We start from the raw sequence: 144179 nt of genomic DNA on the forward strand, positions 1-144179 counted from the left end.
TACTAAAATAAAGCCTTCACCTTTCTCTTTCACGGTCTTCTTTTGAAAGTTTTAAACGGCTGATGGATCGATCCGTCCTGCATTTTTGCAACAAATTGAATAGTGGAAAGGGATAAAATAAGTCGAGGAATAAGCCTGGTGCTTTGGCGCCGCATGAGGCAGGGCCGTGGAGAAATTACCTTTATTAAGTCTACAACGACCCTATTGATTTTCTGCTGTGTGTCTGCCATAATAATGAAGATGGCGGATGTCAATGCTGCCACAGTGTAATCAGCGTATGCTCTGACAGCCTTTCTCCAAGAGATGAAGAGGAGGAAGGCCAGGCTGTGACTGCCTGGCAGTCCTGCATGTTTACAGTTAATGTGACCGCTGACTGGAACAAATGAGTTTAAATGTGTAACACAGATTAAGATGTTGTCTGTGTTTGCATTGTAATAAATACATGGTGTCTGGGTTTAGAGCTGTTGAAAGTTAAAGACCAAACCTTTCTTACATTTATGTTGAAAAATCAACTTTTGTTTTTTTCAGTGGATCAGTATAGGCTTGTTTAATTTTTTATTACAAATATTGGTCATGTTAACAAACCTCTGACAGCATTAGAAAATATGAAATCTAGTCGTTGTGTAATGTTAATCTGTTTATTTCAATCGTGTGCGTTTTTAAAATTTTGTGGTGGGATGCACCCTTTTGTTTCTAGTTAAATCATGAACTTAAAACACGTAAAATGTATGAAAAGATCATTTTTGTTTCCCCAACTTGTGTCTCATCATAGTTTAAGTTCTGACTAAGTTTCACTCACCAAGGTAAGTGCCTGACATCGCTCTAACAGACTCTGCCAAGGAGAGAATCGGATCATCCAAGTGAAGCTGTAAACAAGCCAGCCATTTAACCACATTATCTAAACCACCATTTGAAGGTGAAAACGAAAATGAACACACACTGAAATGTCTGTAATAATCCCTAAGTGGACAAGAAAACTATTTGCTTGCACAGTGAGTGCAGTGGGTCAGTAGGTTGGACCGTCTGACTGCTCATGTTTTTGCGCTCTGTTCTGTTTAGCAGTGACGCTGTGTTCCCAGATGTCAGCACTAATTAGTGTCTCCGATTTAATAACTAATGAGAATGAGGGCCAAAGCTGGAAAAATAAGGCACAAGTTGTGATATAAGAACTACCCTTTAAGTGATGTAATGAAGACTCTGGTTGCTTGGTTAAGACATTCTGGTTCGATTTCCTGCCAGTAAATCATTGCATGTTATTTCCCTCCCTTTGTCCTCCTGTCCACCTTTTTCCTTGTCCCATGACACTTGCATGAATTAAGGGAGGTTATTCTTTTCACCGAACTGGTGTCTGCAAGAGCTGTGACACAGGTTTTATTAGACGTTTGGAAGGAAATAACTTTTGTGGCACACAACTTGCTCATTGTCACCGAGGGATGGGAGGACAGCAGCATCTTTAGAAATCTGCATCAGAAACAGTTTTATTGATAGGTAGGTTTGCACATATAAGGAATTTGTCCTGGTGTTTTGGTGCATAATAATAAAAAAGCTACTTTATTGGTTCCATTTATACAGATGGTGACTTGATGAATCAATTCCAATTTTGAAATACTGTACATTTTGATAGAAAAATGTTTTTGTTATTATTGTGTTGTGAGAATGTGAGTGTATTTATCTCAGCTGTTATCTCACATGAATCAAACATTTATACAGACACATGACTAATGAAAAGCCTACAGTCTTTGTCTGTGTGCTGTAGGGTATCCGTTTCCCTGTCTGACAGCACTATGTGTGTAACATGTTCAGATTTTCACAAAAAATTTTGGGGAAAATTGTTGCCGGATTGGGCATGAATGTTAGCTTGAGTGGGCTGACAAAATTATGGCCTGGTTTGTCATAGTGCAGACGCTTTATTTATTTATATTCATGATCTTTTCTGAACCAACCTGGCAACACTGCAGTAGCCAGTGATACTTGACCAGGCTGGTCAACCACCAGAGGCATGTCCGCTAGCTTTTAGCTGGTCAGACTAGCTAGTAGCAACAACGGTCAAACTTGTGACAGGAGACGTTGCAATGTAATATTACAGTCCATCTTTAGTAATATCCTACATATCAATTTGGGTACATTTTATGAACCTAAAAATATATGGGGATTGTTTAGCGGCATTCCCCTTGGCCCTCTGTGCCCCTGACACGGCAGACCGCACAGAACTTAGTACCACCACATAGTGGTTTGTGTAACGTGAGAAATACTTTAAAAATACTATCGTTTAAAAATACAAAAAATGGCCAAAATATACAGAGCCACCTTGTTGGACCATGGCCCCCACCTTGTGGAAAAGTCACGCTACACCACTGCTGATCTAAGTTCAGTTTTCCAAGTTGTCCTCTTATCCTTCTGTAGCAGGCAGAGGAATGATGGGTATTATGGGGCTAGCAATAAGGTGGATATTTCCTGTCTGTAACTTCACTGTCAGACTTTCCAATAAAGGTGAAAAGGCCAAAAAAGATTCTTAAAAAAGTGATGTAGTGAGCCATATGATTGACTTCAACAATCCCCACTAAGTCTCTAAGTCTAAGTCTCCTCATACATACACATATGTTCGCCACACACACCTTTACTTGCACATACACACACAAATACACTCAGAGGCAGGAGAGCGTTATGCAGGCACAGATACATGCCAACACAATTCTAAATTTGTGGACTCTGATTTGATTCCTTACACATTCATATCGAGGGGCCATTTCTATGTAAATTCACAGCTCTTCTGCATCCCTTGACATTGTCATTCACTGCTCCGGCAACACTAGCCACAGGACAAATTTTAAAAGCAGCCGAGGAGACTTTGATCCTGCTGAATACAAATGATGACACGGCTCGACAAAGAGGCCTTTCACACGGACTCCTCTGTCACGCCAGGCTGTTGCCTTGAAGGCACGCGGTGGTCAGATTAGCCACACTTGAACCTGCTAAACCCTTAGGAGATGCATGCAAAGATGCACAGAGCATGCAAAGACACAGCAGCACTGTTTCAGATAGGATGAAACTTAAATCAACAAAACTGTGATAATCAAATAATAATTCAATTCAGGCCTATTTAGCGAACAAAATTTACATATATTTGCTTGTTGATTTTTTAAAAACTACTCTCTGACATGAAAATCAATAACTGACAGATTAATGAGTCATAAAACAATCATCAGTTGCAGCCTTACTCGCCTACAACTCTATTTTTGTCAGTGCCAGATCTAAGAGAGCTAACACTTACAGGAAAGATAAAAATAGTGACCTGTTCTTAGAAAGTTCTTACACATCATGATTTAACCTAAAAGACAATGCAGTCTCTTTTGTCTTTAAGTTCTTTGAAGATAACGTGAGAGGAGAAGATGACCAGACGCATCAAGGCCTGTTGGACGCTGCGCGTAAAGGTTCAGAGAGGGGTAAAATATATTCACAGAGATGTTGGCTCTGTGTGACTTATTGCTCCTCTAAAGCCTTTTTATGTTGTGAGAAATCTCCGTGTCTGCTACCTTGATGTGCAGAGTGCCGGCTCTCTGGGAGATGATGGACATTCGTGTCTGTGAACCACAGGCAGCACTTCTCTGTTCAGTCTCAGCTTCTTGGTTTCATGTTATTCATCTCTTTAGCTCTCTGGTCTCTGCAAGAGGGAAGCAGTGTTGTCTTTCATTGTTACTTTGTTCTGGAGATGTCAACACTTAACCATTGATTGGTTAACAGCAGAGATTATTTTTGACTAATTATGCGTGTCAGTCTGTAGCTTAATTTTGCTATCCTTCCATTAACTGCGCTTCACACCATCTGGGTCTGGTGGGAGCTAGCTAGTTGGCACTGCTAATTTGGCAATTACAGCTAAGCTAACACTGTTTAAAGTGTTAGCACAGTGAGTGGTGCTAACATACTGTATTTTTCCACTCATGTGCATTACTTGTAATACTGGTATACCCACCCTGGGGATGCACCAATTTATCGTCCACACATCGATATCGTCCACACATCGATATCGGCCAATATTCGCCTTGTTTACTGCCATCAGCCTATCAGCCTATCAGCCTATCACCAAAATTTTTCTGTTGTGTCACGTCAATTTTGTTGTGGCTAAAAAGCAGGGCTCAAAACTAAGCGTCCCAACGTCTAAGGGACAATAGAAAATGTGTTTGGGCAGAACAGAGATATTCGCCAGGACCTAGTAGCGGATCCTGATATGGGCCGAATGGGCGTTTGCCCAGGGCGGCACTTTGTCACGACGTGTCGGGGGGCGGCAGGAGTGGCAAGTGCTGGAATTTGTAATTTATGTGACAATGCCCAAACGCAACACAGGCTTCGTGTGTTCAGTGCTGTCGCCATAGGGGGGTGTCGCCCAAGGCACCATTTAGGCTAGAACCGCCACTGCCAGGACCAGTGGTTTCCCTAGTAATGCTACATTGTGAACGACAAATCTGTGTTTAAATCTGGGAAAGGACAGCTAGTTAACATTAACTGTTAGCAGCCATTGGCTGGAACTAACAGCTGACGGAGGTTGCATTGAGTTACATTATGATGCATTCAAGCTCTAGTCAGTAAAAAAAAAAATAATTGGGCAAAGGTATGTCATCAAATGTCATCTTGAAATTGTAGTTTTTGGTGAAAAAACAAATGAATACAGTTGTTTGCTGGAGGAATTTGTTGATGTTTCCGTAGTAATTATGATATATGATATATATTAAAAAAGCTTTTGAAGCAGTTTATTTATGTTTTTATTTGAAAGAAGGTTGTATTAAAGTTTGTTTCATAAATGTGTATGATTGAATTTGTGCTCATTCAAAGGTAATGTAATTAAGGACTGAATGACTTGAGAACAGTTCAGTTATTCTTTTTATAATGAAGATTTCATTGTTTCCCTGGTACAAAAGGAGCAGTAAATGACAAGAAAAACAAAATAGTGGAGTCAGTGAAAATGTTACAGTGGTTACTTCTTTTTTATATCTCTTACTTATTCAGTCTCTCTTAAACTCAATGCAGACTAAATTTTGGACAATACTTAACAACTGCTTGGACATTGATGAACGGTATTTTGTGGTGGCCCCATTGCATCATGTTGGCAATGGGGCTCAAAGTAGCACATCCAACCAGATGATGTATCTCCATCTCTGTCAATCAAAGCTGATTGTAGCTAGAACCAATAAATATCCATCACTACTGCAGAGTCATTTGTCCTGAGAGTGAATGCAGATTGTAAACTTTCCCATTAATTACAAAAGCCAGATGTCAGCTGGTTAATGTCCAGTGGGAGGGGGCTTATGTGAGTGGTGGGAATGAACCATGCAGGTAAACTGAGGGCTGGAAGACCAAAATAAACAGCTGAAAGTCACTAAAAACCTTCTCGGAACTGAGGGGACATGCAGAGATGAGTGATAAATCTCTGTGGCTTCATCATTTGAAGCAGCCCCTCCACTTACAAGTGGTCATATGATCCATGGAAGATATAAAAATATTGCTTTAAACCATGTAGGAGGGCCAATAATCTGTGCCGTTTTTCCAATAGATTTATAGCTGAACCAATGTCAATCATCTAGCTGATCAACCAAAAACTGACTGAGAAAAAAATGTCAGTTGAATTTATTTTGATTATTTGGTAATATACAGTAATCGATGACTCTCAGTCAGGGCGTTGGGAAATTGTGATTGCCATCACTGAAAAAACAGCAACATCATTTGATTAAATTAATTTCTCATTTAGTAATATATAAGTGCATGTTAAGCTAATCAGTAATGAAAACAGTTGTTACAGCAAATGGATCATATTCCCACACATACTGCAGCAGCCTACTCCATTTAGCGATACAATATCCTGTACAGCGCGAGACTCTCTCAGACACTGAAAGGAGAAACAGTTCTCCTCATGAAAGAACATCACCTCATGAAGGTAATCTGCCGTCAGATCATAGCTTGATAACTTTGTACCTCTGTAAATATCTTTAAGCACCACCAACACCACCAGCATCCCTCATTTCTCCAGCTCCTCCCGCTCACTCTCCTCTCCACTTCATGGCCCAGCCCTCACTCTCAGACAGAGAAACTCATTATAGCTAAGGATTAGATCGATCAGTATGAGGGGGGAGATGCCCAGTGGAGAGGCAGCATGCCTGGGCCAAGCAATTTATGCCAACAATGGAGCTCATCTCTGCATATCCTGACTGCTTCACAGAGGAAAACACTCACCACTGGGTGAAAAAACACACACACATACACACACACTGACAGAGAAAGACGCAATCACAGTTGCACATTTATTTTAACTCGGTGTATTTCAAGCAAATTGACAACTATACTTATTAGTGGGAACTGCTAATGGTAACTGAGATGTGACATATTCATGACTTGCTAAAAGGCAGGTCAGTAATGAGATAAAGAAACTTTCTGATTAGAAAGCAGTGTCTCACACACACAAACACACAGACAGTCTGCATAGTCACATTGTGAGAGATCTGCTGCACAAAGAGAAAAAGCTCCCATTAATGGAACGTTTTTCCCTCCACAACATTTTATTTTCAAGGCCGACATTTTCTCCTCTAAGTGGGTTCGCCTCTACACGAAAGGCAGAGCCTCCTGCCATTGCCCTGGAAACCAGCAAGAGTAAACACAAGTGGGATTGGGTTGTTGCTCTTCAGAGTGTCTTCATAGTAGCCTCATCTCACTCCTTCAGCACCTCAGCCTATCTTTATTTCCCAGAGGGGTAATATTGGCTTCAGTACCTGGTTCCCCTGACTCAGGAATCCTCAGCTCTTCAAGGTGTGTGTGCACGACAAGGTGTGTGCGCACATGCATGTTCATGTGTGTATGCCCAATGTTGTGGAGGTTAATAATGGATTAAGCATCAAAGCAGCAAGCATCGGAGCAGCCGAGCTTTCCATAAATTAACTTCACCTTTTGTCTCTATTTCCTCCCTATTTGTGCCTCCTTATTATTATTTTCGAGCAGAAAACCATGCGAATAAGGAGGTCTAATCCTGTCCCTGGTTAGAGGTGATAATGGCACCTTTAGTTGTTTACAGTAAGGAATTATCATTGGGCAGGTGGAGGAGTGGGCACCTTGTGAAATGATCCTGTCACTGCTATTTCACTTTTCTTCATGTCATTTTTATAGCAGCCCAGTCGCCGGCATGGCATTATACATTTCTGCAAAGCACCAATACATTTATACGAATCATATTAACGTTTCTAAAGTGACTTATTATACGAGCTGCATTTGTCATCATCCAAGTAGAGGCGACAGTGGATGACTTATCAACTCAGGGAGACGGTTGCCAAGCTGCAGGCTTCTGTTCAAGACCAACATACAACAAAACCAGTTGTGTCCTGGTGAATTATTACTGTGTTTCCATAGGCTTTTAGGTTCCAGTTGTGCATGTTTTGTAGGAACCCAATGGCAAGGTTAGTGACACAAAAAGCTGTTGTGTTCTACCGAGTCATCCCTGCTTTTCTTGCCGGGATTGTGGCTTCCAAACTGGGTATTTTAAACCAAAACAAGATGTTTTCCTAACCATAACCAAGTGGTTTTTGTGCCTAAACCTAACCACACATTAACCACAGTGTTGTTGACACATAAAGTTTTAATGTATCTACTACATACTAGCCAAGTAGCAACCTCCTGGGCTGAAAATGACGCAACGTCAAAGTGCCAAAAACTGCAGTTCCGTGAATGGCCACTTGAGGCTGGCTCCAGAAGCCAGTCAGTCCCCATAGATCCCCGTGTTAAAATGACCAACTTTACAGCAGAAATAAACATGTTTTGAACCAGGTACAAAAAACGGATTTGGACTCTATAGCTAATTTCAGCATTCATGACGTGTACGGAGTCGAATTTTTGAAAACTCACCCATAAACATTTTACTAAGGCTTAAAATTAAGCGCATTTAGGGGCGGGTGTGAGTCACAGGCCATCTGTGAGTCGTCACTCAGTCACTCCACAGCTCCACCCTCTTGTCCAAATATGGTCACTTGTGGCTCCAAAAAAACCAATTATGACGGCCACAATTTCACAATTTGGAACTCCAGGCTTTGAAACTGCGGTCCACAAACCAATGAGTGAAATTATGGTGACTGCATGCTTTATTTTATACCGTCTACGGTAATAGCATGCAAATGTAATGTATCCATGGCTTGCAGAAATGTTCAATCACAACATTTTTTTCTGGTAAATGGGTTGTTTATGGTGGCCTCTGCCTTCAGTGTATGAATGTGTGTGTCAATGGGTGAATGCTGGCTTGTGTTGTAAAGCGATTTGAGTGGCCGCTAAGACTAGCAAAGTGCTATATAAATGGGGCTCATTTGCAGTCCATTTATTTTGTGACTTTGGTTGTAGTCCCAAAATAGTGCAACAAATTGTGTCTTAGGGGCAGAAAATTGGAATAAAAAAAAAGACAAATCAACAATCTTAAAATGTTCGGACACAATGAGGGCTGTTATTCAGTCTCTGAGCAGCGAGACACATTTTCTGGCTAAATCTCAGCTCCCTTATCGATTTATCATCTGTACATAAAAGCGTTTGCTTTTGAAATTAGCACAAGCTGTGCAGTCCCTAATTACACCCATTAAGGATGCTAATTACATACCTGAAAAATGGCCAACAAACAAGACAACCAAGTGCAGATCCCGGCTTCCCCAAAGGCAGAGAGTGGGAACAGTGTGCCCATAATCCCTTTCACCACACGGATGCTGTCCTTGGCCTGAGAAAGAGCAGCATCCCGCAGGCAAAGACATGTTCTCATCTGCACAGAGGAGATAACTGCACCACACCCAGCCTCCAGTCCTCCGCGCTCCCCCTCTGCCACCACCAACCTGCCTCTGTACACCATCCATCCTCTTGGCTGTCCAAGTTTTCTCTGTCACGACTGTCCATCGCAGCACACACACACACACACACACACACACACACACACACACACACACTCACACAGACACGCACTCAAGCTGAAACACAACGCACTGCAAACTTACTGGAAAGACGAAAAGGGAGAAGAAAGACGGGAGTTGAAATTAGTTTGGACAGCAAAGTGAGAGCAAAGCGTTTTTTTCCTCCCTTTCCTCCTGCTCTGGCATTGCTGCTCTGTGCGTATCTCTGCTGATCCAGTCACTTTGAAGTGTGCAGCCTTTGATTTGGACAAAGATTAGAGAATTTGATCCCCGTGTTAAAGAAGCTGGCACACAGGGGTTGTTTTCATGGCCATAAAAAATCACTTTGACTAAAAATCAATGGCCGATTCCAGATGGGGCCTTCTCTGCTGGGAGTGAAGTGCACCATCTCTGGGTCTGTCAGTGCGTCTGCAAAGTGTTTATCAGGCGACCCACTGGCCAAGGAGATTATTATATTGACTCCACACTCACAGTTCAGAGGGGTTCGTTCGGCAATGACAAGCATCTAACAGTGACAACAGGTGGATAGAGAGCCGTCATACTGCATGATGACACACCAGAAGCAATCTCAGCCAAGAGCTCTTACCACTGCAGATAACAGGGACGGGGACATCATCGTCTCTTCGGTGCCTCGACATAAAATGAAGCAGGTGCAGCGCGAGTACGCTGTGACCACTTAAAAGCAGGATATTAGAAATGCTCTCAGATGAGTGGTAGTGTGGTTCACCCAAATCTCACACAAAAATATGTTTTCACACTAGCTCCTATCGAGTCATCCAGATAGCTTGGATTTTGTTTGATGAGGTTTTGACACATCTGTCAGATATTTTAGGGACAATTTGTTCAGGAGAAAGTAGTCCCAGTGAAAACTGTTTACAGCAAGAAATCAGGACTTTATTCTTAAAGCTTTTAAATGTTTTCATACGTCAGTTTGCAATGCTTTAAGCACAAGAAACCAGATTTCATTCACCTTTATCATGATGTATGAGGCAGGACTGGACAAGGATGAACTGAGCCAACTACCAGAGATTTTACTGTAGAGTTTATACTGAAGTAGCTATCCCTGTAATATCTCTCGTATGAGGCCATTGTGGGCAATGCTGCAAATTAATGAGTAAAATTGACTTATAGCAACATTGGATGTAATGAAATACCTTGATCTAATTCGTGATCTTCTGGTTATTTTACTTTTAAACTATTTCTCACAATATTTACACGTACATCATAATACATTATATATCGTCAGGGCTGGAAAGAATAGTAGAGGTAAAAGAAAGGGGGTGACAGGTGGTTAAGCTAAAATTATATGTTGATGACTTCATCTGATAGACCTATTAAAGTAAAGAACATATATATTGGTTACAAAATGCAGCCTATTAGGCTTGTCAGTGTATCGGCCTACACATCACAGAGCCCTTATGTCCAAACCATATGTTCCCCTTCTAAAGACAGCACTTTGCAGCCTGTGCATACAGCTGATTATCAATTACACAACACCTTCCTCGGGGTAACCTCACTAGAATCATCAGAAAATATACAAAACTCAGACAATTAAACAAAATCAAGGGACAATAGATAACAAGTGGACCCCTTGACAGGCGCATCAAGCATTATTAAGCTACAGAATTTCAATAGACAGTTAAAGATAAAAGCAGAAAGCCTCACCAAGGGAGACAGCAACTCCACAGTAGCTGCAGCTACAAGCACACATATTAAACTTCAATAAATTAAAGCAAAAAGAGAGCTGCACATTATGTGGAGTTTGCTCTTCTACTTACCTTTCTGAACATCATTCTGTGAGCACCGCAAAGTCCTCCTCGGTCTGATCCGGATTCAACTCCTCTGCTTGTTCATTCTGAAAATATAACCAGTCCACTGCCTCTCTCTGTCCCACTGCGCTCCTCAGTGTTTTCAAACACTTAGAGCTGAATGAGGCTCTGCAGGCACATCAGGGATTATTGTCACAAACACCAGAGAGGTCTCGCACACCTCACTGGAGGTGAGGATTCTCAGTGAACACAAAATCACTGTGATCCACCTTGAGCATTTTAGCATTTAGCATATTAGCCAGACTCACCTGTTCGTGACACATCTTGGGTGTGTGATTTGGGTCACTTATACTCGCCGGGTGGTGCATTAAATCACTGCTTAAAGGGATGCTTTGCTGATTATCAGCCAGCTCTGTTTCATAACAGTGTGGGTGGTATGCATGGATGTATTAAGAGACCTGGAGAGTTATGGGGGCCTAGTGTGTGTATTTCCGTTGGCTTAGGTGCTTAGAACAGTGGTTTTTAAGCTTTCTGTGCCCAAGGCACACCAAAGGGCACACCTGTATTCACATCTGTGCGCAATAGCTTCTATAACGTGTGTTATCACGACAGAAGACAATAGAAATAAGAAAAAACAAGACAGGTACCTTCTGTGATACTGTCTGACAGATTTTTTCTTCCTCTTTTCTTTCGGTGTTAGGTCGTCTTCGCTGGTGCTTTTTTGTAATTTGCTCTGTACAACAAAGTGGTCCATTGTCCAACTCACTGCTTTCTCCTTTTGAATATTATCATCCCTCACACTGGCTGCCAATCAGGGCTTTTGATGTGTCTCACACCAGTAATTCATAATATGCACGAATGGTGACAAATAGGTCCCTATTAGAGTTAGGGTTTTTTAAATTAAATTACATTTTTTAACTAGAGTTTGCCTCTCTTTCAATTGACAACAGTCAATTAAAAATTCATCCATAACTCTTTGTACAGGCCCAGTTGAATATCAGTAATAATGTGCGGTTATCACAAAATCTCACGGCACACCTGGATTTCCATCACGGCACCATTTGAGAACCACTGGCTTTGAACGACCAACCACAGATTGTACTTGTGTATTTTCAAATGCCCATCTCTGCGAACACAAAGAGTAAAGAAGCGGATCGAGACAGCAGGCACATGCAGGTAAAACCAAAACGATCTGCATGGCAAGATACCAGCGAGGTAGGGGATGTGATTTAGGTGAGCGCACCCTTTATAAAAAGCCATTATAAGTACAAAGAGGAACAGAGAATGGACTTGTTTTTTCACCATGAAGAAGGAATAAGACTTAACATTAGGTCAGACATTGTGTCAAGTGCTCAGACTTGAACAATTACAACTACAGCAATGGGAAAAAAACAACAAGTACCTGAGAACGCTAGGTTACATCTATGTCCACCTCCATTACTGCTGTTGAACTGCATTTTGCTGCACCCTGGATATTAATCAGTACATATTGTTCTGTAAAGGAGAATTAAACGAAAGTGCCTTGTTAAAAGCATGAGCGCTTTGCTGATAAGCTCCATAGTCTGTCTCATAGATCCTATTTTGGACCAGCAGCATTAAAAGACATTGATTATATAAGCCAACAGCAATTCTGAGGGCAGAGCAAGTTTTTATTAGGCAGCTTCTTTTCAAAAGAGCTCATTCCTCTGCTGGTGTTCAGAGGGAAGAGTGCATGATCCTATTCCTTTCAAAACTCTAAATTCACTTTTTTGCTCTTCTCCTTTTCTCTCTTTCTCTCTCTCTCTCTCTCTCTCTCTCTCTGTGTCTCTCTTTCTCTCTGTGTCTCACTCTCTGTCTCCCTCCTCCATTGCCAGCCTAACAGCTGCTTCTCCTTTGGCCAGCCTCCAAATGGATGACTGAGGAGAGTGAATGGGTTTTTAATTTCACTTGTTAACGCCGCTTTCTCTCTGGTTCTCCTCCCTCAACCTGCAGTGCCAACACTGCCAGATAGGAAGAAAACTTGGAGTGGGAGGAGGGGGAATAAACAGCAGCAGCTTGTGAAAAACACAAGAGCCTGATCTGAACATCAAACCTTCAAATTAAGAGGACATTGATTAGGCATGAGCTGAGCTGTTTGAAGAGTTTCATTCTCCTTTCTCTTTTCTTTTGTTGGTTAATTAATCATGAAGGGTTTTACTCGAGTATCTCAAAGGAGGCGGGAAGGAATGAAGCAGTGATATTGTTCTGTAACTCCCTGAGCAGAGACCTCCGCTGCTGCTGCTGCTGCTGCTGCTGCCTGTCTTTAAACTCCAAAACCCCAGACAGGTGCATTCAAGACGCCTCAGGCAAGATGGCTGCTGCTTTAGCTATGGCTGCTGTACATGTGCAAACAGAAGCCCACAGGCCACTGTGAAATCCTCCCCATGATCCGACCCTTTTCACCTCACGCTGACACATTTACATTACCCATGTGACCTTTCAGTGAGCCATTACTGCATCATCAAAAGAGGAAATAAAAAGCAGAAAGCAGTGCAACTGCTGCTGGTAAAGAATGCTAATAAACTCAAGTCATTAAAATGAAAAGTAGGTGGTGGAACGGCTTCCGAGAAACATCTCAGGTGGATAGGTCAGGCCTCCTTATCACGAAAGGGAGCGGAAAAATTGTGGCACCACACACACACACACACTCACACACAGGCACACGCACACATTCTCAAACTGTAGGCAACAAAACATTTTAAATTTGCTTCAGCTGTTGCCAGGGAAACATTTCAATTAAATATGCTTATCAGCTGTCTTTTTGGAGTGCATTCAAAACACTCAGGTAACTAGGAAGCTCTGTGATAAATATTAAGGATGACAAAGTAATAAAACATTAGTACAATTCAGCGAACGATAAACACAACATGACAATTTATTTACACTACAGGTTGCAGCCACAGCATACAAATAATAGTGGGGATGTTTAATACAGCTAGAGCCGAGTCTGAAATTCAACAGACTGAAAAATGGGCTGTTTAAAGAGTAAGTTAAAGTTCCTAGAGGATAGTTTCCACACACCAGAGGCACATTAACAACGACAGGCAGTGGGGCTGTGAAACTTATAAACAACGGCTGGAGTACATAACCCCTGGATGCTTTAAACTGAGTGCCTGCGGCATGTAGTTGGATGAGTTGTGACATCCATCCTAAGTGAGATGGATTACAGAGAGCCAGTTTGATTTGAATAACAAGCAATTTACTGGCTGGGATGTGATGCTGCAGAGGTGCAGGTCTCTGGCAAGAAGAGACCACAAGCTCCCATTACACCAGGTGTTGAGTTTAAAACATGTACTTGTCTCCATGTTGGTGTGCTTGTTTGAACTTAGTCTAGCTGGAAAAGGAGGGGGTGGATTGTGGTGTGTAGCTGCTTTACTCTAGCAGCATCTTATCACATTATTTGCATAAAACCTTTCAACTGTAGACATGATTGCAATCACAACGAAATGCAAATTCTGCCGTTGGTTGCAACGTAAAACTGGCAGGTGTAGGTTAGATGAATACCTCTGTAGCGATTTACTGAAAAGTCACAGTGACCTGGGCTGTGAGATACAAACGGTCAAATGAAATGACACCATGAGCAGCATGTTTCCCATACAGCAGGCAAGGTGTGCCCTCTTGTGGAACAGCATCAACATTGCAGTCCACATTTTACACATCAATTTCCCAGCTCACTGACTTACAAAACTCACAGCAGGGAAAACTTACACCAAAGTCACAAGCAAACAGCCAGTGAACTGTTTCTCTTTCAGACAGTAAACAAGCAACAATTTCACATGAGAACTGACTCCACAATTAAATATAAGTCAAAAAGGTGCAGACTTGAGCAACCTGACTTGGACTCGAGTCAGAATCGAGTCACAGATTTGATGACTTTAGACTCTTAACAAAAATTTTTAAAAAGACTTGCAACTTGACTCACACCTAAACACCAATGACTTCACCTGGACTTGAGCCTTTTGATTTCAAATCATGTGGTACCTTCAGCCAAGCCAATTTGGGAAGACAAAGTTATACACAAGACAAAACTGAAATATACAAAATTCATTCTAGTGTGGTACTGGTTAATAGTTATTTTATGCCGTGAAAGTGTGTCAGCTTCATTTTTCTTTTAATTAAGAAAATGTAGCTCCAAAAGTAAAGTGCTGTCTGACAGCAAGGTAAAGTGGTTAAAATACTGTAAATAAAACATCCACTTGGAATGATGTTACTTTGTTTTATAGGTAGGCCTTTTTTTAAGTGTCTAAAATACTTTTGCTGTCAACTCTAATCCACAGCAATAGCTGAGCTTCTGGGGTGTCTCTTTCTGCAAACAGGGAGCACACCGACGCCATCTTACCCTCCTAAGACCCTGTATATCCTCACTTGAAGACATCACATTTTGGGTTTAGTGGACCTTATACTTCATTATGCTTACTTTAGACCTGTTGTCCTCATTCATGGACACTTTTTTGTGCCATCTAGTGGTAGCATAACCACAATACACTAATCCATGTAAAAACAAGGTGGCAGCCATCTCTGTCAAGTCAGTCTGCAGCCAACCCTGGCACAAAAGTGTACAAGGTCCAAAACATGCTTAAATGTAATGGTTGATACTTGTTTATTTATGATTAAAAACAGCTGTAGTTTGATGTGCTGTACAAACTTTACCAATTTTAGCAACAGTAACAAGCTAAGATGTTAATTAGAAAGTCTACTTTGAAGATATTGGGACTTGATTATTTTTGACAGTGTTTAGATTTTTATACTTATTAGGTCCTACTGATCCCAAATAGCTAGGAGAAATTCAAAATGCATAGCAAACAACAGTTCAGGTCTCAGGAGGATACAATGTAGTAAGTATGTCATACAGATCCACCAAAAAAACTATTCCTTTAAGTTCAGTGTACTTGTTTTAAAAATCTTGCACTCACGATTTTTGTAAATTGAATATATCATTAATCTGTTGTGAAACGGCATTAAATTTGGCAAAAAGTGCGTTATGACTTGTTTAGGACTTGAAATGTGAAGTTAAGGATCTGGGACTTGCCTCGGGACTTGTGACTTGCAAAGCATTTACTTTGTTCCAACCTCTGAAAAGCCATAAATAACTGTGAAAGCAGAAGCTCTGAGAACATAGACTTTATTTATTTCATATAAAAATGACACAAAAACTTCCAAAAAAAAAAGTTGAACAGGTGCTTCAGCTAATCTTCACAGGGACAAGAGCCGGCCTGCCTCACAGACGTAATCTCCCTGGGGAACACGCAGAGGGTCGTACCACTTTCACACCATCACCTCAATCAGCTCACATCCACTGCATACAAAGACAAACCTGTACAGTGAAACCACCAGCAGAGGCCGGGGTAAACCCAGGACACACCGCTGCACCCTTTACACTCCTCCTTCCTCTCTTCCTACATCCCTAACTCCTCCTCGCACTCCTCCTTTTTCCCCCTTTTTTCCTCAGTCTAGGTTTTCCTTTTTTTACCCTTCTTCTTTTTGACCCTTCTTGTCCCTGAGTCCTCCTTCTCTGATTGGTTCCAGACGTGCCACTGAGCTCTTCTTGCCGACTCAACATTCCACAGCTGGAGACTGCACACACTGCCACGCGCACGCACACACACGCACTCACACACACACTCACACTTCTTCGTAGTCCTTCTCCTCCTCCCTTCCCCCTCTATCTTAGTCCAACTCACGGAGCAAAAAAAGCTGTTTTTTTTTTTTCACAGCAGCTCTGTGAGACACCAAAAGCCTCAGACTGAAACGGCTCCAAAGCATTCCTGCAAGCGGTAGAGACAGAAATGCACTCAGAGGCAAGAGCTGAGGGGGAAAAGGAAAAAAGAAAAGTTTGAGGAGGCAAATGAACTCTGAAAAATGCGGTCATTACGCCACGCAAATGTGAATGAAATCTTAAAATGACGTAGAAAAAGAATGGAAGGAGGTTTTCTTGAAGGAAATTGTGAATTCACTTTTAAAACATTCTTTGGCTCTCATATATATACAACAGTGTCATTCACTCCAGGGATGTTTTCTTTAGTGGGGCAATGAGAGGTTCAAGTGTTGGCAATTATCCCATAAAAACAGGAACATTTCCAAATGTCTTCACCAGTCGTATTTAAGTCAAAACACATCATAAAACCTGCATCATTAAAAAGACAAAGAGAGAAAAATATCCAGGAGATAAAACATACAGAGAAGTGAGCTCCATAAAAAGATGAATCAGACAAACCCCTTTACACGATGCATACAAAGAGAATAACTGCCCTTAAAAATTGCTGAATCAGCACCAGATGGTGACACGAAGAGCCAAAACAAACAAAAACATGCCTTAAAGGAATGACTAAAGGCAAGCGGATGATTAAGATTGAATAAGCTCGAGATAATGGTAGAAAGTGCCAAAATGTACACGGAGCCCTGGAAGTTGAGAGTCAGCCAACCTCCAGTCCTGCAGTACCAAAAAAATAAAACAATGTAGTCTCCTTAAAGACCACCTTTCAATGCTAAGTACAGCAACTTAGTTTAATGTGCACAATTCTAGTGTACTGCCCTCAGACGGTCACCACTAATAATGGTCCCTGTCACCCTCCACACATTCACATTTGGACTTCTTCCTCCTCTGCTCGTTCGACAGCTGGTGCTGACGTGTCAGATCAGAGAGGAGGAGAGAGGCAGACTCACAAAAACCACACATGCATCATCAGTATCAGTTCTCTAAAGCTGCACAGATCATGACAAATCAATGGGAAGGACATGAATGCGACAAAACAACAAAAACACACCTCAAGTTCAGGTAAATACTGTCATGGCAATACAGAAAAAAAAAAAAATTCAAAAAGTGACTTTGGTCCTGAAGAAGACTGTGGCTATGTATTTAAGAGACAAATGGTTTTAGTTAGGAGTCAATCTGCGGCTGTGATGGTACATTTTTTGCTTTGTTAGTCTTTCAATCAAAGTGGGAACGAGAAAGCAAATATACACCAAGTAAAACTTTACATTGGCACCAGGGAAGACAGCGAGGAGTCATTTCATAAAACCGATTTATGTTGAACTTTTCCAGCTGCAATAAAACTGAATTCCCAGTGGATCCATTTATGGCCTCCATGGATGTTTTTGGGGCAAAGCTGTACATATGGAAGGATCTGATTTGTCTGGAGAGACATTGGTAGAGCTGTTAAGTCTTGGCAAAAGAGGATTGAGAAGGCGGGGATTCAATTTAAAATTAAACATCTGCTGCGCTCTACACAGCCCTTCAGCACTTTAAAAATCTTTTTTTTTGTTTTTTGGTTTCAAAAGAGTCAACAAAAACATAAATGCCACAATGTGTATCTGAGTCAGCGCGATAAAATCAGCCTCTCCTGTTTCAGTTCAGGTCCAGTCCTGGGTTGAGTCGCTGCGAGGCGGCTCTGCTACTCCGCCTGCTCGTTCAGCTCCATGTCTGACACCAGGATGTTCTTCTCAATCTGCTCTGTGAGGCTGGAGTTGGTGCGGCTGTAGCGGGCCCCTTCATAGGAGCCCCGCGACCCGACAGTTCGCCGACGGTACAAGTAGATCACACCGACGATTAGCGCCACCAGCACCAGAGCCGTCACCAAGACAACGATCACAGTGGGCAGGTGATCGCTTTGCGCTATGGAGAGGTAGAAAAAGGATGCCAGGATTACTATAATTTATTCACTAGTCAAACACAGACATGTATATTAAAGGGACAGTTCACCCCAAAATAAAAGAATCATATTTTTACACTTACCTGTAGTGCTATTTATCAGTCTAGATTGTTTTGGTGTGAGTTGCTGAGTGTTGGAGATATCAGCCGTAAAGATGTCTGCCTTCCCTCCAATACAATAGAAATAGATGGTACTCGGCTTGTGGTGCTCAAAGCGCCAAAAAAAAATACCTTTGTAAAACTCAACAGGAATGTCTCTTTCCATAAATCATGACCCAGTTACTAAAGATAATCCACAGACCTTGTTGTGAGCAGTTTCATGAAGGAACTATTTTCTTTCTTGTGAACTACACACACCAACGACATCACTGCGCAAAAGGAAGTGAGCATCTACTCGTAAATGAGAGGTTTAAGCTCTTGACAGCACGAGATGTTTAATGGCATCCTCCTCAGCTAAGTAGTATTTTTGGCTAGCTCAGTGGGGCTAGGTGAGCAATGTTGGGCTTGTTACACTAAAGATGTGATTTAATTCTCATTACTCTTGCCAAAAGTAATCAGTTTACTTATTACATCCTGCCAACAGTAATTTGTTACGCTACTCATTATATGACTTGTCCGTTACACCCCACAAAATGTGTCCTTTCTCCTCAAAACTCAGCGTTATCTAAACTGATAAACAGCACTACAGGTAATTTGCATTTTTAATTTGGGGGATGAACTGTCCCTTTAAGTTTTAAAGTGAACAGAACAACATGGCAGCAGATAATCATACTTACATGTTACAGCTGCGGTTTCAATACCTGCAAATGAAGGAAGGAACGGTTAGTAAAACTGATCACTTTAAGTATTTGGCAGTCATTTTAATAGCACTTGAGCTCATCCTCCTCTGGGTGATTTTCTCTCAATGCTACAATCTATTTAAGGGTTTATACGTATGTATAGTTTGTAAATCTCTTTGAGTTGATAAGCCATATTTCATTCATTCATTCATCTTCTAACCGCTTCATCCTCTTGAGGGTCGCGGGGGGGCTGGAGCCTATCCCAGCTACATCGGGCGAGAGGCAGGGTACACCCTGGACAGGTCGCCAGACTATCGCAGGGCTGACACATAGAGACAAACAACCATTCACGCTCACATTCACACCTACGGACAATTTAAAGTCTCCAATTAACCTAGTCCCCAATCTGCATGTCTTTGGACTGTGGGAGGAAGCCAGAGTGCCCGGAGAGAACCCACGCTGACACGGGGAGAACATGCAAACTCCGCACAGAAGGGCTCCCACGCCCGGGATCGAACCGGCAACCCTCTTGCTGTGAGGCGACAGTGCTAACCACCACACCACCGTGCCGCCCGATAAGCCATATTTGATTCATTGATTGGTTTGATAAGAAATTTCTTAATTTGCTCTGATCTCTTTGACTAGATCTCAAACTCAACAACTCAACTTGATCTGATTCTGAGAGTGACTGTCTCATGACCAAAGTGGTTCTGTGTGTGCTTACTGCGAGGCAGTTTACAGATGACTCCGTGCGTGCGATTTCTGCAGGAGCCTGGCTTCCACAGGCCGCTGTTGCTCTGGATCCAGAAGCAGGAGTTTGGAGACAAAACAGAGAGGGCCACATCATGCGTCTCCCAGTTGGTGTACGACATCTCCATGTCCTCGCTCCACACTAGACCTCTACCTGTAGCAGGAGCACATGCACACACACTCAGAGGAGCTTCAAGCACACTTAAGCAAAACTGTTTCCTTAGTTGTATCTTTAGGAGAGCTAATTTGTCATATCGTGTTCTGCCTGACATCTGTTTAGTCATAGAGGTTTCCAATATAGATTCAGTTCTTCCCATTAGCTTACTGAGTATATTTCAGGGCAATTCAGCCAAATTATCTAATTGCACTGGCAGATAATAATACAGCTTAATGAATTAACTTTCCTGAGATAATGCACCTTGCTTTATCACAGTTTTTTGACACGAGAAAAACAGTCTTAATTAGGTTTCCTCTACTTAATTAATTGTTTTATAATTATTATATAAAAGAAATCAATCTGGTAAAACTCATTAAATTAATAGAATTATCTGCAAACAGAGGAAGATAATTTCACTACAAGCAGCCTCAACATGGATTTTTTTTTTTTTTAATGAAAATCTGAAGGTTATTAAGTTTGCTGCTGTAGAGAGAGATGGAACGGACAGTCTAATGCAACGTTGCTGGACCTTTCACGCTGATGCCCAGCCAAGCTCCATGTGCCTGCTCTGCATAGCTCTGGATGTGTTCCCATACAAATCCGTTCTCCGTCTCATCTAAGATGGAGAGAAGTTCAGCTCCCGCTGGAAGAGAGAAAAATAAAGAAATACACAAGAGATGGGACAAAAAGAGAAATGAGAATTGATCATGTTGGAAGATTTAACAATAGTGCAGACAGTGAATAACACCTCTAAGTTTAGATATATTGATGCATTTTATCAATTATGTTTGCAGCAGAGATGGTCAGAAGTATTGCACTTTATTGGCTTTCAAATCAGTATCATGAATTGTAGGAGCAGTAGGGCTGCTCAATTATGACAAAAGTAATAATCATGATTATTTTGGTTAATATTAAGATCATGACTACTCAACAACTTTGAAAACATCATGCATTTATTGAGCTTAAAAACTTCTTTTTAACTGTGTATTTTCCTTAACTTTGAATATAATTCAACTGAAAATCAAATAAAAAAGTAAATGTACAAAAATCAAATAAATAAATAAAATAAATAATATATCATATATAAATGTAAATTCAGCCAAGAGGAAAGGGAGAGACCCTGCGCTGCTGGCAGACGAGCTCTCGTCTGTGATCACTCCAAGCAGCGTGCATGGTCATGAATTACAATATAATATGATTGAATATATTTCAGACTTTTCCCCTGATGGTCTGAATAAGTTGCCAGATTTGTTTTTAGTCGCTTTTTAGAAATTAAGTCACAAAGAGGGTCTGAAAAGTTGCTCAATCTAGCAATAAAGTTTACAAGTTGGCTGCAAAGGCACTGGATTTTTGACACAAGACAAAATGAAAGCATCCGTGTGAAATGGAAAGTGGCACAAAAATTGAACCTCAATTATCTTGTTATAATAATCGTTGGAAGCCAAAATCATGATTGAAAATAAAATTTGACCAATCAACCAGCCCTAATGGGCAGCACAGCAGGAAAACAGCAGAGGTGTGAAGGGGTTTCTGAAACTCTACCTTTTTTACAGGATGTGCGAGCATCCTGCTGCAGTCTAAGAGTTTGCAGGTTGAAGGCATAACAGTGGTTTCTAAAAGGCACCCACGCCCACTCTCCCAGAGAATGGGGGCACTGGCCGGGGTAGATCCACTCGTGAAGCACAGGCTCCTCTGGCAAAGTAAAAATAGCAGAAAAGATGTTTTCAGTGATTTGTTATTTGCATTTGTGCAACAAGTTAATTGGCAGGTATTGCTGTTACATCACACACACATACCACCAATCTGACAGATAGCAGCCTCCAGTTTAGCCTCACAGGAAGTCATAGTCCACTGGCCAGTAGTGGTCATGTGACCACATCCAGCCGTCTGATGGGGCTCCCCATCCTTCCAGTTTGTATACGACAGTTCTTCTTCACCCAGCCAGGTGAAGCTCCGTCCCTGGAAACATTAAAAAAGCTGCTGTTAACTGCAGTTTCCCTCAGCCTGGAAAACACAATCGCACTTGTTGACCTCTGTTAATATGAGATATACTGTAAATTAATAGGCTTACTCCATAATTGTAGATACCAATCCAGGCAGGCCGGCGCAGGCTGTTGATCAGCAGTGTAAGGTAAGCCTGCTGGTAGGGATCTCTCACCATGGCCAGGGTCCCATTCAAAGACTCACAGAGGTGCAGAGCCCCGGTCCAGTCCAGACGCTTCTCCACAACCCGGTAAGTCACTCCTCCCAGTTCCACAGGCTTTGACAGGGAGGTGGGGATAAGAGCCGGGGCCGGAGGGATACCTGAGTCTGAAGAAACCACAAAGTCGTTTGTTTGTGGTGCAAATATTCTTCACTTTTAAAGCAGACATCGTTGCGGTTATTACTCAATATCACACCTTGTTGCCTCTGACAGAGGAAGCCATTACTTTCCATCTCACAGGCTCGCGAGGCCCACATGCCCGTGTTCTTCTGTGGGTTCCCATGAATCATCGCCACACAGTTTCCCTGACAGGTGACAGTGAAATGAGAACAGGAACACATTGAGGGCAAAAGCATGACACATGAGCTGATGGGTGAATGCTGTGGGTACCGGGGTCCTGTTGTGGTGTGGTCCGCTGTTGTCGAGTGGCTCTCCGGGAGCCCAGTTGGTGTAGCTGAGCAGGCTGGCCTTGGCCCACTGGAAATGACCTTTAGAATCTGAGGTCAGGCCCACCCAAAGGTCAACACTGGCATTGCGAAGCAGGGTGGTGACAAAGGCTGTGAGGAGGAGAATTGATTGCATCAGTGTGCATGTGTGTGGTGAGACTTATGAGACACTTATAAACAGTGATAAATATGGGAATAGGTAACACAAACATGAATATCTAAACCACCTAAGTATCAGGCAACTGACTCCTATCATAATAAAATGACTCATGATATCATACTGCGACTCACAATTACAAATCCTACACATTTTTTATCATGTAAAATAATTATAACTAAAAACTAAGTCATCTACATTCGAGCAGAGAGGTAAGCTCATTAACTTTAGTTGGGTCCGGCACTGCTTCCCTGCAGTTAGCTGTGCCTGCAGTATTCTGCTGTAATTACCTTGCTCCAAATGATTCGACACCACTGCCAGTACACCTCCTTGAATTTCACATTTCAACTTGGCCGCAGACCATGTGACTCGGTCTGGCTGATCAAATACTCTGAAACACTGCAGACACACCAGATGTCAAAGCAAATATCAACAAAACAAGACTGTTCAGGTTAGGATGCTTCACTGCCTGTATGCTATACTTATTTGATGCATTCTAGACATCCTGCTTAATTTAAACAGTTCAACACAATATAGTTGCATTGTGCTTGATTCTTGGGGGCAGATGCATAAACAATGTGTACGCACAAAGCAATGAGTACACCTTTTCTCTCACCTAAACTGGTAATGTGCTCACCTCACACAGATTTCAGACCAGGTATGATTCAGGGTAACATGATAAAAAGGAGAATAAATATGACTTGAGAGACAGGTAACATTTTTTTAAAGTAGTTTTGACAATATCACAGTTTGTGTTATCATTTTTGCAGGCTACATGACGATCTGTTAACTGTCAAAGGCACATTTAGAAAGTTCATCCTAAATGATTCATGAGTGATGGATTTCATCATTAATCTTATTTACATTCAGTTCCCTGTTTGTGATGATAATTGAGATTTTTTGCAGAAACATGATGAATTCATGGTACAAACGCTAAAAATATCCAAAGCTGTGCGTAATGACAGCTGCTCTGGCATCGTTGGAGAACCTTGCCGATGCGACACAGTCAGTGAGATTGTACTTTCTTTCCTGTATTTCTCAGTGACAGGTCTAATGAGGGGTGGAGGGGTGGAGCGGGCACAAGTATCGGCAAATAGATATTTAAGGGTATTTCTACATCTATTTATGGCAAACTGTGGGAGTGGAAATGAGGCTCGTGCACATGTGTCCAACACCACTATGATTGAAATTTATAAAACCAAATCAGGCCTACACGCGGCTTTATAAACCTGACCTAAAGAATGCATGTGCATATTTCTGCCTTTGTGCATACACACTGTTTTTGTCGTGAATCTACACACAGTTTTATACATCTAGACCCTGGTGTGCTGTAGCTCTACCTTATGTTGATAGGAGGACCATCCGTCAGGACAGCCTGCAGGTGGGTGTGGGGATGATGGAGTTGGAGGAATGGTGCCTGTGACATTCACTCTCTTGCAGATGTAGGGCAGGTCAGAGTGGCACTTCTGGTCAGCCCAATCCGCTGTTTGGGAGCGGAAAATACAAGCTCATTTTGTGTACTGCATTTGATTAAGTCTCCTGAGGTCTCTTACTTTGGCTGCTTTTACCTTTGCTGGCGGCCAGGCGGACACATTTGCGATCACGGCTGAGTGGGTGCGGCCTCCCGAGAGCCCAGGACACATAATTGAGCACAGAGTGGTCAGACCAGCGGAAGCGGCCATCATTTTCATAGGTGTGAAGCCCCAGCCACCAATTATCACCCTCCACTTTCACCATCTGAAAATGAGAGAGAGACTGTGATGGGGCATGTCGAGGCCACACAGACGTTCTGGAAGGCAGGGCTTGCCTCTTGAAAATGCTGCCAAGCTGAGTATAGACACAATAATTACACAGATCACACACAGGTTGGTGCTTGTTAGGTATTTCCGAGAGTTTTGCTCTCATAAAGCTGGATTGTCTGCTAAATCATGAGTAATTAACTGCATTTTCAGATTAAATTAACTCCTACGAGCGATGATGGACTTATTGATGAAGTGTGCAGTACCTCGCGTAAAGTGTTGGCCAGGAAAGCTTCTTCCGCTGCTGAGTGGACAGACGCCAGCGAAGAATCAAACCAGGAGCAAATTCTCTGGGCCTGGTCCCAAGTGGTGCGGTGGTCAAAAAATTTATACTCAGCCTCCTGGAAGCCAATCCACTCTGGTGAAGTGGCGCCTGACAGATGAGGGATGAGAGGAGAAGGAAAGAAAGTCAGGAGACATAATCGCAAGGTTTTGATATAAGCCCTCAGGAGATCAGCTCAGTATGCAGAGAGAAGTTCAAAGCTAAGAAAACAGGACTGACCTTCAGAGACGTCTGGTTCCTTCTCAACAGTACCTAAAGACACACACAAGATAAAAGTGTATTCAAGACATCCAAAGCACAATGAATAAAAAAAGGGATGTAAGCTTGAGAGACTGAAAGAGAAATGATGCTGTAGGTGGAAACGGGTGTTTCTAAAGAGGAATAGAAGATGTGCAACATGAAAAAGAATACAGAAAGCAATAATTCCAAAGTATGATTTAAAGATGTGCAAATGTACCAACACAGTATTGGGATTTCTACATAGCTCTAGAGAAAATGCCCAGCATTGTTGTACCTCTGGGGATCTTGCAGATCCAGTCTAACTCAGAGTCACAGTGCATGGCCAGCCAGGTCATAGTGCCCAAGTCTGCTGCAGCACATTGCCGGATGTTGTAGTAGTAGCGGCCAAAGTTCTGGTATGTGAACTAAGACAAAAGCAAAGAGCAAACAGATTGTGCTTCAAGCATTTTTTTTTTTACACAGCATCTGTACATCGTTAGGCCGCATAGTGTCTTCACTCACAGCCAGTCCATCACTCCACTTCCAGCTGCCATTGTCCATTGGGTTTCTGCGGTTCAGCCCGATCCAAAACCAGTGCTGCTCATGCTCCTCTGACTCCCTGTAGGGGGCAACATCGTCATCATCTATCATCGTTATCATCATATTACATCTCATGTCACCTGGTCAGAGGTTCACACCCACCCAAAGGCCTCGTGGAGGACCTGCAGAATGAACTGCTCCTCATCAGGGCTGGTGATACTCAGCAGGTTGGCTCCGTGTCTCCGGCAGGACAGGTGAGCCTGCAGCCAGCTCAGCTTCTGCTCCAGCTGGGAGGAGTGAAACACCTGCACACAAGTGACAAAGGTGTAATAACAGTCTGATTAAACATACAAGTAGTATTAACAGTAATTTCTATAAACAGATATCCACATATGTATGCAGAATCTGCAGGCAGCGGGACAAGTTTGTGGTATCAGAAGCACTCTAGTGTTCCTTTGTAGTAGTTGTTGAGTATTGTCCAATCATGTTTGAGCGGGTTTTTGTTGCCTGCAGGTAAACAGTCTGTGTGGAGAGCAAAAGATGCGCAACATACTGGCTGAATACAATCTCTGAAACCAATCAGCTAGCGTCTGAGCTATTTTTCTAATTTATCTGTATTCATATGCTGATATCAGATTATAAAGATTAGCCAGGACATTGTCTGGACCAAGCTGTGAACAATAACCAGCGCAATGAAGAGGAAGTCTTGGCTGGGATATCTGTTCATGACCAGAACCCATGAAATATTGCCCATTGCCATCAGTGGCTTTATCGTCATTAGACAAGATTGTATTGTGCCCTATAAGGATATGCCTTTCTCACAGTTGAATAACAGTCGAATGCTATACACTATATAAGCTTTTGAAAATACATTTTTAGATATGCCAAATGTTACAAATATCCAATTTTCTCTGGATTAATTTACATTAAAAAAAGTGATTCATTTCAGTTATGAACGACATGCAATATTTGTTTCAGCGTTTCATAATACATTACTTCAGAGTTACATGAACAAAGCCTATCTGTTAATAATAGAAATGTAATTAAACCAACACAGGAGCAATAAAAAATGAGAACACAGAATAAACCCTAGAGTCTATCTGATGAAACTTTATGAAAGTCCATCCTCTACATGTAGCTGTAATATTATTAACAGACTGAATAAGACACTTGAAAAGCATGAGGCTAGATTATTTTTCACTCTGAGGAAGCTGAAATTTATGTTTCCAAATCACCTTGAAAGCATTAGTTATTCCACTTTGTAAAAATCATATCTACATTCCGCACATTCTAAAATGAGAAAAGGGTAATTAACTACTCAAATATTAGCCAAGGCCATTTTAGTATACAAGACTGAATTAATGATTTAATGAAAGCCAAAGTGTGACTGAAATTAAAAGACACTTCTGGCAGAGTGGTGATGGTGTGAGACTGTGAAACATCGCTGGGGTGAACCTTGTAACAGTAGCGCAGGTTGCTGTTGCTCTTCCAGCCGCTGGGACAGGCGCCGCTGAGGCTCGGGGTGGGCTGAGGGGCGGGGGGCTCGGGGCTCAGAGACGTGTCCTGGTTCTGACGGCAGATGAATTTCGCCTTCGATGACGCACACTCCCTCACCTCCCACAGACCTGTTGCGAAGCCCGTCGCCATGGAAACGCAGCCGCCGCGGACTTTGACTGAAATAGATACAGGGTGAAATGTAGGTGAGTGGAGAGAGAGAGAGAGGAAGACGCTGCTCTGATGAAATGTGTGGAAATAGAGGAAAGATGCGGGGATGTGATTACACATTTCTTATTAGACAATTATGAGTGTGGGATGCTGCATTAAACTTTTTTTCTTAAAACAAGGGCAACAGAAACTACAAATGTGGTAACTGTCAACGGTTTCACTTCACTAGCAAAACCAAGACATTCAGTCACCCACACACTGGGAAAGTGTCTTGGCCTCCCAGTTCCCCAAATCCCAATCTGATCGAACATCTTTGGGATGTGCTTGTACCCCACCTCACATCATTCAGGACTCACAAGATCTTTTACTTGGTTTACTTGGTCTGTAATGGTGTTCAGGTGGGTGGAGCATGTAAAGTGGCATCCACATGAATGCCAGGACCAAAGGCTTCACAGCAGAACATTGCATTGTAACAAGATGATCAATGTTAACCCCTTCACCCACCAGTGGTTTTAATGTTTTGGCTGGTGGCTGGGGATCTTTATTGAGTGTTATCTTACAATATTGAATGCAAAGCTATGTGCGCTATATATTAGTCTGCTATGATTGAATTTTGATTCTACTCAATTCAGGAGCCTGTGATCAATATGAGGCGATATCAGTAAATATCCTCATTGTCACTGTCTTGGCCGCTTGGACGGAAATAGTGACACAGATGTGCCATGGGAACTTCAAAATAGAGGTCTCTTAAAGATGACGATATGTATTGAGTTTTTTCACTTTATGTGTGTGTGTGTGTGTGTGTGTGTTTACATGGATGTGTTTGTTGATTTAATATATGCATTTTCTATGTCACAACAGTCACTGGGATTGTATGATTGCATCATGTGACTATATTGTATGTATATCTAAGATGGCACCGTGCACTGTCAGCTTCAGTAGTTGTGCTCAAAATGTCACCTAGGTGTAATAAATAAGTGGGCACTGGAGACTTGCAGTGTGCGAGCTGTTTCATATTTCGTGATCTGCTCACTTTCCAAACAGCACCTGCTCTCTTTTGTTTGGATATGTGTGCATTCTCCTACTTCAGCATTTCCTGTAAACCCAGTCTGGGCTCTATTTCTCTATTTTCCCTTATGGATCCTCTTTATGAATCATATTTTAAAAAAGTGGTGCACCAGAAGTGGAGTTCTCCATGACGATATTGTTTTATTTCAATATAAAGACATCATTCTGTAAGTGTAATGCTCTTTTATCGCATAGAAATACTAGGACTTTTCTCCTATCACATCATGATACAATCACAGGCTTAAGAGCATTAAAGAGAGCAAATAGAGATGTTGGATTTGAACTGTAATCTCTGCTACAACTGGGCCTCAGGTGCAACCTTGGGTGTTGAATTCATGAATATCATGAGAATATAATAAGGGTTCATACTATGAATATTGTCATCCAACAGAAACCCACAGATTACTGTAAGTTAAACATTTTCAGAAAGGTCCTTCAAACAGACAAGTCAACAAGCGCAACAAACCTCAGCTATAATCTGTGCAGAGGTCAGGCAGTTCATATCTTTGGATCTATCGGTGACTGTAAAGCCAGAGGACTCGCCCACAACTGTTTTGTGCGCCACCAGGTCTGGTTTAGAAATTATGGAGAATCCAAAATCCATGATAGTCTAAATTCTGTTTGCTGCCTCATTCCTGTGGTGCAGCAATGACTATTCATTTGAAGTGAAAACTCAGTTTACAGTGTCCTCAACAAACTGCTCCAATTTTGATATATTACATTTAAATCAAAACGTACCCTCGCTGGCTGGTTGACTGCTGCTGATAATTTTTGCAGATTGTCAGCTAATCAAAGCTACTTTACGGCCAAATCAGGATATCAGGAGTTGTGAGTCTGTATTTTGGCCAAAGCAAAAAACACCTGGGTCTGATCCAGTTTCTTCTTTGTAGATTAAATCCAAAAATGGCTCTAGTTCAGAATGGACCTCATGTTGGAAATTTCCAGCTATAGAAGTGAACCCATTATCGCAACAGAAATGAAAGGAATAGGCCGTATAATGACCCCAATCTGGTCATTCTGTAATGCATTATCAGATAATATTTGCAATTCAATTTGTGATTAAGCCCATTCAAACACGACATTTGTGACCTGCACCTGGCTGGTCGCGATTCCAGTTGGTGTAGGACACTTCATCCTTGCTGAGCCAGTGGAAAGAGCCGGGGCTGCCCTGGTCATTGAGGCCGATCCAGAAGGAATCACCAGAGCGACCGAACACCAGGCTGTTGACAAACGCCTGCTCGAACCTGTAAAGATTTAAAGGGACTTTAAGAAAGGCAGCGCTGACGAAACTCACTGTGATGTCTGTGTGTGTCGGTCAGGGTAAGTGTGCATTGCTGTACACACCGATTAGTAATGGTAACAAGGGCGGCTCCCTGGTCCTCACAGGACTTCCTGGCTTCATCAAAGGTAAACAGATCTTCTCCCACCCAGTAACAAGCTGGGCTGTGCCACTTCCAGCCCTGAGAGGAGACGAGAGTTGGATATGGAAAGGAAAATTAAAAGAATAATGGCATGGCATTGTTGTATGCCATGTGGGTGTTGCTGTAAAGAAGCCACAAATTCTAAAATGTGGATGCTTCACACACATTTTCAACCCGGCAGCACAGAAGATATATACAATCAGCACAGTTTCAAGATGGACACCAATTCAGTATCCAACCAAATGCCTTCCCTTCTGTTCCTGAGTTTGAACATAATGGCCAGGAAAGTGGTTTTGCAGAACATTATGATGTCAAAGTGAAGCTGACCTTTTACCTTTTGGATGTAAAATGTCATCACTTCATCATTTTATCCTGTTAGCAATTTGTGTCAGATTTTGTCATAATCAGCGTATGAATTCTTGAGTTATGGCAAAAAAAAGGTGTTTTGTGAGGTCACAGTGACCTTTACCCTCCAAATTCTAGTTCATCCTTGAGTCTAAGTGGACGTTTGTGCCACATTTGAGAAATTCCCTTAAGGAGTTCCTGACATACTTTCACAAGAATAGGATGCAGGGACAAACTAAAAACATAGTGCCTCTGGCCACGGCTGTCGCAGGCATACAAATAAATGAATAGCACAAATGTCTATGAAGGCCTTGCTACACTCTGAATTCACTAATTCAGTCATTTAAAACCTGGATCTGGCTGTGCATCAAAAGATACTCAAAGCCAGACAATCATGCAGATTTCTGGGTACTGTCTAAATCTCAGTTATATTGGTGCTCTCTAAATGGAAGAAAAGTGCAAAATTTCAAGTGAGTCAGGCATTTAAAGCGGTCATGTTTCAACAGCACCACCCACCTAGGCAAAGTTTAGGAGCTGAGGCAATTTAAAGGCCAAAAACAAATTGGAACAACTGAAGGAAAATGGAAAATCAAATAACTGAGAACTATTTTGGCCGTCGAGGGTATTCTGGATATGTGAAAAAAATGTGTTTGACCAAAAAATTGAGAAAAAAAGCCTCTCAGACAGACAAACAAGCAAGACCTAAAACATGTCCTCCTTTGCAGTGGTAAAAAAAAACATGAACTGTGTATCTCAGAGGATAATTTGATGCCATCTTAACAGTCAAAACAGAAGTGAATCCACTTAGAGCAGTCAACTGTATCCCAAACGCAGAATAAAAAGAACACGTCTAAGCATGCAGAAATAACTTTTCTCTGGCCTCGGTCCCTCCTGACAGCCCGTGTAGGCCCACTGTAGTTGCAGACGTGTACAGATGCAGAGCGAGCCAACAAGCAGAAGGTCAACAGGGGTGAGGTTTTGCAGAAGAACGATCGTGAGAGACCGTTCGTATACAGCTTTGTGTGAATAAGCCCAACCTCGGGCTTTTTGCACAAACACAGTTTGGCATCCAGACAAAAACCTCAAAGATTACAGCTGCTGGAGAGGTTTGATCTGTTGAAGCTCACATCTCCTCAACACATTTTCCCATCCCTCCTTTGCCTGTCTTACATCAGTTTTGACTTATTGCATGTTCCCAGTAGCATGTTTTGAAACATATTTCAACTTGAAGCAACTAGTATTCATGTCCTCAATCATTTGAAAACAACATATTGAATAAAAGGTGCTATGAATTTTTTTTCCTTTCACTTGGGGCAGTGATACCAAGCTGTAAATGCAACATTGACACATCATTACCTTTAATGAGGAACTTATCATAAAACAGTTGCAGATTTACATTTAGCAGTTACCTTGCAACATTATCACTCAGCCCTGTTTTTGGTCTCCACCAACTCCTGAGGGGAATATCTGGCTCTGTAGCTGCTAAATGCTCCACTGTGTTCACCAGCTAGTCACTAACTGTGTCTGTCTGCTGTTTGGTGCTGAGCAGGTCATGTACAGTGGGGTTTTTAGGGCTTTTATGTTGAAAACAGCTGCGGCCAAAAGCTGCACTATGAGACCGGTGAGAGTGAACCAAAACAAGTCGCAGCCTGACAGCTAAACAATGAGCTGAAACTCACTTTAAAGTGTTGTAAAGCCGAGGGAAGCTGCAGATTTCAGTGATAATTCTTTGTAGGTTTGCCTACACGCAACCCCTTTCTTACTGTCACATTGTTTTCACATTGTTTAATAATACTTTGTTATTATTTTGTTAATTCTAGTTCTGTTATTATCTTTATTGATGTTAATTACATTTTTGAGAAATACTGTACTTTCACTGTCGGTCTGTTGAGAGTATCATATGTCTAACAAGTCGAAGCGAAGTGTTTTTCATATACTTTTACAGCAAAATGTGTTGTCCATAAATTTGTAAGGCAACACTAAAACTCTGCTGCAATGTCAGGTTTTAGGAAAGTGCAGTAAATAAGATATTATTCTAACATGTAAGTTATAACGAGTAGTTTGTGCGCAAGTAAATATATTTGTATGCTGGCAAAACAACAAGATAATATTCCTAATTTTTTCATTCTTGACTAATTTAAAGGACACACATGCTATGTTGGGCATATCCAAAGTCTGGCCTAATTTTAAAAGGCCTGCAGCTAGTTATTCAAAATATACTATATGTGGCCCACTACACAATATTGCTTAATCAAGCAAGTTCACTTTAATTTTTATTTTCACCTCAGTCTATTACACAGTTTGTAGAGATGCACCAAGTAGGAACTATACAGGTGGAACTAATGTGTTCTCATAAACAGATGGTACACAAGCAAACAAATGGTTACCTAGCAGTAGACATTTCCTGTTAGATGTGTAAATCACAACTTTTCCACGACACAGTATCATATTGATTCTTTGGGCAAGTCTGGCATGATGCGATTTTGATTCAATTTAATTCAGAGGCCTTTGTTTGATAAGACACAATGTTGTAAAGTAAACTGTTTGAATGTTTATGAAGGAGGTGTACTTGTATGGAAATGGTATTTCAGTGGTAACACAGCCATGGGAATCTTACAATAAAGGCTTATCTTACAGATGGCGATATTTCTCAGTGTTTTCACTTTGCATCAATGACAGACTATTGGATCGTTGTTCATTGAATATATGTATTATTACATCTGTTCTAGGTAGCAGACATAGCCACAGCACAGAAGCTTAAAGTCGACAGGGCTGCTGCTTTCAGGAGTGGTGGAAAGTTACAGCTGCTGCAGTTAGCTCATTTGTAAGTGATCTTTATGTTTTTTAACAACCTATATGATCAGGAAGCAGCTGGCCCGCAGTTATTTTCACACTGTCTAATCTGGCTCCCATTTAAAAAACTTTGGACACCGCTGTGCTATGTTAACTAGAGATTATGTATCTCTCACATTTGTCACTTATTTTGCATTGAATATGTAAACACCTTCAACAGAGGATGAATGAAAGGGAGGTGGTATATGTTTTAGGAATGCTAATCTGTTTGAATAAAATGTTAACACTGGTATAATGTTTTTAAAGCGGTGTTATAAAGAACATTTTAAGAATGGTGTCACAAAATATGTGATTGTTTCTACTGCACGTTCACCTACTTTAAAATAATTACATTCTTGGAGCATTAAAGAAACCTTGCCACTGAAAACATATTTTTAGGATATTTCTAGACAACGTTGCCCTGCCTTTAAGAAGAGCATTCTGGAAAGTAAGAGCAAACTTCCCCCTGAACACATCACCAGGACATTGCATTGTTTGTTTAGAATGTTTTTAGAACTTAAAATTTCTAGATAGGAGGGCCGCTATTGGACTCAAATCAGAGGCTGTGTCTTCAAGCAGTTAAATAATCCCAAAAAATGCACTTAACAGAGAGCCCTCACGTTGTCAGTCATTGTGGGGGCCCCCTGATGAGTGAGGGGCCCTAAGCAGCTGCTTACGCCCCAGGCTGCCGCTGACATTAGACATCAGTGTTGTCTCATTGCTCTGTTTATTCGCACATGAAGCAACTGAGCCATCCTGATAATAAAATCACTGAATTTGGAAGTATGAGGCAGACAAATGCAACACTACTGTAACGAGTGACTGACCCAGTGAGTAAGTAAAATGACAGCACTACAGTGATGAGCACTCTGTTACATTTTTTGAATAATGAGCACAGCGCTGGATGGGGTGTACGGCTCAGGGTTCATGTGGTGTAATGTTGCTGAAGCGGTCAGCGGGCTTTCTGTCATTGTTGTTTCACATGTTGCGTGAAGTGAGCTAATCCGCTTGAGACAAACTGCACCGCCGCAGGACCCTGCAGCATGTGCCATGCCAAATGACCCCCATCACGTTACCACCCATGATGCCTCGCTCCCCAAGAAGAGGGGTAGACATTCATTACACCAAACAGTCCATACAAAGATCTTTGTTGAACGTAACAGCTGAGAAACAGCATGACTCAAAACGTCAGATTGTTTACACCGTAAATCAACGCTTAGCAAAGATATACACAAACACACGCTATGATTACCCAACATGTCACACATGAAACCCTATACTGTCCACTCAGCAGCATTGGTCAGGTAGGAACGAGTCAGGTATGAGACGCTTAACATCTCATATGGAGAGAATTATGGTCTGGGAAATCAGAGACAGATGAAGATGGATCCTCCAGATGGGATTTAATTCAGCATGTGGGTACAAGCAGTGGGCGTCTTTTTTGTTGTATGCACTGAACACACTTGTTGAATGAAGACACAAACACCATGTCTCAATTTGTATGCTTTAAAGTCTATTACCTATTGTGTGTTTTGTTTTTTGGGCCATGGGAAAGTACAGTTTGTGTTCAGCCTAGGGAAGAGTGTATGTCCAGAGTTCAGTTTGTCTGGAGTGCCTGTTCCAGCCTTATAATGGAGTGATTTATATTACAGTTACAGACTGGGGGCGGACTAGTGGACCAGTGGAAGGGTGAGAGATGAAGGGGAGTGCTGGGAGAAGGGGTTAAAGGTGAAAGAACAGCTGAAATACTTATGATAATAATTATGCCCTCAGCAACACTGCTGACTGTCAGCAGCTGGAATAAGAGTACAGAAATGCTGCAGGACTCTAAATAGAGTCTGTGGAGTAAAACTGAGATTTAGACAAGACAAAACACAGAAAAATGTATCTAGTCGAGATAAAAAAAAATCAGTAATCTTGAGCATAAGCAGTACACATCGAGGAGAAAATGAAGGAGTAGCAATAAATGCAAAGAAAGAAAAGAGTAGTACTTGTTTGCAGTCTTGGTGCTGTGGCTTCCCATCACTCTTTGTTCCCGGTTTCTTGCAGATGGAGGCCAGAGTCAGATTACAAGGGCTGTCATCCCAGCGGCCCTCCTGCACACGTAAGCAAGACACAAACAGAAAGAGAGAGCACAGCTGTTAGATATATACAGACGGAGGCGACTCGCTGACAGTGAGAGTCCATTATTTTGAGGTGATTAAGGCCCTGGACTCTGGGGGTCAGTGTGAGGGTGAAGGAGGGGTCACTCACAGCTCCCCACAGGGAGACGCAGTCTTCTAGGGTGTTGCGGAAGTTGTTGGGTTCAAAGGGGTGCCAGTAGGTGAAGATGACGGGCGTGTGGTCAGTCCATTGGAAGTCCATTTGCATATCAGTGTCATGGAGCCCTATCCAGAGCTGGTCAATGTCTGACAAAGGCAGTGGGGGAAGAGGTATTAGAATTTCAAAGTTCAAACACTTTACTACAAGAAAAAGTTCTGCATTCAAAATGTAACTTAAGTAAAACTACAAAAGTATTAGGATAAAAATATTTTTAAAGGAATACTTAACCACCCAAATTACCATTACCATATATTACCATATATCAGTTACTCAGCCTGTGTTATTTTGAATTGGTGAAGAATGTTTTTTTTTTTTTTTTTCTCGCATGCCTCAATGGTAAACAAAGAATCCAAAAATGGAGAAAACTTGTATTTCATACAATAACTAACTAAACTAACTGATCAAGGCAGTGGTAAAGCAGCAGGACTGGATAAGGGGCCGTACACATGCCGCATCTTTAACCGCCTGGAAAAAGGCGAGGTCGGACACTGGGCGCTACTTTTGTGCCTCTTTTTACCCACTTTTTAACCACTTTCAAACCTATATGGAAAAAAAGGGAATGAATAGTCAAATATTTGTATTGAAGCCTGATTTGATTCAACTAACATTATTTGGTTCAGGCACTGCATAGGTTTAGTGAGAGATCGTAAACAGAGTAGTGGGGGGTATGTGTAGGTACAAAAATGATGCAGAATGGCCCATTTCAAAATTGCATATATTATGTAATCATTTATAAATAATGTGTTTCACTTTAATGTTGCAGCTAGTAAAAGTGGAGCTAATGTTAATTAATTTACATTAAGGATACACGATAATATCAGTACGTTATCGGTATCAACCAATATTGGCTTTAAAATGAACTATTAGAATCAACCAACATGCGTTTTCTTATTTTGCACAATGAATGAATAACATACACAGAAAAGCACTCTGTTTCATGTATCTATCTGCCAGTAGGTCATCATAATTAGAGTATGCATGCATAATATGATTAGAAGAGACTTGATGATCACTAAAATTAGGTGGAGAAAAAAAGTGGATATTTCAATATTGGTTATTTCTCAGAGGGGTTGTTACATATTGGCATCAGATATCAGCAAAAAATCCAGTATCCTGCTGCTTATCTGTAGATTAACCTATAATAATACGTCATCATTAATAGGTTGATTGATGTTTGGTATTAATGATCTGTCAAATGAATGTAGTGAAGTATAAAATACAATATTTCTCTTTGTAATGTAGGGGAGTAGTGGTATAATATAGACCATAGAGTATATCACAATTTGGGAAAACAGCAGTAGGGTTAAAAAGAGGAACAGGGTTTCAACTATGATCATAATGCGAAACTGTCAAACTTTTCCATGAGGTTAAATAGCTACACTGGAGCAATTCCATGACCTAAAAATTTGATTCCTCTTTTCATGTGCTGTTTTTCAACTCAGAGGAACGGCTGAACTGCCTGGTTTCCACTACATTTGAGCTCCTGGAGATGAGAGCATAAAATGTAGGAAAACTGCTGGAAAATACCACTTAATGTTCATATTTGCCTTTCTTTAACAGAAATGCTTACTTTTGTTTTATTTTTTAACAGGAAATACATCCATATCTATTAGAAACAGTTTCTGAGAGCTGAGCAGAGCTGAACCACCAGAGCAGTCTGCTCCCCTGTGCTTAAAATAGAAACTGAAGAATAGAATTTAAAGAGCGTTGTGATAGATTTGAGTGTGTGAACTCTATGTGAACCCGTTGGACTTCAATATTTGTTACACGCACTCCTGTTCTTTCTTTCCTCCTCGGTTGAGTGTGAGGATTTCTTTCTTCTATATTTATACAGAAAAATATCAAAACCCCCCACATCCCCTGGAACACTGTTTATCTTTACAAAATGTTTATTATCCACTCATAAGTCTGTAACTACTGGGTACCCTGTGGTACAGAGATTGAACTCAGATTTGAGGGAATTTCATTCGACTTCTGGCTCCTAATAGCAATGCCATTCAGAGGAAAAGACACAGTACAATAAGAAATGGACAAATTACCTTTCTTCAGGTTGCGTATGATGAACTCTAGCTCAGGTAGGGTGTGGATGCTGACCAGGTTGGCCTCCATCCTCTGACAGGTTTTCTGAGCTGTATCCCAGTCGATCTTCTTGGAAGTCAGCTTGTAGCATCCAGCCTGGAAGGCCTGCCAGCCCACATCACACTCATATTTCTCATCATCAGCCCACGAGTCTGTGGGAGCAAAAAGATAAATCCCATCAAAATCTGGACTTTTCCACTGTGGCAGAACTAACAACTATATTTCCCTTTAGTGGATTCATGCAAGTGTCTGCACACTGACCGGTAGTGAAGGGGTCCAGGGTGGCATTTGGTCTCTTCTTACAGACATACGGCAGAGCAACAGAGCAATCACGGTTTTGCCAACGACCGGATGACTCAGTTCTGATCACAGCGCAGTTCTCTTCCTCAGCATGGTTTGGCTGGTCTGGAGAGTTAAGAAAAGAAACTCTTCAAAACATCACTAATGCCAAGGTGTCCTTGTTGAAGGCGCTTAACCTCCGAATACTCCAGCGCGCCACAGCAAAAGACGGCGAATTTTCTGGAAGGCCACCAAGTTTGTATTTGAACTCAGAGCAGTGTGTTGCTAAAAATGAGTAAGCAAGCTCATTCAGCCTTCTGTGGGAAATAGATGTTTAAAAAAAGACCAAAGATACTTCAAGCTTTAAAAAAACAAGAGAAGGTTGGGTTGTTTTTATAGTCTAACCTGGCTCCCAGTTGAGATATTTTAGCGGTGAGGAGTCGGCCCATTGCCAGCCTCCCTTGATGTCCAGGTCATTGAGGCCGATCCACAAAGCAGCACTGTAGCCTGTCAGTAAACCTAAAACAGCAGAAAAACATCTTTCTCAAGTGTTATGAAATATGACAAAAACCCTCTGTTTTCTCCTTTACAAGATACAGTAAAATAAGACACTCAATAGTGTGCTTCTAATAGAAACCCTACACTTCCACTCAGGCCTAACATTCTCCCCGTTTAGCCATGAGTTTAGCTATCAACACTGTATTGGGTAGATGACATAATTGTTGTATAAGACCAGCCAAAGTGTGGCCTAATATTGACAACAGTGTTACAAAATCCCTATAGTCAATTATTTCTGTCGGGAGAGTGCATGTGCACAACAAATACTTGTAAAAACTGTGCTGCAGCTGTGCAGGAAATTCCACTTTTCCTAAATGGCCAATGACGACTAATATTCGACATTCTGTTATGTTTGTCACTAAGCCGCCCTTGAGCGGTCAACACACTGCAAATCAAAAACATGTTTTCACAATTCGACAACATATGTGCAGCAATTTGAAAAAAAACCCTAAAATGACCACCTCGCGAGTAAATGCCTCCGTGAACCAGTCGAGTTTTTCTTATAGCTTACATCCATGTCTGTGAAAACATGGATGCTTCACACACATCTTCCTTGCAGCAGCACAGAAGATCTAAACAATCACACCAGTTTCAAGTTTTCAATTCAGTATCTGACCAAATGTCTCCCCTTCTCATGCATAACATTATAATTTCACAATGAAGTTGACCTTTGACCTTTTGGAATATATATTGTCATCACTTCATCGTGTTATCCTATCAAACATTTGTTTGAGACTTTCACTTTTAATTTTCATTCATTTTCATAATTAGCATATGAATTCTTGAATTCTGGCCAAAAAACATGTTTGTAAAGTCACAGGGACCTTTGACTTTCAACCACCAAAATCTGTTCACTTCATCATTAAGTCCAGGTGGACATTTGTGCCAAATTTGAAGAAATTCCCTTCAGGTGCTCCTGAGATATCGTGGTTAAGAGAATGGGATGGACCACCCAAACACATAATGCCTCCTGCCACTCCTGTCACCGCCACGGAGGCATAAAAACACTGTTAACAGAGAAGACAAATACGGAAATGTGCTGCAAGTAGCACACACAACAATAAAAAATGTTTCTAGGGGACGCTAAAAAGTGATGCACATGGCCTAAATCAACCTAGCATCCACCTTTTGCTTTATATTAGCCTGCCAATTTAAAAAGTCTGATGAAATACACACAATAAATTGTGAAACAGGCTAAGGTAACATTAGCCAGATATAATGTGAATAGCTACTGCTATTCGCATTATATCCGGCTAATAGCTACTGCTGCTTTAAGAACTTGCAAAAGCGGAAAAGCAAGTTACAGAAGCTCTATACAACATTCGGGGAAGCTAGCCACTATTTACTACGCAAACATATCGTGGAGTAATGATGTCCTGGTCAGAGAATGTAGTCATGAAGCACGGTGCCCCCCATTACCACTGCCAGCACTATCACCATTGTTAGCACTGTTCACACTGTTAGCACCATTAGCTGCTAGCCGCCAGCTCAAGCAGGGCAAGTTTATCTATGTAGCACATTTTGGCAACAAGGCAATTCAAGTGCTTAATGTGAAGCATAGTGCCCCCCATTAGCACCATGTTAGCACTGTTCGCCCTGTTAGCACCATTAGCTGCTAGCTCAAGCAGGGCAAGTATATCTATATAGCAACAAGGCAATTCAAGGGCAAAAGAAACACAAACTCCATGTTGAGAGCCCTGTGCAGACAACTTTTGAATCATAGCTACATTCTGAGTAACATAGAACTCCTTTGAAACACTGTTACGTTACATGACATGGAAGTAAAGTCTATCACTTTTCTCAATTTGTTTTTCAGGAACAATGAAGTAACTGCTGTTCTTTCATTACAGAAAGAGTCTGTATGAACTTCAAAATATCATTCATGCCATTAAACTTAAACTTACTTGTTTTAAACCATTAATTAAGCATTTTGTAATTGATTCTGAGAGCTGATTTGATTAGGGGTTATCCTTACACAAGAAAAAAAAAACATTGAAAATTCCAAATCATCTAAAATTTCTTTTAATTTGTTGTACGACAGAAGTAAATTAGAAAAAGGTAACTGTGCAACTGTTTGCTTAGTGCTGGTTAATTTGCATGCCACATATTTCTGAGGTTTTATGTCCTAACCTATTATGTTCAGATAAACTGCTATTTGCAATGTAGTTGCTTTGTGTCTACCCCAAAAAAATCAATGCCTCTGCACACAAACGCACACGTGTGCGCGTCAACTTTACCATTGATGTATGTCTGCTCATGCAGCTTGGTGATGCTTAGCAAGTCTGCTCCCTGCTGCTGGCAACTGATCCGAGCCTCGCTCCATGACAGCGTAGCCTGGAAGTTAAACTGGTAACAGCTGTCTGTCAGCGGGTCAGTATCCCAGAATGTCTCACAGCCACTGCCTGACAGTGAGAGAAGGAGATAAGGCGTCAGTTAGACCAGAGGAGAAAGCAGGAGGAACTAACACTTAAATAAACAGTTGGGTGAGAGGAAACCGTGGTTGTGTTTCTGGCACTTTCTCCACTGCAAGTTGATAACTCACTCTTTACAGGACAGAAGCCCCAGCGCTCGTCTTTGCCGTAGTCGTAGGTGGTGGCACACCAGAGGTGACCGTCCTCGCGCCCGATACTGGTGCAGTTGTGAAACCACTGACCGTCATACAGGAAGGGCAGGTAGCAGGGGCGCCCATGAGAGTTCCCCTGGATTGTGTAGATCTCTGGGGAGCAAACAGAGGAGAGACTCTGAACCCCAGCATGTGACTGGAGAGGCGGACCATGCTTGTGTTGCCTAAAGTTGTGGCTGTGAACTGTGCTGAACTGAAATACTTTGTCTGTTTCCTCAAAGACTTGTACAATCAAACAAATGGTGAAAAACAGGAGGATAATGTTACAGTCAAAACAGAAAAGTCAAATAGTGGTCAGAGGACGGAAGAGAAAAGAAATAAAATAAGCAGTTTATCAGGAAACTTTTATTATGAACTTTATTTGAAAACAGATCAACAGCTGCACAATAAAAATCTTGGATCTAAATATTTATATATGATCTTTAAGATATCACATTTTCTTTTGATCTAGTTTAATTAATTAACTTTATCTGATTTCTACAGTTTGATAAAATACCGAGGCTGCTGTTCTGGTCTCCAGATTCAGCAAGTAGTGTAGTGAAAAGGAAAGAGCAACAGAGACAGAAAGAGAGGGGCAGAGGCTGGATCTGTGGTGTTACCAGAACAAGTCAGGCCAATGGAAAGTAGGGCAGACATGTTAAACGAGGGAGGAAAGATTTGTGAAGCTCCCTCCCTGACTTCCCTCTCTGCTCCACCGCTGGCTGGCTGCTGGCTGCACCGGAGTTGCTCCTCCGCTGACTAATGTCAGAGGCATTCCTCTCCAGCAGCGAGTTGACTTCACAAAGAAACTTGTGAAGATCGGCACTTAAAAGTTGAAAATGTCTACGCAACTCCCTTTCCACAAAAAAAGTAAAAGAGGCTGAAGAGAGGAGGGATAAAGAAGAAAGTAAAGGGAGATTGTCTGGTCTTACGTTTATGGCAGATCTGGTTTTAATTGTAGTCAAGCGGAGCCTGTTAACTGCAGACCCGTACAGCTGACTGAGCCTCGCAGTATAGTTTGTCAGTGAGCAACTGTGACAGTTGATATCAGTAAGAATGGCACTGACAGCGGAAATGAGGCTTAGCTGTGAACCACCATGGTTAGATTTAATCTGGACTGAAAACTATATATAAATACAAATATACTTGAGGGCAAGGACGACTCCGTGTGTTTACTGGAGTTTACAAACACTGGCAATGTTTTCCTTGGCTTTCTGACTGGCAGTCGGCCACTTGTCCTCAAAGATGCCCTAAAAGCAACATTTTGCTATATCCACTTGATCAGATACAGCTGTGGCATTCACAGCAGTGAGTCTATCTGCCGCAATGAGGCAGCACAACATACAGTGAAGGAGGAGAAGCTCACCAGGTCGCTGTATCGCTACAGCTAGGGAATGATTTACAGACTCCATTAATGGGTCCAATGTTTGTGATTTTATTTCTCATATTTTGTGGATTTTATTTGGTTATTGTGTATTACTTTATTTATTTGTTATAATTGTTACTTATTTGTACATTTTTCATTTCATTGCATTTTTAGTATTCCTTCAGTCTTTGGTTTAAAGCTACAATTGGTAACTGTTATGATAGAACTATGTGTCATATTTGCTGGAGAAGTATCGAGACAGATAGTCTATGGGGAAAAAAATCATGTCCCTCCCGCTTATCCCCCTGCTTCCTTGTCATGGATGGATTACTAAACAGACCTACTGGGCACAGGCCCAGTGTCAGAGGACCCTCTGGCCTTTCCTTCTAAAATGTCAAACCTGTCAAACACATACTGAACAGGAAGAGACTCAAAATGACCACAAAGAGTCACAAAGCCTGTGTCTTGCTCCTGTGAAGGTGAGGTGGTGGGGCCCTTTGCATGTCTGTTCCAGGGAGCCCATTGTCTCATAATCCACCCATGCTTCTAACGGCATTCACTAGAATCTACTTCATCACACCAAGAGCAACCAATCAGAGCTGAGGAGCCTCCAATGCATCTGTCAATCATGTCAAACACAGCTAGTGAACTGCTGTCAAACTGTCAAACTTGGCAGCATTGATCAAATATGAATCAAGATTCAGTTATATTGTTCATTTCTAGCCTCAAATGTTTTCAGAAACATATTTTGAGAAAGCTTGTGACCCCGCTGCCATGTTGGAAACAGTCCACCTAAGCCAGACCAACTTTCTTATTTTACAGCTAAAGAGTACACATAATAAAGTATGTTTCTTAAAACATCTAAGGCGAGATATAAGCAGTGCAGTAATGAAATCTTGATTCATACTTGATCAGCGCTGCCTTGTTTGGCAGTTTGATCAGATTGCACAGAGGAATCGACATGATTGACAGCAGCGTGGGAGACTCCTCAGCTCTGACTGATGGATGCTGACCGCACTGCAGTGTGATTCCAGTAAAGAAAGTAATCATGAACAATTGGATTTGCTCAAAAGCACTCAGAAACTCAGAAAGAATGGACCACTGAGGCAATAGAAACTATAAACTTGGAAAAAGTAGCTATGTTGGAACGTGGGCGCCAATGGAAAACTATTTAAGGTCAATATGATACACATGTATATGAGTGTATGTATGTTTTTTTTCTCTCTCTTAAACCTCTAACTCGATTGTTCTGACATGAACTAAAAACTGATGTCTTTCTTTTGTTGGCTCTGTTCTATAAATCCGAGAGTTGTTTGTGCTGTGGGATGAAGAGCAAAGAGAAGAGAGGGATTATGGTGGTGATTGAGACCAATACTGCTTGAGGAGTACTTTGATTAAGGAAAGAGGATGAGGGTAGGGTTTGGATGTGTAGGCTGGACTTGAAGGGGTTGGAGATAATGGGATTTTTTTTCTTAATGTGTCCATTTTGTATGTCCTTGGTTTGTTTTGTTTGTATTTTGTCTGTCAATTATAAATAAATGTCTTAAAAAAAGAGAGGCAGTAGGTCTTTTGTCTATTGTATTGTTGATGTAATATTCTATGTTGCTCTGGATTTTTTTAATGGGAATCTGGACGTGAAGTTATTTAGTATAACTCGACCACCAATCTGAAGAATCGTTCTGCAAAGCTTACCCTGATATGTTTTCGAGCACAGGTCCTGCACAGCGCCATGCAGTCTCCATTTGAGCTTTGAAGTAGAAGAGGTCGAGGAGGAGTTCCAAAACGAGGGCGAGGGAAGGTAGTTGTTGAGGTTGTCCAACACCTGGCCGCAGTTCCAGGTCCAGCGTATTCTGGGTGGCTCACGGTCACAGGTGTAGACGCCCAGGGGTGACCCGTCCCATCTGGAGGTGAAGTTACCAGTGGTCACGCCCAGGCACAGCGAGGAGCCAAGGTTGAACAGGCGACCCCGGTTCACCCACTTCCAGCGCTGGTGGGCCTCCTCACAGGCGGATGACAAGACGAGAGAGTGATCCCGCACTCCCAGACACCCCTGGGCGCCCTCATGGAAGAAAGCAAACTCGTCAGAGTCCAGCGGCGCTGTGCAGAGAGAGGGAAACAATGGCATCAGTCGATAATCCCGATAAACAGGATTCCATGTTTGCAGCTAATGTGGCAAGAGAACAGGTCAGTGGCTAGATCAATATCTCCATTAATGGATGCAGAGCTGGGTTAGAACTAGTTTGAGTCGTGGCCTCTAATGTTTCTATGTAATACACTAAGTGTTATTATAGTAATAACACTTATATGAAAGAGCCCTCAGCAGGAAGTGATTGCAGAAATCTGATGCAATAAACTGTAATAAGTGGCACATGTTTTTAATGTGAGGTTAGCAGTTACGGCTGAAGTATTTCAACATGCACCAGGTGTCAAGAATTCATCCCATTCCCAAAGTCTGACCTGGAAATGCCTCCCACCTTGTTTACAACATTTTGTGGTGTCTATTTCTGTTGGGTTTGTCTGAGGAGAGAGCAGCAGCTGGTGGTTTTGGGGGATAAATACATAAAAGGTCTTTATCATGAGGATCTGTAGGGTGACTCGTTACATTTGACCCACATAACTGAGTGTTTACACCGGTTTGAATTTGATTATATTGATGAAACTGTAATGATCCTCAGGGGTGAAATGGGTAGCTGTTTTCAGTCTGCAGACTTCTCACTGCTGTACACTGACGCCTTTATTGGCATTACTTCAGCGTGATTCTCTGAGGAGCTATAGCTGCCTGCGAGGTGTTAACCTACAGAGCTTTGCAGTATTCTCATATACACTTATACCACATAAAAATATCAAAATAAATAAAATGTTAGCAGAAAACTGGGAGTTACGGGGGGAAAGTGTTGAATTCAACACATTCAAAGCGGTGGCTGGCTGCCAGCCTCAGTGACTGGAATTTCAGAAACAAAACCCAACACCCTTTCTCAAAAATATATGTGGTTTTCCTTCATTCCTTTTTTTCTTTTCTATTTTTTTTCTTGAAGGATTTCAGAGATTGGTAACCTAGAAGCCAGGATTGTGAGCATAATGGTGTGTGGTTGCGAATCTGTGTGAAGGTGGGAGAAAGAGAGACAAGTCAGGAGTGAAGGAGTGACTCTAAATTAAGGTCCTGCGAAAATGATTTAAAAAAAAAAAAAAAAAAAAAATATCCACCAAAATACACATAAACCCCTTCTCTCAGAACTGAGAGTCAGCGGAGAAAAAGTGAGACCCTCAGCATTCCTACTCTGCAGGCTCCCGAGAGAGGCCCGGAAGTGGGGAAGGTGGGAAAAGATCACTGGGTATTTGCTTGAAAAACACAACTCTCCTATGTGGATACTTCAGACCGCTCAGTCTGTGGCTATCCCTCGTTTCCTACCTCTCAGCTAAAACACTCCAAACCTCCTGTGTTGCTTTTATAGACACAGAGACAATAGAGTCTCATCAAGAGCCCTATATAAACCCCTGTAATCTGGTGGAGACGACTGACACGCCCCTCTTCTTGCTCTCAGCCTCTGTGGTTGAGTTTCTCAGAAGCAGTGTTAGCTCCTTTGGTTGGTGGCAAACACAGTAACGGAGCACAGTGGCACAGTGCAGCATGAAGGGCTCTGTACGGTGTAATCAGATATAAACACCACCCTGCTCTTTTTATAACGGCATCCATCTTACAGTAACACCCAGCTGTCTGTGTGGCGTTTTTACTGCCAGTTCATTGTTTTAATCAAGAAAGATTGAAGTTAGAGCGAGTATGTTCCCTGACAGGGACACAGAAATACGAAAACTGTAAGCAAACACCCGGTCCAGTTGACACAAAACAACTCAGTTGCTCTTCGTGCAGCTGAGTTTCTTTCCATGAAGCTGTTTTTCACTCTTATTAACACAACATAATCCAGAGCAGGATCAAATGTAAAAAAAAAAATGGCAGGACCTTTGGAAAATCACTGTCTGGTGTAAAGTGGGAAAAAAAGTGTTAATTTCAGATTTTTCAGAAAATTGGCAAAGGAAAATGTGATTACGTGTGCCACTACTGGAAACTTCTGAAAACTGGGAGTTAGCTGACTGAGATAAGCAGTGGGCGGCGCTTACTCTCCAGTCAGGTGCAACTGCAGGAGAGAGCACAACTAGATGACACAATTAAAGGAGTGTCAGACAAACCTCAAACAAAGGAAAACAATGGATGTATAATTACCGGAGAGCACAATGGACAATGGAAATAGTTAGAGTTTTGAACAGCTAATATTACAGCTCTGTGCTTTTGGAAGAGTTCTGGTAACAGCTCTGTGTGCATAAGGGTGTTAAAAAGCTATCCAGCTATGACGAGGGGAGCTTGCAGTGGCCTATGTATTGACAGAACATCATGACTGTACATCGTTTATTCACTGAATCTGTTCCCATTGCACTTATTCGCAATGACCTTTAATCAACAAACAAAAATTCTCACCTCCCCCAAATATAAAACTTTTTTGCAATATTTTGACATTTAATCTGCTAATGGGGTGGAGAAAATCAAATATCAAACTATTTTTGACCAAATACCAAGATATTGATATTGCAGCAATATTATGGGGTTGACTATTGGTGAGGGGCGGCATGGTGGTGTGGTGGTTAGCACTGTCGCCTCACAGCAAGAGGGTTCCTGGTTCGATTCTGGGGAGCCCTTCTGTGCGGAGTTTGCATGTTCTCCCCGTGTCAGTGTGGGTTTTCTCCAGGTACTCCATCTTCCTCCCACAGTCCAAAGACATGCAGGTTGGGGACTAGGTTAATTGGTGACTCTAAATTGTTGGTGTGAATGTGAGCGTGAATGGTTGTCTGTCTCTATGTGTCAGCCCTGTGATAGTCTGGCGATCTGTCCAAGGTGTACCCTGCCTCTCGCCCGATGCCAGCTGGGATAGGCTCCAGAGACCCTCAAGAGAATAAGCAGTTAGAAAATGGATGGATAGATGATTATTGGTGCTTTCACAAAATATTTACACATGAGATTAGTAATGTGGATATAATGACTAAGTGGATAAAGGCAAATAATACATCAGAACAGTCTGGTAAGTTCAGAAAATGACATCCCTTCACTGTAATGCAGCCTTTTAAACCAGGAAAAGACAACACCGATGAAATTCCAATATCCAAAATCTAAGACGGTATATAGTCTCATATCATGATATATCAATAAATATTGATATATTGCCCAGCTCTCTGTTCTTACTATAAAACACCAGAAAATAGTGAGAAATGTCCATCATGAATTACCAGAGCTGTAGTTGGCTAACTCACTTTGCTTGTTTTGTCCATTCAACAATCTAGAACATATTGCATATTCAGTTTACTATCACGGAGGCCAAAGAACTCATATACTCACATTTGTGAGGACAGAACTGGTGAATTTTTGCTTAATAAATCACTTAAATTCAAATCGATTATCAAAATAGTTTGATTAATTTCTGTCATTCTGTTAATCCCTTCAGTTCTAAAAAGTATTTTGCTTTGAGCCCTCAGGATAGTTCACACAAAACCCTCAATGACAGACGTCCTCAGTTCTCTGCTGTGATTCATCTCTACTCTGCAATTACGGTGGGGTGTCTACCACAACAGACAATAAAATGTTGATCTGCTATAATCTTAGCTCAGGATTCAGTTACACTTCTCAGTGCAAGTAAAAACCTTACGGATAGTTGAATAGCTGGAGTTACACAATGCTGACTTTTTAACGAGGCGAGGCATGCATGCCAATAAATCAGTCTCATGCCATTTTGTCATTTTCACAATGAGAATTAAAGCCATTTTTAAAAATAGACCACTGTCAGCTCCGACACTGCCTGTGGGAAGATTTTCACACCAGAACCAGCCCAGTAGAAATCAGCATTACACTGAGTGTTGAATTCACTTCACTGTGTGAATATAAGCTTGGTATTAATACGGTGACAATATGAGAAGTTCCTGGCATAAAGCTTTTGAACCACTAGACAACCTGAAGCTGAAGTTCCAGACAGCAAGAAGCAAATTCAAAAAGAAGTTTTAATTCCAGTCTGGAGGGGACACAACTGGATGTTTGATGTGAGGAAACTCCCGGGCAATCAGAGAGAGTGCAGAATTCCAGATTAACTTTAAGCCATTGAGCCCTGTGAAAGCTAAGCCACAACAGCTCTCCTGCTGTGATCTCATCCTCTTCTTTGCCCTGTCACCCCTTTTTTCAATGCCAAGACAGTTTCCTGCTGAAGAGAGAAGCTGAAACACACGGCCAAAGACTCTCGCCAAGAGAGGCAAGATATTCCCAGAACCTCCACCTCCTCAATACGGTCATCTGTTGGACTGGGTTTGAGTACAATACTTGCAAACGTGGGTGACGAATCAACAGCGAGTCTTGGCTTGAGACATTCTGAGTTCAACAAACTTCTCAATATCACATTGTTTTTGTGGAGTGTGATTCACTGCTGTGGCCAGATAATTAAAACTAAGTGGCCTATGTTTTTTCCAATCACTTATTTTATATACTTGTAATCTAAAGATCTACACTGATGTTGAAGGCTTTTCCCGTAACCTCGTCTTATTTTGACAGATGTCTGAGATTAAAAAAACAGGCATTTAACTGGCCAGTGTGATAAAATGGCAACCAACAAATAGGCAGGAAATTCCAGCCTGCTGTGTTTGTTTCTTTGGTGTTTTATGGTGGTCTGGCCTCTGAAGCAACTCAAACTGTGGATAGGTAAACCTCATTCAAGAGGCATGGGAGAGGGGGGAGAGGGCTATCAGGAGAGATAGAGGAGCATGTTTGCATCTTGCAGCCACACGCAGACACAGAGCTAACTGGAACCTCGAGGAAAGTGTGTTCCTAACTTAGAAACTAACTGTCAAACTTCTCCATCATTCCCAATTACGCATGGGATAATGGGGATAACGACTTGTCACAGTCTTAGTTAAACTGTAAAATCATACAATAGTAGGTCCAGTGTGTAGGATATATGGGCAGAGGTATGTTTTCATTATTTTATAATTACCTGAAAATAAGAATTGTTTTTGTAGAATAAGCCCGCTATATCTACATAATGAGCAGGTCCTCCTTGTTATGAAGAAGTATAATGATTACTAGATACCGGACCCCAACATGGTGTCTCTTCATTCCAATGCATGTATGCTGAAAAGTTTCTAGCGCCCAGGTCTACTTCCACAGTATGTAGCCCACTGAATGTAGGCAGTGTTACGCCTGAGTTCTGGCACAACTCATACACTTTACATTGTGATGACATCACAGATTTTTAAATAGCTTTTCTTGGCTCGAGGAAAGTTTAACAAATATAAAACCTCCATAGATGAAAAATTCAAAGCAGAAAGAATCCTAATTGATCTTGTTTGCAGTTCGGGATGTGCTGTCAACAGTTTTACAGATGCTTCTTTTATAATGGTAGTCAATGGGGAAAATGCCTTTTGGGCCACAGGGGAATTTTTGAGCAGCTTTCCTGGAGGTGAATTTGCAAATTCTGGGATAGCAAAGGAATGACCCACTGTACTCTGCCTTGCTCTGCTTTTGATTAGCTTACTGTGACATTTTTACCCTTATCAATTCCACTCCTCATGCCTAAACCTAATCAAACCAACCAGCAAATATGACAAGTACTGGCCAATCACAGCGTTAGTTGGGTCATTACTCTGCTATCCTAGGATTTGCACATTTGCTTCCTGGATGCCTCGTCCTTGTCACTATTTTTTTTCCCTGCTATAGCGAAGGCATGGCTCACCCTACTCTCCTTCTGATTGGCAAGTAGTCATTGCCTTTTTTGCCTGGATTGGTTAGGTTTAGGCATGAGGAATGAGATTGGTTAGGGTTAGTGTAACAATGTCAGGGTAAGTCAATCGGAGGCAGAGTAAGGCAGAGTAGCGCGGGTTTTGCCTTTGCCATCCTATGGAAAAAAAAACATGCGTCCTTGTCCATGTTGCACTGCCATGTTTCTACAGCAGCCAAGGATGGACAAACCTAACACTAGCCCCTTTTACACTGCCAGGTTTTCTGCAAATGTTGGGCGGTTTTGCCGGCAAGCTGCAAGCGTTTAGACACACAGAGCCGGATTGGCGAGTTGATCTGAGGTGCCCAATTTTCCACCTTGTAGGGTAGTCATATTGGCGGAACCCTTTTAGTTTAAACGTACCGAGGCGGCCTTCCGCAATGGGAGGGGCTGTTGAAGACTTGTGGGAGGAGCTGTTGATGATGCCGCACGTGCGAGCCACTGGCGGTGGATAAACAGGAAACAGCTGATAGCAGGAATTAGCAAGCAGCTAGTAGCAAGAGGGAAACGCAAACCTGACAGACACTGTAAAGATGAGCAACTGGGGAGACAAGGAATTGTGCGCCCTCCTTGCCCTCGCAAATGAAGAAGCCATTAACTGTGACAGGAACGGTGAAGAACGGGCCAACTTACGAGAGAATCGCCGAAGGACTGACCAGCCGTGGCTTCCCTCCCACGTCACTGTTTACGTCACACGCTGAGCTACACATTTTGTTACTTGCTCACGCTCCCCATTGCCCCGAAAAAGTCACATTCTGTATAAACAAAAGTAGGTAGGCGGCATTTTGGCTACCTGTAAAAATCTCCTGAGTTCACACTTGGCACATGGGATGAATTTCAGCTAGTTGCAATCTGCAGTCCTCACCACTAGATGCCACTAAATCCTACATACTTCCCCTTTAAAGGAGAGCAGAGATCAAATTCATTTTGATGGATATTTTGTGTGAACAACTTTTGTTCAGAGGCTTTGCATCAGAGACCACCACAGAGCTGGAGCTGTCTCCGCACATAATGAATGGCAAACTTGTTTTGCAATCCAACACCGTGCTAGTCTGAACTTTCATCCAAACAAACTCTGTTGTGTTGCAGTTCTGCCAGTCATGAATCAGGGGAAGAATATTTCCTATAAATCATCTTGTGCCATCACTGTCACACTTTTTCTTCCCTCCACTGACTACTACTTATATTGTTGTCCTGTGCCAACACATGGCACAGGACAGCATAAAACTCTTACGTGTCATGACAGTGCATGAAAGGTCATGACAACTTGCTGAGCTGTTCCTGATCAAAGTGTTTTCCACTGTTAAACTCTGGTGGCTGGGAGCTGCAAAAACAATTCACATAACAAATCCAGAGAAACAACATTTCATAAAACAAATCAACAATGATTATTTTCCCCCTTTAGATCCGTCTGCAGCTCATCTGTTTGGTCCAAAAGTGATTGAAAAGGGATTCTCAACTTTGGCAACAGGGGAATTTGATGACAGATGGGTGCAAGTCATTTTAAAATTAAGAAACTAAGCCTCGTCAAAAAAAGAGCTCCAGATTATTTAGGATGTGTATCTAGCAGTGTATCCTCTGGGATAAGAGTGGGAGTGTAAACCCACATAATCTCAGTATCTTAATCTAACGTCAGGATCAAACTAAAAGAGGTAAATTAATGTATTAAGGAGCAGTATAATGTCCTGAGTCTGGTCTTATGATACCAGGATAGATGTGGTTACTTTAAACTCTCTTTTTAGGGCTGCACAATCATGACATTATCAAAGTCGCAATATGGCCAAGTGCAATATCCAAATTGCAGGAGCATCTTTTTGATAAAGGTAAAATGTGTCAAAACATACCATTATAAATGAGGCAGGGAACATGCTTGTTTGGCACAGACCCCAGAAAACTGGTGAAAATGAAAGGCATAAATTGGCATTCTCGCTAAAATCGTGACTCACATTGCATTTGCAACATCTGTCAAAATAATCACCATGATTTTTTTCTCTTTTTTTTGGCATATCATGCAGCTTTATATCTCTTTTTTTGTAATCAAACTGATTCAATAAAAATGGAAAATATGAGAAAATGTGTGGTTAATGCCCAGCTTAACCCCATCATTTCATTCACTCACTGTACAATAGAGAAGTCACTGACAGTATAATCAGGTTGGCACAAACATTGTAAAGAATCATTCTTGGTGAACACAAGAATAAATTCCATAAATATCCAATCTAATCTTCCTGGAAATGATTGTTGAGGTGGGTTTACTCTACACAGCATCCCATAACATGCAGCCTAATGGTCTAATAGCTGCTCAGGACCGGACTGAATGTGTTAATTGCAGCCTGTAACAGGATGTAAAGGTCACATCTGCCCGCAGGGTGCCAAATGAAGCGTCACCCCACGTCAGTTTTACAATGCAGCCTAAATAAAAACCCATCCGGTACTAAAATAGACCAATCAAAACGAAAAAAGTGCGTTGCTTTGCAGCTTTAAATAAACTTCACACATAAATAGAAATCACAATAGAGACAGTAAGCCAGCAGCCCCTTCCCTCCTCCCCCCCGTTTTTCTCCACATCTGGTTCCACTCACTGCTCGGACTTTTGGTTCGTGGCATACCGAGGCACCGAATCCCGAATACACAGAAATGATCTTTCATTGTCTGATTTCTGATGCATTTTATAACTGGAAGTCGTCACTAAAACAAAAGCATGCACAGTAGGTTAAACGTCGGCCCGGTTTTTCCACTTTTACATCAATGAAATTCAGCGAAAGTTGATGTTTTTCTCACCCGTAACGCTCCTCTTCAGTTCCAGACTAAAGATGAATAAATATAAAGTGCATTTGTAAAATACAAGTTGCCGATTTGTCCATGTTCTCCTTGATTCCTTGTTTCGGTGACGACCGTTGCCTTGCATGCTCACAACTACAACACACGCACACACACACACACACACACGTTGCAAAAAAAAAAAAAAAAAACCAAACCAGAGAAAAAAAACGAAGCCGGAGCAGCAACTGCCCCAGTGTATCACTTTGAGGACGGATGATGCAGAGTTGGTGGCGAGTTTGACCGCTAGAGCTCCGTCTGCCTCTCAGTCAGATGAGACTGGAATGAATGGAGCAGCGTCAACAACGTGTGAGTGTGTGAGTGTGTGTGTGTTTGTGTGTGTGTGTTTCCCAACATGAGGTCCGGGGACCTCCAGGGGTCTAAAGGACCCCCAATAGCAATCAAGTAGGCTATAAATTAAAAAAAAAAAAAAAGTAAAACAATAAGAAAAAAAAAGTAAAATAAAATAAAATAAAATAATAAAATAAAATAAACTTGATGTCTTAAAAGTATTCATAAATCTGAGAAATCAGAATTTAAATATAAGCTTTTCATTAATTATAGCTTTCAGGTAAAAAGTAAAATGATAATAATATAAAAGATAAAAAAAAATCTGATTTTTCCCCTCCAAAATATTTAAATTTATTTGACAACTTGCTATACCCCCTTATTTACATCATCATTATTTATTTAATTTCTTTTTCTGCTTTTATTTTCAGAGTTTTGCCTCTTTTGCATCAACACCAACTCTAGGATTTACCCTCACAGGTGCTGGTGGGGAAAGATAATTGGGTTGCTGGTTCAGTCCAATTACCAACCCAAAGCATAGGTAATTGACAACCTGGGGCTAAGACTCAACACTACACTATAGGCCCGTTTCCACTGAAGTTCCTGGTACTATTTGGGGGGCAGGAACTACTACAGGAACGTCCTCTCGCTCGGCCCTCTCAACCGCCGGGTCTCCACTGAGACAGCGGAGTATGAGGAAGGTTCCTGTAAAGTTACGGGCTGCCTCTGGATGTGACGTAATCGTTGTGTGACCATTTTGGCCGGGGCAACGTAGGGACGCCGTTAGCCGATAGCGGTGTCTGTAATAACTCACTAAATGGCCCGTGAAAAAAATATTTTTTCCAGCGGATGTCTTGGTTACAACATGATTGAGCTAACTGGAGTAGTTTCATGTCGTATCCGACAACGGGAGGCTTTTAACAGATGACGTCCTGATGTTAGCTTTGCTGCTGCTGTTAGCTGTCCCTGTCAGCTGATGCTTTCTAGACATCGTGACTTCCCATAACTGAATAAATACCACACATATCAACACAAAACTGCTTTGCTAGCTCAATCATGTTGTAACTAAGAAATCCACTGGAAAAAATATTTTTTTCACGGGCCATTTAGTGAGTTTTTTTTTTTTACATGGCAGCGGAAGCTATATGAACGAGCTAATCCTCGTCTGCTGAGTTTTAAAAATGCCAGCTATTTTGTTGCTTTCTGTTGTCGTCACATCCCTCCTTGAGTATATCCAATCAGCACCAAGTAATCCCCAAGCCCCAGCCAGGAGTCTTTCGGGGCCGTTCTGAGTACCTACCCCGAGGCAGGGACTTGTTTAGCCCCTGTAAAAGTTCCAGAACTCTGTCCTTTGGGGGTGGGTCCTGCGGTGGAAACACGCACCAACGGCTCCAGCCCCGTAAAATTACCCCGAAGTTCCTGCAGTGGAAACAGGCCTTATCTTTCTCTAGAGACATATACAGCACCTTTAAAGGTGCAGTATGTAGCATTTAGTGGCATCTAGTGGTGAGGTTGCAGATTAGAACCAACTGAATACCACTTACCCCTCCCTTTCCAAGCAAGTAGAGAACCCACGGTGGCCTTTAGGTGACATACAAATGTGAAAGGCCCTCTCTAGAGCCCATGTTTGGTTTGCCCATTATGGGCTGCTGTAGAAACATGGTGGTGTAACATGGCAAACTCCAAGGAAGAGGACCTGCTCATTCTATGGTAACACAAACACAATGATTCTTTCAGGTGGTTATACACAAATGAAAACATAGAAATTAAATTCCATTTCTGCCAATAGATCCCTGTTATGCTAGCGTTATTGGTAGATTAATGAATGCCTTGTAGATGTGGGTGTAGTTTAGGCCGGTGGTAGGAGGCAGGGTCAGCACTGACGTCACACTTGGGGATTGGTGGTATTGGCTCATTAGTCACTATTAGCCACACCTGGAGAGAGAGCTAGGGAGGCCTTTGAGCTGAATGGGCACGTCACAAGGGAGACGCGGGAGGCAAGACATTCTGAAGACAAAAGAGACTGAGGAAACGTTTGACATGCCACCACGAACCATCCATGTAAATACACATGCACTCTGAACAACCACGAAGACGAGCAAGCTGGCCGACTTGTCCGATGGAATGGCACCCAAGGGGTGTCCTGTGGTGTCCCGATCTGAGCGAGCTGGTTACGAATAGCAAGAGCGTTGCCCTGGTGGTGAGCTATGTGGAACATCACCCCTCTGGCAGGCAAGGAACCAGAGCTCTGCCAACTCAAAGTTGGCCTTGTCTCTTAGCGAATACTTGGTCTGGAAAGGGCTGGAGCTTCTGCTTTTCTGGTGTTGCCCTGGGTGAGAGGCACGGGAGGCATGGAGGAGATTCGCCCTGAGATGCTGAAGGCTCTGGACATTGCTGGACAGTCCCCCTTCTTACAAGAGGGTACCCAGAGGGTGTGCTCCCTGGGAAACCTTATGACGGGGTGCTGGAAGGGAGGTATTGACTGAATGTCAGACCTCAGATTCAGAAGGAGCAACAGTGGTTTAGCACTTTCCCCTCCCAGGATTACTAGAGGGGACTCAGAAGTTTGCTCATCTATGGTTTTTAAAGAATACCTCACCCCTCAAATTATCATTTTTGTACTCGCCCCGTTTTTAGTTGAATTTGTAAATTTGCATGCCTCTGTGGTGAATGAAGAATCCAAAAAATGTAGTCATGGCAGATCGCATTTACAACAGCAAAACTGTATTAAAACATTAGAAACTCTCACACAACTCTTGCAGGATAATCCAAGACTCATTTATCCAGTCGCATGCCAAGCAAACATTATCATTTAAAACACTAATGCATACCCTGCCCAGGTGTGCTACTTATCCGCGTGGAAGTGTTTTAAATAGGTTTTAAGCTAAGTGGTCATGTGTAGGGCAGGGTATCAGATATATTTAGTGTCAAAACTTCTCCAGTCAAACCACACCTGTAGATGATCCTTTTTGTACGAAGATCTAGAAAAAGACTGTTTGTATGGTTTTGTTGCAGCCAATCACTGCAAGTGTTCTCGATTTAATGCAACGTGTGACTGGCCACTACACCAGCAGCTACAATCCATACAGTCTGTAATGTGGTGAAGTCAAGTGTGGTGCATTTGATGGAGTAGGCAGTTCAGCTCAGATGCCATAAAATGATTGGTGGCCTTTCTCGCAACTGTATGCTTCCATTCACATAATGGATACTGAATGAAGTAGTCTGTTGGTATCTTTATCACTTTAAGGGTCCTGGTATCACAAGTTTTTAAACGATACCCTGCCCTTGTCATGAGCTTTGGGTAGTGACTGTAAGAATGAGACTGCGAGCAGCTGAAAAGTGTTTCCTCAGTAGGGTAGCTTGGCTTTTCATTTAGGATAGGGTTAGGAGCTCAGACGTCCTGAGGGAACTTCGAGGAGACCTGCTAGCCCTCTTCGTCAAAAGGAGCCAGTCGGGGTGGTTTGGGCATCTGATCAGGATGTCCTTTTGGGTGCCTTCCTTTGGAGGTTTTCCAGGCATGTACAACTGGTAGAAGACACTGGGGTAGACCAAGAACACGCTGGAGAGATTACACATCTCACCTGACTTGGAAACGTTTCAGGATCCCCCAGGATGAACTAGAAAAGGTTGCAGGGGAGATTGACATTTGGAATACTTGCTGCACAGCGATCCAACACCAAATAAACAGTAGGAAATGGAAGGAAGGATGGACTGATATAAAAGCTGATGTGTTCCACTTCATAATCATGTACAGCAGGGATGCTTGACTCGCTTTGCCCTAAGGCCACTTATGCAAAATGACAGGAGGCCAAGGACCAGTTACAGACATTAATAATTAATACAGAAATAATTAGCCTAGACCTCTGTCAGGGAGTCTCTGGGATCCTCCCCTGACACTTCCTATTGGATAAACAAGCTCTACTTTGCTGCTTTATCATGCACTCTGGCACCTTATTTACATTCAAAGTACAAAAACAATACAAGTGTGAATCAATTTATTTTCATCGTGAATTAGAAATTAGTCAGCAGGCCAACCAGTACCCTGTCATGGGCCAGATTTAGTACAGTACGTGTCAAAAGAGAGCTACTTGGCATCTATACAGAAAAGAGTGCAAAATCAATGTTTGGGGTCTGCTCCCAGAGTATGCGGGCAATTTATATTCAATTTGTGGCCTTTTATGGAGTTTCACATGCATGCTTTTTATGGGCTACATTGTTTAACATGCCGCCACAGAGACAGAGGACAAATGAGAACCCACTGAATATTGGCTTTTAAAATGTTCTATTAATTTTGTCCTTCACCTCCCGACAGAGGCTTGGTGACGCCAAACAGCACTGAATCTATAAATGAGAGACAGCATTTGTCATAATGCTTTGCTGATGTGACTGCTGGCGGGTCAGAATGTCAGTTCTTTCTAAATCAGCATAGTCAATGTGGCACTGGTCTACGTTTACAGTCTGTTTTCTGGCAGTTAACGAGATGTTTGATCCACTTAATTGTCAGAGAATAACTTAATTCTGAATGTGAACAATGCAACCCATTACTACTGAGAAAAGTGGATACATATCTTCTCTAGAACATATCTTACATTTATAGTCTGTAGCCAATGTTCCTTAAGAAGTGAGGAACAAAACGTATGATTTGTGTCAGCTGTGTTGTTAATAGAGGGATATTCCTTCAAAGAAAGCAGTGATGCCAAACCCTTTCAGACAGAAGCCCAGAACAACAAACACATTTTAACCAATAGTATTTAATGGTTTATGCAACTCTCTGCTAAGGCCCAATCTCCCCCAACAGTACTATTAGGTAAACCAGTCCCTTGCATTTTATTGGCCAAAAATAAATTCAAACATACCTAAATAAATATGTGTTTATGGTAGGGGGTCAATCAAAAACAATAACAGTTCTAATTAAAAGGCAACTTGAAAAACACAACAGTTTTCTCCACAAAACTGGTTAAATTGAAAAGTTTTTTAAAAAATGTAAAAGGGGTCATTTCCTCAACAGCTTCCACTCCATATCAAGTAACACGACTCTAAAACCATTCATTATAAAAACGGAGGCGGAACACTGCCACCAACTGGAAGTTATAAGCTTTGGTCACAGGAGTTTGACGAGGAGATGGGAGAGGGTAAGGGGGAATAGTAGCTTCTGTCCCTCCTCGTCACAAACTATCTGGGTCTGGAATTTAAGCAGGGCACAGGATCCCAGAACAGCGGGTTGGGTGACATAGTGCCATAGATATTTAGGGTTCAATACAATAACAGGCCAGACTGGTTCTCTCAGCTAGGTTCAGGGAGATAAGAACAAACAAAATGTTTGAGCTTGGGGAGTTCAGACTACCTCAGACCAGAATGGCTCATGCATGGGTGTATGTGTGAGTGCGTATGGATATGAGGCCTTCCGCAGTCCTCTCCGTCTGCCAAGCTGAAGCAGTTCTATACTTCTTTTATTTTCTCTTTTTTAAGCAGGAAAGAAAAATCCCAAACACTGAACCCCACTTTTCACCAACACAGTGCCAAACCTCGCCCCTTACTGCGTGAGTCGTCCAGGGCTTTGACCCCCAGAACAATGCCACCCTTTTGAGAAAGGAGGACAGGTAGGCTGGGGTGGGTGGACATGAGCGATATTAAGGGTGACGTGAGTCTCCGTTTCCAACCCGTCTATGCCTTCTCACCCACCCCTTGCCGTCGTCTGACCTGTTTCTCTTGGGCTCTTCATGGCAAGGTGGGATGCTGTTGGGAGGGGGGACACAGTGTAGCGTCTCCCCCGCCCCACCCCACTCTTTCAAATGGTTCAGTCAGTCAGTTAAGGGGCATGGGCTCAGTTTGAGGCGCTGCTGTTGGAGGAGCTGGATGTGGAAGCCACGGCCATGCCCGAAGTGCCCGAGGAGGCCACCGACTTGCGGATGTGGGGCATGAGGAAGGGGTCACTGGCCAGCTGGTGCACATCGATGCGGTCCTCCTTACGGTAGACTAGACAGCGCCTTATAAAGGCCTGGGGAGAGACAGAGTGAGATTGGAATGACTGAGAAAATAAAAATGTTCAGGGCAGATATCAATGTTTTGGTATAAAGATAAGATTCCTAAATATATGCATCCAAAAAAATCCATTCTGAAACTATGTATATGAACATGTGTAGTTACAGCACAAAGAGAAAATACAAGGGAGAAAATGAAGAGGCATAGATGGGATGCAAAAGCAGCGAGGTGCCAATACCTTAGCTTCAGGTGTGACTACTGGTTTAGGGGGGAACTGCACATCTGTTGCCTTCAGTATGGTGTTCTCCTGCAGGATGTCCTGCTGGGACTGGTTGTGGCCAAAGGGCTAAAGAACAAAGAGATAGAGAAGATGTGTTATTGAAACAAATGAAACATGAACTAAATAAATAAAGTGAATAGGTACAATTAAAGCGTGTGTGTGTGTGTGTGTGTGTGTGTGTTTTCAATACACTGTCCATAATAAAATATTACTTCGTCTTCCTCTAAGTCTACTTTTACATAAAAATGTTCCTCACAGTATTTTATTTACTTTATAACTGACTCAGTAGCTCCAATGTTTTGCTGCAACATATTTGTATGTGTCCCCTACCTTGCGGCCATACAAACACTGGTAGAAAATGACGCCAACGGACCACACATCCACCTTGTTGGAGATTTTGGGTGGTTCCTTTCCAACCACAAAGCACTCTGGGGGCAGATACCTAAAAGAGAAAGATTGTAATAACATGAATCAGTTTAAACAGATAAGACATAATGACACAAGACTAGAGCAAGAATGTTTTCCCCAACATGATCTGAGATCTCTGTCACCACATATGAAGTAGTCACATTGCCGACAACAAACAACAAATGCTGTGCACTAGGAAATTGTCAACAAGAACCAGGTCTGTGAGTTTGTTTGTGACTTGGACGAGTATTTTGTACACTTACATACTTATTCATATCTCAATGATACAACAAATATTGTGATTAAAGGCACTGTCCCACAAGATGTTTGTGCTGTGTGTTACTACAGTATTTTAGCAACAACAGCACTTTGCTGTTCACAGGTTGAGTACAGTTGGTATTGTTTTTCCCCTTCATAATCCCAAACTTTACATTGGCATCAAGATAGTGGAAAAAAACCCTTAACTTAATAAAAATTTATCGCACTGTACATATGTGAAACTCTCGGAAGCCCATTTCCCACTGGACAAAAAACACCATCACCCACTAGTGTTGTCAGGATACCAAAATCTTTGTTTCGGTACCAATACCAATATGAAATTAGATACTTTTCGATACTCTTTGGTACTTTTCCTAAGGAAAAGTCCTTTTGGATACAAACCTTTAGAACAATAAATAGTAGGGGTGTAACGGTACCAAAAAAATCATGGTTCGGTAAGTACCTCGGTACGGACATCACGGTTTGGTAACTCAAAAGTTCCACCAAGTTTGTGTTGTCTCGTGTTGTCTCCCTTTGCGAGGCAGACTTTCTCTTGTCTTTTTTCACGTGCGCCAGCTGTGGATGTTGATACAGGTGTTGTCATACAAACCACTTGTGCAATCTGTGCTCCAGTAGGGACAAGAAAGGTGTTTGTGTGCATAAATGAGTAAAATAAATTAACTAAATTAATGAATTGAATCAATTTCAAAGTACCGGTATTTTCCAAATGCAGTATAGTACCGTTTGGAATACTCTAGTACCGCGGTACTATTATAGTACCGGTATAACGTGCAACACTATCACCCACTAACATCTGGCTTTTGTATTTAATGAGAAAGGTTACAATCAGCATTCACTCCTGGGACAAATGACACTGCAGCAGCAGTGGGTATTGATTGGCTCCAGCTCCGATCAGCTGGTGCACTGGCAATGGGAAACGAGTCTACTGCCTATTAACAAATATTACCACATTAAAAGAATACACATACACATGCAGATTTTGGTGGAAAAGGAGTCTAACACTGAACCTATTTAGAAAATGCTGAGATATGCAGTGTAATGTGATTATGACCACTATTTATTTTTGGTTTAATATCTGTTAATAAGTCAAGTCTGCAACTTGCATGTTCTTTGCATTAATTTGTGAAATGACACACTCTGCTTCTGGCAAACTAGTCAATCCAGGGTGCTGTCAGACGTGGTAACCATATACTAGGACACTGTTCTATGTGCCATGAGAAAAGTCACTGCTGCAGTGTTTACAAAGGGATTTCAGGGATGTAATGTTTGTCAGTGTGAAGCAAGGTTGGAAGAGTTCAATTAAGAGGTGGTCATTCAATACAATTCGTATAATTATTTTGCCTTAGCTTTGCAGTTCTGTTCTCAGGATGAATTTAGTCACACCTCTTTGTTGCTTCCAACTGTGTTTATTGCTCTAGCACATAAGCGTCATATATCTATGTAAGATGCTTTCATTTATGCTTCATCAATACTTTATCAGTGTTTCAGCTTCCAACTCTGATTCTGCATCTAGAAACACTGATACTACAAACTTTAGATTCTGCCATTTTGTTTTTCCTTCTATAGTATAAAATGCCTCCATGCAGCAAAATAATGTTTTTGCTTTTTTTAACTGCAATGTGTTGTGGGAAAGCGCAGACATAGAGAAATATTTCAGACCTGTCTACTGAAAATAAATTTGACCCTTGAGGACAAACGCTCAGCAGAAAAAATATCAGGCCAATTTATTATATCACAGATGGTGGCAGCCCTGCAGCAGAGTGGCATCTTCCAGTGTAAATCTCACCAGTATGTCCCCGCTCCCTGTGACGTCAGCTCCATCCCGTCCACTGAGTTGTAGCTGTCGTCGTCCATGATCTTCGATAGGCCAAAGTCTGTGATCTTGATCTCCCCGCAGGCAGTGCCGTTCACCAGGAGGATGTTACCTGAGCAGGGCGAGGAGAGATGTACAGATATGAACTACAATCTCCGCATAGTTCAAGTTTATATTCACATTTTGAGTCTGAAATGACAATTATACTTGGGATGGTTGAGTTCTGCTGAATGCACAATGATTCCAATTATTTAAAAAATCAAACATTATTAAATTAATTTGAATAGAATAATGGGCAGCAACTGGATTGGATGCCAAACCATCTATCAAGACAATTTGTTACTGTAATTAGCCCTACAATTGTATTGTGTGTCCATCCATTAAGCCATTTGTAAATAACCAATGTTGGGCACCATGTGAACCAATTAAATTTCCCCTCTCATCACTACAATAGCTACAGTGGTTCAAGTGGTTAACTTAACCAACAGTTATGCTAATAATTCAATTTAACTGACAGTCACACTGATAATTTAATCCGAAGCAGAAGTGTACCAAGAAAATTTGAACAGAGTCATGCAAGCTCTTTGAGTGTAAGAGCCAGTGTGGTGCAGAGACCCACCAGGTTTGAGGTCGTAGTGGATAATGGGCGGTCTGATCTCATTGAGGTACTTCAGGGCGTTAACAATCTGCATGATGATGGAGCGGCCCTCCTTCTCCGACATAAGCTTGTGCTGCTTCAGGTAGAAGTCCAAGTCATTGCCCTCGCAGTACTCCAGGACTGTGCAGAACCTGCTCCACAACAAGGGAGGATTTGGTACATCAAATTGAAATTAAGGCTCTAAATTAACACAATCTGCATGAAAGGTGAGTATATATTTCGGAAGGGAAGCATTTGTTTAAAAGGAAATGACTTACGAGTCAGTGTCAAGCGAAAAGTAGTCGTAGAGTTTAACTATTCGTGGGTGATCCAGCTCTTTATGGATTCTATATTCTCTGCACGCGTGTCTGAAACAAAGAACATTTCCAACATTTATTTCAAATGTGGATGATACACACAGTGAATGTAAAGCATTAATACTCATTCATTGCCATTGTAGATGTACTACAGTGTTGCTTTGGAAATTGCACAGCACTCACTTGTGATAATTTTCCTTCTTCTCATCCCTCCAGTTCTTGTTTAACTGGTGGATTTTGACCGCAACATACCTTTGCTCTGTTAAGTCAAAGGCCTGGAAAATAAATGTCTCTTATTAGTGAGGAGCTGCATTTGGCATGACTTTGTTTTAGCTGCAGCAAGGCTCACATTCACATTAAATGGCTGGGTTCATTCATCATTTTTACAGCGATGACAGCAGGTTCTTGGAACAACTCACACTCTGGCACAATCATTTACTTAGAAATGTTGATGATGTCAACTTAGTGTAATGCAATGAAACACGCATCCTCAAATATTTTCCAAAGTATGCGCAGCACAGCCGCTCCGCTCGCTTTGAAGAATACGAGCAAGTTAGTTTTCACCAGTGTAACACCACACCACTTGAATCAACTCACAGCATCACTCTTTTTTAAGCAACAGAAAACTGGTAGTTAGTGCAAGGCTACTGGATAAGATTGCACCAAATTCTGCCTGTGCTTATGACCTAATTTTTTTAGTTTGTAAAACAACTGTAATAATGAGTGGCGATGCTACTGTTTCAGTGTCTATTAGTTTGACATTATTATAAATTAAAAAATAGAAACTGGAATGTCTTAATGGCAAAGTTTCTCTCACCTTATAAACTTCACTGAAACCTCCCCGTCCAAGTAAATGGAGTAGCAGGTATCGGTCATTTAGCGTCGGGTGATCTTTGAATCTGGACAGGGTGAGAAACAACTCAATTAAACAATTAAAATTAATCGGAGGACAGGGACACATCAGTACAGAGAACTACCAAAGGGCCATATAAGAAGAAATCGTACTGAGAATTATCCTCATTGTGGATCCTTTTCAGCTCGCGAATGTGCAGGTTCCGCACTCGCTCCAACCTCTCCAGCTCTGCCTGGATCTCTGCCTCCTCCTGCAAAGAACAACAAACTAATATCAAAACCTGTGCAGTTAACAAAACAACTCAAGAAAAAAAACGACCACAATAAAAAATGATATCACCTAAAATAAAAAAAAGTATACCAACAAACCATTACCTTCTTAAGATGGCCTAGTCGTAGCTTAAAGATTTCCTCTTGCTCGTGGTACTCTGCCTGTGATAACCTGTGAGGATGCAGAACAAACCTCAGTACAACTTCTGATATGCCAGCAGGGGCAAAACAGCTGGATAAATGAGAAACAAAAGCATCATACGTTTCACTTTCTGTCCCGTTGGTTTTGCTTTTGCGTTTGTTTTGCTCCAGGCTTGGAGGTGGGGTCTGGGCCATGGAGGGCGGCTTGCGTTTCGCCAACAGCTTCCTCTGTCTTTCAATTTCCTCGCGCTGGGAATTGATCCTTTCTTGTTGCCTGAAAACAGATGACACATTGCAATGACGTAAAGACCTAATGCATTTATCAGTTTGTGTATGATCTGATGTACACTTTGGCTACCTGACTGTGATTCTGCCTTTACCTCTTCAATGGAGGATGTGCTTATGATAAATGATGGTCGAACACAGGATTTAACACTTTGCATTCACACATGCAAGAATCATTTTATGTAAAATTCAAAAGTTTCTGCATACAATGACACAGTATGTTTGTCTCATAGCCCTTTTCCATACACATGTACTGGCTTGGCTTGACTCAGTTTGACTTGGCGTGTCAGCCCAGCATGGCAGGGATTTGCATCTTGATACAACAGGGCTACCTGCTCGAGGGAGTATCTTTAAGGTGAGACACTACAGGTGAGTAGGGTAATACATGATAATAGATATCATCATGAAACTTCCTCACTTCATTACTTACAATAGTATGAAAAAAAATGTATTACAAGTTTTTAAAAATTTTAGGTTTAATTATGCAAATTGGCATTATCTCATTGAATATGCACTAATTTGCACATTTTAGGAAGATAAATATGAACATCTGATAAAGCCAGGTGCAAAATTCTTTTTTTATTTTGTTTACATATAAGATGAAAAATGTTACAGAGAGATTTAAGGATATCTGCTTTTATTACCTAGAAAAATCAAAATATACTGTCCATAGCCTTTTCGCCATATTTTTGGGAATTAAATGTCACATATATCGGGCTAGGAATGCTTTATTAACAAATCACTCTGTAAATATCTTCAGAATATAGCTAGGTGTATAACTGGAAAGTTTGGTGTACATAGGTGCTACAGATGCTGAGATGTTTGACTTGGAGTATGACAAAAAAACTCATTTTGAGAAAACGGCATTCAAAGATTTACATAGGGAAATTTAATACATTTGCTCAAAACAATTGCTCAAAAACAGAATAAATGTTCAGTCCCTTAGTAATAATAATATAGTATATTTCAAGCTCATGAAAATTGATCATTTAATAAATGGACAGGCATATAAGGCCTACAACTGTAGTAACCCAACTAAACATATTGGCCTACACTGAACAATAGGGCTGCAACTAACGATGATTTTCATTGTCGACTAATCTGTCAATTATTTCTTCGATTAGTCGATTAATCATTTTATCGAAAAATGTGTTAAAATGTTGAAAAATGTACTCACGCCAAAGGGTTTTAGTTCACCGTCATGGGAATGTGTAAAGCTGCCAATATTTGAGCGTAAGAAGCTGCAATAAGAGTATTTTGGGGTACTTTTATAGTACCTTTCTTTGACAAATGAGTCAAACCGATTAGTCGACTACAAAAATAGTCACCGATTATTCTAATAGTCGATAAGACATTGACGAGTCGACTAATTGTTGCAGCCCTACTGCACAATGCTAACTTTTTGGTAAAATCAAGAGCAACTTACTGCCGCAAGTAGACAAAATGTAATAAAATAAACATCTAAATGTATAATTTGACTGTTTTCTTTATAGCAGTTTGAAAGAATACATATTCAAGGAGTAAACTAGCCCAAAATCGCAAAATTGACAACCGCATGAAAAATCTATGTTTTTGCCTGCCATGTCTCGTCTTAACTGATCATGCACTTATCGTGAGTTGATGACGTTTAAAAGCAACGCTGTCTTTAGTGCTGTCTACTACTACACTGTGAGACAGTGATTGGTAGCCAGCTACTTATCAACGTGGATTTCCAGGCTGTTGTTCTAATTTTGCTTGGCATCTACCACTTTTTACTTGAAAAACAGAGACTGAGACCACTGAATGTTGTCCCTGAATGACGATGAAGCCCATCTAACATCTCCCCCCATCAACTCAGCACAACTTGGTGCATTTCAGCTAGTCATGGATATGCAAATCAATGTGGCATAGTCTGACTCTGTGCCGCCATAAGTGCCAATGGAAAATCCCCATTATATTTATGTAAGACTTTACATTTATAACATTGCTGCCAAGATCTGAGGGTTTATTGTTTAGGTCACAAAAATTGGTTTTCACTTACATTGATATTTGCACAATACAAAACTGACTTGGGTCATTAATTTCATAATAATATCACATGTAGAGGAGTGTGTTGTTATTTTTGGTTAGTGTGATTTTGCCTGTTAAACTAGCTGTTACCTAAAAATGATAACATAAAGAAAGTGTTAAAGGAGAAACCCTCACTTGATAAGGTTTTGGAAAGCATATCCATCCGTCCACTGCTCAGTGAAAGACGCTCCATGCCTCACTGTCGTGAAGTGACCCAGTCGAAGCCTGTCTTGCATGCTTTTGTCCCGGCACGCCATCTTCTCCTGTTTGGACTGGAGGGGAGGACAGACAAATACAGGCATCAAACCAGTGCAGCTGATTCCACATGGCTTATATAAGGACTTCTAAAACTAGCTAATGCCACAAAACCCACAATGACCCACTCGCTTTGGAAACTAATAGCTTGAAATAAGTCACGGTGCTATTAGACAAACATACTTTTTCAATCAGCAGTTTCTTGGACATGGTCACACACTTATTTAAGCGCTCCTTGTATCGTTCCAGCATCCTCTGCTGCTCATCAATCTGTCTCCTCAAATCACAGTTTGCCTGGAGAAGAACATACAAACAAGTGGAAAAAAGGCCAGGTAAAAGACTTAACTAAACGTCCACTTATTTATTCATGTGCAGACAGAAGGAATGTGTAAACTCTAACATGCTTCCAGTGAAAAACCAAGACAGACAACATGATATTCTCAAAACCATCAAAAATGGCAGGCAGAGTAGCAGGGATGAAATGTAATGAGATTAGTACCCGCAGCAAATCGTCTATTCGGCCCTCCTTCTTCTCCAGGTCAGAGTTCTTGTTGTTCTCCATTGCTGTTAGTTTCTCTATGGTAAGGTCAGACTACAGGGTACAGTGAGCACAAAAACAGTGTTTATGTTAATGGTGGATCATTCTCTATCAGTGAAAAATGTAGTAGTAAAATCTAACAAATACTTGCAGTTGCTTATTGGTTTCAAGTTGCCCATTTATTGGTTTATATACCAATTATAAAATAATTACCTTTTGAATTATAATATAATCTTATTGAATTATAATAAGAGATTAGATAAATGTCAAGTACCTGTGTGGCTTTGTGGAGCATGTGAAGAGAAGCAGGCTTCAGTGAACACGACGAGTGCTCTGTGTTCACCGAGCTTATGGAGGAGGGGCTTCCCTGCTGCACCTGGAAGGCAGAAACATTCACCCAGTAAAAACCCTGCGCAGACAGAGGGCGTCTTAATGTGTGAATTTCATCACATTAAAGAAATTATCGAGACCTGCAGCTGCCAGTCATGATAAAACATGAGACCAATCTGGCAAAAGAAATGTGCATTAAATTGATGGCCAGAAACTGAAGACACTCAAATGAACAATGAGACGTATGCAAGGCTGGGTTCAATTCTCAACAGACTAGCACTCAAGAAAGATTCATAACAAGGCTTTTTAGTTTTACTTGAAAAGATGCAAGATATAAACACATTTCTGTACAGTGTTTACAGACCACATCTGATTCTTTCCACTTGTGAGTAAACTTGACCTTAGTGATGTTAATAACAAGCATGGAAGAGAGAATGCCAGGACAGAGTGTTAAGAGATTAAAATCAAAAAGCATGAGACAGGTCATAGAGCAAACATGCTCACCGTGACAGGGGGGTTGGAGAGGGAGTGTTGTGGGGAAGAGCGGACCACTGGTGGAATTCCCCTGGCAGGGCTGGTACCAGGACCGCTACCTCCCGCAAACTGACAGACACGCAAAGACAGAAGAAAGAAGTTCAATGGCAAGACCAAGATGGGTAAATAAAAAGGCGGGGGGGGGGGGGGGTTAGAAATAGGGCTGAACAATAAGAGTGCAATTAGACTAAGTGATCAATTTTTTAAAAGTTTGTCTTCTTCTATATTCTTCTTCATCTGCATTAAAACAATTATTATTAAAAAATAAATATGAATCTTACTAATCTCCTGATGAATCACACAAACTGACTTTGACTCTACCACTTGAAACTATTTGGATAACTGAAAGCCTTGATGTAAACATGTTGTTAACTTGTCCTGCTTCAGCTTCCAGATTGTGGCCAGGATGTTGACGCTCACATAGTGGCTAACCCTCTTCACTTCAGCAGCAGTTAGGAAGCAAGACATGGGAACTTTGCTTGGTCTTGATGAGCTGCAGCATTTATTCATGGACAAAACGGCACCTACACTGTACATTCACTACCACTTGACAACTATTACTACTATTAATTCGTTCTCTGCTCTGATTGCCAATACCTGTCTGCTCTCACCATGTCCACCATCTTCTTCTCTCTCGACAACACACTCCCTATGCACGTTACACCGCTTCCTAATTGGACGCTAAAACAATCTGATGTTCACTCGCTCGTTTGCATAGTGTTTCGCAATGAAGATGTCCTAACCTGATCTGTGTGTCAGCACAGACTAAGTGACTTGTTGCTTGTTTGAATAAACACTAGCCCTGGCCTTTATGAAGGTTTGCGCACCTACAATCTGTCTTCAGAGCAGCTACAAGCCATTACTTATGCTCGCTCAGGGCTTGACAGGCTCCATGAATATTGTTGTCACTTGTAGTATATCTGGACACTTATTAATGCTCCATCCACCTGACTTCGCTCACTCGCTGAAGGTTAGGAAGGGCTGTTACGCTATCCTTACAACAATGTAATATGTAAACGTGGATTGCACTTAAATCTGTTTTCACACAGTAGCACTGTGAGCATCAAAGCTTGCCTGTAGCATTTTACGAGTTGTTTTCTTCATCTTCTCTCATTCGCATATGTCACATGGAGCGTAGCGCAGCATGTACATGTGAAGCTCGCGGGGTAAGGTGTTTCTGCCACTTTGCCTTATGAGAATTGCATTCTATCACATTGCGATATCGTTTTGAATTTGATTAATTGTTCAGCCCTAATAAGAAAGTCAGTATGGAAAGTTAATACTGAAGCATTTATAGAGAACATGAGCTTTGCTGAACAGACACCCAGTACAACAAAAAACAAAAACATTTTATGCCACTCACCTCAAAATAATCACTAATTTTATGCCCCCTTGCACCTGCTTTGCCTAGAAAAGAGAGAGGCAGGGAGTTTAGAGAGAAACCAAAAATTGGGATACATGATGAAAGGATCACAGCAGTGGCACAATCTTACCTTGGCTGCTGTCAAAATGGTCTGCTTTCCGTTTTCTCACTCTCTGGTCATTTGCTTTTTTCTCAGGAGTCTGTCAAAAGAAGCGAGTATGAATCAACCGCATGCACAATAACAGGAACATGGTTGGCCTTAACAATTCTGCTCATTTGTAACAGAGACTAACCTCTAGCTCTTTGTCACTGAGCGAGCCCACGCTGCATAGACTCTGATTGGATGACTCATTTTGGTTCTGACCCGAGCCCTGTTAAAATCAGGTAAAGATGAATAAAAAATAAAGCACAAGGAGATATTAAATACAGATATGCATAAAACATGCAAGAAATATATTCCACTTAGTCTAACTTACAAATGTGTGCACAAGTACTTGCTATGTATGCATGCACTTGTGAGAGAGAGTGCACGACGCAAGAGTTAGAAAACAAAGAGTAAAATGGGTGAGAAACTGAGAGAGGGGATGGCTAAATACCGTCACCATTAACTTCCCACTGAATCTCGACCTGCATCAGTCCTAATGCTGGTTCCCTAGGTGATGCCTGTCAGTCAAATGAATCACATCAAAATTCAGCAGACACTGTCCAATCAGGGAGAGATACTTAGTCATTCAGAGCACACTGGAGCTCTCTCGCTGAACCCTCCTAAAATGGCTGAACATTAGGCATGCTGCTGGGGATGTATTCCTCCCTCTGTCTGTCACCTTTAGATAATGTCATCCATTTTTCTCCTGTTCACCGTGGTCTTCACCGTTCTTTTCTTCTCCTCCCTCTGGAGAAAGCCAGTGAAAGATGCTTTGCTTGATTTAAGAATGACAGCTTGTTTTTACCCCTCCCAGACACCTCGGTTGTTTGATCAGATCTGGTCAAAGGGAAATGCACTAGCCAACAATTTTAGTGGGCCCTCTCTGTTCCATTACCAAAAGTTCTGCTGGCCCTTTGTCCTCAAAGGATAACAATTTCCCTTCCTTTATACCAACTCAGTGATAACAGAGAGAGCAGCAGTGCCACAGGGCTGTTCAAGGTCAAGAAAAAACTCCATGCTCCTCTGTGACATTGAAGAGCTTTTAGACCACCAACTCATATTCCTTCATAGCCATTTGTTGACACACTTCCCTCTCACTTCCCCCCTACACACATTGCATCTCTAGTCATACAGGGCGGCTGTGGCATGATGCCTTAGCGAGAGCCGCCATTTTCTCTGCGGCAGCAGCCATGCCATGCTCTGGGCTCAGCTCTGCCTATGGCTGGCACAGGGCCCACTCCTGGCGCTGACTCTCGCTCCCTAACTGTTCCAAGATCACCTTCCACAAAGACGGCTCCATCCATGTAGCGAGCAAGAGGGTGGAAGCTAAATGCTGCCTACACTCATCACACCTGGTCAAGAACTATTTCTGCATTCCTCTTCTGCCTTCACTCCTCCTCCCCCCTACCACCCTTGTCCTGTCTGTGGCCTTTTTGGCAGGCATCACCACTTGCATATGCAGTCTCTACATCATGAGCCAGGGAGAGATGCCATATCACACCAGCCAAAAAACACAGACACAGCTCAACCTTCTCCAGAGACAGACAAAGAAAAGGAGTGGGGCCAAGCTTGTCCAGGCCAAACAGCAGAATGATACTGAGGCAGAGTGAGACAAAGAAAGGAAGAGGTTCACAAAAATGTGTAATCAAGAAAAATCTGTGATTATAAGTACTTTGACAGGAGGGTGTTCTTATGCTCCACCTCAGCGACATGTGCTGTAACACAAACCTTAGCCACGCCGACCCCAGTGAAGCGAGCCTCCAACAGCTCCTGCCGTCGGGGGTCCAGGCTATGCAGTTCTTCCATCATGGCTGCAGAGACAAGAGCACAGATTAAGGAAGGCGTTGTGGGGTCTGGTATATTCAAGTGGGAGTGACGGATCACTGTTTCAAAAGGCATTGGTTGTGATGAGTCATGGCTGTTTTTAGCTATATGGATGTGGAAAATTCCTGTTCTGAGTCATCAATAAGCCTGACAATAATGTTTTCCACTATCATGTGTGTTCAGCAAGCACCAGCCATGCAACTCGAACACCCAGTGAAATAATCACAGCACTGAAATGCACCAAAATACAGCCAATAAGAAATACCAAATATGCATCAAAGACTTGGGCCAGATGTGTAGAGTCACTGCCTGCAAAATTACAGCATCATGTGATAACACCCTGGCATTATGGGACTAAGTTACATGGCGCTGGAGTTCTGAAAGGTCACTAATGGAGGGACTGCCAAGTATACTCATAGCAATGGAAAAGGCCACTATAGACAATAAGTGCCCAGCTTGCTAGCCTGTGCAAAGGTTAACGTTTAAGTTACACGCCCAACTCTGTGTCAGTGTGTTATCTATAGCTTGCATACATTAAATGAATAGTGTAACCTACAGCATTCGTGTCCATTTTGGGATAAATTCAAGTCACTATTCTTGTGTAACTTTATACGTGATTGAGTTTGCTGGCTCAGCTAACAATACAATTTGAAACACCATCAGTGAATGATAGCTAACATTGGATAAATGAGCTAACAAGCCTACAGACGTTGGCCATCATCACTCAGCTAGCATTGCAATCTAGGAGCTAACGGTTAACGCTAGCTAGTAACATTAGATATGATTTTGTCAAATAACGTACCCAAGCAAGGCAAACTGTGATTTATCTCGGTCCAATAACAGTTGTAAGATTACATAACTTTAATGGCTCACACAACTACTATCCACAACAATAAATTATTTTACAAACACACGTAAGATGGCTAGCGTTAGGTAGCAACATGCTAACGTTAACTCGTCTGTCAAAAAGAAGCATCTTCTCGGTTCTGTGTTGTCAGGTGCTGCTGCCACGACGCTTGGACACATTGTAAAATGAACCCCTTCTAGATACTTTAATTTTTCGACAACCTGACGAGATACTTACTGCAATTCAATATATTTTCGGTCCTCTGGAGGGCCTGTTGTTAACCCTGAAACCGTCCCCGTTGTTTCCCCGGTGCACGGCAGACCCTCCCAGGCTAGGCCGCATCCACAGCCGCGTCCCTCGCGTGCTGTCTGTTAACGATGAAGACACGGGAGTGTGCGGTGTAGCTCAAGGTAGACGACGGTGGATTCCCTCGGAGGCCTCGACAACTCCGGGTATCCCAAACCCGCGTTGCTGTGCTCCTTAGGCGGGGATCCCCATCATATCCCTCTCGCCGAGGACCATACCGTCCCTATGTCGGGTATCTTGCTCCACACAATGGCGACCCTCGAGATTCTGCGTTTTTCACCAGGTATAAATGATGTCTTTAAGCTCTTTAGGCGATAGTTACCCCTATCTTTTTCTCCCCCGGCGGTGAGATCAATTTCGGGTCCTGGCTTTCAGCTCGATCAAAACAAAGTTCGGCTCCAGTCGCCTTCCTCGCCGCAGGGAAGAAACCAATCTGTTTCGGAAGTTGTGCTGTTGCAGGCGTTTCAGCTGAATCCGGATCGATTCGGTTCGGTTCTCATGTTTTTACAATGTAAACAATAATCAGTAAAATCTCATATTTTCTCGTGAGATTGTTCAAGTATTTTCACCTTCGCTCAGTCCACGCCTGCCCCAAATCTCTTGTCTGGACCAATGGCAAATCCCTCTGTACACAATACAATTTAACAGCGCCCACCCAGGCAACCATCAAAATGATCACTTATCAGAAAGTTGCCATTCCCATGACGCTCACACCCACATGCTCAACTTATATAATAACCTTACATTGCAAATTTAATGTTTTTTAAGTCGCCATTCAAACATAAGATAGATGCATTAATAGAACTAAAGCAGTAGCCTTGTGCCCAATATTTTTAACGTGATTTCTTTAACAAAACACTTTGAGCACAGCATTCGAACACCAAAGTAAATCAGGTTTAGATTTTTATTGATTTTGCATGTACAAAAAGGTCATAAAGTTATCTTAAAAATCATGCATTTTATTCCAAAACATCAGCTCATTAAAACAGCATCTGTCAGAGTAGAAACACTGAAACAGGGGTAACCAGCCCTCTCTCAGCTTACTGAACTCATCAGCATCAAATGAGAAAATCTTCACTCTCATAGGCAGAATTGTAGCACCATCAGGAACTTCAACCATAAAACAAGTCCATCAACATCACCACAGCTGGATTAGTCTAAGGCTTTTACAGCATTTAACTATCCAGGTGCATCCCCCTTAATCACAATCATAATGGAGCGTCTCAATGCCACATATCCTTGGAGAAAGGGCCAGGCACCGCCTTGATTTGATCTCCTAGCTTCAGTTGTGGTTCAGCTGAAGTGACAGCCAAGCCAGGCATGTTGTCCCCCTCTGTCTCAGCCCTGCGTCTCAAGCGGCAGAGCTGCAGCCTTGCGATACTTGCACTGGATCCACACCCTGTACATGGTGAGCTGTTTGCCTCTATTCACCTGCAGCCGTCTGTCCACAAGGTTCTGCACTTTCTCGAGCCCTGCTTCAGTGAACATCTCATGGAGCTCATCTGAAACACAAAGCACAGCATTATTATCATATACATATAAATATATATACAATTAAGGAACAATCATGCAAAAATAATCCAAATAAATCTGTGTTAACACAATGTCTTTATTTTTACCTTGAGTAAAGAAATACACTCTTGTTCCATCCCCTCGGACGTAAAAGTTTTCTGACAGACACCTTCCTAAAAGAAGTAAAGGCACACAATGTAACTATTTTTTATTAATGCAGTGCTGTTTTAATTTGCAGTATACCATTAGAAGTACTGCATATGGAGCCCAAGTGTGACAGGTCTTGTGCAGCCACACTTGTTGTTACTATATATTAATGGGAAACTTTTTTTATTTTCTTACCTGAACCCTATTTTCCCATGTTTTTGTGTCTAAGTCACTAATGGAGACAGCTAATTTTAAAATTGGGCCAGTGCTAAGAGACCGCAGCAGCTGCAAAGTAATCCCTCCATGCAATTGTGCACAGTCATTTAACGTCCATTTAGAGTGCTTGTTTTTGCCACTGACAGGCTCATATTGTTGTTGCAAGTGTCTGACATCATTGAGAGGACCCTACAAATGTTTTTCCTTTGCTGATCCAATCTGTTTGTTAGTGTGTGTAACCAAGTCTCACTCAAGGAGAAGTGGCGTTCTGAAATCTGGCGGACTTTTCCACATCGTTGAAATCAGCTAAATATTCAGCCATGACACTACACAACAAACTCTTCCCCACACTCCTCTCTCCATCTCTCACTAACGTTTCCATCATTGTTTTTCCGAGTTACCTCTTGCAAGATTTCAGAATGATAATTCTCTTTGAGCAAAAGGTGATAATTATTTTATTTTTCAGTAGAGTCTGTCAGTGGCAAAACAAGCACTTTTAAGTAAAGTGAACTGTAAACTGACAGTGCACAATTGCCCACAGGGATAACACTGCTGCTATTACTGCTGTTGCAGCAGTCTCTCTCAATACTAAAATTATGACGCCCAAAATTCAGATGGAGGGCAGCAAGTGATAAATCCATACACCACATCAACTGGATATAGAAGAAACAGACGACATAAAGAGCTGGATGAACCTTCGGGCAGCAGAAATGGATCATCAAAACTGATCCATACAAAATGAAGAGTCTAGTGGATTATAAGTGTTTTGTGTGCTGTTGTGTCGATGACAGAAACGACTGCGATCTCGTTTTTGGCCAGGTGAGAAGATGTGCTTGAGTACGACTGTCTTTTTTATTTCAACTATTGCAACTGTACATGGATGCACTGCTGTCAGGCTAACATTACTAGGTAACGTTAGCTACTGTTTTCTACGTACTAGGTCAACTGTTCCCAGAGGTCTGGTGAAGCACTGTTAAAAATCTGGATCGTGGCTAAAAACGGAGAAGCTGTCACACCATGTAATGGGGCATGTTTAACACAACGCTTCAGAATTTTACGTTTGACGTTAGTTGACTCCAGACTGAAGACGGAAGGTTTTTGATCCACATCTGCTGCTGTTTCTCAGTGACTTCTTTCTCTTCTCCCCTTTACTATTTTTGGGACTTTAAGTGGTATCTGTTTTTTCCCTAGTTAATTGTTTGTAAAAGCCGTAAACACCACAAATTGTAGACATTTGCGCAGTGTTGGTAGCCTTTGCCACCAGTTGCCTGCCCTCCATCTGGACAGCACACTGATCTATGACGTCATGCAAATAAGCTACACTGGACTTCAAACACTGTTGTTGCCATTAGTTACTTAGACACAAACATAGGAAAATAGAGTCCACGAAGAAAAATGTCCAAGTTTCACTTTAAGTGTGGTCCATATTAGTCTTTCACATATTTAAAGGCAGCATACTTTGACTGTCATTTAAAATGGACAGATACAAACAGTAACTTTGGTGTGACCTAATGCAGCAGTCAATTCTAAAACTGTGCTACCACAAAAACAGACCTTAATGAAAGACATCTTCCAGGATAAACACAAGTAACAGGCCATGAATAATGGACCCTTCTGGACCTGGACGATCTGAACAGCTGTTTGGACCAGAGCCACAGGACTTCATCCTGACTAACCTTTCTTAAAGCGAAGCTGTGCCATATCGTAGCGTCCATAGTCCCTGAGCAGCATCACTCCCCCAGGCTTCAGCAGCCGGGCTAATCTACTGATGGATGCCTGCATTCTGAGACAGGATGAAACTTTAAGACAACCAGTACTACATTAAATGACCCACACTGAGTGGAAACCAAAGAGGCGAGGAGAGGAAGAAAGCCAGAGAAACAAGTTCATACTTGTTGGGATGCAACGCTGATAACACAAAGATTAGCACTATAACATCAAGGGTTCCATCGGGGATGGGGTAATTGGCTTCCACATCACTCAAGTCATGAACAAAGGCGAAGCAGCGCCCAGGGTCGTACTCTGGATTAGTCTGAAGACAAGAAATCAATGTTAATTCATCAGTTAGCCCACAGCCCAGGAGATGAATACATATATCAACACATCATCCTTTCATTAATCCTGTCTCACCTTGACTAGCTCCACAGCGGTGCTGGAGAAATCACAGCAGTAAACAAAGAGTCCCGGGTCACTGCAAAGAGCAAAGCTGCCGTTACACCTTCAAGTGCACATCATAAGACACAAGCAGAGAACAGTGTGTCAAACATGGCTTCAAACTTACTTGTTGGTCTTCAGTATTGGGAAAACTGTGTTGCCTACACCGCAGCCAACCTGTCCAATACACACAATTAATACAGCATTTGTTTTTTTAACTCAATGTCAAACTCAAACACATACAAAATTTGTCTCAAGAGAATGAATCCTGACAAAAACAGAGATTGATCATTTTCAACAATGCTCAGTATAATTCACCAACACTTTAACTTTGCACCAAATGTCACTGAAACCAGTTGACAATCTGTTCAGATGACTTATGTAAATATAACAGCAGCCATTTTGCTTTGTAATTCAATGTGCACAGCTCACATTTAGCCAACTTGCTCACAAATGTGTCTCTCACCTCCAGAATGCGATACGTGGCCGAGGAGCCAGGGATGTCACCGTCACTGTGAGACAAAGCTGCAGCTTCCCTTCTCTGTTCTTGATCCAGACTATCCTGCTGACTCTCATCTGTGCCAGAGACCCCGAGGCAGGACTCATGGTTACACTGTGGGGCCAACTCTGGGAACTCTGTGAACAGCCAGTGACGGTCTTTGAAGAAACGGTTCTCGTGGATTGTGTAAAAGTCATTCCAGAACTCATTTGCCCGGCTGTCGTACTCATCTACAAAAACAGGTAAGGCAGAAAATGCAAGAGTTAAAGTCATTATCTAGCACATCTGGCCATGATGACAAATCATCACAATAAAGCTTAATGCAGCTTAATAATACAAAAATGTCAAAAACGAATTACAGCCACAAAACATAGAGAAGCATTCTTCAAGGTAATTTTCTGTATCATTTTCCACAATAATCACACAAAAATGAGATGAAAATAAATGCATATACAACACTGGGGAATGCCGTCCTCCTGATTAGAAGCCGGTCACACTGTGGCATTCATGTGTATGAGCTGTGAGTCTCGACAGCTACCTTGTTTCTCTGGAGGAAGTGGCTGATTGTTCTCTAAGACCTTCTTCCTTGCAGATGCTTCTTGTTCCTCAGTCCACTCCACATTGTCCCTGTTAATAACACAACACTATTATCCAGTGGATGAATAACAGCACAGAAACACTTGACCTGACTTGTCCGGAGGTACTTATAGTTTTCCAGGTTATATTCAGATAGGGCTGGGAAATAAGGGACAAAGTGAAACTTGGGACAGTGATACATGATATCACATTTTATCTATTAATATCTGCAAACATGTGCAAACTAATAAGCTGATGTTTAACATATGAACGGCATGAAAAGGTGCAGCTTTCACACATGATATATGGACACAGACTTTACTCTGTCCAGTCACCAATAAATTACAAATTTGTCTAGACAGTAGCATGCAACACCCAGTATCGTCAGACTTTCAATATAGATAAGGAAAAAAAAATCATCAGAATAATACAAAACAATATAACCTAAAACCTTTCACAGGAAAAAATACATCACGTATAATGTTAATTTTGGCAGCAGAATGGAGTTAGAGTACTAGATACCATCACTTTATTCACATATGATTATTTAAATGTAATTATATTTTTAAAATTTGATACTATATGGCCTGATAATTCACTGTATAAATAAATATATATATATATATATATCATCATGAACATTGCATTAGCATAACAAGACCTATCATAACAGAGAGCTGTAGCTTCTAAATAACAGCTTTGACATTTACTTATTGTCAGATATAACCATTTCAGCCTTAGCTAATCCATCTGACTGATGTGCCACCACTGTAACAGGGGGACAGAGGCTCTGTCAGAGATGGACACCAAACATCTGTCTGTCCTTCTAGGTCTCTGGACTAAAGACACCCACCACGCGTTGTGCTGGAAGACCTGCCGCGGGTCAGTGAGGAAACGTGTCCCGAACTGAGGTCTCTTCACGTCTCCAGTGGCTGAGTCTGACACAGGCAGTCCTGTTTCGCTGCTGCTGTCTCCCTTCACACCGACCACGGCACGGGGCGCCGCCATGTTCGAACTGACGCGACGGAAGAAGGACCGTGCTGCGTTCAGGGACAATCGGTATGGAAGCCCATTTCCGCCAATGAAGAGAGCGAGCGAGAAAGATTAAAAGAAAAGATGAAAAAATATGAAAGCGCAGTATTTGTAATAATAATAATAATTATAATAATAATGATAATAGTAATAATAATGATAAAAATAATAATGCTCACGTCAAGTCAAAATTACGAGATGAAGAGTCATAATATGACATAAACAGTCGAAATTCCAAGTTAAAAAGTTAGAAATTAAGAGACAAAAGTTAAAATTACTAGATTAAAAATCAAAATTAAGACAAAAATTCATTATAGAGGGATAAACATTTAAAATGTTCAAATAAAAAGTTAAAATTATGAGACAGAAAGTCGAAATTTTGAGATAAAAAGTCTAAATTATGGGCCACAAATGTTATTAGATTAAAAAAAAAATTAAAATGCGAGTTAAACAGACACAACTATGGGATTAAAACTTTTTAGTTCTGAGACATAAAAACAATCATGACATAAAAAATTTAAATTACGAGATAGAAATTATGAGGGAAAAAAGTAATTGTGAGAAGGGAAGTAGAAATTGTGAGAAAAAAATCCCAATTTGAGATAAAGAGTGATAGTTCTCAAAAAAAGTCTTCCTTAGAAGATAAAAAAAAAATAAATTACAAGATAGAGTCAAAATTATGAGAAAAACGTCATAATTATAAGATAGAAAGTAAAAAAAAATATGAGGAAAAAAAGTCATTATTATCCCATGCAATTAAAAAAAGGAGGAGCAGCTCTTTTGCGCGAGTTCTCCAATTACCAGACATATTAAATTAGGACTAAAAATATAAATGTAACTCATTATGTCCACATTTTGGGAAAATTAATGCTGCAACTTACCTTTTCAATGCGATAGATGCAGAGATGGCTCTGTAATTATGTTGTTTGGATCTAAATATTTGCTGTAGACATGTTTTCACTTTGTCACTGTGGTCACACACAATAACTTGAGACACATTTCATCATTTATTCTGCATTTTACAGACTAAAGTATGTGCCTCTTCGTCAAAATCCAATGAACTACACTTCTCACTGTCCTAAGAACAGACTGCATCACAGGGAATGTACAGTACATGAGCATAAATAAATAGTTGTATAGTTGCAGTGCATAAATAGTTCCAGTCATGTTATCATCCAGCTCTGTAGTGTACAGTCTACTGTGGGCTGCTTGACAACAAAATGATGTGCACACAACTTACAGGCTGCCTCTCTCAGGTGTGCTGAAGCATTTGAGCAGTGCAATGTTTATACACTAGAGGGCGACATCACATTATCTTTGCTGTGGTCCACCGGTGTCAGTCTGTCCCACATGTATGAGGAGAATACCTGGACTGGAGATGCACATTTATCACTTTTATCTTAACCCTTGTGCATTAGCCCATTTCTCGCACTTGCAAGTCTTTGCACAGAGCCTACAGCTATTACTTAATAACTTTCTATCTTTAGCCTGAGAGATTCACTGATAAATACTTTGAAAGAGAGCAGCCACACGTTAAGTGTTAAATGTGACTTCCAACATGCATAGTGGTCAAAGCAGCGATGTCACTGTGTTATATTAATCTTCAGGGGCTCTTCAGACTCTTCTACATTTTTATGCACATTTCCAGTTGCATGTGCTGCAAGAGCAAACCTAAAAGGTTAATTATAGATGGAGAGCGACAATTAGCTGACCTGGTAGTTGTGTTAGGAGGTAGGTGACATCTGGACTGAGATATTAGATTTACAAAGATGGCCCCATGGTGCTGCAGATAGACACGCTCATCATTTAGAATACTGATGACTGACAGCAAAGATGCTACATACCAATGACCAAACAAAATGGTAATGCTACATAAGAGCATTACCCAAGATTCACTCCATAACAAATGATACCAAATACTAGAATAATAAAAATCTTGCTGTACAAGTAAACAGGAAACCAGTGCCAGTAACACATTCTGCACAGTTGTTGGAGTTTTACTGGTACTCATTCATTCATCTTCTAACCGCTTCATCCTCTTGAGGGTCGGGGGGGGGGCTGGAGCCTATCCCAGCTGACATTGGGCGAGAGGCGGGGTACACCCTGGACAGGTCGCCAGACTATCTCAGGGCTGACACATAGAGACAAACAACCATTCACACTCACATTCACACCTACGGACAATTTAGAGTTACCAATTAACCTAGTCCCCAATCTGCATGTCTTTGGACTGTGGGAGGAAGCCGGAGTGCCCGGAGAGAACCCACGCTTACACGGGGAGAACATGCAAACTCCGCACAGAAGGGCTCCCACGCCCGGGATTGAACCGGCAACCCTCTTGCTGTGAGGCAAGAGTGCTAACCACCACACCACCGTGCCACCCTTACCGGTACTGTGTCGGCTAATAGGGACATTAATACAGACAGTTGTGATGAAGGTGCCTTTTTATTTTCAGTGGAAACTGAAGTACCAGATAAATACACAAGAGCAGTCAAGTGAACTAATGACCTCAGTCTAATGTCATGTTCCATGTAACAGGAAATATTGCCTATTTGTTAGATATGTGGTGCCAGAGTGTTGTCAAAGGAAATGCCTGCACGCTGACAATCATTTTATATGTTTAGAAGTTGCAGTATGAAACACACATCACAGTGAACTCGCCTGAATTGAATGTAAGAACTTAGATATCTAATCATTGATTGTTTCTTGGCTGTTACATTTTGTGTGTTTCTCAGAGTGTTTGTGTATTAACTTGCTGTGTGTGTGAATGAAGTGGGAGGCAGGATGAAACGTTCAGCTTCTCACTAAACTCAAACAGAGCATCAGTGGTATTTATCGTAATGTTCATCCAAAATGTACCGCCAGCCAGCGTCACACAGAGTGAATACAGACAAACTTTAATAACTTTTTCTATTTCAGCAACTTAAGGCAACTTGTTGCTTCAGATCTGAAATATGAATCTCAAATAACTTGTGTTTTTAGGCTTCTGTACTGTAAGTCTGATCTTAATAAAGGCTGAAAGTCGCATTGACATTTGTTTAAAAGAAATGTCAGGCATCTCATAAAGGTCGGTGAAATTAGGTGTAAGTCATCTTTATGCGCTCCCTCTGTGTAACAAACTAAAGCAAAGCCCTAGGTATCTTTAAAAATGGTGCAGAACAAAAAACTATGCAATGAGCTTGCAGGCCATATCTTAAGAGAGGATGAGCGCTGTACAACCAAAACACTATGTTTCCCATAGAGGTTACAAAAGGCCAGTATGATTTGTTGCGCAAAAAAATCTGCTCATATACACAAACAACATGGTATTTCAGCGTGACACAGTGCTGCTCAGTAGAAAATAATTTACAATTCAGCAATGGCAGGACAGATCCCTATACTGTCTAACAGTTTTACAAAAAAATAAAAAATAAAAAAGCCCAACAAACACAAAAACGGGTGATGGTGCAGAGAAAACATGTCAAAGTATTTATAAAGTTACCATTGCTGATATACATTTCAAAAAACAATATAGACCACAAACATCACTGTAAACCAAGTCAGCCTAGAGGCTGTAGTTAAAGGGACAGTTCACCCCAAAATCAAATGTACACATTTTTTCTCGTACCTGTAGTGCTATTTAACAGCCTGTATTATTTTGTTGTAAGTTGCCTTGTGTTGGAGATATCGGCTGTAGAGATGTCTGCCGTCTTTCAAAGCGGTTAGCCGAGATAATCCACAGACGTCCTCACAAGCTGCAATGTTAGCTAGCTCATTGGTGCTAGGTGAGTTAGCAGTAGATGCATGCTTCCCTCTGCACAGTGATTCGGTTGGCAGGTGTAATTTGGTAGAAAGAAAATAGTTCCTACATGAAACTGCTCACGACAAGGTCTATGGATTATCTTGAGTGACCAGGTCATGATTTCTGGAAAGAGACATTGCTGTTCAGTTTTTTTTGTTTTGTTTTAAAAATTTGGTGTTTTGAGCACCACAAGCAGAGTGCCATCTAGTTCCATTATATTTGAGAGAAGGCAGACACCTCTAGGGCCGATATCTCCAACACTCAACAACTCACATCAAAACAATCTACACTGATCAACAGCACTACAGTAAGAGGAAAAATATGTAAGTTTGATTTACGGGTGAACTGTCCCTTTAAGGTGATTTGCTCCTTTGTACAGTTAATGAAAACTCCAGAGTGCTGCATTATTGCCAAAATCATTACTAAAAAAGTCTGCATCCAAAAATATAAGGGAAACCCTTAAAGCATGTTCTAATAATTTATTAAAATTCTATAGTACATATTTTAAGTATATTGATAAACTACAGTGATTCGTTTGAAATTCGCCTTTTTTAATTCAGTGAAAAGGGAACTTTAAAACAGCTGCACTCTGTGGGAGGAAATTACAAAATTTGCAAAAAAACACGACTTGGGTGTAAATAATACATCAAACACGGTGGAAGACGACTTTAAAAAAGTGGATGGATGGATTTTCTATATTGACTGATCACTTTGAGGTCACAGTGATTCCTATTTCTTTTTGAAAATGTGAGCAAAACTTGAACAACAAATATTGCAATGGCAGAAGAGCCTCCTAAAATGACCAAAGTGACAGACTCTCAGCAGCAGTTCCCCTTATTGTAAACTGACAGTACAGCTGTTTATATTAATGAACTCCTATCTGACTGCATGTACAGTACTTAGAGAAAACTACATGACAGAGTGTAAAAACAGAAAGCCTAACAGCAGGCAACCGTCTGTGACTTACATTAAGGTATACTATGCAGGATTAAAAAGCACTCCATGTCAGTCGTCACTCAAGACCCACTAGAAGTGTGTGGTGGTGCATTTTTCTGCCCTCTGCCTGTATTAACTTATTTTCTTCTTATTTTCTGTGCTCGGGATGTTTATGAGCACGTACCCTCATAGTGCCCAGGTGAGGTTGGTACTTTATAAAAAGGTAGCAACCATCAGTGGCAACAGCACGCATCTAAGAGACACAGTGCCGAAAAACACACAAGGCAAGACAGCAACAGACTGTGAATCCGGGGTTAGCTTTTACCTTCAGCTTCACTAGCAAGCATGTTTGGAAACAGTAACCAACAATCCTGCATAGTATACCTTTAACATTTATAGTTATTTTAACAATATGTACATCTTCTACACTATGTCGTTGACAGCTTTTCAGCTACAGTGTAGGATCTTCCTCCCATCCATTTCCTCGCTGCTACATTCCATCTCTGTCGTTGACCCCTGAGTTTTTCCTCATGGTATTTATTGATTAGTTGCCTCGGTACGCTACATTGGTGAAGGTGGAGGTGGCTCCTTTGTACAAAGGATTGTTAGCCTGGGGAATGAAAACATTTAATTCAGTCCCACATAGATATTCAGCTTTTTAAGTTCACTGTAGACTTTTCCCTTTACAGAGCCATCATATTCTGTTATTGTATTTGCAATACGCCATCGATCCCTGAATGAGAAGCAGTCAGGGTTTGAATTATGATTATCTCTCACCGTATCCCATTTAGCTTTGGCTCTCTCCTCCTCAAATTTGGCGAACTCTCTACGGTCATGGATGGTGATCAGCAGCTTCCAGATGAGCAGGCCAATGAGCCCCAGCAGCAGAATGGCTCCGGCCACCGACAGGAGCACCACCAAGGTGTCTGGACCCTTAGGACACTCTGAGAGATGAGAGACAGGAAGTGAGACAGAGAGAGATAAACAGCCAATTTTCTCTGTTGGTTTCCGTGATGTTTGTTAATCAGTGGGGCTCAGTCATGAAGTTAAGCAACCACTGCGTTCCAGTGTCAAACGATGATTCAGTGCATCATCACTACATGTCTGGGTGTGTTCTTGGTCATGCTCATCTTTAAGAAATAACTGATTACTGGAATTACACACAGTTCTGTTTTTGCTTTAACTTGCCAGACACAGGCTGAGGTGGTGTTCAAGAACACACTCTTCTGTCCTAATAATGCACCTCAATTACAATGCTCAGTTCTCTAGCAGTTTAAATGTCTCATATATGCACACAAACTCTTTTAGTACCTGGCTCTCTTTCCACAGACAGAATGGATTTGCCATTTTCATTTTCGTAGTACTGGAAGTGAACCACGCAGTCATTCTCATCTTTGTATGAGCAATTCACCGAATTTCTGGCATGGAAACCTGTAGGAGCAAGAAGAAGCAGCAACAGGGTAATGAAATGATTTTAAGCTTCAATAAGAGTAATACAATGACAGAATATTTATCAGTAAATAATATTCTTTGACACCAAACGCCTCACACTACTCTCAAGGATATTCTTCTCATATGATCAACAGCAGAAAAACAACAGTAAGCATCACCACAGAAGATTAAGGTCACAGTAAGGAATAAGTAGGTCAGAGAAAGGAGAGTTCTCACCTAACTTATCCACTTCCTTGATTTCATCTCTGCAGATTCGACCACAGCTGTTGTCGTCAATGTACTGTCCTCTTTTAAAGTGTTGACACTCAACACATTTCCTGCAAGCAGAAACCCATTCAGTTACTTTTGATGCGTACACAGTGTGTATACTATTGATGCTCTTTGGCAGCAGCGCATGATTCAATACGATATGCAAGGTATGGACAAACTACTAGAACTACAAGCATCTAAGAGTTGAGACTAAGTGTTGATATCTGCTGGCTGTTGTGGCCATGAGAGGAATTAGATCTTTCTCTGCTGTCCGTGAAACCACACCTAAACTTTTTAAAAATGTGTGTAGGAGCAGTTTGTGATGATCCTGGAATGAAGGAGTATCATGATGGAACAATGTTTCCACTGCAGAGTGCGACCAGTCAGCTTAGTTACTCTCAGATGCTTTGCTGAAATATTTTACCCTGTTAGGGGCAACGCCTGAGGATGTAAGAGTCGGTTGTTGACATCAGTTGATCAGTTGATAGGTCAGTCACTGCAACATTCTGGTCCAGAGCAACATGTCTCAACAGCTACTTTCGTACACACGTTCATGGTCCTCAGAGGATGACCTCTAATACTTTTGGTCTTGACCTGTTGTCACCATTAAATCAATAAATATTTCTTCGACCAACACTTACCTTGTCAAGATACAGTATTTTTGAAATGAGAGGTTAAATTGCTATCAATTTATCTGTGGGTATTCATTGTTCCAAGAGGAATAATTTTGTTTGTGATGACCCTCTCTCTAATTCTATTGGTGCCAACACAAGGCCAAAAGTTTCACTTGTACAGTAACTCCACAGGATACCCTATTTCCTGTGGCGTAGATATTTATGGTCCCAGCTCAGTTGCCAGAAGAAAATGTTTGTATTATACATTTCTTCAAATCACAAATATGTTACATTTCGTAATATATAAGTGTTTCTAAACGGACATAATGTCTAAGTGGACTTTTCTGGTGAATGGGTTGGTGGTCTCCCAAAGGATGAACCATGTCCATTTTGGACACTCTATGATCTTTCCTCTTGCACCATCCTTAGGTCAAAATATCACCTTTCAATACAAGATATCTCATGGTAGACTTTATGAAATTTGCTGAGCACGTTCATGCTCCCAGGAATATAAACCCCATGGCTTTTTCTCAAGCAACATCTATATGAGGTGGGATTCTGTGATTGAGAATGAGTTACTTCACAAGTGTTTTTGTTTTGTCCATTTCCTCATTTCTCTTGTTTGTTAAAAACTTAAGAAATACACTTACGTTTTAATAGTGCAGGAATCAGGACAGGTAGGGCATTTCTCACAGGTGTCTCCATAGGCGCCAGGCTCAGTGCATTGACAAACCCCACAATTGCAGTAACCCCGGCCACTGCACAGCAGGTCGTTGCTGGATGTGCAGGTGACTGTGATTGTGGAGCAGTTGCAGTTTTCTCCTGACCAGCCAGCGTCACACTGGCAGATGCCACAGCTACACTTCCCATGATCTAAAATGATCAAAAAGGATAAGGAGGTTAATGCTCTAGTAGTCCTTTGGAAGATAGTCTTTCAATTCAAATCAAATTTACATATCACATCTTAATGCGTTATAATTCAATCAATATCAGTTTATGTTTATCAGATCACAGGTTAATCACATAACGGCTAGTGCAAACAAGTGCTCTCAAGTGTTTCGATTGCCAGCAAAGCCCAGGCTGCACGTAAGATCAGATGCTATATGCTAGCGACTGCATGAATAGAATTCCACTCAACAGTGAGACTGATTTAATGATGGAAGCAGAAAGTGGTGACACACAGCAGAGAGGGCAAGTAATGATTCAAAGAGATAGGAACTTGTGACATGTAACTGCAGTGTGTCAGAGATTTTCTTATGATGTTTTAAAGGTCCAGTGTGTACGATTTAGTGGGATATATTGGCATAAATGGAGTATAATGTAATAAATATGTTTTTTCTTCAGTGTATAATCACCTGAAGATAAGAACTGCTGTGTTTTCATTACCTTAGAATGAGCTGTTTATATCTACAAAGGAGGTGGGTCCTCATTTACAGACTTTGCCATGTTGCACTGCCATGTTTCTACACTAGCCCAGAAGGGACAAACTAATAACAGCCAGGGCCATTTGTGTTTTTTCATCAGCCACTGTAGTTAGCAGCCCTTCCGTTATGAGAGCAGTGTTCAGTGTTTTTACTGGTACAGGGAATGGGCACAGTGACGTCACCATGGACGTCACCGCCATGTTGATGGCTACGGGCAGCAGTAAACAAATATAGTAGTTGAGTCGTATCGAGTGGAGAAAGCGAGGGAAAAGATGTTAAGATGCCAGAAAGGAAAGGGAATTTACTGGGATACATTGAACCACGAAGCCAGGGACCGGTATATGGAGAAAATGAACGCTATAAATGGTTTGGACCTAGCCTTGGACCAAAACGTCTTGAAAACGAACCCCGTTTTTCGTGTGGGGGTTCCCGGTCTAGACCGATTCACACCTCCATAAACATTCAAATCAAACATGTAATGTACTCACCTCATAGGCACAGATGTTAGGAAGGTGTACGGGGGGTTGCCGTGTGTTTGTATATCCGTTATTGTACAATAAACATGCATTTTTAGAGCCTCTTACTACCAATGTGCAATACACCTCCCAACCGCTATAGTGGCACTGTGGCGCATTAGAAAGCCAGTGCACTCATTCATTGCAGGACGAAGAAGGGGTGAAGAAAATTTCAGACATCTGAGATAAAAATGCATTCTAATAGGTGACTTTAACTTCTACTAATTCGTTATTTGTATACTTATCTGTTGTTTTTTACTTTTTAACATTAGAAAGTTTCATCTTTTGTCATTGACATAACTTGATTGATTATTAGTTTATTAAAACCTCTGACAGGAGAGTCATGAACTGATGGTATTTCAAGTGGGTAAGTTTATTTTCTTTTAATTACAAGTAAGTAAGCTTTGTGTGCAGCTCTATTTATCTTTCTCTACATTCTCTCTTTCAAACAGTGCTAAGTCACAAAATAAGTTGGTAACTAATTGTTCTAAAATGTAATCTTACTCAGCAAGGGGCATTACGCATATCTCTTCATCATCCCTATCCTGACAAAGGCAGGAAATGTTCTATTGTCAATGAACACACTAATGACTCCCTGTCTCCTTACAGGCAGGCGCACGCACACACACACACACACACACACACACACACACACACACACACACACATGCACTTCCTCAGACTCTACTGAGGTGTAGAAATCACAAAAGCCAGGTCATTTGGGGAACAGTGTTACAGTGACGCAACCGTTTGCTGACAGAATGTGGAGGCGAGCTTTTCTTCCTGGATTACAAAGAGACAGAAAGAGATTAAGCTACCTTAGAAACAAAGGCACAGCCCAAGAGTCTACAGTGTTCTTTGCAGGAAACCAAACAGGATTTGGCACTGGATGACTAAGAGCAAAGTGAGTGAGTCACAGCCCAGCTGGATCAGACTGGGGGAGTGACTGGTCGTGAAACATCGTTGAGGGGTCCAAGGGTCCCTAATTCCACACAGCTCAAAACAAATCATCCGCCGTTGCATACTCGGGGAAACAATTCCCCGGTCTCCACCCTGTCAACGACGGCTTCTCTTTTAGATTGTGTTCATAGCCGTGATGGGATCAGACAGGGTCACTGGTTAATCATTAACCGTCTCACACAAAGCAATCGTTGAGTAATCTTTCTTACTCAGTTGAAAAGATAACAGCTGAGAAGTGCTGAAAACATTTTGAAAACAAGACATTTTTTTGACAAAAACATTGCCAGACTACATTGTTTATGTTTACGTGCACAAAATATCTGGGTTTTACCCTTACTCCAAAAAGATAATATTCCTACTAAGTTGTTTACACGACGAATGAAAATGAATATTCTACTAATATTTCCATTTACATGCAGCCGTGCATATTCAGATTATCATGCCCATGTGTTGTTCATCACATCACAATATAAAAAAGTGAAAGATTGTTGCTTGTGTCAGGTTTTTTTCAGGCTTTCATTCCCTTAACCACCTTCCTGAAAAGGTCAGCGCTTTAATATTTGCCCATATTCAAACATCATATCCAAAAACCTGTTGATATCCAAGTCTTTCTAAAGTAGATGTGTTTCTACTTCCAACCAGAAATGTGAGCTTTTCTTTGGGGTATCTCTGCCCCAGCGTTGCTAAATGTTGTTGAGTTGGTTTGTGTACAATACATCCATGACAACGCACGGAGCTGACTTTAAACAGGCAAGAGGCCGTGTGACGCAAACTGCGGTGAAAACCCCAACTGAGATGCGTATTTTGAAAGCACTGTATACATGTCCAAAGAACGCTCCTAAAGCCTGAGTAATATCAGCATATCCCACGTCTTAAATAGAAAATGCTACATTTGGAATTAAGCCGAACTCTAACTGAATATGCTGTTTACATGACCTGCATCAAATTCAGAATATTTTGATATCTGGAATAACGTGGAATACTGGTGTGCATGTTAATGTACCCACCCCAGTGTAGAGCACTTACACTTACACTTACACTTACTTACACAAGAATGAGTAGCTGTTTTGATCGTATTTGTTCTGAAGTTGATTCATGCACTTAAAAGGGAGTTCTGGGATTTACATCATTCTACGCTCTCTGTGAGACTGCACAGTAATCCTGCCCATTAATCACATGCCTGGGCTTTAGAGAGGGCTAACACAGGGGCCATGATTAAAGGACGAAATCAGGGAAAGAGACAGAACAGTAAAACAGAACTGCTGGAGGACAAGAATGAACAGAATCATGTGCTGTGGGGACACAGACACACTGGAGGGAAGGGAGGTTGGGCAAATTGCCAGCAGAGGAATGCAAACTTTCCTGTTCTCTCTCCCCTCATATTTATGGGCCCTTGGGCTGTGCTTGCTGACTCCTGCTCCCTGCCTGGCCCTGCACCAGTCCCACAGTCCCTCAGCACACGGAGAAATACACAGCCACGGGGAATATCGCAGAGACGGAGCTTTCTTGGAACCCTGGGTCGCGGTAGCTTCAATTGTGCTGGGGCTAAGGGACGCTCGCTCTTTAAAGACAACAACAACACGGCTCTGCTGAGACACAACAACTCTGCGGTCCCAAATTGAGCTCTGTGGACTGTCTTACCCCAGCTATTGCTTTGTGTGTGTAGGTGGGCAAGTTGGGTGAGCGTCTCCGCCCCAGCCCTGGGTGTCATCACTGAATGCCTTAATACCCATCCCTCAGAAAAACATCCTCCCTTGAGGTAGACTCCCAACTCCTCCTTGTTGATATGAATACGTCATGTTCCAGCTTGCCAAAACACACATGACCCTTCATCTTCTCCTTAAGTCATGGTGCACAGGCGAGAGGCCCAGGGTAGGTTTTGTTTAGTTTTGGATGTTAAACCTAAACTTTAAGTACTATGAGGCTGTGATGAGTTTATGTTCACCATTTTGGATTTTGGAGAGTCCATTGCTGTGGAAGTTTATGGAGCTTTTAACTTGTGATTTTATAATGACAGTGCACTCCAGCAATTTAGAAGTGCACTACTGTACATCACAAGACACAGATTAGTAAGAATGATCACAATCAATATAGCAAAGACTGAGATATTCAGGCTTCTTGCTCCAAAAATGTTGGTTCCTACACTACCCATAATGCAACTTGACAGCATCTTTTAATTAGACCTTTCCTGCTTGATAAACATGTTTTTTTTTGTTTTTTTTTTTAAACTCTGTCGGCCTAGATTGTAAGACGGGCTGCTTTTTATTATGCTAACTTATGCTTCCTCACATTCTTACGTAATTTCCAGTCCCCTTAAATGCACCTCAAGGAAATGAAGAGCGAGAGGAGGGGAGGCTTCTGGAGGAGCTTAGAGTGAGGAAACACAGGTGTATCAAACGCATGTCCTCCTCGCATCTCTTTCTCAGGTCTCACATCGCAGGAAGGAGCTAAGATGTGAGGAAGAGATGTGAGTGAGGGAAGCGAGGAGGCACATAGGCCTAATATTTTTTAGTTTCCGCGTTCAAGAGCAGACATTATTTCCTTGAACTTGGCAAAGCTCCTCCAAGAGCCACAGAAAACATGTTCACAGGTTGAGTAGTAACCCCAAATTGGTAGAGTTCCCCTTTGAAAAAATCAGGTCATATTATTAAACATTAATCATATTTAGTATGCAAAACTAATGTTTGCTCTGCTTAATGTACGTTAAGATAAAAGAGTAGTTTCCTGCTCTGTTATTGCTCAGCCTCGTCCTTAAAATCACAGGCCCAAACTGCTGCTACATTAAATTACCCAATGACAGAGCCTATTAAAGTTTTATCACCCTGATTGAGTAACTGTTCACTGAGCTGTGCAGACTTGTAGGAGGGAGTGATAGCACATCATGCTGTGAGCGGTAAGAACATGAATCAATCTCAGCGCACATATTAAGTTTACAGACCTGACAGAGGATTGGTTATTTGTGAGCATTACTGTTTACGCTCAGCAGCGAAACTATGCAATTATTTACATGTCCTTTACAAGCAAGGACTATAATAAGATTGTACATTAGTATTTGATTTGTCAAGCTAAGTTTATAGACTGAGACCAACTGGGCCTCAGAGCAGGGAAAAGGAAGGGACGGGCAACTTCTTCTTTCCTGCTCACATCGACCTAAAGTAAAGGGTTGCTTCACCCCAATTACAGAAAGAACATTTTAGAGAGCAGCACATTTTCTTTTGACCTTAAGTGATATCTAGCCATGCAGATAATTTGAGTTTTTATGTGATCAGATTTTGAGATTTCTGCTAATTCAGTGGAAGGAAAATGACCTTTAAACAATACTAAGAGCCTACAACCATGCTGTGCTTTGAGCTAATGCTAACACCAGCATGGCATTGAACTCACAGAATGATCAACATGGCTGTATAGCACAGAGACAAAATATGTGATTGAAACAGGCATCATCCAACAGCATGTGGCCAAATAAGGTGCCTCTCAGCTCGAGGACAGAGATCTGTCAAGTCAAAGAGTCCTTGACTCTGATGAAAGAAAGTGATGTTGCGAAGTTAGTCCGTTGCACCACTAAAGGCTGTAAATTGATCAATGTGCTCCAGTGTTGTCAAAAATATTGATTTACTGATACATATCAATTCTGAATATGAAATGGTTTCAATACTCTGCAGTATCGATACCTTAGTAACAAGGGTCCATGTCATTGGTTCGACAGCCCATTGGTTCGACATCCCATTAGTCTGACTGTCCGCAGTGCTGAACGGCTCGCGGCGGGCGTATGGTGCGTTGCAACCCGCTTGAGGCAGAGCAGGCTCACGGCTTATGAGTTTGTCACTTTCTTTTTCATTTTAACCCACACCATGATCTTTTCCTGACCCTAACCAAGTGGTTTTTGTGCCTAAACCTAACCAGACCTTAACCACAGGGCATCATAATGATTTCGGAACGGACTTCAGAACAATGAGTTTAATATGGTCGGAACAATGGGATGTCAAACCAATGGGCAGTTCCCAGTACCAGCGGTGCTTTCTCGCTCTCTCTTATTGTTTAGTAGAGTCGTTCCGCTATTCTCTGCTGCTAACCAAGAAAAGAAAAGTTGTTGTTGTCATGTTCCAGCCTTGTTATAGTAATCTTCATATCTAATTTATCCCCATGGTATCGAAAATGATATTGAGTATTGATATTTTTCAAGGTATTGTATCGAAGTTAGGAATTCCAGTATTGTGACAACACTATTGTGCTCCAGTGTCGGTGCTTTTGATTTGATTGTTCTAAAGACTGAGAGCAAAATGTCAAACCAAACCAACATGGTGGCTTGTTTGGAAATTTTCATTTATATTAAAGGAGAAGTCCGGTATTTTGCACTTTGAGCCCCATTTCTGGGTTGTTTATGATGAAATAGAGACCAAAATTGTGATGAATGCTCATTTTCGGAGAATGTGGCTTTCCCCTGCCAGACTTAACACTGCTACCTATGGCCATGTGTGAACCTGTCCTAAAACCACCCTAAACGTTCGTTTTCAAAGCCATGAAACTCACCGAGTGGTCAGTGGTGTTCGTTGATGTTCTGACATAAAAATCGTAGCAAACTGTGGTTTCCATCTGGGTTTTCACTATTCATCTCAATTGTGGAACTATTTTTTCAGCTGTCTCACACCTGTGTGTGTAAACTTCCGCTTGATCATTCACTTGACCCTGAAGCGTTATACACTCCTGCCCACTTGATGGTGATACTGCTCCTTTACATGGGTGTCGCCAACCGGCAGGAAAACATTGCGATGTAGTGGGACGCAGAAAAGAAGCAGAAGAAGAAGAAGGCTGGCGTCATGTTCAAAGGCATCATACTGCGAGGGTTGTTTACAAGCAAATAATCCATTGTGCAGTTGTTTAAACTTATTACAAAACTTTTTGATTCGTTCTCGTTCTTCCTCCAGGAGCGCACACAGCACTGTCAAGCCGGCACTTTTGCTGAGACATTTTTTGGGGAGTTTCCAGAAGTGGTCACTCGCGCTGGATGTGCCTGATTTGCATCAAGAGGCCTAGATTCAACTTCATTCAATTGAGAAGTGGGGCCCTGTCTCTTCAAACGCAACCTAGCGCTACCAGAATGCATTGCACGCTACATAAATAATGAATAGGAAGCATGGAATGATGGCTCCTGTGGACACATATGATAATCCTCATGAGTATAAGAGCAACATGATTGGTTAATGCCTTTTCTTTGTGAAAGTACTCATGACAAAAACATCAGTTCGAAAAATATACTTACATTTAATCACACAGGTTAAAAAAAAGAATATAAAAGGATATAAAAGCACATCTACTCACCAGAGCACAGTGCCCCTTTGAAGCGTAAGCAATTGAAGTCGTCGCATTCACAGTACTTGCCCCACACCTGACCAAACTCATTTGCATGGCAGGAGCACTGTCCACACAAACAGTCACCTCTCCCGCTGCAGATCGGGCTCTCTGGCTTCGGGATGCAGTTGACATCATCCGATGGACTGTAGTCCCCCACGGAGCACTCGCATCGTGGGCCCAGACGACCAGGATGACACTGACACACGCCGCACTCGTAGGTCCCATTGCCATTGTTACAGACGGGGCTGTCAGGTACAGCCTTTGCCTCACAGTCACAGGTACAGGCAAAGTCCACTGTGACCTCCAGGGCATCCTTGAAGCCTCGAGGTTTGATGGTAAAGGTACGGGTCTTCTCTTTGGGACAGCCACGCAACTGAGCCTCCACGCTGAATGACACCTGCAGAGGAGGAAGTGTCTCTGTGACCTTCTGTGTGTGTAGATACCAGATGTGCATGTGTCTCAACGGATACGTACTGTGTCTCCAATCTTGAGGCCAGAGCAGGACTTGAGTCCAGGGATAAACTCTCCATTGAGGCAAGTGGCATTGTAGAAGAGGTTCAATTCTTCTGGGACTCCCAGTTGCTCCAGCTCCACTTTAGAACGAATTCTCTATTCGACACAACGTTATGAGGTCAAACGGTTAAAATGCATCACACTTTTTTACATAAAAAAATAGATTACATGAGCTCTCAAGTTCCACTTATGGTCCTATAGGAGGAACTTACCGCATAAGCCTCCTCAATTAGCTTAATAACATTCCCAGAGTCATCGGACAGCATTCCCACAGTTGTGCCTGGTATGAGTTTACTGTACCCCTGGGAAGACGGACATGACCACAAGATGATGACCCAGTTTTTGTGTTGTTCATATCAATAACTTAAATTCATGCTGTGGCACAACAATTACAGCTGGTTTACCCTGTAGAGGTCCTCCACAACACTGGTCACAGCAAAAATCAAATTAATGTTGTTTTCAGACATTTTGTCTGTCATGAGTGCCAGAGAGGGATAGTCCTGGAAGACACAGGAGTAAACTGTCTTCAGTGGAAGCAAAATGATTACAAACCAAAGTAAATGACTTTATTGTTTGCCTTTACCAGCACTGTAGTTTCATTGTAAACATTGTCACTATCAAGGTGACACAGTCCATCATTGGGTCGGACAATCCCAGCTATACGTCCATCCAGAGCGATGTGAGTTTTGGCATCAGTGGTGAATACCAAAAGGTGTGAGGCATCTGAACGCCAGCCAATCCTGTCCTAATGACAAACACAGAAGTCAAGTCACACCTTATTTAGTTGGTCCTGTCATAAAACTGGGCTGTCTATGCAGTAAAATGCTTTTAAAATTGGTGCTACATGACCACAGGAACCAAAGGGAAGGGGCTGCAGCATTCGCTTTTTGATCAAGAGATAGAAAACCTACAACTACCAGAATGCCCTGTGCCGCAACGTACACATAAATGCGCCTGCTGGTTGGCCGTTTTGACACAGGAAACAATGTGAAGGTCAGCTGGTCACAAACTTTCTCGAATTACAGTTAAACAATAAGCTAAAATATGTTTCTACAGCCAAAGTCTGCTGGAGATGAGTTGACCACAAATAATAACCACAGCTATGATACAAAGCTGGTTAAAAATTGACAAAGTGTCCCTTTAATAAGCATTGTTGGAGGGTGCCTGAGGCCTAAGATTTCCATTGCCAACGACAGCTTCTCTGTAACTGTTGCACACATGATAAGAATAAGAAACTTCAGCTTGAATGCATGCAGTTTTCCACATCAACGAGTATACAGTACGTATGTGATTACATCTTCATACCTTGCACACCACAGCCTGCATGACAGCATCAAATCCACCCTCCGGAGCGTCTCTGTTTCTAGACACCTTCTGTTTCTCCACCTCCTCAGTGAAGCGACCCACCTCCTCCGTCAGCGACAGCACGTGCTTGAACCCGAACTGAGCCAGGCATGTCGTGCCCATTCTGTATGTATTGAACGGGTGAATGGGGGGGATAGGAAATCAGTGAAGGAGAACTGGACAGACTTCCTCTGAATATTAGAAAATCTCCACTTCAGCTCCTTCTCCTCCTCAAATGTAACACCAACAGTAGAACCCACACCTACCCATAGCAAGGGTTTTTCACTGCCTCTGGGGGGTACGTGTACATGTAAGGGGACATGGTCTTGTCCACGAAGGCTCCAAACCCCATGCGTAGGTTGCTTGTGGTACGGCCCATAGTCGCGGCAAGCTCACTGCCCAGGGTTTGAAGGCGATACAAGTCGTCTTCCATCGAATATGAAAGATCCATCAGATAGTAGAGGTCCACTGGGTAATCCTCCACCTGTTTCACTGTCACAGTGAAATGCTTGGAATCTCCTGAGAGGGAAATAGCAGAGGACCACAGAGATGGAGCAGTACATAGAATGAGATCAACTGGTGTCCCTAAACCTTACTTTCTTTCAAGTGAGTTGGTCTTACTTGGGATGTCTGGTTGGGTGTTCATGTACCTGGTCTTAGCGTCATGCGGAGTTTCTGAGGCTTTATCTGAGTGACATCATCGGCAGTCCCCGAGGCCTTGCTGCTGAGCGGTTTGTCCTCCTGAATATTCAGAGTGCTGGAGGGAAACTCAACTGCTGCTGAGCTGCACCCTCCATCCAGCAGATTCTGCTTCAGATCGCAGCGGGACGCGCTGGAGCCCCCCTGCCCATACACCTGAGTTAAGCATCAACACACTGAATAAGAAGCTTTTATGGTTTGCATTTATGATATGATGCTGATATAGGCTCAGGTATCTCATGCACAGGAGACCTGAGGCCAACACCCACTTTCCTCTTTTTATTTTTTTTACCTTAACAGTTCAGAGGCTACGGTGTATGAGCATGTAAATGAACAAACACCAGAGGATGACAAGACGAAGAATGCTATTGGGAAATGAGGATTCTGTTCTAACTTGTTGCAGAGTGATTAATGGGAGGGGCGACTAGACACAGTTGGTGTGTATGTGTGCTACTGTTGTTTTTACCTCCTGAGAGCACCACGCACAGCTAGGGTGAACGGCCAAGCACTGCTGACAAGTGGTGACTCCTTGGGATGTGCAGATGTTGGAACCTTTGATAAAGCAATAGAAATGTGACACAAAATCAGTGGCAGTAATGCTCAAGTAAAAATCCTGCATTCAAAATGTTACTTAAGAGAAAAGTACAAAAGTATTTGCATTAAATTTCACTGTAAGTACAAAAAGTAATTATTGTGCAGAGTTATTTTCATTACTATAACTGTAATATATTATAATATGGATGTGTCAATGTGTACATTACTCCAGTGTTGCAGCTGCTTAAAATGGGGCTTATTTTTTTATTATACTTCCGGATAGTTTGCTTCCATAATACAGTAATACATCATCATTATTTATTGATTATATTTTGTATTATCAATTTGGATTTGCAAAGTAACAAATAAATAAATGTATCAAATTTAGTGAAGTGCAAGATACAAGTAGAAGTATGACATGTTTAAGTAAGTGCTGAAGTAAATGTACATAGTTACGTTCCACCACTGCACAAAACACATTTTCTTACACACACTGTTGAGTCAAAGTGACAACACTAACCACACTGGATTTTTTTTGTTTTTGTTTTTTAAATCAGAAGTCCCATGCAGCCATGCAGTCATGTTCAACCACAGACACCACTGTCTTTCTTAAGAGCACTGTGCAAACAAGCACTGGACGTTGAAGCCTCATTACCCGTCACATTAATGATGCTGATCCTCATTATGTTTTTCTGAGGATCATTTCACTGTGTTGGCAAATTGCGCCAAACGTTTCATTCCCTGAAAGTCAACAAATGCATTAATTCCAAACGGCTTTACAATTTGTTATCTGTCTTGGCCTATGGGTGTGGCTCACTGGAGTTTAACACTAAGGCACAGCCACTAGTGTTAATCTACCTGTGTGCAGCTGACAGAATATACATGAAAAAATACCTAATTTGACTCTAAAAGAACTGCCTGACATCATACCTGTTCCCAAACAGTCAAGGGCCTGAATAAGCACCACACAGGATATGGTTTCTCAGCTACACTTCTTAAGCTATTTCAAAATACTTTAATACTTTATAGGAAAGTCTGAGTGTTTTATTCATTAATCTAGTTAGGTTTTCAGTTAATCAAGAAAAATGAAAACCACAAACATACAATGGCTTTAAGTATATATATATATATATTCTATTTTATGCTGATAATAAAATTATTCTTGGCAGTACTGGGGAGCCTGTGAGGGACTCCTCACTTTGGGAGACATCCCGACCATTTTCACTCCCTTATAAGGACAGGAGGCGAAAGCTCCAGCGGAGCACCGCACTTACAAACCAACAGAGCCGCTCCATTCAAGACAGATAACAGCGAATTGTTGTGTCCGTTTGAGAACATTATGTTGAATAACCATCAGCACATATACTGTGAATATTAATAATAGGTGGTGCCTTCAAAGATGACCTTCAAGTCGGAAGATAACACCCCCTGGTTAAGCAGGTGAAAGTTTTCTACAAAACGCAATGCGTAAAACTTACCCAAAACGTTTGACGCCGATAACAAAAGGACAAAGAGTATCACCAGACGGTGTAAAGGAGTTCCCATGGCTGGAGAGTAACGGAGCCGACTTGACAGCAGTCGTCTGTGTGCTCCCTGTGGGCTTGTTCACTTCGCGACTTGAACGCCTTTCCTCATTCTTGACTTGACTAAGCGCATGTTGGGTCATACAGCTTCGCCTCATACAAAACCCCGCATCCTGTCAATGTGACGGGCAACAGATTTAAGAATAGAACTTTTAATAAAAAGTTAATGACCCAAAAGCTTACTTTAATGTTGCATAAGTGGAGTAAGTTGCAGAATATTTTTTATCTATTTATTTGTAGGATACAAGAAACACCTTGACAGATTTCTCTGTTACTGGTGTAGCTGTAGAGATGTAGATTTCAGGGTGGGACACATGGACACATCCCCCTCAATATTTAGGACACCAGCCCCCCCCAATTGGGAATTTGATATCAATAGGAGAAAACAACAAACAATGCAGTCATGTGGAAGAGGTCCTCTTTAATGGCTAAGTCATGCAAAAACATTAAGGAATGCAACGTGAATCTCATGTGGAGCACTTTACAAAAGGACAGAATGGGCCCCAGTGCACGCCAGTTACTAGTTAAAAGGCGCACACACACACACCACTAGCAGCTGTTTATAAAAATGCCAGATGAATCTAATTTAGGGTACCTTGCTATATTTTCCTCCTGTTTGTTTCTCTCTTGTCCTTTCTTACTGCTGCTTTTATGTTTAAAAGGCATGACTGCTAGCAACCTTATCATGTCGTCTTGTCACATGATCAAATAGTGACTTGATATTAGGCAACATCAACATATATGTTACCCAACAAGCATCGTTGTATACCTATATATGACAAAAATATCAAAGAAAATGAGAAATTATTCAATTAATTGAATAGTTTATACATAATAGTTAATGGCACATGGCAGTGTCAGGGGAAAAAATGGCGGGACAAGAACAAAAGTTAAAACAGCGAAAGTCTGAGTAGGGTGGGCAGGGGGACATTGGATGGATCCAACAAACACCGACTTTTACCCAGGAGAGTGGCGTTTGTGTCCTGTAAGATTGTAAAGCCAAATCTAACCATGTGTTTTTGTTGCTTAAACTCAGCTGTATTAGTTGTTGGAAGAAAAAACAACAACGTTGTTGTCATTGTTGTACTGACGTAGTGCGACTATATTTAAACAGTAAATTTCCTGTGAGAATGGAAGTGCATTTTGAAAGAGGACAATGCATATAACAAGCAGAACTTGACACAACCTCCAGTATGTCAACAACAAACGCATCCAGGGTGCCTGGATGTGGAAATATGCGATGAGGTCAGAGTGAGAATGTGTTGCATGGTGGCAATCTAAATCATTCTCAAGGGCCCCCCCACCCTGCAGGCCCCAGCCACACTGCCTGCGCTGTCTATATTTACGCCCCTGATGGAATGTTTTGTTTAATGACTGTATTGAAGCACTTAAATAAAACGCAACAATGTGTGGTGGTAATTAAAGTTTCAATTTCATTTTTTTAAAAAAATTTTATATACTTTATTAATCCCCGAGGGGAAATTCAATTTTTAAGTTTGAATATTTCTTATTGAATTGTTGATATTCTATTCACCCACTGCATGTTTAGAGCTATTTTTAATGACAAAATGTATTTAAATTGTAAAATACAGAATTCAGAAAAATTAAAACAATAAATATGGAATCTGGAAAAAATTAAAACTGATTTCAGGTGGCCAACACCCGAGTAATGTAGGTGGTGGTGGCAGTTACAATCCTCTAAAGCAATTGTTGGCATCATAAAATGGAAAAATGATGAAGCAGCTACACACAGTTGAAGAAGGAAGTGCCATGTCATCTCCATCAAAAATTAACAGCCAAATGTTGAAAAAAAAAAAAAAAAAACCCTAACACCAAAAACACTCTGTCCTTGCCTGAAAGCTGAACATCAAATTGGGAGTAGGTGTGGTGGGAAAAATAATACAAAAACAAGAAATTCATTCTAAATGCCAGCATTGCATTGTGTTTCACTAACAGCACTTTAAGTACAGCATGGTGACAATTTGGCAGTCCTCTGTTTTGGCATTAGTCTCCAGATATAGATGTATTTAAGTTTTTAAAAAAGACATAAGAGGAATCAGTCAAACTGAGACTGTTGAACACAGAGTCACAATGAAAATCAAGTATGTATTCATTTATAAATGAATTGATAAATTAAGGAGGGGAGGGAGAGGGGATGACATGCAGCAAGGGGCCACAGGCTGGATTTGAACCCGGGCGACTACTGCAAAAACCTTGTACATGGGGCACTTGCCGCCCGCTATACCCACTAAGCCACTGATGCCCCATCACTGTGTTTTCTGAAGAGAAATTTGACCATGTTAGTATACTGAACCAAATGTTTCTTTTAAAGGTCCAGTGTGTAGAAATTAGTGCCATCTAGTGGTGAGGGTGTAGAACTGAAACCTTTTCCACTGGCCAAGTGTGTAGGAGAGCTACGGTGGTCGACATGAAAATGCGAATGGCCCTATATAAGTCAAGTTTCCACCAATCAGCAGTTTAGTTTAATTTGGTGCACATTTTTTTCCTTTTCCATTGTGAGAAATTGTGGATGGTACTGTTCCACACCATCCCCATTTTTTTTTATCACCCCTCTGTTGAGGTACCAAGGACATTGATCCGGTACTAAAAGGTGGAGCTAGAAACACTGCAGTCTGTTGATTGGTCATTAAAGAACTGTCACTCTTGCTCAGGACTGAGTTGTGTTTTGAAGGTTATGTATCTACTGCTTATGCTGTGGCAAGTTTTACATACATTAATAAACTATAACTATAAAATGAAAGGATCTTTTGCTGCCTTTACCAGCCGCTGGAGTCAGAGAAAAAATAGTTTAATTTGCTGTGCTGACTGCTGGCAACTTTAAAGGTGGAACATTTACTTGTGATGTTACTCAATGCATGAGCTGACGACGTGACTCCACCTCTTTTTGGATTACAAACATTTTTAGTAATGAGTGGATCTTCAGGTATTTAGAAAATATATATTAATTTCAACCAGATTATGTGACTGGCATATATTTGAATTCTCACAATTAAAAATAAATAAATAAACGTAGTGATGCATTGTTCTGGTGCACTCTCTCTTGCCTGACAAGGACTAAATGCACAAACCTGCTATTTCAAAATATCCCACTAAGACAGACTCTCACTGCAGCCTGTTCTTTTTTGTTCAGAAAATGTTGGCATGCAACCCCGTTCTGTGGACAATAAACTCGGTGCAGATTTCCCTCTGTATCACTGCAGAAGAGGAGATACAGTGAGAGCTGGACGGAGCAGTGAGTGACAACAACCCTGCCCACATTTAAGAGTACTGTCTGGGTGGAAACCCTAAACGATCCAGGGCCTCGGTACATGTCCTCAGGGGTTATTTTTGGTTCTAACAGTACTATACCAAAAGTTTTTGGTGGAAACAGGGCTTTAGAGCCAGTGTTTGATTTGTCCGCTGTGGGCCACTGTAGAAACAACATGGCGGACTCTGTGGAAGATGACAAGCTCATTCGAAAGTAACGAAAACACAACTATTCTTATTTATAGGTGATAATACACTAATAAAAAACTGGACTTGTAGTGTAGTGGTGGACTAAATATTAAATAGGGCTGGGCAATATTTTGATATTATATCTTGATATAGTCTTAGATTTTGGATGTCATAAGTATTGTCTTTCCCTGGTTTTTAAAACCTGCATTACAGTAGTGGTGTAACTTTCAGAAATTACCAGACTGTTCTAGGTGTCCTGTCATTAGCCTTTACCTGCTTTGTCATAATATCCACATTACTGATGCGTATTTATCAAAATCTTATTGTTTAAATACTTTGAGAAAGCACCAATAGTCAACCCTACAATATTGTCATAATATCAGTATTGAAGTGTTTTATTTAAAATACTGAAACTTTGCCACTGGTATTAAATAGGCTTACAGGAGGTGAGGACCATTTTAAACAGAGTCCTTGTCAAGACACAACACTGCTGCCAGCACAGTGTTGCTGTTTTGCATGTAGTTCATATTACAGATACAGCTCATTTGAAATTACTATCATAGTGCTACTCTAATAAAACTGATGAATGGGACCCACATCCTGTTAACTATAAAATGCTTTGCATGTTGCCCTGCCCTCTACTGGACTGAAATGAGCACAGCATATAACAGGTAATGCATTAGCTGCACAGTATGTGAGTGTAAGGCAAGACTGGAAAACCTGCCATGAAACCCTGAATATTAAATAATAACATACATTAAGACCTGAAACAGCCAGCACAAAGTTGTGTAGTTGTGAGAGAAGGACCCCTAGTGGGGCAAATAATGTATAAAATAAAATACACAGTAGGTGATTGTGATCAGTAGTCATTTCTTGATTTTTTAAAAAGGTCTGACTTTGCCAGAAGCTATTGCTATGTAATATACATTCCCTTGAAACAGGGTAGCCAAGCTCTGAGTCCTCCTCACTAAATTTATGAACTTGATAAGTGCCCGCCACAGAAAGCCTCTTCCCATTCCACTGAATGATGGAGCATGCAGAAATTTACCAGCTTCTAAAACAAGAAAAAAAAGACATAAAAAGAAAATGAGGCAGAAAATGGGATAAAATCTAAGATTGCCCTACAGAAATGAACTTTGGGAAGGGTGTGATGGCGGTGATGTGTGTGTGCGTGGTGGGGTTTGCAGAAGCAGACAATGCTTCTTATCTCTGCACTTGTCCATTTATTGAATCTTTATCCCTGTGCCCTGCTCTTATTCTCCGGCTTGTTGCTAAGTTACTGCCACCCGTGTCCAAGAATTGCCGCGAGAAGAAATGACGAAAATAGAGAAATAAGTAGAAAAGCTATAATAGTCAACTGTTCTGCTGGCATTAGGCTCTCAGTGTGGGTGGATGGTGCAGGTAATACACTGGAGCCGATCAAACCCCCATTCCAGTATTGAACAATTTGGATCTATTGGCTCCAAAGCCCTCTGTGACGGTCACCCCCAGAGAAGAATGGCATTCTGGGGAGAGCATAGCGTTGGTTGTCCTGCGTAAAAAGCCAGAGACTGGGTCAGATGGCAGCCAATTAAGACTAAACAAGAAGCGAGGACGAGGGCTGGAGGAGGAGAGGGGGATGGAAGGGTCCTGACCTGTGGTACAGATCTATCTGGAGCCCTTTAAGCTTTTCACTGAGTCCGAGAGTGCTGTCACAGGGAGCCAATATCAAAACGCTCTCAGACAAAATCAGTGTTTGGTTAACCACAACCGGCTTACCCTTTTCTGCTTTGTTTGGTTTAACTGGCGTGTGTGAGGGTCAAGTGAGGGGATATGAGTTTTTTCCGCAGGTGAAGGGTTGGCAGGCTCATAAAATGCACCCCCAGGGTCTCTGGCGTGGGACAATGTGTATTTGTGTTGTGGTGTTTTTCTATCTGATCTGCCTTCCCCTCCTCTAGTCCCTCTGGAGCTGCAGCTTCCCTCTTGGATGATGTGTGGAGAAATTCAAAATAAATAAATAAGTGAGGATGCATGAGGAATAGAGAAATGGAAAGAGTGCATTTCCGTTGTTGTTTTTTTTTTAAGTGCATCCAGATTTCAGAACTGTGGGAAGTCTAATGTGGCCTGCTGTTAAGTATAACCGAGACAGCTGGAAAGAAAGTTGAAGGAACAGAGAAGACTTTATGTGGCAAATGAACGGGCAGAAAAGACAATTCACACCATGGTCGCCTGCAGTACTGAGATGTGTCTAAATGGAAATGAGGTTAATAGGTAGAGGCTGGTGGGATGCATAAGACACAGGAGAGGAATTCCTTCAATTGGATTCATGAAATGTGTAATTTGTTTCTCAAACAAACAGATTTTCAGCAGCCATTCGAACAGACATGCTGCAGGAGGAGCGCTAGGAACACACACACACACACACACACACTGAGTCTAATATCCCCCTGCAAATCAAAGTAATGAAGTCATTAACTCCTTAAAATAACTTTAATGACTGATGGTTGCTTAGAGTGGGGTACCACTCTGCTGTGACACTGTGTCCTGGCAATCTGTAACAGTATGTAATTAATGACTGTATTTACCTCTGCGTGATTAAGACTCCCAAAGGTGGAAGCCCCTCGGGATCAAAACACGGCCTCTCAAGCGTTCTCCGTCATCTCGTGATACTTGGTCTATCCATATTTAATATCCAAAACACATTCTGTTAATGCACACTTTACCCGCCTTAGTGTTTCCTGGCACATAACTGCACTCACTTTCAAGCACACGCAGGGACACAGCGGCTCCCTCGCAGTCCTGTGGGTGCTTTGATCGGCTAATAGGAGAGGAATCTGTTAATCAAAAAAGAGGGAAGTTGCGAGGACAGTCTGCTTCCCGAGGGGCTTGAAAGGGTGTGTCTGTTTTGAGTCCCGTCAGCTCTGTGGCAGCACCACGGACAAAAAGGATGTAGGGGTAAGGAGCAGGGGGGGTTGGGTGGGGTCAAACATCACCTCCTTGTTGCTAAGGATGTCTTCACTTAGTTTGTGTTGCTAGGCTGCCAATTCCCTCATGTTAAGTGGAACCCTCCCCCATGCCCCCCTTCCCCCCTTCTCTCCTCCGTCCAGGCGCCTCATCGCTCCCTCCCTCTCCTTCTCCTCTAAACCAAAATAACTTCACCAACCATCTGTCACTGGGCTCACAGGTCTACTGTTGCTTAGGAACAAGTCAGACACTCACATTCATGTCTATATGCATCCTCATAAGAATATAGCTTCATATAGCACCAGTTAGATACATGTCTCCGTCTGTGACCGCCGCTTCAATGAAATGTGCAGCAAATCCCCAGTGATCCTCCAAAGAGTGTGACGCTATAAATCAGCAACAGGTTCCTCAGTGTATGAAGCTTCATAAAGGGGAAGCTTCTTGAGGACATGTAATAATGACATGACAAATTTAAAAAGATTGTGGTAATTAGTTCAAAAGAGCAGCATGTCCATTGAAGTTCCCTCCTCCTCCACTTTGCAGCCACTTTCTCCTCATTTGTAAATTCTTTGAAGTTTTATACTTTCAAGCCTCGGAGAAGCATCGCCGGGCTTTAACTGTAGCTGAGGATTTACATATTGACAGAGAGATGAAGTGTAAGTACAAGCTACTTTCCATAATCACCCCGCAATAAATAATAGACCAGAATCAAATTGCACAGCTTTGATTTACATGCTGCCAATTAATTTCCGGGAACCAAATCCGCAGGCTAACGAGATTACTCAGGCTTATTGTAAATGGACAAAAAAATATACTCCTTGTTCGTCTGTCATCAGCCATTAATAAATGATCTGAAAGTAAACCACATCCGGGCTTATGAAAGGTATTTGTGGATGGAGCTAATCATTGTTTGTACACAAGCTTGTCAGTTGGTGGCTGAAAGCTGCTTACCCAGACATCAGGAGCATCCCAAATTGGATTTCATGGCCTGTGTTTTTTAGACAAACAGCAGATTAATTTTCTGCAGACAAGACTTGGGGAGTGGTTTTTTCCATCAGCCTGTTGAAATCCTTCATTGTAGCTGTTCAGTTTCACATGATATAAAGACAAGTGAGGTATTGGCTTAACACAGGAAAATACAGTTTCTCTGCTCTGTCTTTTAACGAGCATTTGAGTGTGTTCATATACAATATAATTACGTTATATTAGCGGTATGGGGAGTTATAGCACCTGCTCTCCTTTGCTGATGTAATTAGATAATAAGTATCAAATTGGTGCACATTCAGGGTAGTTTCCAATTTGATTACACTACCTCAGTTCTGTGATTTTAGGTTTCCTTAGGGGGGGCATCCTCCCCAATATTCAAACTGTTACTCTACAATAGGCAATCTCGCACCGCTGTCTGAAATAGTCATTAGTATATGTAATCATAATCAGAAATTTTTTATAAAAACTGCAGTTCTGTGTGTGTTTTGTCCAAGTGGTGTTGCCATACTCCAACAGAACACAGCTTATGGGCTTATAAGCTTAATGTCTTTATTATGTTATAATTGTCAGATAGCCCAAGTGTCAGTAGACTGTATAGCTGTACTTATGAAAAATAATATAGTAGGGAAATTATTTTGCGGGGTGGAGGTGCCTCCAGACCCCCTGGAAGGTTTGCCCCCCCGCCCAGTGTTGTCTCCATTGCCATGGCTCTGTCCTAAATTTGAAATGCTTTAAATACCACAGGACAGATTCGCTGGAAATCATACTGTATCTCTCAGATCATTTCCCTGCTGCACAAACTGGCCTCCTTGGGCAACTTTCAAACCTACTGGGCAAGTATCCATCCATCTAGTAGCAATCTGTGGTGACGTCTGGCAGAAATCTGCTTCTAGTCATCAGGAAAAAAAAAAAAGGGAGAATCTTGCAGACATGTCACAATTTTCAAACAAGTTTCACGTATGGATGGAAATCAGCTGAAATATTCATAAGAAATCTAATAATAAAAACACTGGAGTTATTTTAAAGTGTAGGTAGAAGGACATTATGACTAATTAAGTGCTGACCTTAAGAGAAAGAGCTACGTTTTAAGCAGTTCATCTAAAAGTCACTGCTATTACTTTAAAGTCTGACAGAGATACACAGAGATGATACTGTTTAATGTAGACTGTTACACCAATAACAAAAAGGTCATTCAAAGATAAATGCCACATTACGGCACTGTACATATCAACATATTTTATTCAACAGATGCAGCCTGTCAATACCGTACCGACCTCATACAATAAAACCTCCCATTATGCATGCAGGAGGATGTGAGTGATGAGGGAGAATACCATTAGCTTCATATAGACAGAAGAATACTCTATTATTGTAATAAGAATCAATAATGCTTTGCTCACCCAAGGCTCATATTTCTTCACAGATAAGGCTGCAGGGGTTCCACCTCCACTTTAGGAAACCGGTGTCCCAGGCAGCTGCAGCAGTTACACACAACACCTGAAAGACAAAGCGACATTTGAGCAACACATGCAATAAAAATAACGAACAGTCTACTCTTCAGGGGTTTCATTAGAGCCGCTGCCTGAAAGGAGTCAGCAGGCGCAGTGGAAGCAGGGGAGACAATATTTCTGATAAATATTTGCCATGGTTCAATCGTAGATTATTAATTCATATCTTCATTTCTAAGTTATAGCTCGCTGTGCCTATATTGGTCTCTCTCTCTCTCTCTCTCTCTCTCTCTCAGGGGGGCCCTAAGTCACATTGACAGTTCCCTCAGCAACAGGCATTAAACTCTATAAATACCTCTTGAAGTAACAGACGACAATCTGCAACACATTTTTTGATCCTAATTAAACTGAATGTTTTCAGGTTTTAAATGATTTTCATCACTTTCATGAGAAGCCTTCAAAGTTAATGTATGTCTGAGTCAATATTGGTGAGGCTTTCAGGTGTTACTGATAGGTAGAAATGAGTGCTACATCAGAACCAGAGGAGCACACTTCAAAGTGTCCACGTTTAAAAGTCAATTAGCCTCACTCATTCTTTACTCTTGAATTAAGAGGCTAACGGGAAGTGCCACCTGTTTGAAATACATTCACCTGATTTTTAAGCAGTATTACTGCACTATTCAATATAGATATAAAAAGAAACGTGGGATAGTTCAATGTGCATCTGATGACAATTTCTTATTTTGCATTAGAAACTAATTTTAAAAGAAAATCAGGTCAATATTAGAATCAGACTGAATGATACACGTTCAAATTGAGTTTTCTCATTTATTTATGTCTATATCTCCTACATCAGAGGAGCAGTGCATTATCTAAGGCTATCTGACTACCTCCCCTGGTAAGGAGTGGTGGTGTGGTCCAGGGGGAACTCATCATCACTTTAAAACGCACCAGAGACTTGGCACAAAAGAAGCGCTCGCAGGCGAACACAGACGCAAAGGGACTGTCTCTTATTACAACGGAGGGAAACACGTTTCGCACCTTGCGCGCTGTCCAAGAAGACTAACTTAAAGTCAAAGAAACGTGGACTTTGAGTTGAAGAAACTTACTTTTGGCTGCACCTGGCAACGCTCTCTGACTCAACACATTCCGGTGATGTGGATGTGGTCATTACGCACTGAGGCTCGTTTAGTTGGACTCTAAAAAGCGAATTCTTTTTGGAGTTTCTTCCTCTTATTTTTGTGTGAACAGTCACATGACGCAAAGTTTTGCTCGGAGTCCAGGTTTTGTGGTGAGACTGTGTGCCTGCCAAGTGGAGTCGCGTGTCTGTTTGTTAATAACCCACAAGGAAACATGAACGTCTCCTTCTTCGACGTGACCCAGGGCGCGCTGTTTAACGGGAGTCAGACCCTCGCCGGGACTTTGGCGACATACTCCGGTAATGGCACCGACAACGTAGTGACCGGCGACGGTGGAGGGTCTCTGGTGCTGGTGCAAGACGAGCGCAAACTCTTCGTCATGCGTGTGGTGCAAATCGCGGTCCTGTGCGTGTTGTCGCTCACAGTCGTGTTTGGTATATTTTTCCTCGGGTGCAACCTGATGATCAAATCGGAGAGCATGATTAATTTCCTGGTGAAGGACCGGAGACCCTCCAAAGACGTGGAGACGGTCATGATCGGGCTCAGCTAGAGCATGGAGAGCAGGTACTGTGAAGAAGTGGAGCGAAGATCCGGTATGAGGATCTGGTGCGCGTTTTCTACTGCAGGTCAAGATCTGCATCTGCATGTACTTTTCAAACACGCTCTGTGTGTGTGTGTGTGTGTGTGTGTGTGTGTGTGTGTGTGTGTGTGTCTTAGTGAGGAGATAGAAGATATGCAAAAACTTAACATTTCCTTCCGACAAACGGCTACAGGAAAGTAGTCCAGCGACCAATGTCCGTGCGTAAAGCTTGTGCGTAAAACACGGGAAATTGTTTACACGTGGGCCGATCTGTTGAATCTTTTGACTGAATTAAATGTTGCCAACTTGAACTAAGTGACGAAAATGTTTACAAGCTGTTACCTCATTTTTTTGTTCATTGAGTTTTCCTTTTTTTTTTTTGTAAATTTGAAATGATTGTTAATGAATGTTTTTAAAACTGTCAAAAAGCATGATTGTGAATTCTTAATAGTTCCACGTCTGCCAGTGTATAATGTGGACGTGATGGACATGTGGGTATTCTCTATACAAAGTATTTTTCTTGGTCTCGTTTGGTAAATACTTGATGAAATCTTGCACGTTTTTCAAGGAACTCCGTCACAGCTTTATAGAGTGTTTCTGGTCCTGTTTGGCATGCTCGCTAATTGATATGTAAAGTGATTTTTGGACCCGTTTTGCACTTTTTAAATCACTGATGCTGCATGAATTATTTTGTACCAAAAAAAACCCAACAACTTGAAATTGCAGCATGCAATTAAACATTGAAATGACCACATTAGACTTTGTCATCTTTAATTAGCACGAATGTTTGCAGAGATATTTTTCTTACAGTAATGTGTTTGCCTTTCAACATAGATCTGGATTAGCAGTCTACCAATCTCACAGTGTAACCTTTTCATTTTGAACTCATAACAAATCAGACAGTGTTCTCTAATGTGATCTATAAGCACAAGATGGAAGCATCAAGTGAATATATTAACACACTATAGTAGGTGAACTTTTAAACTCATAGGGTAATTTTTTTATAAATGTTAAAGAAGCTACACAGGAAATGTTATTTTACATAGCTTCAAATGAAGATAGAACTTTGAAGCAGTGATATGATACAATCACACTCAATACTTAGGCACTCAGTTAAAGCAGCACAGCATTTATTGTGGCTTTATATAGAGAGGCGATGAGAGGCCAGGCTGAGTTATCAATCTCATAGACAACAGGCCGCCAAGCTCTTATTGGCTTTATAGCATTTAATCTGATCTCTCTGCACAGTGACCAGCTGCAATCAAGAAACATTCAGGCTGGCCTTGACCACTTAACTTCCCAGCAGCCTCCTCTGCATCTTAAGAGTAAAAGCATGGCATTCAACGCTCACGTTCTTTTGTGCAGTCAAAAGTGTGTAAAGGAGAGCATAAATGTGAGAAGGAGACACATACGTATGTCACACAAAGAGCACAACTGTCCATGTGCTTTAAAATATCATGACTCTTCCTGCCCCTCAGTGTCTGCACATCTTCCTTTCCTTTCACAAGAGAAGAAACTTTCCAATTTTTATTTCAGCCAGACAGAAAACTCACAGGAACTGTCATTATGTGTCAGATATTAGATTTCCTTTGTGTCCAGCTCAGCATTTTGGTTCAATTTCACTTCTATTTCTTCTCTCTATCTGCATCCCCTCCTTCTCTCTCGTGCTCCACTCAGAAGCAACTACTGTTCTCATTATTATTTCAGTACTTGTTAGGAGAGCTGGGGTAGATGAATCCTTACAAACACACCCATGCATCCACACATGTGCCTATTCACCATGCACACATCGGACACTGATGTGCAACAGACCGGCAAATTCTGACCTCAACCACAAGTATCTCAGAAAAACAACATGAATAAATAAAACTCATTAGATAATTAGTCTTTAACAGCTGAGAACACAGACACAACACTCATTATGTGTGCATATGAAAAATACTGTGTATTTAAACATGTTGACATGGCGCAGCCTGTGTGTGAAGTGCATTATTGTTGCAGGAATGATTCATTCATGCCTACAAAGATTAATGTTTAAAGTCTGATCATTATATTTTCTGTTGAAGCAGGACACTATAAGCACTGTTGTAAATGGCAGGGCTGTGATTTCACTCAAATATAAACTGTAGATACCAGATTTCATATTGAGAGGGGGTTAAGAGGTCAGGCTGAATTATCTACTGCAATAAATGTAGTAATGTTGGTGAAGAGAGCTGCTATTAAGACAGTTTATGACAAGTCCTTTGTAAGCCTCACCTTTGCTTCTACAGTCTGTAATGTATCTCCAGGGAAAAATAAATACAATTGTTCTGGTGTTGTTCTCATGTACCAGTGAATACTTGTTGGAAACAAGGACGCATGCATGCTATTTTCGGAGAGACATTAATCGTTCAGTTATTAACTTGTTGCACAGAAACTCAGTTTAAAAAGATATTGTACAGTAAATCAGGCATTGCCTCAACACAACGGCTGAGGAGGGGGTACAGTTAGAGTGGGGCTGAATGACAGAGGGCCTGGAACAACAGGGTTTATATATGTGTGTTGTTTTGCTGTTGTCAGGTGGCTGAAAAGTTTCTAGCAGCTCCCCTGCCTGAAGTTAGCCCAGTTCCAGACCTGTGCTGCACACATCTCCACTTTTTTAACCTATGTAAATATATCTGGTATTGTGCTCATTGAGGCCTGTTTCCCAGGTTGGATAAACAACTGAGTCAATCAGAGCTTTGTAGGCGGGGATGTCAGAATGTCACCGGGATGTCACCTTTCTGTGCCACAACAAGAAAAACAGCAACAGAAAAATGCCAAGAAAACACACGGACGGGATCAACACAGCTATAAAAGTTGCCGTAAGATGACTTACAGAAATAACCACTCATAAATTGGCATATTTCTTTGATCAGCGTGTCAAATGTTAAATACTTGCAGCAGCTGTTCCCACTGGCCATGTATGTATCGACTGAAACTGACAGCAACAGGGTGGATATGTCACTCACTGACATTTCAGCAAGACTGCAACCAAGGAAGCAAAACAGCAAGCATCCATCATTCTCTGCAGCAGAACAGTGGTGACATCGGTGTAAACAAAAATAATAAATTTGATGTTTAGCCCTTAAAAGGTACTGCACGCTTGAACATGTTTTAATGAGCTGTAAATTAAATGACATGACTGTAATGTGATGAAATGCATCAATGCTGGTGTTCATATAGACATTTTTACATCAAAAATCTGCATTTTAAGGATTAAAAATAGGTCAACACGCCACCTACTGTTGTAGAAAAGCCCTGAACTTTGCAAGGCCAATGCTGACATATACAGTCAACCTGATGGGGCTTATCTATGCCTGAAAACTTATTTTAAAAACAGGAACGTTAATGCCCTCTAATCATCTTAAGCCTCACATGTTGGTGTAAACTGTCAGGTTTTCGGAGCTTTGCAGACGGCGCACTGCATGTAGTTGCAAGTTTCAACTCGTCTTGATGCAAAGTTTTGGTCTGAAGTGGGCCTTAAGCTCAGACCTGAGGGCAGTTTAATCCTCCCCTATACTAGGATTCGCCTTTAAATACAGCAAGAGCCAAATGAATTACTGCTTGTGCTGCTGGAGCACCAACACACACTGTCATGTCTTTCCCCAAGAAAGAGAAATTGAGGCTTTAAAAAGGAAAAGAAAGAAAGGGAACAAAAGCAAACTGAGGGAAAACAGTTTTGTGAGATTTCTTTCAAAGGAAAGGTGAGCGCATCTAAGACAGTTTAAGAATGGTTTAGTTAATATCAGGGCGGCACGGTGATGTAGTGGTTAGCACTGTCGCCTCACAGCAAGACGGTCCCTGGTTCAGTCCCAGGAGGGAGCCCTTCTGTGCGGAGTTTGCAGCGTGGGTTTACTCCGGGAACTCCGGCTTCCTCCCACAGTCCAAAGACATGCAGGTTGGGGATAGGTTAATTGGTGACCGTACGTGTGAATGTGAGCGTGAATGGTTGTCTGTCTCTATGTGTCAGCCCTGCGATAGTCTGGCGACCTGTCCAGGGTGTACCCTGCCTCTCGTCCGATGTCAGCTGGGATAGGCTCCAGCCCCCCCGCGACCCTCAAGAGGATGAATGAATGAAAATAGCATCATAGCAACAATGTTGTATGGCAAGAGTAAACATTAACATGTACCGTATGGCTTCCAGTTTCAGAGGCAGCCACGGAGAGTGGAGCAGCAGCAGGTCCTTTATCATCTCCTCTTAATGTTACTAAGGACTTGAGACAAGGTGAGCTCATATCGTGGGAACTAAACGTTATTCCAAGCATTCATTTGTAGCAGTCTCAGCTGAAAGGAGCTCAATAACACTAACATCAAGTAGACTGCTTTTTTATATTAGGATATAACCAGGTTAGAAGGTTAATATCAATCCTGTATGCCTCTATCTTGGTCTGTCCTTGTAGCAGATACGAGCAAGAATGTGTGATAGAGAATGATGGAAGTGCGGGGATCAAGGAAAATGATGGTTGCTTAGGGTAGTGAGAAGGATGAGGAGAGGACAGAAGAAGATGAAGACTGCTTATGCATAGGGCCCAAAATATGGTGCTACACCTGCTTTATACTGCACAAAATAAACATCACACAACTATGAGCAGTGATGCTGAAAACTGCAATTTAATAGACATTGCTGATGGAGAATCGCTGCTAATGAAGCCAATGTTTCTTTATAAGCTGATTCAAGTAATAGAATTCACTGAGCAGCTCAAATCACATTATTTTTCGTGTATTCTTCTGTGTGACAGTCACTTTTTAAGTTATTTATCCTGACTTGGCTGAATGTCAATGAAAATTACTCACCATCTTGCACTAAAAGTTCTTATTTTCTCACTTCAGAGGCACAACGAGTCGCCCACGATCACTGAGCATATGCTTAAGAGTTAGCATGGAGCACCACCCATGTATCCACAATCTGTCGTGGACACATGGATGGTGCTCACGATGGTGCTTCTCTTCACCACTTGAATGATCCACAATAATCATGGTATGCTCGGAAGTCATGTACAGTTATTAGCCCACAAGTTGAACTACTTAGCAAAGTTGGGTGTACTTCACTGTAATAAATGTGCAAAGAGGATATTAACAGGCTAATGTTGCAGTGCCAGTGCAGGAAAAACATGTTAACCTTTCACCCCAATCAACATGCGAGCAGTTGTGCAGGTTTGGAGTGTTTCAAGCTCTCGCTCCATAGGCTGCTGTACATTTGCTTATCAAGCAGCGTCACCACTGACCTTTTACAACAAAGACCTCATGGAAAATAATGAGCCGTGCTCTGGCCATGAAATAGCGACAAAAATAATGGTGAGTAAACCAGCAGTGGCATGGAGCACTTAGCTGTAATAAAGAAAACTCTTCCAAGAAGCGTGGCTTTGAGTGAAAATACCTAATATATCATTGTGAAGGCAGAAGGTCTCTTGTTGTGCTTCGCTTTTCACCAAACAAGTTTGACACACACACAGATTTGTCAGTGTAGGCGACGCTGTGTGTGAAAGCCTTTTTGAATTCCCTCAGTATTTTTGATTGGGGGATACGATACACAAAAGATCTGTTTTCTATGCCGCTGCAGGTCCCACAAGGATAAAGTGGCCTTTCTCAGCCCCATTCAATCTGTTTCTAATGGGATGTGTTGTATTCAAAGGAGGGAGCAATAATAATACATGCAGTGGAGTCGAGGAAAGGAAACAGTATTTCATGTCTCACACAGGTGAGGGGATGTAAACACTTTTCTCTGTCTACCTTTGACCCAACCACACACACACACACACACACACATTAGAAAGTGGTATGACTTGGGATACGTCTCAATAGGTATGACCAATGCCCCACCTGACATCTACACTTGAATTTTAGCATAAATCTTGCTTTCATTTCAAGTTAACAAAGCCTGTTAAAGGTGCTTCCCTTCTCTTGCCACTAAAACACTACCATACTTCACCTACCAAATAACTATCTGTGTATTAATTATTCCCCCTTCTGTTCTGAATTTGTGAAGGAAACTTTTTCTCGTACACCTCTGACGAACGAAGAATCCATCAAAAAACCATGTTGTGATGGGATCACTCCAGTTGCAATCAGCGACTTAAAACAAATGTGGGCCAAGGGTGTAAATTGGGGTGCCAATGGCCCATTCCCTACTTCCTCCCCCTTTCTTCTGACCCCCTTTGCGCCCTTCATTTTGATCTTAACTACACAAATAAGCCCCGTTTCCACCAAACACTTTCAGTATGGTACCTTTGGAACCAAAAGTAACCCTTCAGACATGGTACCTAGATCCTAGGTCCCCTTAGCGTTTCCACTGCAAACAGTATCCTTTCATGTAGGTGGGATTGTTGTCATTCACTGCTCCGTCCAGCACTAGTACTTCCTCCTTTATCAGTCTGCACCTTGTTTATCGTCCTCAGAATGAGGCTGCACACCGACATTTTCAGAACAAAATAGAACAGGCTGCAGTGAGAGTCTCTCTCCGCGGGATATTTAAAAACAGCAGGATTGTGCATTTAGTTCTTCTCAGGCAAGCTCATGGGTATAATGTTGCTGTAGCCCACAGGAGCGACGCTCGCAGATGTTTCCTTTTTCTCCAAGTGAGGATTGGAATATTTGCAGTTCACGTAATCTGGTTGAAATTAATATATATTTTTAAACACTTGCAGATCCACTCATTACTAAAAGTGTATGTCATATAAAAACTAAAGTAATGGTCAGAGTTGTGAAAGTGAAATTTAAGGTGTGTGGATGGATTCACATCATCAACTCATGCATTGAGTAGCATAACGAGTAAACGTTCCACCTTAAAAGTTGCCCGCAGTCAGCCCAGTGAATTAAGTTATTTTTTCTCAGACTACAGCTGCTGCAAAAGGCAGCAAAACATCCTTTCATTGTATAGTTACAGTTTACTAATGTATGTAAAACCCTCCACGGTATAAATAAGCCTCAAAACTAGCTACAACTCAGCCCTGAGCTGAGTGACTGTCCGCTATTGACCAGTCAACAGACTGCAGTGTTCATAGCTCCATCTTTTAATACTGGATCTGTGTGCTAGGTACCCCAACATAGGGGTGAACAAAAATGGGAACAGTACGGTTCCATTACTACCATCCACGACTATCACAGTGGAGATGGAAATAAAGTGTACTGTACTGAAATGTACCGTACCTTACTGCTCGGTGGAAATGGGGCTAATCTGGGGCTTACCTTATCTATGCTCTCCTCAAAGCCAGACATCCATTGACAAAAAAAAGTAGTTTTACCTCACTGAACACAGGGGCTTTGGGTCTACAGTACCACTGCCTCAATCAGTAGCTTGTGTGTTATTGTGTGATTTTGCTGAATCCATACTAACCATTTAAAGACCAAAGTCACACAAAAACTAAAACAAACTAACTGGTCGAGGCAGCAGTAGACCAGTAATGCCCGTGTTCAGCGAGGTAAACTTACTGCATTTGTCAATGTAGCATGGCTTTGGAGAGAGCGTAGACTTTCAGTTGAATTCCCCATTGTAAAGCACTGTCAATTTGCGAAGCATCCGAGTGGATAAATGAGAGTTAAAGATGTTTTGATATAGCTTTGCTGCTGTTAAACGCAGACCCCCATGACTTCCATTCATCAAGAATTGTTTCTGTTTTTGGATTCTTCATTCACCAGATGCATGCAAGAAAAATGTTGTCCTCACTAATTCAGCGTAACACGGGGTGAGTAACTGATATACACATGGTCATTTGGGAGGTACTTCTTTAAAACAACTGCATTCATTTTTTATTGTTGTGAAACCTCTCAATGGTTTGAGACACTTAAAAAAATTGGTGAGGTAAAAGCACTGGAAACACACACAAATACACACATACACACACTTTTCCTCCACATCACCCCAGGCATATTGTGCATGCTGCATCCAATTCAGTGGGGAACCAACAGTCCTTGCATTCAATCTCATGAAATTTTAAATAAATCTATTATGCGCAGGCAAATGAACAACAAACAACAAAATTGCCTCATTCTTTCTATTACCCAAAACACTATGAGGTTACCGATTACGCACACACGCATAAACACATACACACATAAACATTTAACTCAATTAACTCATTGCAAACCATCCACAAAATGATACATGTACATCATATCACGCTCACAAATGTGTTTCTATGCTGCATGTATTCCCAGCGTGAATGTGAGCATCATTTGCCAATGTGACTGTTGTTAATAACACAATAAGACTGTGCTGTCAGCTATTACCAAGGCGTTCTTCCATTTTTTTGGTGATGTGATGTGTCACTGTGCTTTTTTACCTGCCTGAACTTCGCCTGGCAGTACGTCAGTGTGTTCTCACTCCAGCAGCTCTGTCTTTTTATGCCCTTTATCTGTCTGCACTCTCTACAGCTTTCTTTGTGAGACACTACGAACCAGCAGTGCTTCATATAAATACAGGCTGTCATGTAATAATGGATGAAATTCAAAATAAAAATAAATAAATTGAAATAAATTAAGTGGAAATGTGGCTCTGGGACATAAAAGGAAAAGGAAATTGCCAGCGAAAATAGGGAACAACAAAAGCTCTACAGTTAAAAGAAATTAATTATCTTCCTTCTTATGAATTTCTTGACGGATGAGAACACTTTTATTTGTGTGCCTTTTAAAGTGTTTGCAGTTTTCTAGAAAGAGCATTAAAAAATAAAAAAAACAGCAGAATTTAACTTCCTCTTGCAGCTCTCCCCTCTTTGTCCTACGCCCCACCCACCAGACGACCACGGGCACATACACGCACTTTATACAGTAGCCCAGTGTTTCCTGTACACTGATTTATTTAATCTTATTTCATTGTAGAGCTCTTTCTCTGATTGTCAGACCACATATGGTTCAGAGCTTGAGGGTCATCAGTTCAAGTCCCTATCTGGACCAAATATGGAGTGTGGACGGTTGGAGAGGTGCCAGTTTGCCTCCTGAGCACTGCCAAAGTGCCTTTGAGCAAGGCACCAAACCTCCAACTATTCGGGGTGCCTGTCCATGGGCAGCCCCCTTGCTCTGACATCTCTCCATTTAATGCATGTATAAGTCCTGGTTGTCAATGCATGTATTTTGGACCTGTGTGTATATGACAACAGAGCGAAAAAATTGAATATCCCCTCAGGGATTAATGAAGTATATCTTCTTCTTTCTTAGCTACCACAAGAGCCTGGTCTCCGAAGTCATCAAAATCCGGCACTTGAGCAGTGACTTGCAGTGTCAGAAACCAACAAAGAAGGCATCCTTTAACATCAGCATGATATGCAGCTGGTTGCCAATGTAGTTTAATGGCGTCCAGCGGTATCAGGGGGAAACGCGGCAGGCAAAGGACAAAAGTTAAGGTGGTGAAAGTCCAAGTCAAACCCTGCTCTATATTCCTAAACCTAACCACATGCTTTTGTTGCCTAAATCCAACCATGTGTGTTTGTTGTTGAAGGAAAAATAACATCAATATCGACATAGTGCTTTAATTTTGAAAGAGACTGTATTTAAATGTTAAATTTCCTGTGTTTCACTCTCCGCTGAGCACCCATGGTGCACGCCCGGTCTGTTAAATAGCCTGTAACCATAACAACTGTGTGACACAAACTCAGTGCCTTAGTAATTAAATAATGTCAGGCTCGGTTGGGTTTGGACAGAAATATGCAGCCCGTGCCGCACTCTAATGGAAATGCATGTGACGTTTTGTTTTTTTTTACAATCTAGGAACCGTTTGCAGGAACCGTTACTCCAAATGTGATGGAACCGGTTCCGGAAACGGAACTTTGGACCCGGTCCCAAAAAAAGAACCGGATCTGGATCCCAACCCTAGTGACAACAGCAACAAAGTCAGGAGTTGGTGTTGTCTGCCTCACCGGCTCAAGCTGAATTTATTCGCTGGAGGTCCATCTCTGAAGTGGCTGCCCACTCTCCTCTCAGTGAGGTGGTCTGTAGTTGTGGGGGGATAGGCGGACATACTGTGCTTCGAGGCTCTAGCTACATAAACATGAACTTGAATAAGTTGCAGCTGTGAGCCTTTGGGTTCAGTTAGCAGTTAGCAGCAGTTAGCCCAAACTATTAGCGATGTCTTCTCTCATGCTCTGAAACGCTTTATCAGTATTGACAGGTGTTTTGTTTATTGTCAGACCTTCTTTCAGACTTTCTTCATGATAAGTCCATCTTCCATTGGGTTGCCAAAATGGGTTGCCCCTCTATATATGCCCCCCAGTATATGTCAACACGGTGATTTTGTTATGCTAATCTGTTCTGTACACACAACATCTTTGACAAGTCTGTCTGTCTTGGGTGAGGGATCCCTCCTCAGTTCATTCATTCATTCATTTTCCGTGGTCACTTATCCTGTTGAGGGTTGCGGGGACGCTGGAGGCTATCCCAGCTAACACTGGGTGAGAGGCGGGGTACACCCTGGACAGGTCACTAGACTATCGCAGAGCTGACACATAGAGACAGACAACCATTCATGCTCACAATCACACTTAAAATACGGTCAATGTAGAGTCACCAATTGACCTAACCTGTATGTCTTTGGATTGTGGGACGAAGCCAGAGTACCCAGGGAAGGCCCACGCTGACACAGGGGGAGCATGCATTGCCAAAATAAAACTGCCTACCCCAGCTTTAAAAGCAAAATATTAATTGCAGCTGTTATCTCAAGGAGGCAGTGGTATTACATTTTTAAAAGGTGAGACTCCATTTTATATAAGTCACTGTAAACAATATGCAAATTAATACTTGGTATTCACTGGTTTAGCTCTCACATGTGCAATTGTGTGTGAAGAGCTTAATCATATTCAGGAGAAAGAGATGTCTCCAATGAAATAAAACAAAACACACTGAGTAAAAGCCAGTGGTAGTGTGATCTTTAGCAGTACAGTGCAGCCTGGTGTGCTGCAGCTTTTATGCATGCGAGAAAAAGAGGCAGAGCAGGTACATCAGTGAGTGACGCACTGTTACAGATACTTCATGATTTCATTGAGGAAATCATAAACTATTCTATATTAAATTATCTAACGAGCCTCCAACCCGAAGGAAAGTTTTAGACGGAGCATAAAACCACAAAGGCTCATTGTCTGTGCAGGCCCTCGGCGGTAAGCTTAAATCTAATTCTCATGAGGGATGGCGAGTCATACGTTGCACTAAACCATCTTCCATCTCTGTTTCTGCATTTAATCGAGGATCACATCCAGGTCAGTCCTGCATCTGGATACACACACAGATCCAGTTGGAGCGAGGAGACAGCTCGGCACTGGGGGATCAAAACAGAAGAAAGGAGCTTGGCACAGGTTGTGTCTGATTAAGTCAGCATTCAGAGAGGAGCACTGAAGAGAAGGAGCTGAGACACAGTGATACCAGCCTGGCTGCCTGAGATGGAGACAATCACTGTGGGACTAATCAAGCACACAATAAACAAAGAGCAAAACATCCAACAGAGTGGGAGCTCATTCTGCCTAAAACATTAATATGCTCTTCTCTAATGACCGCGTCCTCTCGAGGGGATGGTGGGTGTCGCATACCATTGATTTCCGCTGAAAATCACTTGTACTGACCGTAAACTGGTGCACTGTTCTGCAGCACCATTACAAACCCTTCCCATTGCCTACACCCCCCCTCCCGCCCCCCCCAACCACTTACATTTAAATGGCCGAGCGCTAGATAATTGGTGTCTGTGTATAACTAGTTTATTATGTATTAATAAACTCACAGTGTGCATGGAGATGTGTTAATTGGCTCGAGTTGGTGGTAGGCACCATAGAAAGCTTGCCCACAGCCGGGGGAGGTGGTGGTGGGGAGCGTCTGTCAGTCAGCCCTCCTCCTTAGGGAGAAGAGAAAAAAGAGGAGAGCGAGAGGAGATATATTCAAAGCCTTATCTCACATTGCTTCCCTGGCTCTCTTTCTCCTTCGTCCCTACATGCCAGACAGCGGATCGCCAAAGACAGAATAACATCCACACTCTCTCTGCGCTGTCCTTCACTCTACCTCAGCTGTGTTATGCCACTCTTGTGCTCTCGTCGTCTCTAGATATCATCTCTTCCTTGTTGTCATTATGTCATTCACCGTTAGAGAATATGCTACTGAGACGGCTCCAAACTTCTGCTTCCCTAAAGGGCTCGAGGTAACATTGGATGGCCCCTAATGAGAAGGCGTACAGCCCTTCCGACTGTCCAGTCGCTCCAATCAGAGATTTACTACTCACCCGCAGCTTGGATTAATCAGAAATTATTACAACACAGCGGAAAACTTATTACAACCCTGTGAACATACGCTGGGCTGCAACATGTGGCCACCATTCAACATCCATTGTTGAATTTTGTCTTTCTTGAGGCTGCCCAAGTTTATCAGTGACAGACAGCGAGAGGAAGAGGACGACATTAAACCTTAACAAAAAAAAAAATTGATTGTACTCTTCACTGACATTATCTAAACAAACCTCACGCCACACACACCCACATGTGATTGTGAACACACACATACACACACTGCTACCAACACATAAGGGCTGCAGGGTGGTGTTGCCATAGGAACGGGGAAAGGTAATGGCCATGTTCTTGAGCTGATGCCGCAGGGGGTGAGGGGCAAAAGAGGGGTGTGTGTGTGTGTGTGGTGTGTGTGTGTATGTGTGTGTGTGAGGGTGGTGGAGGAAGTGAGTCAGACTTTTGGTCTAATGATAACAGCTCTAACTTCAAATCTGCCATCTTACTGTCAGCATCCCCACGACTGATGGTGGCGACAACTCGAGAGAACACCGGTGTACTAATAGGATAACATTTGAAGAAGTTCTAGGCAACAGTGCTGCCACGCCATTTACTTTTAATGCCTTCAGCAGAACATCCAGCTAATGTGGTTAATGCTGTTAGCTTTGATGCAGAGCGAACTGCTGGGCATCTCCATGTATGCCCCTCCCACTCCACCCATGGGGTATGAATAAATGATCTCTAATGCAATGGGCTAAACCTTAAACCAACACTGATGACCATCTATGTGTGTGTGTGTGTGTGTGTGTGTGTGTTATTGAAAGCCTAAAGCTCCTGGCTGCACAGGATTAGCAGTCTTGCTTTTCAAACAGAGAGCGAATGTTAGCCTGATTCTCTCTCTCTGAACCCTCTGCCTCGTCAACCACGTCCATTGCCTGCCCCTTTCAGGTACTGTCACACACCCAACAGTTTGAACTGCGTTGGTCCATGGGCTCATGGCCCCGTTTCTGGGTTCAAACTGGTTCAACACTCGAGCCTAAACCCCAGAGACTGTGAGTGGGCTTCCAGCCTGATGAACAAACTGTTACCTGAGTTAGTTCCTGTTCTGCCTGTATTAAAATACAGGTCATTACTAACTGGCGCTGACTTCCAGAGCGTTGCATTGGGGTCCTAAATACACTCGTCACAGTTAGGTTGTATCTGAATACCTGATTTATGGACGTCCTAGCCAAACCCAGTCCGTTCTCATTCCCATGCCATCAAAGTCCAGTGCTTTGTCACACCCCTTGATGTGTGATATCCATGCCAAAGGCCCTTGAGTGTGTGACGGTTCTTTGGCCTCTGACCTACTTTTTATTTGGTTGTCTGGGATCTGGGGAGTGGCTCATTAGGAGAGATGGCTAACACCTGATTTGGTGTGAATGCTCACCTATTTATATTGGGGCCTGAGCATTCATTCTCTCTCTCCTTTTTGAGTTGTTTGGTTTGTTTGATCTTGGGTTATTTAGGTTTTTTTGTTATCTTACATCTAAACACATTCACACACCCACACACTTCAGACATTACTGATACTGACATACACATTTAAGTTAGTCTATTTAAATAAATTTGTTTTTTCTACTTTAAAGTCACGTGTGGTCTCCATATTTTGTCATACCTTTGAGCCAGGTTGTGACAAGTGTCTTCCTGAGATGCAGCTAACTCCCATGTCAACCTATGCGTAGCAACGGGTCAAACATCAGTTCGTGTCCTGTGAGAAACCAAAAGTCGCCATTGCTTCAGTATACGATATCTGCCCAATATAGCCCGACACAGTGACGTATGGTGTTGGTTCGGATCAGGAACGACAATAAGTACTGTATGCGATAATCCATTGTTTCATCCCGTGTAGTGTGTCATAGTAAACAACAAGTGATGCCACATCTGGGACGCCTCATGACGTTCCAAAAGAAAGTCTAGCATGTTTGATTTTCTTTTTGTCGTTCACGACTTCTCCCATCATAGCCATCACTTTGACCAATAGGAACACAGAGCAAAGGGAAAATAATGGTGTGAAACAGCAGAGACACTTTATCAACCCGCTGAGTACTGCCATTAGCATCAAGCTAGCAAACAATGTTCTTTCTTCATATTGGAGGATATAAAGGAATAAAAAAAATTTAAAAAGTAGCGGGGCTTTTACTCACCACAACTGCAGAGGCTACCAGCTTCATTTGAAACAGACTACATCATAGATGGGCCATTATTTTTATTCACTCTGTATTTTTATACTTTTACTTTTATTGTGAAACATTTGCAGGAACTTGTTGTGGAGGATTCAGTGATTTGCAGGTTTGTATGCCAGTCTTCAAATGTTGCTCCATCTTGTGGCATTTTTACGTTACTACATGAACAGTTCAGCTAGCACATGAACAGACACAGTGACTGAAATAATAGTAATAATAATAAAAATAGGACAAGATTAACCTGATGACATCACACACGTCGTGAAAGATGACCAGGAATGATTGGTCGTGGACCATCATATAGTCTATCACATCTGTTGGCCAAGTCACAGTACAATGTTATGACTCCACAATCGTGTAATCTGTGTAATAGTGACTATCGGAACAGACAGAAGTGTCATGTAGTGTGAGCCAAGCATTAAAGAGGTGTTTATAAAACTGCTGACGGAACAACAAGGTAAATTATGACTCTTTCTATTCTGGATTTTTGAGCCATGGTGGTTTTAAATTTGTAATAGTTTCAGCGGGTGATATACCGCAAAAGTTAACCCAGAAACTAGAAACTTTTTTTCGCACATATACCAGGCGAGCAACTCCATTGTACTAAATCTGTGCCATCTTACTGTACGTTCACACCAAAAGCTGCCAGAGCTGCAAAATAGCTGAATTCGCTCTAGCAGCGCCGCTGGTAAAATATTTGTGGCAGCGAAAGCAGCTCAAGTCGCTCATGACGTCAAATTCTGAACGTTTAATTATGTGTCTCAATTTAAAGGAGCCGCAAAGCAGGTTACTGGCTGGAGCACAGAAATGTGACTTTGTGCATTTGCCTGAGTACAGAAACTTTCATGAAAACAGAATAAAAAGTCTAAATAGGTCTGACATTAAACATTAAACACACACAGCCTGTGTTGCGCTCAGACTTTGTCACGGCCATAGGCCATAGCACCTAAGGGAAACACTGTCAGTGGTTTGGGTTCGAGTGCCTACAGTGCGATTAGTTAAACTGGTGGTAAGGAGAGCAAATGAATTGCATTCCCGCTAATAACAAGCGTTCCAGATCACAAAGAAATTGTATAAGTACGTGTGCTTGTCCACACTTGTCTATCGATTCAACACAGAAGAAGACACTTGTCATTGGTGCTGCCGTGTGGTACCTGCGTGGATGTAGCCGCCATCGGATCTAGGTTCACAATATCCTCCGGGGGCCATGACCAGCATAGGGAATATCATTGGCTGGTGCGGGAGCTGCGGCAGGATGGGAAGAGGCTCCAGTGCTACTTCAAGCTGAACATAGATCAGTTTGACAGCTTGCTGCTTGTTTTGAAGTAGGAACGAATGTGTGGTAGGAACTAAAAGTTTCCAAGGATGTTCTCTGGTTTCCACACAACAGATGGACATCTACATTCCGACTGGTTGCTGGTCATTTGCAGCTCAAACGTGTCATAAAGTTAACCAATCTTCAACTTTCATTCAATCGATCAATTGCTTTATTTGTCCCCAGTGGGGCAATTAGTTTCGCAGCAGTGGGAGCAACACAAAGTACAAAAATACACAAATACACACAGCATAATAAACACATTGTGGACAAGCCTAATACTCACTCATACTCATGTTAAACACAAAAAGAATTAAGATGTTCCGCACTAATGAATAAGCTACCTTTTCCTCCTGGCGTTTAGAAGAGAGACAGCAGAAGGAACAAAGGAGTGCTTGTATCTGTTTGTTTTAGCAAGTGGGAGTCTGAGCAGTGAACCTGATGGTAAAAACTGAAACTGTTGGTGTAGAGGATGAGAGCAGTCGGACAAGATGGAGTTTGCTTTCTTAATCAGCTGTTTGTTGTAAAGGTCCTGTGCAGACCCAGTGATTTTACTACAAACACTAACAACTTTGTTTAGGAGATTTCTCTCTTTTACCCTAAAGGACTGAAACTAACAGATAAAGGAAAACGTGATCACAGACTCAATAAAAGAACGATAAAACATAGTCACAGCTTCGTTTGCAGCTCAATTCGCCAAACTGCCGCCGCTCATCGCTTTTGCAGTCCAAAAAGCCTCTAGTCGCCATATATCCATTGAAAATGAATTAGAACGTCACCTTTGCAGCTCTGGCAGCTTTTGGTGTGAACGTACAGTTAGGGTCCAGTATCTAGGTATTATTATAAATATATGGTTGCAGCAATCAATAAATTATTTTAGAACACACACAAACTCATAATACAGGCTGATCTTACCACTGAAACCAAACTGCTGCCCAGTGTTCATGACTACATTCATGTAATGTGCAAAGGTGGTTGTACGGTTTGTGGTCCATCTCCAGGTGGTTTTCCATTGTGAATAAATTAATTATGAAACCACATTTTGATGCTATTTTTGTGATCGGCTTTTTTTGGGCCTTTTTTTTTGGCCATTCAGAGTCCTCACAGGTGTAATTAGGCACCTCTGTATAGTTTTATTAGTAGTTTCCTGCTATGGGTGTTTTACATTAAAAGCATTCCACTTGTGACACACGGATTGGCTTTTATTGTTGTTTATTGTTTATTGTCATTCACACTGCACTTGCTGTTACCATGGCAACAAAATTGGAAGGGGAAAAAAAAGGAACGCCCCAACATTCCGTCTTTTGTGACGTCACTATACATTTCTCTGAAATTAGTCAATAGAGGTTCAAATCAAAGACTTGCACAGCTTGGGGGCTACTCAATTCATTTAGAAAGCTGAGTGAGACAGGAAGGATACACAGGAGTATTATCCACTGAACCACACACTGGAAACACAACACAGAGACAGAAAGATGGCAACAGCCAACGATAGTCTGGACTATCATGTGAACTATATTCAAGACTTGAAGACTAAAATAATTAGAGATTTAAGTGCCATCAATGTGAGGCTTGTGCAGTGTAAAGATAAAAATGCACGAGCCGCATTGAAAATACAGGCCAGGACCCTCTATGCCTCCCTCGCTCCGCTCCAGGGTAAAGACATCATAGAAGCCTGCGACTTAGATCTAAGAAAAGAGATTTCTGAAATGGAGATGCAGATAATTGAGGCTAACGGCAAACTTAAACAGACTACTGACAGCCTTGAGGCCACAAAACAGATCATTCTGGGCCACAAGATACTACTTTTCTTATTACTTACTTATTTTAAGCCAAACCATGATATTTTTTCCCCAAACCTAACCATGCACTTTTGTAGCCAAACCTTAGAAAGTACACCTCAAAAAAGTTTTTAACTATATTCTAAGTTTATTTTGAAAAGAGACTGTATGCATTAACAGAGTGGAAAATACATTTCCAGGGAAAATCAAGAGACTATCCTGGAAAAGACACAATCCTTGTCTGAAATTAACTTTTTGACTTAGCAGCTAAGGAGTCTGATAGATGAAAAAATCTACCAATCAAGAATATTTTCTACTGGCAAAAATAACAGTAGCAAGCAGCAGACTGGTGGAAAGTAGATATGTTTATTTTTAACATGCATATTTTTACTGGCCAAAATGTCTGCATGTTAGGTATGACATGTAGTATTTAATTATCTAAAAATGGTGTAGTACTTGAAAATGATTACAGAGGTAGTTAGAGACCTGTTGAACAAGAATGTAAAGGGGGTTGTGATAGAAACTTGATTTGGTTTTAAATAGAATTTTTAAAATCTACCAATAGATATAAATGGTATATTGTGAATTTAGCATCTAGTAAACATGAATGAATAGAAACTAGTCCATACCCATTGAGTGCACAGTTGCCCACGTACAGTTTCACATGGTGTGTGTTTGGGATACAGGTCATAGGAAATTGCAGATTAAATAGTCAACTGAACCCATTAAGAAGAGCAATGTATTCAGACAGAGTTTTTGTGAATTTGATAGTACGACGGCTTTACTGAAACTACAGTAGCACCATTGCTAATAGTGGGATAGTTAGTGGGCTAAAACTGTACATTAGTAGTTGAGGTAGCATGCTGAAAGGCGGATAGTTTAAGTGTTTATATGTTGTATTGACTTAAAAGTGGGACGCACTGGTAGTTCACATGGGAAAGGTATAGCTAGCCCTTGTTGCATCAGCATACCATACCATGACTTCGTCATACCAAAAATTATAAAAAAAAAAACAACAACATTCGGCCACAGGGGGAGCCACAGCAATCGGTCACATTTTAGACATTTTTAAGCATTTTTCTGTTGTTATTGCGCCACCCAGTTGTAATTAGAGTTAAATTTCTCCAGTCACCTTGAGGCATCCTGTTCTACATATGTACCAAGTTTAGTAAAAATCGATATAGCGGTTAGGCCTAGATAAGAAATTAGCTCTCTAGCACCCCCATTTTGTTTGATGGGGTCAATAATGGAGAGGTCCCCTCAGATTATGTGTGGTCATAAACCACAACTTTAGATAACAACTTTAGATATTGGTCCCTAGATTATGTTCACCGAGTTTCATGCAGATCGGTCAAACTTCCTAGGAAGAGATCGATTTTAAGTGTTTTTCAAAAAATTCAAAATGGCCGAAAATCTATATAACCGGAAGTTATGGGTTCTTGGGGCAAATTTGTTCCTCATGAGGAGAGGCACCTCTGTGCAAAATTTCATGTCTTTACGACATACGGGGCATGAGATATGCCCATTCAAAGTTTGCAATTTCAATCGGTTGCTATAGCGCCCCCCTTTGGTCAATTGATGTAATATTGCTTCATTCGCATCCTCCCATGACCCTCTACCACTGTGCCAAATTTCACGTGGATTGACCAAGTCAGTGAGGAGAAAAATGTGGAACAGACACACAGACAAGAGTTTTCATCATTATATAATAAGATGTCCCTTTTCAAACAAACTTTGTTGACAGTGCAGATTACTGAGTCCAAAAGATACTCTTGAACACACCATGGTGAGCATCCAAATGCCTTGCCATACCTACAAACCAATGTAGATTTCAGAGTTTACAAAAGGCACCTGAATGCACCATGAATTTCATGTTGAGTGTCAAACTCGTCTTCTACACAGGCAAACAGCAGAGGACAAAGAATGCAAACATAAAGTGACACCAAAACACAGCAGAGACCCTGCCGTGTGGTGGGTAGTCTTCTGAAATTGACTCACCGAACAGAATATTTATCCTTATTTGGCACTTAGTGGGTAACCAGAGCAAATTGACACACTGTCCCTTAGAGTCTAAAACTGATGCTGGAAGGGTACCTTGTGCTTTACAGTTTGACGTGTAGGGCCACTGACCAAGCGTCGAGATTTGACAAGTTGGGAGTGAGAATGGGTTGATATAACAGATATTCATTATATTTCCCACATATAACCTTGAAAACATTTATATATTCCTACATGAAACCTCATATGTGTATAATGGGGCTATACAGTCTCATATTGTCACACATTCTGAGAACCTTTTGCTAAATCATTATTGTGGAGTCCTGTTTTACCAAACTCTACTTGGGTTTTTCTTAAATCTGCAGATTATATGAGCAGAGCTGTTGAATACTACTGTGTGTGTGTGTGTGTGTGTGTGTGTGTGTGTGTGTGTGTGTGTGTGTGTGTGTGTGTGTGTGTGCTGGAGCGGGATTAAATATTACTGAGAAGTGCAAATAATTTAATCATACCTCAGCAGCCCAGTCCCTGGAGTGAGCTGTTTAAGAAAGCTGCGGGGTCTCATTCATATTTAACACCCGTCACATAGGCATATATGGTTCCAGAAATGTCCTAATAAAAATCTGTAGATAATCAGAGTGAGTTTGTATCGTGACCATGTATACTAATATTAATTATGATACTAATAATTAGAGTAGGTCAATATACAGTATGTCACAGTATAGTGGTGGTGGTATATCTGCACTCAAGCCTAACTCTGAGGTACTTTTACGTTACTTTAGTGTTTTAATTTTATGCTACTTTGGTTAAGTTTAGTTTAGTTTGTCTTGTTCTCCTTAGATTTAAATGAAAGACACAAGTCAACCAGAATATATGTATATATACCCAAAGTCCCTTCATTTCTGAGAGAATGTCACACTTTTTACTCCACTACATTTACTTGGCAGCTATAGTAAGTTACTTTTCAGACTAGGATTTATTTATTTATTTTTTAAAGATATTTTTTGGCCATTTTGCCTTTAATGGACAGGACAGTCAAGCGTGAAGGGGGAGAGAGAGAGGGGGGATGACATGCAGCAAAGGACCACAGGCTGGACTCGAACCCGGGCCGCTGCAGCAATAGCCCAGCACACGGGGCGCCCGCTCCACCACTAAGCCACCGACGCCCCTCAGACTAGGATTTTACATACAAACATAAAATTGATTTAATAATTGTGATGCCACTGATATAGCTTTTTACGTATCACTTTTAAAACTCGTTTGGGTTTGGCCCCAGGCTACAAAACAGAAAAGTTGACCCCATTTCAGCCTGTTCGCACACATAGATCCTCGGGTAGTGCCCCTCTGGTTGTTTCAAAGTGGAGGCTTAAGTCTGAAGGTGATCGTGCCTTTGTCATCAGGCCCCCCTTGGCTTTGGATCGGCTTGCCAAAGAAGGCGAGGCTCGCAAAACCAGTGACCTCTTTAAATCATTCCTTAAAACCCATTTTTACAGACTTGCTTTTAAGTGATGTTGTCTTTTGAATCTTTTTATTTATCATTTTATTCAGTCTTCATCCTGTTTATTGTTGGTAGTAGGGGTAATTTTTTGTGTTTTCTGCTTTTGTTCTTTTTATTGTATTTGCTTTATTGTTTTTTATATCTCTATTTCTCCTTATCCTCTGTCTTCTTTCTAATATTTTCCTGTGTTCAATCTCCTGTTTAATTCTACCTTAATTTCTGTCTGGCCTTAATTCAGTATTATTGTTTGGTTTTTATTTTTATAATGCCTCTGGGATGTGTTTCTTCTGCTTTGCTTTGTTTGTCAAAGCACTTTGTAAACTCTGTTTTTAAAGGTGCTATATAAATAGAATAGAATAGAATAGAATAGAATAGTCCTTTATTGTCATTGCAACATGTGTCATGTACACCAATAAATAAATTTATTATTATTGTTATTATCATTACAGCTGAAACTACCAAACAATATATTTAAGTCATCAAAATTAGCCTTACCTCAACCAACTACAACATTAAAGTACTGCTTATATTAATACATCAACTAGAACAGTCCAATAATAACTTAACACAAGAACTGTTTCTTACAGTTATGTACATTTAGTCACGTTTTTATGTTGCTGAATATGAAAGATGTTAAAGATGATAAATTATCATAAGTTTACGTCCTTAATGTTGTTTCTATTTACCTTATTTAGATATCTGTGAAATATTCACATGAGCTATAGATGCATTTCTGTGGTGGTGTTTGTGAAGCACATCTCAGTTTTCTTTTTGTCCCTATAAAAAAACAATCTGTTACTCCAAAGGAGATGATGTGAGCTGCGTGGGCTGCGCTGGATAACAGGATGATAATTATCTTTAGGCCACGCTGCCAATTAAACATAGTTTATTAGTTTCCTCATCTCACACAGAGTTGGTCATCACCTGCTGCTGCGGTTGTTCCCATCTCTCCCCCACCCTTCCTCCTCCTTTTCCTCCTCCTCCTCCTCTTTCACCGCTTGATGCTTCTCTTTGTGTCACTTTACCCACACGATGACAGGGGGCTTTTAAAAATAGAGACGATCCACCCAGATTACAGCGTTTTAATTACAGAGCTGTAGATGCGATGGGGTTGTAGAGGCCCCTTCCACTGACAGCGAGTGGGGAGGGTGGAGGAGGGAAGGAGAGTTGGAAGGCAGCGTGGTACAGTGAATGTAAACTGTGTGCTAATTAGTGTCGTCTGCCATAGTGAAGCTCTCAGGCTCTAACCGTCTATTATACATGGATTGTTGGCTGTGTTGCATTCTGAGTGCTCCATAAACGCACACCAGTGGCCACATCGCTGTTATTTTAAAAATTAATGCTAGAAAATCACCTGTGGGGAGACTGGGGGCAAGTCAAGGCAGGGCAACTGTGTCATGCTTAGTTTCTACCATCAGGGGAAACTAGAGTGAGAACACCTATTCTGCACATACACACCAGTGGTCTCTGTCAACCTGAGGAAAAGGCCTGATTTCAACAAATCTGACTGATTCTGAGGTACATATATTGCATTTATTAGCTGTTTAAACAATAAATTAGTGTCTTACAACACTGTAAGACACAACATTGTGGCTATGGTGTTGATTGTTTTTTCATCTGCTGCTTCATTAGGGTATTGAATTGTATGGATATTTAAAAGACACATTAACTGCTCACAATAAGAGGAGCAGCAGTATCAACAAAATACAAACATATGAAGATTGCTCAGAAAAATGTAAGGGAACACCTAATCATCACAGTGTAACACCAAGTCAGTTAAACTTCAGGGATATCAATCTGTCCATTTAGGAAGCACAAGTGATTGTGAATTAATTTCACCTGCTTTGGTGCAAATGAGAGTGACAGCAGGTGCAATGGAGAGGCAAAAGCAAGACAACCCCAAAAAGGGAATGGTTTTACATGAGGTGGCCACAGACAGTTGCTCTCTCCTTATCCTGATAGTGTCCTTGTCACCACTGGTAGCATGAGGTGGTACCTGCAATCCAGTCAGGTTGCACAGGTAGTCCACCTCCTCCAGGATGGCACATCTATACGTGCGGTCGCAAAAAGGTTTGCTGTGTCTTCCTTATCTCAAGGGCATGACGGAGGTACCGGGGGTCGGCCGTTACACGAGGAGAGCTGGACAGGGCTATAGAAGGGCATCGACCCAAAAGCAGGACCGGTATCTGCTCCTTTGTGTGAGGAGGAACAGGAGGAGCACTGCCAGAGCCCTACAAAATGACCTCCAGCAGGCTACTGGTGTGCATGTTTTTGACCAGACTGTCAGAAACAGGCTCCATGAGGGTGGCATGAGGGCCCAACGTCCTCTAGTAGGACCTGTGCTCACAGCCAGCCACGGTGCAGCTCGACTGGCATCTACCAGAGAACAGCAAAATTAGCAGGTCCGCCATTTGTGCCCTATTCTTTTTTTTTTTTTTTTTTTTTAATTACTTTTATTACAAGGACAACTAACAAACAAGAAGAAAAAAAAAACAACTCACAAAAAGAAAAAAAAAGAAAAAACTTAGACAAAAAGAAGAAAAAGAACAAGACAAAACATAAGCTATATATACATATATATATATACACAAATAAATAACATTACATACATTTAGCACATGCAGATGTAGTGATGTAATACTTATACCATTAGAGAAGATAACATCTTTGCTATGTGCAGTTGAGAAAAGCAAATCAAAACTGACGCAATGACAAATTAACAATAAAAACAAGATAATGCGATGAGAACAAAGATAAAGATAATAACAAATAGCACACAAGACCTGCACATTTCATAACCCTTAACCTAACCCTACCCTACCCCCTCCCACAGATCTTTCTCCAATCTTCGAGGTTCTGTTTCCAGAAAGTATATACTAATGTTAAATAATATTAAAGAGTTAAATTAGATTTCGTGCAACCTCAATTGCCTCCTTTCTAGCTTCAAGGACCCGCTGGCCTGCTCCATTCATCCTGGCAACGGAGAGCTCTATGGACAACATCTCCACCAAAGAGCAGGTCTGTGCCCTATTCTTTTCACATATGAGAGAAGGTTCACACTGAGCACATGGGACAGGCGTGAAAGAGTCTGGAAACATTATGCTGCCTGTGACATCATCCAGCATGACTGGTTTAGCGGTGGGTCAGTGATGGTCTAGGGAGGCATATCCTTGGAGGGTTGCACAGACCTCTATGTCATAGCCAGCGGTACCCTGACTGCTGTTAGGCACCAGGGTGAAATCCTTAATGACTGTCAGACCTTATGCCCGGCCTCATGGGGCCAGAGTGTATAGGCAGTTCCTGGATGAGGAAGGCACTGATGCCATTGATTGGCCCTGTCATTCCCCTGCTCTAACTCCAACTGAACACCAGGATGATATGTATTGGTGCATCCGACACCACCAAGTACCTCCACAGACTGTCCAGAAGCTCAGTGATGCCCTGATCGAGGTCTGGGAGGAGATCCCCAAGGACTCCATCCTCCGACTCATCAGGAGCATGCCCAGATGTTGTCAGGATTGCATACAGGCACGCAGGGCTGTACACACTACTGAGTCACATTATGAGTTGTCGTGATGAAATTCATGCAATAGAGACAATATTTTGAATTTAATATGGGTCGTGTAAACAGCATCTTCCATTTTGATATTTAAAATTAGGCCTTATTTCAAATATAACCTTTTTCAATTAAGATGTGTTGATATAGAGGTATTAGGAGCAGTCTTTCTACATGTATGCAGCGCATTCGAAATATGTGTCTAATAAGATTTCGGGCTGAGCCAGTTTAGCCAGCAGATTTCTAAGCCAAGACTTCCTCTTCTGTGCGTTGGTCATTTCAGCTAATCTCTAAAACAGATAACAGCATATGAATGCAGATACATTTTTTAAAAACTCATTTAAAGCTAATTCATCATCAGACGATTGGGTTCCGATATTACATTTCGGCCAATGCATTACACCTCCCCACATCACCTGCCATTTAAAATAGTCAAAACAACCTGCACTACAAATGGAAAACAGAGCACCTCCAATACCAAAATCTTGTCCTGTCTCCTACAGAGTCTGCACACATATGCAGAATCTGTTTTTAGAGGCTATACATACACCAACTCACCAACAGTTTGAAAAGCTGGGGCAGAAATGCAAGCTCAAAAGAAAAGCCTACGTTTCGGGTCAGAAGTAGAAACACACCTACTTTTAAATATTATACAAAATATTTCAACAGGTTTTGGTTATCTGCAAATATAGCAATACCGATCTTTTCAAGAAGGTGGTTGAAGAAATGAAAGAGGGAGGCTGTGTTTGTTCACTCGAACAAGTCCATCAACTGCAGAAGACGTAGGCATAAAAGCAAAATAGCACAAGGCAATAATTAAACAACATGTTAGGGCACATTAATTAGAATATGTACGACTGCATTTGAATGGGAATTTTAGTGGAAATTCATTTTCATTAGCCATGTAAACATCTTGATAGGAAAATTTGTGTTTTTTGGAATAAGGGCAAAAACTAGAATATTTTATACATGTAAATGCAGTCACTTATGTGCTCTAAACAAGTGTATGAACTGTTTGTATACTGCTAATGAATGCTAAAAAGTAAACATGGGAGGTTAAAATGAAGTGTTACCACTTTTAGATACATGCAATATTTTTTTCTTATCTGTTGAATATCTAGATGTTGATTAAGGATGCTGTCTATGCTATCACCTGTTGTACTACTGTAGTCGTTAGGTAGCATATAAATATTTTATTATGTAACTGAGCCAGATGCCATTATGTAAGCAGCACCATCTCTGTCTGTGTTCATATGTACATAGAAAACGTCTCCTTTATCTAATTTTAAAAGTTTAAGTGGCGCTATAAACATCTCTCAGTGTCCCAGTTGCACACTTAATTTTAGTGCTGGGAAAATGGAATACTTAGAAATGCCAGCACGCAAATGAAAATCACTTAAAAAAAAAAAAACATTAAATGTCTAATTAGCATTGTAATTAGTAGAACTACCCAAGTGGTTGTTGATTAGCTGTTGATTCATTCCCTTGAGTAAGTGAAGTCTTACCTTATTTCAGACTATTAAATGCAAAAACTAAGTTTTAAATTAAATGAAAGTGTAGATATTTTTTACTTTGACATTTAAGAGCCTTTTTGTCCTCGTTTGATCTGTGTCATAAAAAACTAATTACATCCACTGTGAGTCAGTGATGAAAAACAGTGAAACATAAAAATAAAGTCCAGAGTGGGTGGATTCTTTTATAGACAATGTATTATAGTTTTAGTTTTTTGAGTTACCAGCTGCTCTGCTTTTGGCTTCCAAGTGAGCTCAATTACGCAAACAGCCTGTGCTGCATACTGTAGGTCAATGTAGTGATCACAGACGGAGGGAGTGTGTGTGTATGTGTGCGTGTGGTTTGGTGTGTGTGTATGTGTTGTGTGGGTGAGTGTCTGTGCATATGCATGTGCAGACTGTTGCTTGTGTTTTGGCACCTTGGCAACCTGCTACTGTGTGCCTCTGCATCTCAGCAAACAGGTTAGAATTACATACTGAGTATCTTGTAAATAATATCAGCTGAAGCTCTCACATATGGCGTGGACAGAAGATATTTATCCACACTTTGAGCCGTATGATCCCCATGGTTTTCAGATATTTCCTGTAAGTGTGCATTATTTAACTCGTTCTTCTCTGTGGTTATTAAGCTGTTAGCTTAAGCTCTTAGCTACAACTAATCCGCTGCTCTCTGTTTTGTTTTACATAAAATCCATCACTGAGTCTTACATCATAATATAATTATCCCTGGTATTACAAGAAGCGATGTTTTTAATATTGTTTGCATATGGGAAGATAATCATTTGATTTCATTTCACCTTCCTGTGGAGAAGAGCTTCACCCCCTGTATAGATAGGGTTTATTCTCAGCCTCTGTGCCTCCAGGCAGAGAGCCTCATTACGGTCCCATCTCTCCTCCCCAGGCTTCTCAGCAACCCACCACTATCCTGCAGCAGCTCCCAGCGACCGTGATGCCTCCTGGCTCTGCTCCTTCCATTAGGCCTGGTGGTCACGTCAAGGAGGGTATGGCAGACTGTCACCACACACACAAACTAAATCTCAGGATTTCACACTCACGGCTGTTCTTGCCTGTCTGTCACATTACCAACTTGCTAGCAAGTACTCAGATATATTATTTATGGTCTACTCTTGAGCTTGGACAATTGCATAAAATGTGTGTGCATGAGTTTGTGTGCAAGAGTGTGTGCTACATTCATGTCCGACTGCTGCAGCAGGTTTTAGTCAGTGTAATTCAATTATTCAAAATAAAGTTTTGTAAGTCGTTGGCATTTCGCTCAGAGATTCAAAGGTTAAAACTCTTCAAGTGGCCTATTTTTGTCACTGTAAACACAATGTGCTCCAAAAATGTCAAAGTATCATTACTGTGTACATGGGCTTTGGGTTATGATTGTTATAATGGCTGCCTAAACTCAGCTACTTACATTCTGGCACTGGATTGTTAAAGACAATCCAGTGCTCTAACTGAATTAATTTAAAGCCAAACCTGTGATTCAGCATTTACTGTAATGTGCATGCAGCAACTTTGCACTTTGCTGCAAATGCTTGAAATTCTGTGACAAGTTTGAAGAACATCAGAACACAAAAGCCATGTAAATTGATGATTTGTTACCAGACTGCATATACATCTAAAATCCTACATTCTTAGTGACTGGAAAAGTCGGTTGCTTATAGTAAAAATCTTTACAGGTTCATGCTGGTAAGTTTTCTTCTGATAGAAAACGTTGTTGGTGCTGCCGGAGACGGTCAGTTTTAACTAATTGACCTTTCACTAAGCCACTGAGAACAGGCTGTTCTTACTGGTCACCACATTTCTGGTGTAAACTTTAGATCCGCAGTGTCTCAGTTACTACAGATGGTACATTCTGCTTTGTTACGACCACACATGATGGCTGATACAATAGTGTCTGTTCTACCTTTAATTTTAATTAACTGCCAATGTTACCAGCAGGTTAGTTCCCATGCTTTTCAGCTCTGAACATGGGCTGAATACAAACAGCAAAATCAGGTACGTTTCTGTGAAGCTACTGAAAGACTGAACACTGAATTTGACACTGGAAATTACTTTCAATTTTTTTTAAAAATGTGGATAAAACCATGGAAGGTGACAATACTGCCAAAACAAATCCACCAGAGAGGTAGTAGCTAGATGTTGTATTGATGAAAGAGAAGAAGAAATGTTGCCCGTGAGAGAGATAAGGGCCAGGAGCATTCAGCCCAACCAGCCATTACCTCGTTTCAGTGAGTCATATGTTCTTAGGTGAATAGTGCTCACACTAACATTAGCTGACATTATTGCTATATAATTAATGAAATTGACATAACCCCTTCAAGATGGTGAAATATCACAAAGTTTGTTGAGTTACTGAATGTTGCATCACTGAAATAACTACAAACTGGTGCACAGAGATTATCCACATTGCCTGTAGAGCATTTAATAATTAATCAGGGTGACAAATATTTCTTAAAACTTATATAACATATATAAAACAGGGTTTAAATGACACTGAAATTATAGTGACTTAACTAGACTTTCCTAAATCATGGTCAGAAAGTGTATTTATATTGCTGGGATGGAGGGAAATTACTTCGCGAAGTGAGTCACTGCCATGCCGACCAAATTTTGAGTGACAAGAGGGTAAGAAAATTGAGCTTGGCAGCTCACAATCACCACCTCAGTTTGACACAATGCGGGTTAATCACACAGTCGCCCTGAGGGAAGAGGACAGAATAGCAGACTGATAAAATAGATAAGACAATCAGAAGACTGTCAGATAGTGTTGATTGTGCTGTGTGTATGTGTGTGGGTGTAAAATTCTCAATATGCAGACACTGTAGAGCTGATGATGATCCAGAATGCCCAGATGCACCAGGTCATCATGAATAACATGACCATGTCTGCTCTCGGGTCGCTCAGATACGCCAGCCCTCTGTCGGGGCCTGAGGTGGGTATCAGACTAACATCAGGGTCAGTTCAGACAATAAATTGAAATTGAATTTTACTAAAATGGGTTTTGACATTTAAATATATACTTACACACACAACCCAGTCTCTCTCCAAACTCGTCAGATACCAATGCTTGGTCAGTGACCCTCAACATCAGACGCTGATGCACCAAAGCACCTTTTAGCGGCGGTATGATGCACCAGACAACAACATTTTTTGACACTGTGAGCAACTGCTGATGTATTAATAATAAGAAAGTACACATATGGCAGACAGGAGTGGAGATGCATCCAGACATTCACCCCGCGGACCTCTGCTCATGTCAAGCGTGAAACTAACTAACAACTTAGTGTGCTAGTATGAGTAGCTTACTGCGCTAGTGATGCATGTGACTTATGTCATGTTAGTAACAGACTTACTTATTTTAACCAATTACTTTTGTTGCTTAAACCTAAGGAAATAAACCTAAAGACCTTTTTTTTAACATATGTTGTAAGTTTATTTTGAAAGAGACTATATGCATTTAGCAAGTGGAAACTGTACATTGAAGTTTATTTTGAAAAACCACAATTGATGTAACAAGCATGCAATCCCTGAGCATCTAAAAGATGGTTGCTGACTAAACATCAGTATTTGACAGCTGGGAGTGAGAATGTGTTGCATAAGTGAAGAAACAATGAATCTGGTCATATCTTGCAATATGAAATTGAGTATGAGTGTGTCATCCTTATCTTCATTTAATGAAATGCATAAAAAAGTTAATAGAACTCTACTTAGCTTCAACACAAATTGCGTGTTCAAACAACTTCTGGTTTTATTATAGCATCCCAAATTCCTAAGTCTGGTGCTGTCTAAAAACTCAAAAGTAAAATGTTTCACGACATCAACAGTTAGTTGTGGGGAACTTAGGGGCTGTCGGGTGTTATAACTATATACAAGAGTGAATAACTCATAGCCTATTTCTGGAATAGAACTGGAAAAATATTAACATAATAATCCAGGACTGAGTCTAACGGCCGGATTAAACAGTCTAATCTTTTTTCATTTCAGCTGACATTTTTAAATTTGATTTCCTGGGTAAAGAATCCACCTTGTTAAAATAACTAAACAAGCAAGTTTTTTGTCTTTTTATTTCTTACAGTAAACATAGTGCCACTGAAATAAAACTTTGGCAGTGAAAACTTTGTAATGATCTTACTCTTGCACTCAGAAATAAAGCTGGGCTGTTTTTCTCTTTCACTGTGTGTCAGGCTCCCAGAGATCTGGTTATAATTCAAGAGAATGAGGATGACCCAGAGATATACCACCACTATTACCAGCCTGCCCCTTACCTGTCCTACCCTGCATGGCTGCTGCCTCAGGCCACACTGGTCTGCCAAGACCTCGACAAACCCACCTCCTCTCCGCCACACAGAGACAGGTGATCCTGAATGTCCACTACATGTAATATGACACATCATCTCACTGATGTTTTAGGTGGAAAGACTGATGGAGCAACAACTACTGTGGATGGATGAAAAACCTAAAAAAATACTTTCACATTATGCATTTTTTTCACATCCACATAGTTTAACACTGGTGACCTAAATTTGCAGTTATACTGCTCAACACCCCTGTACTGTCAGTTTGAGTAACATTAGCTATGTTAGCTCTGCTGGGCAAACACAATTTTACTGTGTTGTCTGGCTGTTGATTTCATGTTTGGTAATCCTCTGTGAAAGATGCTTGAGATCCTGAGTCTGTTCTTCACCCGGTACCATCGATGGATGTATAAAGAAAATACACCAGAGGCAAAACTTCACTGACAAATTAAATGAGAACATGTGTTAGCTTTTTTTAACTCTCCATGTTATATCTGACTATTTTTTACCAATGGTTTGGTTTTTAATAATATCCTGCAGCTGGTGTTTAATCTCAAGTTATTCTTTTAAAGACAGACAACAAATTTGTGCTGGAGAAGATAATCTACATCATTCCATGGTGACAGCAGTTACTGGCTTAACGGGTGACAACTATGAGCCAATCAGATTGCAGTTATAGTAATCGAGGTTAGGGGCATGCGCACTGTTGCTCTCCTGTATTTGCAGCACTTGACAATGCAAGCATGTGGCTAGTCCATATCTATCCCCAAATGGTGGCCTCTTGAGCCACGGACCATTTTAAACTATTTTGATATTATGATAAATAGCAGCAGCACTTACGGTTTTCTTACATCATGTATCAATACAAAATAATATTAATTTCAAATTTTGTCAGAACCATTAACTCCATCCTTTTTTCTACTGCCAGCAGGTTGGGCTTTGGGCTTTCACCTCACCTCACCTCACCTCACCTGTCCTGTCCTGTCCTGTCCTTTCCTTTCCTTTCCTTTCCTTTCCTTTCCTTTCCTTTCCTTTCGGCAGCTTGTATCAAATCATCACCTGTTGGCAGGCTGAGATGATTTTTAAAGGAGACACCAGAATTAAATTTTGACAGACAGAGCAAATCTGTGAGGTTTCAATTCAAAGGGAAGGGATATTTTCTACAGAGGCTCCACTCCGTGAGGCAGATTCAACTTGTGTATTCTTCCATGAAAGTTTGTCCTGAAATAGCTCAGTTACTCACACTTTGAAGACATTAGGTGTGAATTACTGCAGATTTGGCAGGACCTTACTTTAAAGTTAATTAGTGTATAGGCAAAACATGCTACAGATCTATTTTGGGTACATTTCTTTTATTTTTCTTTTACATCAGATGAGTTTCCAGGCTCATTGTTTCAGGTAGGGGGTCTGCCTTTTAGTCATATTAATCTCACCATACTTCAGGTTGAGGTTTCAACTCATGTAACTTATAACAACACTTCCGTTGTCATTAAGACTAATCAAAAAGGATCCTAATGAGACATTTATGAAGTTCAGAGGAGCAGGAGAGGAGATGCTTCATGTCTATTGGGCTTCACTTGAAGAATCTGTTCTCACCTGTTTAATAACACTATTTAATAACACTTTTTAATAACACTATAAAAGTAGAAAAAAGTAAAAGGAAATAATTGAACACATAGCCTTGACAATCCCAACAAGCAAGTTCCTGTCTCTCACACAAATGCATGAGACCTGCCTGCAGAGAAGAACTTTCCATTCACGCTCTCAGCTCAAGGTGTTCCCCTCCAGAAAAAGTCAAAATCTCTACAGTAGGTTTTAGGAGAAGTGACTATCCATTTCCATTACATCTGTATATTAAAGCAGACACTGAACTGTGTTTCAGATTGTATTTACAGTGCATATATCAGTTGTCTTTTATTATTAGGCTTTGGACTTTACATCATTGTCTATTTATATCAGGTAGATGAAAACAACCTGGAGAAAAAAACACACTGATTAATATTTTTGTTTTGTGTGATCAGGCCTGCTCCCCCGCCCAGCAGCACTGGGACTGCGGGAGCCCACGTCACACCTGCGGCAGGTAAAACCAACCACACAGCAACACCCAGCCAACAGCCAATTAACACAGTCAGCTCCCGTGATGTCATAGGGCCCCTCGAAGCGGGGTGACAAGAGAGGTGCCAACAGCAGGCTTCACAGTAATTGTGATGAGAAGAGGACTGATTGGGGATGCTGCTTGTGATTATAGTGCTTTTGATTGTGAATGGCTGAGAAGATGAGTTCATTAGATGCTTTGGATTTGTGTAATGTTTCATCTTTTGTTTGTTTTTTTATAGAGAACAACAGCGCTGCCGAGGCAGGAGCAGAGAAGAAGAGAGAGTGATTATTAATTCACTTACTAAACATGGTTTTTGTTGTTGCGCTAGGGGGAAAACAGTCTTGAGTTGATTCATCTACACTCAAAAATCATAATTTCACACTTATGTTTGACACTTTCTTGCTTATTACAATGAAATGATTATCATGATAATTTACAATAGATGAATGTGGCAAATAAATATGATATTGTGCTTTGTTAATGGCATTCTTATATCTTTACTTAAACCTGCATTATCTAAATGATCCAGTAGGGAGCAGCAACACATGGTAAGTTGGATGGCAAATAGGCCACAAGCAAGACTTATTTCTGTACTGACAAGCATTCACAGTGACTCTGCATGCTATAGTGCTAATGTCGGTCATGATACATACCACTGTATGACATAGCAACAATGTGACGACACATACGATCTATTGCTGCGTAACACTGTGTGCCCTTTCTTTAAATACACTGTGATGAGTGCTTACGAGAAGGCACACCACTCAGTCTCTTCAGGTGATGACAATAAAAGCAACACAATCAGGAAGGGTGTATAAAAATAGTGCAGTACACAAATTAAATGACAATTTTGGATATGTTTAAATTGGGAAACCAGTTGAGGTATGTGTGGCTTTCCTTCACTGGTTCAAACTCAGGTAAAGGTGTTATGCTCATGCACTGTGTGAGCCCGTTCCGAAGGTTTGCATTAACTTGCTTGCAGTAGCAGAGAGGATGACTCTGCCAAATGGGACAATACAGCGAGCACCATGTCGTTGAGACAGCTGAGGCAGTAGGAAAGAATTTCAATGTCAATTTAAGAGATTTGCCTGCAACAGCACAGGGCATCTCAATTCCCACATTCCTTGGCTTCCACTGAAAATAGTCTCAGGGTTCGGAGGTCCATTTGGGAGTTTGAGAACTGTGACAGTGCAGGGTGGGGAGCATGGGATTTCAGCAGCCGTGTGGGAGGGTAATTTTAAAGATAGGGAGTGAAGGCAGCACTCTCAAATCTCCGATAAAACACTAGGATTAAGAGCTCACATGGGAAGGACGTGCCAATACGGGTGTCTTTCCACTGTCTCCAGGGTAATGCCAATGTTTACCCAGCTATTAATATCAAGCCACCACATGGTGCCTATCATAGATATCAGACAAGTGAGAGTGATGTGAGGAAGACAGAGAGGGACAGTAAGTCAGGAGGGGTTAAAGAGACAAAACATATTCCAAATATGCGATTATAGAAGGGAGGCTAATGCCAGAAGTAATAATTGAGAAACTGGATGGAGCATGTTGTAGATTCAGAGTGTAAATGAAGAGGAGGTGAAGCAGTGCATCCAGTAAAGCTCTGCACACCAACAGGGGAACAGTGTGCTCTGTGTTGGAAACAAACACAGGTGGTGGAACATGAAAGATAAATGAGGGATGTAAAGTGGTGAACAGGGGATTGTTCAGAGGGTTGAGGACGCACTCACAGTACATACATATGCACATTATGGATGACAGCTATCCAGCTATCTGTTTCAGCCCGGGGGGCCTCGTAAGATGCAGAATTTTCCATATTGATCTGCTCCTTTCAGTGTTTTCTCATTACTGCTGCTGTTATTCATATATTTTCTGTTTTATTACATTTTCTTCTGTCCACAACCCAAAATCCCCAGGGATCAATAAAGTCTAATCCAGTCTATTACACAGTGTTATACAGTGCTGGACATAGCACATTTAGCACCCTAGGCAAGCCCTCCACATTACATGTTGAACTATATATATTTTTTTAATATCATAGTTGTGACTTTTATCTCATATTTTATTTTTTTCATCTCATATAATTTGTATTCCATAATTTCGATTTTCTGTCTTATAATTTTGACCACTTATTTTATCACTTTAAATTCTTATCTCTAAATTATATCTTTTTGTTATAATTTTGATTTTTAAATTAATTATTTTAACTTTTATCCCATAATTTTGATTTTTAACTTGTAATTTTGACTGTTTGTGTCATAATTATGACTTTTTATCTAATTATAATAACAATTATTATTATTATTATTATTATTATTATTATTATTCTGTATTAATTACAAATGATAATGAGAGCTTATGAAAAATCATAACATAACTTAGCTAACAAAATGATAATAATATTAAACAATCAATAAAAGAATAGACTATAGCAAATGTCATCTTCTTATGTTTTTT

At 41.4% G+C, this 144179-nt stretch overlaps 6 protein-coding genes across 10 annotated transcripts; 2 read left to right on the plus strand and 4 right to left on the minus strand.

Annotated features, from left to right (window-relative positions):
* Nucleotides 1-15817: 15817 nt before the first annotated feature.
* mrc2 (mannose receptor, C type 2) lies at nt 15818-53130 on the minus strand. The gene is made up of 29 exons (XM_049562367.1): nt 52804-53130; nt 43913-44317; nt 40795-40968; nt 40490-40654; nt 38100-38213; nt 37677-37820; nt 37376-37567; nt 35268-35422; nt 35006-35110; nt 29761-29876; nt 29512-29660; nt 27139-27356; nt 25846-25988; nt 25666-25762; nt 25439-25568; nt 25144-25176; nt 24848-25014; nt 24411-24579; nt 24183-24325; nt 23133-23241; nt 22630-22796; nt 22436-22544; nt 22108-22346; nt 21833-21995; nt 21579-21728; nt 20566-20679; nt 19854-20033; nt 19127-19150; nt 15818-18314 (listed from the first exon to the last, which is right to left on the minus strand). The coding sequence occupies exons 1-29, from the start codon at nt 52928-52930 to the stop codon at nt 18094-18096; spliced, it is 4422 nt and encodes a 1473-aa protein (XP_049418324.1). The 5' UTR covers nt 52931-53130; the 3' UTR covers nt 15818-18093.
* A 4735-nt stretch (nt 53131-57865) lies between these two features.
* On the minus strand, nt 57866-73223 carry tlk2 (tousled-like kinase 2). Of its 5 annotated transcripts, XM_049562370.1 has the most exons (22): nt 72517-73221; nt 71337-71419; nt 69757-69834; nt 69594-69663; nt 69464-69507; nt 68071-68169; nt 67707-67742; nt 67511-67612; nt 67198-67290; nt 66882-66992; nt 66579-66715; nt 64231-64383; nt 64074-64140; nt 63852-63949; nt 63664-63745; nt 63030-63121; nt 62808-62897; nt 62512-62681; nt 61866-62004; nt 59723-59834; nt 59351-59458; nt 57866-59128 (listed from the first exon to the last, which is right to left on the minus strand). In XM_049562370.1, exons 2-22 carry the CDS (start codon nt 71415-71417, stop codon nt 58955-58957), a joined length of 2136 nt encoding a protein of 711 aa, XP_049418327.1. In that variant the 5' UTR covers nt 71418-71419; nt 72517-73221; the 3' UTR covers nt 57866-58954. The 5 variants fall into 5 exon arrangements, with proteins under 5 accessions (XP_049418327.1, XP_049418325.1, XP_049418328.1 ...); XM_049562368.1 differs by having other exon boundaries at nt 64074-64383; nt 72517-73223; XM_049562371.1 differs by lacking the exon at nt 67707-67742 and having other exon boundaries at nt 72517-73220.
* Nucleotides 73224-73475: 252 nt separating this feature from the next.
* On the minus strand, nt 73476-78733 carry mettl2a (methyltransferase 2A, methylcytidine). Its single transcript, XM_049562373.1, has 9 exons — nt 78543-78733; nt 77652-77740; nt 77081-77343; nt 76742-76791; nt 76591-76651; nt 76353-76492; nt 76137-76243; nt 74205-74270; nt 73476-74087 (listed from the first exon to the last, which is right to left on the minus strand). Exons 1-9 carry the CDS (start codon nt 78695-78697, stop codon nt 73924-73926), a joined length of 1095 nt encoding a protein of 364 aa, XP_049418330.1. The 5' UTR covers nt 78698-78733; the 3' UTR covers nt 73476-73923.
* Nucleotides 78734-81331: 2598 nt separating this feature from the next.
* Nucleotides 81332-98804, minus strand: itgb3a (integrin beta 3a). Its single transcript, XM_049562374.1, has 15 exons — nt 98573-98804; nt 97027-97112; nt 96512-96716; nt 96128-96380; nt 95823-95985; nt 95101-95262; nt 94922-95017; nt 94730-94819; nt 94479-94613; nt 93972-94401; nt 86404-86626; nt 85107-85207; nt 84750-84869; nt 84216-84382; nt 81332-84048 (listed from the first exon to the last, which is right to left on the minus strand). The coding sequence occupies exons 1-15, from the start codon at nt 98637-98639 to the stop codon at nt 83983-83985; spliced, it is 2364 nt and encodes a 787-aa protein (XP_049418331.1). The 5' UTR covers nt 98640-98804; the 3' UTR covers nt 81332-83982.
* A 9689-nt stretch (nt 98805-108493) lies between these two features.
* rprml (reprimo-like) lies at nt 108494-109562 on the plus strand. Its single transcript, XM_049561361.1, has one exon. It carries the CDS (start codon nt 108865-108867, stop codon nt 109198-109200), a length of 336 nt encoding a protein of 111 aa, XP_049417318.1. The 5' UTR covers nt 108494-108864; the 3' UTR covers nt 109201-109562.
* A 26200-nt stretch (nt 109563-135762) lies between these two features.
* LOC125879688 (proline-rich protein 29-like) lies at nt 135763-142093 on the plus strand. Its single transcript, XM_049561678.1, has 6 exons — nt 135763-135902; nt 136219-136318; nt 138143-138258; nt 139511-139680; nt 141643-141701; nt 141958-142093. Exons 1-6 carry the CDS (start codon nt 135834-135836, stop codon nt 142002-142004), a joined length of 561 nt encoding a protein of 186 aa, XP_049417635.1. The 5' UTR covers nt 135763-135833; the 3' UTR covers nt 142005-142093.
* The last annotated feature ends 2086 nt before the right edge of the window (nt 142094-144179 follow it).

This window comes from Epinephelus fuscoguttatus, linkage group LG19, assembly GCF_011397635.1.
Source record: "Epinephelus fuscoguttatus linkage group LG19, E.fuscoguttatus.final_Chr_v1".
Lineage (NCBI taxonomy): Eukaryota > Metazoa > Chordata > Actinopteri > Perciformes > Serranidae > Epinephelus > Epinephelus fuscoguttatus.

Excerpts from the sequence above, each read along its gene's own strand:
- LOC125879688 (XM_049561678.1), top strand. The coding sequence starts at position 135,834 with ATGGCGTGGACAGAAGATATTTATCCACACTTTGAGCCGTATGATCCC. Across the intron at positions 138,259-139,510 it reads GCCCTCTGTCGGGGCCTGAG|GCTCCCAGAGATCTGGTTAT; the intron begins GTGGGTATCAGA and ends ACTGTGTGTCAG. Across the intron at positions 141,702-141,957 it reads CCACGTCACACCTGCGGCAG|AGAACAACAGCGCTGCCGAG; the intron begins GTAAAACCAACC and ends GTTTTTTTATAG.
- tlk2 (XM_049562368.1), bottom strand. The coding sequence starts at position 71,417 with ATGATGGAAGAACTGCATAGCCTGGACCCCCGACGGCAGGAGCTGTTG. Across the intron at positions 63,746-63,851 it reads CACAATGAGGATAATTCTCA|ATTCAAAGATCACCCGACGC; the intron begins GTACGATTTCTT and ends CACCCTGTCCAG. Across the intron at positions 59,129-59,350 it reads TAGTCACACCTGAAGCTAAG|GCCTTTATAAGGCGCTGTCT; the intron begins GTATTGGCACCT and ends GTCTCTCCCCAG.
- itgb3a (XM_049562374.1), bottom strand. The coding sequence starts at position 98,639 with ATGGGAACTCCTTTACACCGTCTGGTGATACTCTTTGTCCTTTTGTTA. Across the intron at positions 94,402-94,478 it reads GCCTCAAGATTGGAGACACA|GTGTCATTCAGCGTGGAGGC; the intron begins GTACGTATCCGT and ends CCTCCTCTGCAG. Across the intron at positions 84,383-84,749 it reads GTCTGTGGAAAGAGAGCCAG|AGTGTCCTAAGGGTCCAGAC; the intron begins GTACTAAAAGAG and ends CTCATCTCTCAG.
- rprml (XM_049561361.1), top strand. The coding sequence starts at position 108,865 with ATGAACGTCTCCTTCTTCGACGTGACCCAGGGCGCGCTGTTTAACGGG.
- mettl2a (XM_049562373.1), bottom strand. The coding sequence starts at position 78,697 with ATGGCGGCGCCCCGTGCCGTGGTCGGTGTGAAGGGAGACAGCAGCAGC. Across the intron at positions 76,493-76,590 it reads CCGCTGTGGAGCTAGTCAAG|ACTAATCCAGAGTACGACCC; the intron begins GTGAGACAGGAT and ends TCTTGTCTTCAG. Across the intron at positions 74,088-74,204 it reads AGTGTATTTCTTTACTCAAG|ATGAGCTCCATGAGATGTTC; the intron begins GTAAAAATAAAG and ends TTTGTGTTTCAG.
- mrc2 (XM_049562367.1), bottom strand. The coding sequence starts at position 52,930 with ATGCAAGGCAACGGTCGTCACCGAAACAAGGAATCAAGGAGAACATGG. Across the intron at positions 40,969-43,912 it reads GTGCTCGAAAACATATCAGG|AGATCTACACAATCCAGGGG; the intron begins GTAAGCTTTGCA and ends TTTGCTCCCCAG. Across the intron at positions 37,821-38,099 it reads ATATCTCAACTGGGAGCCAG|ACCAGCCAAACCATGCTGAG; the intron begins GTTAGACTATAA and ends TTAACTCTCCAG.